Genomic DNA, 141,293 nt, shown 5'->3' on the forward strand with positions numbered 1-141,293 from the left:
CTACCATGACCCACTGCCTGGCTCCACCACAGTGGTAGGAGACCCTCCCCAGTTGCCCTCAGGAGCCTGGGGTTGCTGTCAAACTCCACCAGAGCCAGGCTGGTCTTGTGGGCACCCCGAGAGCAGAGCACTGCAAAGATGAGGAGGCTCAGGGCACGGGCAGGCAGCAGCAGTAGGGGCTGGCAGGGACACGGTGCTCCTCCCTGTCAGGAGCATCAGAGCACAATTTACAGCAAACAGCATCGGGCACATCTTCCCTTGACACCTGCTCAGCCAAAACCACTGCCCAAAGATGCCCTTTCCTTCAGGCATGGACAAGGAGAGACATTCCACGCTCAAGGACACCAAGTGCCCATCCCATGCCCATCCCTTGCTCCCAGGCACCGCACCCCAGGACATTTCCAGGCTGGACAGGAGCCACGTGCCACTGCCAGCCCTCTTTGGGGATGCCAGGAAAGACTCTGAGGCAGCTTCAGAAAACCCTTTATGCCAACCCTCAGACACACAAAGCCTCATTATGTGACAATGAATTCTTTACGCCCCCCGCAGCCTCGGGAGCTGCCAGGCTGGTCCTGGAGAGGGATCCTGCTCCCAGCTCCGTGCCACAGGGCTGAGTGCAGCCACGAGCTTCCCCACTCCAAAGGGAATCAAGAGGTGGAAGAGGATTTTCGGGGACAGATCCTGGCTGCAGGCAGGGTGCAGTGTGAGCTGTCCCCACATCCTGTGCTGGGCTGTCTCGGGCTTCTGTTCCTGCTGCTGGGGAGAATTCCACAGCCCTGAGAAAGAAGAGGCAGCAGCCCCAGCCCAGACCTCAGCCCCGTGGGTTTTGCTAAGGGAGGGCTGAGTTATGCAGAGGGGAAGGATTTAAATCAGTGCCCAGGATAAATAATTGCGTGCTCTGTTTATGATCCTGAGCCAGTAACACAAAACACCAGAAAAAGACTTGAAAAGAACCAGAAAACACAATCCTGGTGAAATCCAGCAGTTCTTGCTAAGCTCTGAAATTCACCCTTTGCCTTTCTCCTGTAGATATCAATGAGCTTATCAGGCTCCTGCCTTGCAGCAGCAGCCGTGGGAAGCAGAGGAACAGAGATAGGGATGGGGAAGCACCAGAACAGCCATGGGGACGAGACTGTTCCAATGGCTCCATTGGCCCCACAGCTTCTCTGCTGCAAGGCCTCCGGAGCCTGGAGCTCTCTGCAACCAAAATAACCAGGACCAGATGTCTTGAGGGCCACTATGCTCACACCAGTTTCTTGTAAGCACAGAGGACTCAAAGGGGTACAGAGATGTCATTGGGACCTGACAGACAAGCAGGTTGCACAAGGAGCACAGACACTGCAGTGAGGGAGCCCAGCCAGAAGCCTCTGGGCCCACAGGCACAGGAGGAGCTGAGAGAAAATCCCACAATGCCCAGACCAAACATGGAGAAAAACAGCCACTGCCAATTCCCCTGGCCAGGGATGCTTGTCCTCCGTGCAGGGCCTTGGGGGAACACATTCTGCCCTCAACCCCTGACACACTGACTGCTCTGCTTGGTCACCACCCCAGGATGAACAGAAATCCAGTTCCTATTTGGGTGAAACCCCTCAGGGTAGTAGGATCGACTGTTAAAAGGATACACAGAAAACTTAACACACTGGGTTTGAACTGCACATCACCAGCAGGAGTGAAGTGTAAACTGAAGCAAGAGTTTAGAGTAAAAGAGATGACAAAGCATCCGTGTCTGCCAGAGCATCACAACCTCAGGACCAGCTGGGCACCTCTAGGGAGCCTGGAATGGGGCACAGGGAGCAGGCACCCACAGCCACCATGTGGAACACTTACCAGATGTCCAGAACACGTCTTCACTTCCCCAGGAGACATATAGAAGGCATTAACCTCATCTTCCTCACAGTCTAGGGCATTGTGGGCTCTCCCCAGGTCTGCCTCGAGCAGCCCCACCAGATCTGTTTTGTTGTGCCTGATCATGTGCCCAGGCTTTGTCTGGGAATGTTCATCAAAAGCCAACATTTCACTGCTGCTGAAAAATTTATTGTGGCCTGTAGCATCCCTGCTGTGCCCTGCAGGTCCCTGTGAGAGGCTGATAAATCTTGATCTGTGCCTCCTGGTTCTCCTGGGAAATGATCCCCAGAGGGACAGCAAGGATTTGTCACGGATCAGCTCATAACCAGGCTCATCCTCAAGAATGCACTCGCTACTCCTTGGACAGAGGAAGCCATAGGCACCTTCCTCATCTTCAGCTGACGAGGAGGAGGGTGGGGTTGGGGGCTCATCCTGCTGGCCTGGAGATGCTGGTGGCTTTGCTTGGTGCTCAGCACTCCTTGGCTCCATCGTCTGTGGCTGGGACCCTCGCTGCCACTGGCAAAGCAAAACCAGAACTCATTAGCAAGAACCAGGCAGGAGACTACATTTATTTTGCTTTTCCTCATTTTCCTTTCCATTCCATTAGAAAGGGGTGTTATGGTCCTTACTCCAGGATCCTCTGTGCTCTCCTCACCAGAGCATGCAGACCCACAGTTACAACTCAACCAGCTGGGTTTGTATTCTTCATTTCTCTCTTAAAACACCAAACTCCGTCTATACTTTCAGAGGAGGGTGTGCTTCACATCGTGCCCTTTCACTGCTGGCTATGCAGTGCTGGGGAAGGGTGGGGGTGTGGAGGGGGCTCGTTGGGATGGATTTCAGGTGCTGTCTGAGGTGTGTTTCAGGCTCCTGGGCAGAGCTGGGGCCAAGACTTCTGCACAGGCAGGGGAAGTTTGGCTGAGGCAGGGACTCAGTCTCCTGCCACCTGGGCCCAGAGGGGAAGAACAGAGTTCCTAGGTGGCAGGACCCTGCCTGCCCACTTTTTCCACTGTCCCCAAGGCTCTGACAATGCTCCCTTGCTTCCATCAGCAGCACAAACAGCAACTGCTCAGACACAGAGGGCTCAGAGCACAGATATGATGAAGTGCCAGGCATGGGGAGGCCATGGCACTCCTGAAAACTTGCCCTGTTCCCTTGCTTGAAATGTGGGCAGAGGGGACAAGGTTCAGGGAGGGTAACCAGGGCCGAAACACCAAACCCATCCTTCCCACATCAGGAAGTGCACTTCCTGGGTTTTTTTCCCAACTAGGATTCAGAATAAATAGAGCAAACCTTCATTCTTGTCTCCCAGAGACCCTGAGCCCCCCAGCACAGGCACTGCCCCCTGACAAGGTGACAGCAGAGCAATGCAGAGATCCTGGTGTCTGTCCCAGCAGCTGCCCCCAGTGCTGGGCTGTCACACCTGCCCTCGGTGACACTGTCCCTGACAGCTCCGCTGAGGAACCCTCCGTGCTGGACACAGTCTGTCCTGTCCCACCCGTCACTGTCCTTGCACTGAGTACCTGCAGTGTGGAGATTCAGCAGCCTCCTGCCTCACTTCCAGCTCCTGCAGCCATGTCTCCTGGTTTCCCTGCCAGGAAAAGCCAAAGGTCAGGAATCAGGTTCACAGTCCCAGCTGTAAACAGCTGCACTGTATGGGTTACTTCCTGATTTTACCAGGAAAATCCTTCCTTCCACTGTCACCCGCTCCATTTGTTTGCCCAAGGGTACAATTCAGCATGCAGAATATTTGCCTTAAAAGATTCGCTTGGGGGACAAAAACGCTGAATTCGAGCTTTATCCAGACAAAGTGTAACTACAAAGCCCAGAGCTGCACTTGGGAACACCTCTTTTGAGCAGAGCAGTTACATTTCCAGGACTGGTAACCTGTTTTCTTTTTAAAAATAAACTCCCCTTTGTTGAATGAACGTGTCTTCTTGCCCATGTCCGAGCAGGCAGAAAGCCTGCAGCAGGGCTGGGTGAGCCCGAGCTGGTGGCTGGTGCTGGCAGCTGAGGCTGGCAGGTCACAACTCACCTCCCGGGGCTGCCTGCGAGCCCGAACACCCCGGCTGTGTGCCCCAGAGCTCCGGGGCACCGCTGCAATAGGCTGCCAGGGACAGCGCGGTCCTGCCGCCCTCTGGTGAGCACGGTGGCTTTTCCCAGCACCTCAGCCCATGCTCGGCACAGGGGCAGTGTGTCCCTGCTGCCACCAGCGCCAAGGCTCCCCTAGCCAGGCTCATGGGTGTCCTCATTGCCAGCCCGCAGCACAGCGAGAGCACGGAAACACTCCCGGCCACTGCCTCAAATCCTGGCGCGGCTCAGGTTTAATTGCCATGGGTTCATTAGCCGGTCAGGGACGGGCCCTAATACCCATTCACCCATCAGGACCCTTCCTACCAGGTTTCTGCTGCCCCATCTCCCCCAGCCTCGTTCAGCCCTGGTCAGCACCGCTGAGCCACACACTGGTCCCTCGCGTGGCTCCTGAGACCTCCCGACCCTGAAGCCACTGGAACCCCGATCTTGGGGTACAGCAGCAGCACTGCTCCTTCCCTGAGCAGTCTGAGCATCAGCAGGACCCAAGCCTGGGCAGGGCACTGTCCCAGCTCAGCCTCAGGGGCTCTGGCACATGTCCTGCTCTCTGTGTGGGGCATGAGGACACCCCAGGGGACAGGAGGGTAGGGACTGGGGAGCAAGACCCCCCCACTCCTGCCCCAGCCAGACCAGGGGAGCTCCTGGTACTGCAGGTGCCACGGGTACAGAGAGCACTGAGCTTCCATCAACATGTCACATTGCCCACGTGACTTTCCAGCTGTTTGAATTTTTCAAGTTAAAACAAATTATTTTCCTTTTTATTGGTATTAAATAGATCAAAATTAAACATATACAACAACTTCTATTGATAAACAGTATTAAAAAAATCCTAGTAGGAAAGAAAGCCTGGTTTGTGCATTGGAAGATCAGCCATTTCCCTGCAGAGCAGTTCAAACACTCCATTGTAGGCAACACAGCTGCTTCTCCTTGTTGCCCATCCCCAGCAGCTTTAAACAAGAAGGAAAAGCCTTTCCCCTTGGAAAGCACAACAGTTCTTACCACAGACATTTCCAGCACAAATGAAACCTCTCTGTTGTGGTGACAGAGATCACTGCCCTGCAGGGCCCTTGGAGAGATGTGCTGACACCTGGCTGGACAGGATAAGGGACATTCAGGGAGCACTCAGCACTCACAGGTGACACCAGCACTTTAAAGGAATATCAATCAGCTGATTAATTCTAGGCATCTGCAAATATCAAACAATCTCAAGGCATTTTGTTTCCCTGAACCAAAATGTTTTGGTTGTGTTTAACATGCCCATGTCCTGTTGTCTTTGGGACAACCCTCTCACCAAGGGACAACTGGTTCTGTCACAGCAGGGGCTCTGCAGGACCTCCAGGGGTGGCTGAGGAACAAACCCCACTTTGGGCTTTTTGACCTTCTGAAATCATGCAAAAAATTTCAAAATATTACTGGATCAATTAAATGCTACTCCAATAATCCTTCAGACAGAACAGCAGCTCAAGTCACAAGACCCAGAGAGAATCCAAGGATTTCTTTGAAAGTGTGGTTAAATTCTTCTAGAACGGAAAGATTTGGTTCAAGGAATCCCACCACAACCGTCAACAGCTTTACCATCCACTTCCTTTGAATACTTCTTTTCAGCTTCAAAAAGCTGAGCTAACATTTAAATGAAAAACTGCACACTTAAAAGAAAAAACCACATTCCATACCAGCAATAATTTAATGGAAATTTAAAAATTCCCCTTTCCATGTTTCCCATGTCTATGAACCAGCACAGCTCCCCTCCAGCCCCTTGGTGCCACAGGCAGACCCTGCCACATGCAGCAGCTCGTTATCCACAAATGCAAAAATGCACTTTTAATCTGAAATTCAGCAATTTCCATCCCAACTCCCACCCACTGCCAGTGTTTACAGCACAGACTGCTCTTGCACATATAACTAGAAATTAGGGACATTCACATCTCAGCAGAACACACAGACCTCAGTCTGTCTGCACAAATGTAGGAAAAAGGACATTTTACAGCAGCTTTTTCACCTCAGATATTTCATGGATTGCTGACTGAGAACAACAGACAACATGAATCATTTCTGTAGTTTCCAAAAGCAAGTCCCAGCTCCCAATGTCTGTGCCAAGATACACCTGACTCTTGCACACCTGTAGCCAGGAGAGGTACACAATGCACCTGCAGTGACTGGAGGAGCCTCTTCCCTTCTATTAAAGTATTAAGCAAAATTAAAACCCCGCAAGACAATCCACAGAACAGCGTCTGACATCTCATGGGAAGTACAAGGGAACAAAATGCACATTTGTACACATTTCTTTGCTGACCCCATGAACAACCAAAGGAACAATCACACAGAGGAAGGTGAGAGCAGAATTCACATCCTGCTTCAGAACAGCCAGCACCTCTAGTACCATTTACTTCCCCTCCTTCGAGCTGTTTTAACACTTTGGAGCCCAAGCCCTGGTATGGTTTTTCAGACCCAAACAGCCTGTGCAGCAAAACCTCAATGTCCTGCACAGAGCCCCTTTTTTTTATCATACATACACATTCATGGTACTTTCCAAGGAATCTTTGCTTCCCAAATGCAGAGTGAGAGCCCAGTCCCTGCTACAAAGCAGTCTCAGCATTTCTGCAGGACTCTGAGCTTTGCTCCCTGTGGTCACAGGTCCGTAACTTGCAGCGAGCCCACAGTCCCCTCATGGATGCAGCGCTGAAGGCACCAAGCTGGAACCCTCTTTCCTGCCACATGATGGGATGGACACACACAACACACAGATATACACAAAAGAAACTCCCTGCCACCAGCTCGTTCCAACCCAACTGAGTTTTGACTGAACTCTCCTTTCCTGGGAAAGCCCCAGTCCCACAATGCCCTGGCTGTCCACCCCACCACTCTACAAGGGGATGAAAACGAGTCAGACATGTCTCTTTCCTCTCCACACAACATTGCAGTGAAGTTCTGTGGTTTGATAAGGCATTTTTATCTTCAGTGAGAATCCAAGCACAGGCAGGAAATCTGCCAAGTCGTGCAAACTTCATCTCCCAGCAGCTTGAAAATCCAGGATCTCCCGCTCTCTACTCAGATGGAACAATCCCTGTCCCAGTGGGCATTGTTTATTTAACACCAGTACAGAACAGGGCTAAATAAACCCCTCAGCAGCTGGACCTCAGTTATCTTTCACAAAGAGGGACACACAAATGAGCACTTTTTGCAGCTCTCTGGCTTTATCCCACAACCTGCCTTTTTACAGTATCCCTATATATAAATTAGAAAGAGATAAAGCCAAGGATTCACTGCAGCGTCCATGAAAAAGTCCAGTCTGTGTACCAGTCCCTCGGGATGGTGCTCACTGGGGGGTGAAGGTCAGGATCATCCAGCTGATGACAAAGTAGAAGAGGAAGATGGGGTACACGACGAGTGCCTTGCGGTTGGGGGGCTGGCTATCAGCCAGGAACGCCGTGGATGCTGTGGAGACACAAAACACGTGGAGCAGGAGAAGCAGAACCCTCACAGCCCCCACTGCACAGAGCAAACTGCCCTGCAACTGTGTTGAAAAAGAAACCACTGCTCAAACCAACAGGCTGTAATCACCAAGTGAAACTTCCTTTACCATACAGAATGACAAGTCATGGAATCATGGAATCACAGCATGGTTTGGCTTGGAAAGGAAATCCAATTCCACCCCCTGCCACAGGCAGGGACAACTTCCAAGCTCCAAGCCCCGATCAGCCTGGCCATAAATGCTGATTAACACTGTACAATGAGAGCCAGATTCACAGCTAAAGAACAAGAGAGATTATGCAAATGCATCTCTATAAAAAACAGCATTTTCTAACAGTATTTATAACATAATCATAGAATAAACCACCAGTCTCACAGAATTAATAGTTAATCACCATCCTGCTGCCCAAGGCAATTTGCAGACGACCATGGAAATCACCAGGAGCAGAGGCAGAGGCTGAACCTCTGCCAGCTCAAAGACTGGAAGAACTATTTCCAGAGCCCTTCAGCAGCCCAGGGACACCTTAGACTAGAGCATCCCTTGGTTTTGCCTGAGGGAATGAACACAGAACAAGCTCCCCAAGCACAGGGCACACGTGAGGGACTCACCCAAGGTGGACCAGCCGAACATGGCCCCCACCACGATGAGGCGGATGATGAAGCTGACGGTGCCCGCGCCCGCCAGCAGCACCAGCCTGCACACCAGCATGGCCACGGTCAGCGGCATCACGCAGTACCCCAGCACACACAGGCTCTGGAAGAAGGAGCTGCACAGGGAGACAGCAGCAGAGAACCAGCAGTCAGGCCAGAACTCCATGCACAGGAGCCGTGAACTGCCACGGAACAAACCCGCACTCACATGGTCCCTCCCAGAAGCTTTGAGTTGAGTGTGATGACAACGGCCCCAAACCAGATGATGACAAAGACCTCGGCAAACTGGGGCCCTCCATCATCCTTGCTGTCTGCAGAGCCACCCTGCAGCATCCTGGAGTGGGGAACAGGGAGAAACAGCTGCAGTGGGGAACAGACAGATGGAGGTATCAGCTTTCCTAGACTGGAGTAGGTGGCAAAGCAGGAGCCCCAACACTGATCCCCAGTTATGCTGCAGGCCCACAGTTTTTCATCCATTTTATGTTTTCATTATATCCTCAGTTTTGCACAGGAAAGGAAAATGGTTGTGGCTCAACTGAGGTGATTTCAGTACATTTGTTTCCCTGTTTTGAGGGCTGTGAAAGCAATCAGAAGGGAATCAAGCCATGGACAACAGGCTGAGATGGAAATTAAAGTACCAAAGTTTTGGTACCTCTCACAGCAGTAGAGTAGTGTGTGATTGAACAAACCAGCCTCAGAGAAACCTTGGAATAACTAGGGGTTATTCCAGCAGGCACGACAGCTGAATCAGGACATGAGACATCTCCAGTAAAACCATTCCTAGGCCAGGGGACCAGGAAGAATCCTAAACTTAGGAACAGGAGATACTAATGGGCTTGAAGTGCCACAAACACATTTTATCAGAGAACCAACCCAGCAGTGCTTGCACAAGACAGAGAGGGATCAGATGAAACTGATCTTAACACATCAATTAGTAACTTTTAATGTCTCATTTCCCTCATGCACTGGGCTACAAAACCCCAAATTCCCCCGGAATACTCACAGAGCCAGGGAGACACACAGAACCAACGGGCCCCACAGATCCCCTGCAGGGAGAGGGAAAACACATCACAAAAGTCACAGAACCATCTCAGTTCCACTTTCCTAGGAGAGACAGAGTCCCTTGCCCAATGCCCAAGGTGCCATTTTCCACATCTCAGTGCTTTACGATTTTCTTATTCAGCATCTTACACCATGATCTCTAATGAAATTCATTCAAGACCCACCAGTAGCTAAAGCTCCCTGTTCCACCCATCCTGCCCCACACCACCCTGCCACAGAGCTCTGGTGACACCCTGGCTGTCAACTCTGCTACTCAGGATGTTCAGCACTGCTCAATCCCTGTCCCACTGGATTCTGCCTCTCCTCTGCAGATCAGGAAGGCCCCAGCACGTACAGTCCCTGAGGAGTGCGCTGCTCTTCTTGGGATACATAACATGGACAAACTTCTTCCCAACAGCCTTCAGGTCCCTCATCTGAAACAAACACAAAACACTTGAATTTATCCCCTCACAGAAATTACAGCTTCCAACTAAAGCAAAGAGACCAAAGTAAAGGAACAGGGATAGCAAAAAAGAAGAGGAGCCAACCCAAGATATTCTGAAGCATCCTCTGTAACAATGACTACTTTTCCTGCATTCCTTAACAACCACAGCATCCCATCCTCTTCTGTAATAACCACAATATTGTATCTTTTAGTAACACCAGAATATAACCAATAATTTGTTCGCTCCTCAAGGAAAAGAAAATAAATGAAAAATACCTTCAGTCAGTAGTTTCTCACAAGCTCCCACTGAGGCCTCTGCCCTCACATTGATTTCAGGATCACAGAGAAACTTTGGGCCACAATTCAGACACTTTTTGACCCACAGGAATTTGTTTTACGTGATGAGTTCTAAAACAATCCCCACTGAAGTACAGGTTGAGCAGAGCTGTGCAAAAACACAGGTTTTGCAAAACAGCTACCAAAGACACCAGAAAAACCTGAGTTCTACCCCAGCCACAGGTTCAGACTCACAATTGTGTCCTTGACTGGCTCATCCAGTGTGGAGTAATCCTCATCAGGAGAGTGAGATCCCACAGGGACAGTGATCTCTCCTTCCACTGGAATATCCTGGGATATCGACACATCTGCCAGACCTGGGAACTGAATGGATACAAACCTTCAGTTAGAAACACAACCATGCTCGTGGGCACTTCAGATGGGCTGGGGATGGGCAGAGCTGCTCAGAATTCAGGGATACAACAACTAAAAGGTTCTGCAGCAGAGCCGGGCTGCGGCTGCCCCATGTGAGGAGGTGTGTGTGAGCCTGTCCCCTGTCACCCGCAGAACCCACCCTCCGTGCTCCGTTCCAGCAGCAGTAACTGAAAGAATAAAAAGCTGTGTTTTAAGGCAGGTGACGCCTGAGGGCTGCACAGCCGCACTGCCCCCGAGTACCCGCATTTAACAGCGCCGGGAGCCGCCCGGGCACCGCCAGCCCGGGCACACACCGAGCCCGCTCAGGGGCCAGGCTTAACCGGCCTGATGCCCTCCCCGCCTGCGGCCGAGGAAAGCTCTCGGGAGGCCGGAGGTGAAGGCAAACAGGGCACAGCCAGACCGGTTCTACGGCAAACGCTGCGGCACGGGGAGCACGGCGGGAGCCCGGCGGCTCCTCGGCCCTGCGCCTGACCCTGTCCCCTTTCCTATCTTCTTTCCCTGTGTCCTTCCTCGCCCCTGTCCTCGGCCCCTTTCCCCCTCCCCGCCTTTGGGACGAGCTGCCGCCCGCCCAGGCCTCCAGACCCCACTTGGCCTTTACCCAGCACCTGACCGACTGCCTGGCCCTGCTCAGGGAGAGGGGGAGGGGGAGGCCGGGAGGCCCGAAGGCCCCCGGCCCGCCCGCAGTCCGGCCTCCCCGCTTCCCCGTCTGGCCCCCCCGGCTCCCCACAGGACCCCCCGGCCGCGCTCACCAGGGTCCCGCCAGCCCCGCTCCCCTCCGCCGCCGCCATCTTGGCCGCCCGGACGACGTGGAGGCCGCTTTACGTCATCACCACGCGCCTTCGCGTCACGCGCCGCCGCCGGGGCGTCCATGGCAACGCGTGCGGGCGGCGCCGGGCGCGCCCCGCCGGCAGGGGGCGCACGCGGGGCGGGCGGCGGGGCGGGGGCAGCGCCCGGCCCGGATCGGGCGGAGCGGACGGGACCGGACCGCGCGCCCCGCACCGTGGGGAGCGGAGCGGCCGGGGCGGGCGGCGGCCGCGGGAGGCTCGCCCCGACTACACCTCCCGGCGGCAGCGGCGCGGCCGGAAGCGCGGCGAGCGGGCGGGCGGGGGTCCCTCGGCCGAGGCGCGGCTGCGGGAGCGGGCGGGGAGCGGCGGGCGGGGCCGGGCGGGCGGGGCGGGCCCGCGGGATGCCGGCGGCGCGGGGCGCCCGGGGCGGCGGCGGCAGCGCTCCGTAGGCGCAGCGCGGCGGAGCCGGGCCGAGCCGCGGCCATGGGGCACCCGCCGCTGGAGTTCAGCGATTGCTACCTGGACAGCCCCGACTTCCGCGAGCGCCTCAAGTGCTACGAGCAGGAGCTGGAGCGAACCAACAAGTTCATCAAGGAGGTGATCAAGGACGGCAACGCGCTCATCGCCGCCATCCGCGGTGAGCGGGCCGGGGCGGGGGTCCGGTCACTGGGGTGTGTCCCGTTCCCTGGGCAGCGGCCGCCACCCCCGGCGTGTCCCTGTCCCTGCGCCGCCACCCCCGGGGCCACCCGCAGCTGTCCCCACGCAGGGACAGGCCGGATGCCCCGTCTCGCAGGGTTGACAGCGGCGGCGGGACCGGCCGAGCCTTCCCGGGGATGTGTCCGCTCGTTTGGGGACGGTGATCCCCGCTCGGGAAGGGTGCTCCGTTATTCTGCATCTCCCGGGCGCGGGGCAGCGCGGCGGGGTCATCGGTGGGCATCTCGTCCCCCTGGGGACCACTGTGGGCATCAGAGGGGCCCTGCAGCGCCCTGCTCTAAGTCCTTTTGTTGTCGGTGTTCTGTCATTCTTTAAATCACGGTGAGCATTTTCCCCAGTGAAATGTCGATTTCAGTGCTGGCTTTGCGGGAATCGCCTGTTCAGAAGTGCTGACAGATCAGCAGAGCACCTGGGCCAGGTTGTGTCACCTGAAACCACCGAGTCCCACGTGTTTGACACTGACCTTCTGACTGCTTAGATTTGTTTTCCCTCCCCACAGCTGTGGATACACCTCTGTACACACCTTCCCTGTGCTGTCTCCCACACCTTCCCGGACTCCATGATCTTAAAGGTCTTTTCCAATCCAAATGATTCCACGATTCTCTGCTGTTAGCGATGCAGTAGAATCCAGGCCCAGGCCAGCAGAGCATCCATGGGGGCAGTGGAGGGACACAGACAATCCACGCTGGTCACACACGGTTTTCCTGCCAGCTGGTTGGTTTCAGTTGGTGTTAATAGGTTTAGCTGCTGCCCTTTTGTTCAGAATAATTCAGAGCTTCCTTGTTATCGAGGCCGTGGCTGGAATAGCCTGTGTTTGCCCATCTGGAAGCAGCAGAGACAAAAGCTGGTGTGACTGAAACTGCCGACGTCACAGGGCTGTGAGACCTAACGTAGGTACAAAAACCCAAATCTCTGCACAATCCAGGGCAAAAAAAAACAAAACAAAACAACCCAACAAAATGGAAATCAGAGGGATTAAAACAAACTTGCTTGCTAATGGAAATGCTTTTCTTCATCACTTTGTTCAAAACCATTTCCCTTTTCGGTGTTTGTAGTGCCCAGGGATGTGAGGGATTTCGCTGGGTCAGCAGACTCAGCCCAGGGAGACTGGCCAAGGAGGAAGGGCAGAAGCAGAAGAAAGCAGAGCACACCCAGACAGCACTGAGAACCCCCAGGGCTGAGGATTTCTTGCCTGAAATGCTGTGGGGTGTTTTTGTAGCTGATCCAGCAGGCTGCCAGGGAGGTGCTGGGGCCAGTCCTGCCTGGGCTTCCATCAGCTCTCTGTGTTTAGTTAACAGATAACTTAAAAAAAATAGATTTATCTCTGAATCCTATCCATGTGGAGCTGTGGGTGGGAATCTGAGCTACTCACTGGCCATGGCCTCACCATGACCAGCCATGGCTGACAATCCTGTGCCCCTTGACGGGATGGGGTGGAGGTGCCCTGAGCCGCTGGGATGCAGAAGTGGTGGTGGTCTCTTTAGGAGAGTGAGATCCAATGAGGATAGAGGGTGAAGTACCTGAAGGGGCCTACAAGAAGGGTGGGGAGGGACTTTGGACAGGGGATGGAGTGACAGGACAATGGGGAATGGCTTCAAACTGAAAGAGAGCAGAGTTAGATGGATAATGGGGAGAAATTCTTCCCTGTGAGGGTGGTGAGGCCCTGGCAGAGGTTGCCCAGAGAAGCTGTAGCTGCCCCATCCCTGGAAGTGCCCAAGGCCAGGTTACCTGAATGAGGGGGGCACTTTAGGGGGCTTTTGACTCCCTTGGCCTTTCTTGGATTGAGAGAAATTGGTTCCGTTCCCTCACTGATATGTCACCAGCTGGAACAAATAAAATTCCAGGGGTGAAGCTCTTCCAGGGGCCTGCAGCCCACCATATCCTGGGGAGGGTCACCCTGCAGTCACAGCCCTACCTGTGCTGCCTTTGAGTGTGGTAATTTCTCTTGCTGGCTGACACCTCCCCAACAGCTGAATAGTCACAACTGCATGGGACATCATAAGGAAACAAAGTATTTGGTATTGCCAAGTGGGGAATTAAAGTGACTAAAGTAGAGAATAATACTCATTTGTAACAGTCTTGGGTGTGAAAGCCAATAATAGAAAATAATACTTTGAGTCTGAAATGGAAATTATTTTTGTTGTAAAGTTGGCTGTGTCCCTTGTTTTTCATGCCAGGAGGATGGAGAGCTACTGGCAGTGCCAAGTGACGATGCTGGTCCCTCACATTGTACTGGCAGTGCTGAAACCACCGTGGCCTGTCCCTGGTCAGGAAGGGAGAAGGACTGGGGGGTGTCTGTCCTTTCATGTTGGTGTCCATCCCCTTGGGCTGGCCAGGATCAGGACCTGATGTGGGCACTGGGGATTCGGCTCCAACAGCAGCCTGTGCATGCCCAGAGCTCGCCATGGCCAGTGTGGTGTGACAGGGGAGCCTCGCTCAGGGCACACACTCAGGCCACTGGGGTGTCAGAAGTTGTGACTCCATGGCATCACTGTGGCTGTAAGAATGGCTGCTTTACAGCAGTTCCTTTCTGTGCTTCAGTGTGGGTTTCTTTAATCTCTCCTGCTCACTGTGCTCTGCTGTGTGTATGATAATGCAAAACCACCTATTTCCCCTGGTCTTTGATCTTCTCTCCCAATTAAATATCAAATAGAGCTGGAGAAATGTCAGAGGGAGGCTTTTCTCATTAGGACCTGGGAGTGCTGTGATGGTGAAAACTGTCCTTTGAAGCTTGAGGAGCTGTGAGTTCTCATGCAAATGTCATGTATGTGGTTTTGCACTTGATTTCTGTCCAGCATGGAGCTCTGCAGAATGCCTGGGAGTGTGCTGGCGGTTCCCAGCCTCCCCTGGTACTGTGAGCACTTCATTCTGAAGGATAACAGGATAAAGGAATGTGTAGGGACTGTGTGAGCTTTTCCCCACAAATGGGGTTCCTTGGACACCCAGGGAAGGTCCCACCATCATCATCCTCCCTGCAGGTCCCACAGAGCTGTGTGTGGGAACTGGAGCGTCCCCTCAGGGAACTGCTGTGTCCTTCAGCATGGCAGACCTGTTCTGGACAGGTTTCTGTGCTGTTGTTGGATGTGGTGCCTGGGGGTTTCATGCTGTGCAGCGTGGGAAGCAGCATAGCATTGGAACAGGTTATTTTAATGGGACTGAAGCCACCCAGAGTGTCCTGTCTGCCCAGTTTTCCAGAACCCCATGTCCTGGTTCATGGGAAGGCTGTGGGGACAACGGCTGGAATCTGTTCCTGCAGTATGTTACAGCCAGATCCTGGGGGCTGTGTCTATACAACCCTAAAGCTCCTCTGGAAAAAGGGGAAGAAGAAGGAGTCTATCCCACACCAGGAGAGGCTCCAGACAAGCAGCAGCTTTGCTGCAAGGCACAGCTGGGTGTTGAGGTGCTGCAGTGACAATGTCTGTCCCACAAAAATAGCTTAGCCAAGAGACAGTGTGGAGCAGGGGGGAAATGACCTGCTGGATCACTCTCCTCCCACAATAATGTGATCTCTTGTGCCTGTCAGCTCCTTGCTGGTCTTCCTCATCCTCACTGGGAATTTCAGCCACTAAGGGCACCAGTTACTGCTGGTAATTTCTAAAATTGTCTCCTGACTTCCCAGCTCTGTCTCAAAAGACATCACACCCATAGCCAGACCCCAGCTCTCCCTGTGAGCATCTGGGTCCCTGCAGGTATCCTCAGCACAGGTGGGCAGAGGGTCTCTGCAGCCAACAGCTCCTGCTCCTGGGCTGCAAGCTCTGAGCACAAAACTAGGGCCCCAGTTGGTGCAAATCCAAACCAGACGTGCTTTAACCAGAGACTAAAACACAATAGCAGAAAAAAGAACAAAAACCCTCCCGAAAGCCAACTCATCCCCAGCGCCAGAGCCATATCCTCAGTGCAGGCAAGAGAGACGAGGGGCCAGCACAGGATCTACCAGGTCCAGCTGCAGATCCCACTCTGTGTTCCAGGGCTCGGGGGATGTGTTTGCTGGGTTTTGTTCCCCCTGGAGCAGCTCTTTGGCTGGGCAGAGCTGTTGGGTTTACTTTGCTTTACTGGTGGCTGAGGCACCATTCTGGGCACAGGATGGTTTGGCCATGCTGTGGTGGCCCCAGGCCTGGCTCCTTGTCCCTTCCTCCCTCCCTGCTGCAGTCCTGAGCTCCCCAGCCTTCCCCTGGGAACCCCTGGCTTCTGCTGCTGACACTGCTCCATCTGTGCCCAGGTGTGCCCAGGGCTTGGTTTGTTTTAGGAAGCCTGGGGCAGGAATGTGGGCAGGGGTGGCTGGCACAGGCACCAAGCCAGCCTGGGGGCTGGTGGGAGGGCTCTGGACCAGGCTTGAGCACATTAAACAAACCAATGTGCAATATTTTGTGATGGCTTTTTCCAGCCCAGATAAGCTTCCCGAGGACTTGCCTGTGTACAGCAGAACGAGGGGCCGGGACAAGAGGTGAAGTTGTTTTCACGTGTTCAAGGATATTTTTTCTTGTGCTGCACATGAGGCATGCAGGGAGCTTTTCATCCATCTTCTACTGCCTTTTCTGGCTGCTTCCCTGGGAGGATGTGGGTGTTATCCATATTCTGTGTGTCTCACAGCCCACAGCTCGCAGCAGCACTGCTGCTGACCTAAGAGTTTCCTCTTGAGTCACTGTATGAAGACTCAGCTTTTCTTGAGGTATTGTTGGAATATTTTATTTCCTAATGCCGCTAGTGTCACACTGGTAACTAGGGATGTGGCATCCCAGTTTTTCACAGGTGGCTTCTGTCCTGCTGGGTGCCAGCCTGGCTCTGTGGAGTGACAGTGGAGTGCCCGCTCGGTTCTGCTGCAGCGCAGACACCTGTGGCACATCCTGGCCATGCTGCATCCTCCTGCCCACACAGCGTGGCTCTGGCACTGATCCCTGGCTGCCCAGCCATGGATCTGGGCTGCAGGGAGGGCCTGCAGTGCCAGGTTGGGCCATTCTCCAGGGACAGAGGAGCAGGTGCTGCTGTGGGGGCTGTGGTGTTCAGAGCTGTGCTGCACTGCCTGGCAGGAACACAGAAGTTTGGAGAACTGTGGGTTCATAGAAAAAAAATCTGGTGAACAATCAGCACCATTTGCAGGTACTGAGCACCAAAATGCAGCAGCTTTGGAACTACTGGATAAGTTCAAGAGGCAGCAGTTGTTTTTCCTTACTCAGCATTAACAAATCTTCCAAACACTGGAAGCTTCTGTCTGAAGTTCTGACACGTGTGCATGAGAAAGCTTCTGGAACCTTGTTTCTGTTCTGGGCTTGGTGGATTGTCCACACTGGCCTGTGCTGGCTGTTTTCTCCTGGGGCACATTCAAACACAGCCTCTCTGCCCCACGTCCTTTCTTCTCACCGAATTCCCCACGCAGGTGAACATGTGGTCATGAGTTGTTCAAGTGATGATAAGACCAAGTGGTCAGACCAAGCAGAGCAGCCTGAGATAACCTGATCTCTCTCCTTTTTATCCTGTTCCCCCCAGCCAAGTCTGATTTTGAAGAGCCTGGGATTGTTTAAAACAAGAAGAAGTTTATTAATGTTACTAACCCTTGTAGCTGTGAGGATGGAGAACAAGGAACACAATATGTTCCTGTTCCATCACAGGATGAACTGGTGACTTGCAGAGCATCGGGGGACCCTTTGAGGTGGAAGCTCAAAGCCAGACCCCCCAAATCCTTGCAGAGGAGCCCAGAGTGGGGGTAGCTCTTGGCAACCCCCCCTAAGTGTGCTCTGCAGGTCCGGCTGCCCCAGTGTCGGTGCCCAGGAGTCTCCCGGGAGGTTCCAGCTGGTGCAGGACAGGCCATGTCCACACTGGCATCGCCTCCCAGCCTGGAGCAGGAGGGATGCGCGTTCCTCCTCGCACCCAGATCGCCGGTAATTCTGCGGCGATCCGTCCCTGGCGTGCTGTGTGACTCAGCTGGCCCCTGCCCAGCCCCTTATCGAGGGAAACTCTGAAATCATCGGCGCTTGGAAGGAGCGCGGTCGGAACCTGCCCTGCCTGGGAAGGGGAGCTGCAGGGGAGACGCATGCGAGGGCTCTGCAGATCATGAGACGCCTCATTGGGGATTGCTCGTGCTCTGCCCCGGATAAGAGTCCGTTGTTTTCATGTTTGTTTTCCCCGTGTCCGTCCTGCCTGTGCCGCGGGGAGCCGCGGATCTCGGAGCACGCCCTGCCCTGCGCTCCTGCCAGAGCCCCGTGCCAAGAGCCCGCTCGGCTGCTCTCGGAGCGCCGCGGGGATTTCTGCGGCTCTGCCCTCGCTCTCCTCATGCCCCTGGGGCAGCGGCTGCAGCCCCTCCCCGACAGCTCACTCCTCCCAAAGGACGGGAAAATCCGTTTGTTTTCCATGGCTCAGCTTTGTGTATTTCTATTTTTTAAGGACTCTGTCGTTCGTTCCCCAGCCCCAGGACCTGTTTCCTGGCTGGTATTCTGAAGGTGGTGACTGGCTTCTGTGGGACAGTGATGTAAACAGGTGTATAAATAGGTGCAGCAGGCAGAGCCACCTGCCAGCCTCACCCCGCTTCCACCTGGCTGCCTGCTTGGCTTCCAGCCCCAAAGTGTCGCCTGGCTGTGACAGCCACACCTGGCACTGCCATCCCCAGGGCTCACCTGGCAGCACCATCCCCACTCACCTGGCCGTGCCTGCTGCAGGAGCAGGCATCCAGCAGCCTCTGTGTTGGAAGTTCTCAGGAAAGCATTTGGGAGCCACTGTCTGCCCAGCACAGGAACTGCCCAGGAGCTTCCACCAGCAGTGCCAGTGCCCACAGAGCTGGGCATTGTCCCCCAGCTGCGGCTCTCCCTCCTACACTCGGGTTCATTGCACTCCAGGGCAGTGATGAGCAATTCCCTGGTGTGCCAACAGCCGGACTGGGACACCAGGTGGTCTGAAATTCCTGCAGGTATGGCAGCACCAGCCCCATGGGTCTGTGGGGAACCAGAGACCTGTGATGGCGTTTCCTCCTTCGTGACTCTTCTCTGCCTCTGCGACCTTGGGAGCATTTGTTTAAAAACCAGTTGCATTATTTCTTACTGCTCATTTCACCACTTTTGCAGATTTCTAACACCACTCATCTTTTCTTAGCTTCCATTTCAGCTGGCCACGTGCTCTGGGCTGGCTGCCCCATGTCTCTTTCCAGTTTTGCTGAAGCAACTCCTCCAGCTTTGCAGGGGTGCAAGGTTGATTTGAAAGGCCAGCAAAATGCCAAAGGGGAAAAAGCCACTCTCTGAGAAGTTCAGCCTTCCGAAGTGCAGTTTTACCCATGGCTCATGCTGAGGAGCACTAAGGGACGTGCTGATGCCAGCGGGAGTTTTGCTGCTGTGGGGAGAGCGGGGGTGCCCTGGCTGAGCTGAGCCAGGCAGGAGGCTGTGCTGCAGCATCCTGTGCTGCCCTTGTGTTTCAGAAGCAAAAATCATTAAAAACAATTCATCCAGCACACTGTCCCTTATAAAAATATTAAACATACAGCCCGAAGTGTCGCTCTCTAGGAAACCAGTACAAGCCAGTGAGTGTCACTGGGAGAATTGTGTGTTCCATGTCTTTGCTTTGAAATGTGGCTCTGCTGCATGATTCTCTTCCTGACCAATGGATCTGTCACTGTGGAGATCTTGGGAAGAAGATGCTGGATAACTTAATCCAAGGGAGGGTGAGAGTGTGTCCTCCTCCTAGAAGCTGTATCCCACATCACTCCCTGTTTTCTCCAAAGCAGACCAATATGCCCCAAAACTTCATTGTCCTTCCAGTCTTGCTTGGTTGCTTTGTGTTTTGGTTGGGGTTTTGGGCTGATATTTTGGGCTGAAGTTTGCCAAACTTCCAAGCTGTTGGTGAGGAGACCCATGATCTATCTCCTTGTGCTCCAGGCATCCAGGAAAGCCCCTCTGTGTGTTCAACTGTCTTGAGCTTCGAGGTGCAGCCTCGTAACCTTTGCCAGCTCTTCTGGAGCATGGCAGGTCTGGCAGAGCTGGTTTCCTTCAGGCAATGAGGGAGATAAGGCAGGCGTGAGAACGATGAGTGTGAACCATTGCTGTCTGGGTCCTTGGGTATTTAATTTAACAGTAAATAAGAAAATAAGCTCACCAAGCACGTTTGGGCACTTCCCACAAGGCTGGCTGGGAAAGGAGAAGAATTTATGAGAATCAAAGATTGAAGTTTAGGATGGAAAAGAGAAACTGTAGAGGGTGGGGGAGAGTGGGAGGGGGATGTGTGAGTGGAGATGATGGTCCAGAGGACAAGTAACAAGTTAGCTTGCAGAGCAAAAGGTCACTGGCTAGGGAGAGGTACTGAGAACTGTCTTTTTACTGGGAGCACAGCCCTGTTCTTCTGCCTGGAGCCTGGGCTGGACTGGCTGTGAAAAGGGAAGCAGCAGCTTATGAACAACTCAGTCAATGAAGGGCTGATTAGGAGAGGTAAACGTGTGACAGAGTGTGAGACATCCAGTAAATTCCTCTGCAAGAGATTTGTAAAGCACAGCTAAATATAGCAAGTTATTTTTAGCAGTTCATGCTAGCCACTTACTCCTGGCAAGTGGAAAACCCGTGTCAGTGTGGGAAAAATGGCCTTTGTCCAATGTGTCAGGGATTCTGAGTCCCCACAGAGCCTTCAGGGGCACTTGCGGACGGCTTGCCCTGGGTCAGTGCCAGGCACTGCCTGTCCTGGGCTGTTCTGTAGCTCCCTAGTGGTGAGCATCTCTCCTCTGTGCAGCACCAAGAGGGCTGGATTCCCTGCAGGATCCTGTGTGGATTTGGGACTACTTAGAAGGCTGACCTGGAAGGTTATTTTTTTTATCCTCATCTGAGAAAATCAGCACGTTTCTGTGTTTGAGCAGCTGTAGAGTATTTGGGAGTGTTCCATGAGACTCCTGATCCTGATGGCACACCTGGGCTCAGCATGGGGGAGCTCATGGCTTTCCAGGCTGAGGTATTTTTGTGGCACAGAGACTGGGGAACTTCATGGAAGTAGTACACACAGTGTAAATCCAACAGCTCGGGGCAGAGCCTGGCCCCTTGGCCACTTACTTTGTGTGTTGGCTCCTAAAACTCTGCTGCAAGGACAGAGAATTCCTAGGAAGCAGTGGGTCAGGTACTCTGTCCAGAACTTTGTCCCCAGGGTAGTGATGGTGATCAGCTCCATCTCCTTAGTGATGCAATTCCCTGGGGAATTCTTTGGCAGGAGTTGGTAACAATGGGCACGTTATTTTCCCCTCAGGAATCACAGCCCTGTCTCTGCATGCTGGGAAAAGCAGAATTTCTCATGCTGTACGTGTGCTGTGCACAGCTCTCCACCAAGGAGGAGAAAGTCATCCACAGGGACCATTGGTAGGAAATGTAGGTGTGTCCTCAGCTGCTGTGTGTCACGGTCTTGCAACATTTCCCAGACAAAAATGGATTTCCAGAGCTTAGATGCCAACCCAAAAAATTTCCATGTCTTAAAATGCTCTTGTTTAAAGGCAGAGTGAACTTTTGTTGTCTTTTATTTGCTTATTTGAAAAGAAAGTATATGGCCAGCTTTGATATCTGTTTTCCAGATGAGGAGAAGAAAGCAAAATGCAAAGATGGAGCTCCTGCTTAGCTTTGCTCTGGGTATTTTCACTGCCACAGTCAAAGCCAGGCTGTGTTTTCCCTGTTGATTCCTTATGGGGTTTATTCGTGGATTGCTGAAGCTGTGACTGAGTTGCTCTGGCACTGCAATCTGTGGGCCAGGCGGATGCAGAACCTCAGGAATTGCTTTTTCCCCCATGGAAATGTCTGCTGGCTGTTCTTCCCCAAGCTGCCCATGCATAGGTGCAGGCAGGGAGATCACTGAAAGTCACTTCCCACCTTCCAGTGCGGGCTGGGACATCCTGTCCCTTCCCAGGAGCAGGACAGGGATGCTGCAGCCCCATCACTGCTCAGCCATTCATGCCTTCACCTGAGTCAAATTAAACTCAGGACTGCCTTTGCACTGGAAGTGTCACTGGCCAGTGATTGCAAAGATGATGAGGTTGGCGGGGGGGTGGTATTTTTGTTTTGTTTTTTCCTCCTTAATTTGCAGTGCAATGCCCTGGGAGCAGTGTGTGATGGGCATTAGCCAAAAAGGCTGCTGAGCCCACTGCTTGCTCTGCCCCTTAGCTTCTGGAGGAGCAGCAATTCCCACCTGGCTGTTTCCTAGGAAGAAGCTGTATATACCAGCTGCTGCACAGCCAGCGAGTGTCGTATAAACAAGGGCTGTTTGGGTGTGGATAACAGGAGGAGGTGCTGGCAGCCTGGCCCTGGCCAGTGTGTACCCTCCACAGCTACTCTCCTGCACAGCTGGTTGTCAAAGTGTTTATTTCTAAAAATCAGGCTGTCCTTTGCACCTGTGTCACACCCGATGTCCCACTGTGTCCCCGTGGTGTTAAATGAGGCAGCCCAGGCAGGGCCCTCCTGTCCTGGCTCGGAGATCCTGCTGGTCCCCATAGCTGGCACCGCTTGGTTGTCACAGCCACTTCTGTTTCCATGTGCTCAGGGACATGGTTTCCTCTCTTGGGAACAGAGGACCACTGCAGTCACACAGACTGTGACCCCGGGGTTGCAATTAGTAAAGCTAATTAAGGATGTGCACCTGTGACACCTAGAGCATTGCAGACCCTTGAGCAGCACCTCTGTGCCCCATTCTCTCGCCGTGTCGGCTCACCCTGTTCCCTCATGGTTCTCTTCTGTGGTGATGGTTTCCTTCTGGTTTAAATTCTAAGCACTGGAGGAAAAAGCAGCAGCACTGCCTGGTTTGGGGCTCAGCTTGTGTTTGTGTTTTGTCAGAGACCTGTGGCTTTTGCAGCGGTAGCAGAGCTTTTTTGCTTGTGGTTTTTGGTTACCTGTGGTTGCTGTCAAAGGTTGAAATGAGAATTGTAGGTCCTTACTGAGCAGGCTGTGAGGTACATCCTTCCAGAGCTGCTGGTCCTGCAGGTGTGTTTGTCCACACATGAAGCAGCCCCGAGTTCTCTGTGTGCCCCCTGAAGCTGGCACTGGTGCTCCTGCCCTGCAGCCCGCCTGGGGCCAACTCTGTGCAGGGATGGAACTTCATTTTGACTGGAAGAGTAAATTATTGTAACCACAAATGGTGAAACTTGGCATTACTTCCTCAGGCTGGAAGGGAGAGGAGTCCTTGAGGACTCTTGATCAAATTCATTTTGGTGTGTTTCCATGGAAACAGGCTGAGCAGGCAGGGTCGTTGGGGTAGTGCTGAGTGCTGAGCCTTGGCGTGTTGTTCACAGGGATATTCCAGCTTGGAGCATGGCATTATTCCTTGATCCTCGTGTCCTGGTGCTGGGGGAGCAGGACAGGCCCTGCAGCTGCCTCTCCCTCCTGCCAGGCTCTGGGGGTGCAGAGCAGGAGCCTTTGGCAACCGTGTTTGTATTGGGAGGGAAAACATTTCCGACGCTTAAAACAAGGGAGAATACGGGCTTATCTCCCCCAGCGTGGGATGGAGCCCCGTTTTTCCACACAGCAAATCTCTTCCTGCTGGCTCCTTCCTGTGGTCGAGCCTCTTTCCTGTGGCCATGGCTTATCCCTTTCTCCCTGGTCCCCCTTCCCTGCCTCATCGCTGATATCACCACCCTGCCATTTGTGTGCCACCAGGGGAAGGGGCAACGTCCCACTGAGTGTCTCTGAGCACTGACACCAATTCTGTGCCTCAGAGCCTGGTGCTGGGCCCTGCAGGGACACAGCCCCCGGGTGGGGACATCCTCTGTTCCCCTGGTGCCAGCAGTCAGTGAGCCCTGTGCTGTGTCCCTGTCACCCCCCAGAGCTGTCCCCTGGTGCCAGCAGTCAGTGAGCCCCATTCTGTGTCCCTGTCACTCCCCAGAGCTGTCCCCTGGTGCCAACAGTCAGTGAGCCCTGTGCTGTGTCCCTGTCACCCCCCAGAGCTGTCCCCTGGTGCCAGCAGTCAGTGAGCCCTGTGCTGTGTCCCTGTCACCCCCCAGAGCTGTCCCCTGGTGCCAGCAGTCAGTGAGCCCTGTGCTGTGTCTCTGTCACCCCCCAGAGCTGTGGCAGTGCCGCAGCAGCAGCGATGCTGTCCCGTGCATGCACACAGGAGCTCTGTCAGGAGCCGATGTTCAGCCAAGGCTCGCTACGTGTGGGAGTCGAGTTGTGTTGGTCTGGAGAAGCCTGGTTTCCATTAAGAGCTCCTCCAGAGCCCGCCAGGCACACATGGTGTGGGCTCACACCCCCTCTCCCTCTCTCCCTCCTTCTCCTCTGGGCTGACAGGGACACATGGCACATGGAGACCCTCTGTCCCTGCCAGCTACCACCTGTGGGACCTGTGTGTGCTGCTGTGCTCCCAGCTCACAGGACCACCAGAGCCGTGGTGCCCTGTCACCTGCCCCCATGGAGGGGATGGATGGATGGATGGATGGATGGATGGATGGATGGATGGATGGATGGATGGATGGATGGATGGATGGATGGATGGAGATGGGTGCTGGCTGGGAGTGCTGCTGCTTTCAGAGGGGCTCAAGGACACACACTGGGCTGGGAGGGGTGTTTGGAAGGAGGGATTGAAAATCACCTTTGGCCAGCAGCAGGGGAGGAGCTGGATGGGGCTACAGCAGCGTCAGGGATGGGGATTTGCAGGGGGATGAACAAAGATTCCCCTGAGCGAGGGCTGAATGAGCCTCCAGCCTGGCCTGAGTGAGCACTGGGGGACTGAGGGGGAATTATTTGCTGAGGTTTTCCATCAAGTCAATGACATCGTTCTGTACGAGAGTTCACCCATTTACGTGCTCCAGCCCCTGGCAGCTGGGGCTAAATAGCGACATTCAGGCCTGAATCTGCCCATTCAGGAGCAAAGGTTTGACCCATCGGAGGGAGCTGCTGAACGAGGCTTTTGAGGGAGAAGCAGGGGCTGCACTCTGAGCCTGCATCAGGGACCCAGCAGTGCCCCCACCCCTGCCTGCCCAGGGACCCTGGGGAGGGTCAGGAGCTCCTGACCTGGGGACAGTGAAAGCAGGGCAGTCTGGGGACCTGCCAGTACCCCCCACCCAGGACACTTGATGTCTTTTCCCCAACATCCATTTCAATGTTGTCCAATTTTTCTCTCTCCTTCACAGTAGCATTTCAGAACATCCCATGATTGCCACCACACTTTTAAGTTTTATTTTTAAATAAAAAAAAACCAAAACAAGTTCCTATATGCAGCAATCATGGTGCTGGTTTGGCAGCAGTGGTGGGAGCTGGTTACCTGTTAATGTCTGTGCCATTACATGTCATGCAATTGTAATTTTCTGAATTACAATGGTAATTTCATGAATTTCTAAAAGTGCCATCTCAGTGCACTCAGCCTGGGCCTATGTCTATAGCTGGAGTCCCAAATTAGAGAAAATAGCAGTATAAATCAGAGTCTAACATTATTCCTTTGCTTTTCCTTTTGTCGCTTACATGCTACTCTCTGAGGTCAGGTGAGTGCAGCCTCCATCTGTTTGTACCTCAGGAACTGTTGCAGCTTTGTGCAGGATGATGTGGTCAATCCAGTGAGTGTGCTGTCCCCGCTGGCCCTGGGTCAGGCTCTGTTGTGGTGTCACTGTCACGTCCCAGGGCCTCTCTGCCAATGCCAGCAGACGCCGTCCAGCCACACAGGGTGCAAAGACACAAAGCATCCTTTGGGCCAGAAACGTCTCTGGAAGTTCCAAAAATAATTTGGACTGAGCCACAGAAAACATCAGGCAATTTCTCTGCTTCCAGCCCGGACTGTTCCTCACCAGCGGGAGCAGCAGGTCCCAGGGCCATCTGTGGGTGCCCAGGCAAGCCCAGCTGAGCCTCCTGGCTCAGCTCTGTGCTCCGTGGCACTGTCCTTCCCTCAGGGCCTGTCTGTGTCCATGACCCCACAGAGGGACAGCTATTTTTAGTCCTGCCTTTTTCCTCACATTTATTTTCTGACTCTACAGATTTTTCTCCCATATTATGAAACGATTCCTGTGAACAGTGGCCAGCCTGTCTGACGGCCCCTGTGCTCCAAGGAGCTGTGCTGGTGCACACAGAGCCCTGAGTATCTCCTGAATGTCTTCCTGCAGGGAAGTGTGTCAGTGTCTCTTTCTGTATGTGGCTGGACACAAGGCCATAGATCAGTCACTGTACCGTGTGGTGCATCCATTAGTGCTGCAGAGGCTTTTTCAGAGAGAGAAAAAACCCAAATCCAATGCTCTCTGCAGCCTCTGAGGGTTATTAATGCTGCAGCATTTTCTGCAGGGCTGAAATTCCCAATGCCTATGGATTTTCATAACAACCTTCCTGTGGTCTTGTTCCATTCAGAATAAATTCCTAAGATGTGCAGCCTCTATAGAACAACTGCAGAAACCTCCAGCTGATTGCTCTGTCCTTTTCCAGGATACTCCTCAGCAGTGCAGAAGTTCTCCCAGACTCTGCAGTCCTTCCAGTTCGACTTCATCGGTGACACACTAACGGATGATGAAATCAATATTGGTGAGTTCTCTGCTTTTTGAAGCAGGCTTCCAGTAACTGGAACAGTCTCCCTCTCTAGGAACTAGCCTGCCTGCTGGTTTTTGAGCAGCCTCAGGAGCCGGGTTCCAGGCAGCTCTTCCAGAGCTTATTTTATGAAGTCGAGCAGTCACGGGTCGAGTTTCACATTCCCAATTCAGCGGACAATTTGCAGAGGTTTTCCATGGCTCTGGGCCTGCTCCGTGCTGCCAGGTGCTGGGGAGGAGGCAGCGTGGTGCTGCCCTCCCAGCCAGCCCCTCTTCCCAGTGCTGCAGTGGAGCCCAGCGGGTGCTGCTCCCAGAGCTGCCTTTGCTGTGCTGGAAGGGCCTCACAGGAACAAGCTGCCCCACGCTGCCCTGCAAAGGCACCAGGCTGCAAACTGCTGGGAAAAAGGATTGCTGGATGTGTCTCAAATGGGAAACAATGGCTGGCTGTTCCCTAGGCAGCCTTGCAGGGCTGCTCCCTGCACATCTGCTGGGGGATTAGTGATCCTGGAGCCGCGTTACATCCCTGCCCTCCCACGACACAGCTTTGGGAGTCACTCAGCATCCACAGCCTGGGGGCTGACCCGAAGGGCCTTAATGCCCCAAACCCCACACATGTCACATGGATCTGCTCTTGGCACAGCACACCCTGCAGGGGGGACAGGGGCTGCAGGAGGGACAAGAGGGGATCCTAAGCCCCTGATGTTCTGACCCTGCCCCATCAGACAAAATACTTGGGCCACTTGCCTGGGCTGAGGGGCTGGGGCTGCCCGTAGGCTCACAGGGCATTCATGGGGTGGGACACAGGGCACAGGGTCTTTTCCAGGCTGCTCCCAAGGGCTGCACATAAAAGGGGAAAAAAGGAAAACCAGCTTTTGTCAGGCAGCAGTTGAAGAGTGGCAGCAGTGTGACATTGCTGGTGTCAGATCTCTCGGCTGCTGTCGGAAGGGGAAGGAAGTAGAGTCTGTTCCTTGGGCTGTTGTATTTAAAGCCACGTGAAGCAGATTGCAGCCTGTCCTTCCAAGGCTTGTTTGATTTATGGAAGGTCTCTGGGTGAAACCTGCTGGAAATGAGTCAAATCTAACGACAGCAGAGGTGCTGAGCTTCCAAACACATGTGGGTCAGGGCGGGGAGAACTCTGCCATGTAAATGCCCCTCCTGGGAGCTGAGGGGTCTGAGACAAATAGCCATGCAAGGAAAGGAGTGTCCCTCCTCTTGGCTGGAAGGGACAGAGCTCCAACAACCAAGCAATGCTGCTGGGAATGACAGAGGCTGAATAAAGGGATTGTGGGATGAGGGAGAGCAAGAAGAGATCACAGCAGATGTAAAATCCTCCGCGGTGAAAGGAATATGTTTCCCTTCAGTTTTGCTGGGGAGTATTTGTTTTGCTTCTTCAAGAAGAGGTTCCCAGTTTCCCTGTGAAGAAGCCTGGGCTGTGTTCCTCCTCCCACCCAAGCCCTGGTGTGCCTGCAGGGGTTGAGGCTTCCTTATTCCTGACACAGCAGTGGGGCGTTGACATCTCCGCAGCAGCTTCCATCTCCTGCCTGGGTGCCAGGGATCTGCGTGGGAGTGCAGAGCTCACTTGATGTGCAGGATATGGGAGTGAAGCAGAACACTTACAGGCCCTTCTAATGCGCTGCAAGAGGACGTGTTTGGCTTGTAAATAGAGCTGAAGTCACGCTGCTCTCTGGTTGTGTGGGCTCAGAGCAGCCTGGCACCTGAGCGGGTGACAGCAGGGATGCTGCAGGTGGCAGTCAGGACACTGGGCTGATGTTGTCTGTGGTGAGCAGCACTTTCCCCTGGGCATGGGAAAGATCATGGATGCACTCGTGTTACCCCACAGCTGCAGCTCCTCCTGTGCTCCCTCCTGCAGTTCCTCCACTGTCACCTCACAGGACCCAAATCAGCAACTCCTGCAGAGATGAAAGGGGCAGTGAAATGGGATGTCATGTTCTTCCCTCCCAGGCACAGGAACTCTGGCTGTAAGGACCTTCCTGGAATGCTTCTGGCTGCCCAGCAGAGTCACTCTGGCATTTCCAGGTGTGGGTGTGCAGGTTGTGGCTGCTGGTGGCCCCTCTGCTCCAAACTGCCCTGCAAGGGCTGGCAAATTCTGACCCAGGCCAGTAGCACAGATCCACCCCGCTGCTCCCAGGCACTGCTGGGCTGCCAGCAGGATCTGAGCCTTGTGTGTGGTGCAGGGTCAAACTCAGTGAGCTGCTCTGTGACTGGAGCCAGGAAACATGTTCCTGGGCTCTTCCTGTAGAGCAAAGGGGAAAAAACAGCTAGGCAACATTTTAGGCACTGACATATTCCCTGTAAGTTTGGGGCTGGATTCTCTTTCTCCCTGTGATAATTCTTTTCCTGGCTCAGGCCCTTGGTGTCCGTGTACTCCTTGTCCTGGGGAGCCACAGTGACAGCCACGTGTGGCCCTGGGCGTGAGCACCATGAGCTGCAGGGCCATTGCATTGCTGGTGCTGGAGCCCTCAGTGGAGGAGAGAGCTCAGAAGTCCCTGACTCATCAGGAAGGTCTGTTGTGCCACTGCCAGCTGAGGGCCCGTGTCACGAGGCTGCAGTCGTTCCCTTTTGTGTGTCTCGGTGGCTGCAGAATGAATCCTCAGGCTGGATTTTAGCAGGACAGGTACCTCTGCCAAGGTGCTGCTGTGGATGAGGGGAGAGGGCACTCAGCTCGCACAGAGAGCACAGGAGCATCCTCTCCCTGACCTGTGGGACAAGCTAATCCTGTGCCTGCCTTGCTGTACACCTGCTGTGCCCCCTGTGTGCTCCCTGCCCAGCCCAGCGTGCTGCAGGGAGGGAGGGTCTGAACTGCAGAACTCTGGGGTGTGACAGAGCCACTCTGGGCTGTTCCCACCAGGGCAAGGGGGAGCCTGGGACCCACCAGACCTGTCCCACGCTGTGCTGAGCAGGCTGGAACTGTGGGAAACTTTCCCAGCTAACTCCCAGGTAGTTCTCAGGTGCACTGGGGTGATCAGGTTGTTTCCCCAGGCATCCAGCACACAGCCACACTACCTGCATGGGCAGGTGTCTGCCCAGCCTTGCCTTGCAGCCTGGAGAGATGGGAGTTTGGCTTGGCACTGTCAATGCTCTGCTGCTGAGGTTTCCTCCCCTGTCACAAACCCAGCCCCTTCCCAAGTTGTCCTTTGATGGGCAGAGAGAGGGGCTGTTCCCCCTTGGTGTGTGGTCAGCTACTCCCACCTAGTCTTTTATTTCCCCAGGATAAATTATTGTTTCAGTTTGTTAAAGGAAAGGTTTCATGCTGTTTTTATTGTAGTTGGACTCCCAACTGCTTATCAATGAGATCTTTTTGTTTCACATCCAACATTTTGGGGAGTGGTACCAGTGTCTGTGACCATGTCTACATCTGCTGCCTTTCCTTCTGTACATGGACTTTGTGCTTCCTGGTGCTGATCTTTGACAGCTAAATGCCGAATCACAGGTCATTTTCATTTGACACACTTGTCCTGGTCCTGGCAAGCACCTGCAGCTCTTCCTGGGACAGAGATGCCAGGCCAGGCAGCCCTGTCCTGCCCACAGCTCCCACTGTGGGAGCCTGTCCTGCTGCAAGCCCTGGGGATGGCAGCTCCCCTTCCCCCTGTTTGACCTTTCCCTTCATTTGCCCCTTCTCTGCCACCTGTATTGCAATCTCTATAACACAATTTCTAATAAAAGCTAATTAACATCCTCCTACCTTCCCAGGGCCTTCACTCCTTCATTGCCCTGGGTAGGAGACCCTCCTCTCCCTTGCATAAATAAATACCCCTCAAGGCCAGCCTGCACCTGGCACTGCCTCACACAGCTCCTGCTGAAGGGGGCCACCTCTTCTCGTTTTTTTTGCCAGCCTTTAGATGGCCCTGCTGGGGGTGCAGCCACATTGTGTCCCACATGTGTCCCACACTCTGGTGCCACATCCCAGCTCTGCTGACCAGGCTCTCCTTTCCTTACAGCTGAGTCCTTTAAGGAGTTCGCAGAGCTGCTGCACGAAGTGGAGCTGGAGAGGTCCATGATGGTAAGGAGATGGGAACTGGGCTCTGTCGTTCCTGGCACAGCTAAATGCCAAATCACAGCCACAGCACCATGTGTGTGGTGTGAGGCTTCTCATCACAGGGAAGCTGGGAGCACAGGGATTGTGCTTTGTACTCATCTGGTCCCTGGTCCCATGGCCGTGGGCCCTGAGCATGGGGCTGGCACCAGGTGTGGGGGGCTGTGGCTCTCCCAGGCAGAACAGGCAGGCACAGAGCCCCAGGCCCTGCAGCTGAAGGGGCAGCACTGTGTGCAGGCAGCTCACCAGCTGCTTCTGTGGTGAAACCAAGGGTTAAAGAACAAGAAGTGGTTTTGCTCAGTTTTTGCTGGGTGCAGGATGGCAGGTGTCCCTGAGCCCATCTGTGCTGGTCCAGCTCCTGCAGTACAATGTACTGCCATCCTGCTGCCATGTGCCCTCTGACAGCCTCTCCAGGGCTGCTCCAGAGCCAGTGCTGGCTTCCCATTTCACTCCTAAATCCAGGAAAAACATGAAAGTTAGGCTCGGTGGAGAGCTTACAGCGTGCCAGGAATGTGCTGCTTGGCTCTGCGTTCCCCTGCCTCGTGCAGCAGCAGGAGCTCCTGCCAGGCTGCACCAGAGGGTCCATGGGCAGGCAAGGAACAGCAGGAAACCAGGAAGGCACTGAGATATTCCTTTATTATTAATTACATCCCAGGTATAGTGGCTCCTTTGGCAGTGGGGGAAGCAGTGGAAGGTATTGTTTCAGGGATTATGGGCACTGCCCAATTTTCAAAGTTGGGGTTTTTTGCCCTCTACTTGTAGGACCAGTTCTGTTTTACAGCAGCTCCCTCAGGAGGTTTCACACTCATCATTTAAATTCCCTGAAGGGCTGTGGCTGTGTGGTGTCCTGTCCCCTTCTCTTCCCCTCTCCCTTCCCTGAAGCTTGGGGCAGGGCCTGTCAGGGAAGTGGGGATGGGAGGAGACAGCAAGCTGGTCCCAGTGCCAGGCTGGAGCTGGAGCCAGGGATACAAACTGGGATGAGATTTCACGTGGATTCATGGTAGTGGTGTGCAGAGCACCACCCAGGAGAGCATTTCTCCAACATGAGACAGGAGTGGAAGAGACACAGGCAGGCTTTGCCTTTTCCCTGGCTGTTCCTGTGACAGGTAACCTTCTAGCTGAATCAAGGCAAGTCCATCCTTTATTTGAGAGCAGCCTTGTTGGATGAGGGTTGGGGACACCCCCTATCAATTACAGGGTGCACCAAAGCCTCCTGGGACATGGTTGGGGTTTGCTCTGTGTTACCAATGGGGAAGAGCAGGTACAGATGGTTTAAGTGAATTCACCTACAGGCAGAGAAGATTCCAGTCAACAATATTAAAATCTCAGAGTTCTTGGCTTCTAGCCCTGTTCAGCCTCTGTTTAGGAGAAAATTGATCAGCATCCTGCAATTAAAATGCTTTTTCTTTGCACTGTAGGTGCAGAACGCGAGTGATTTGCTGATCAAACCTTTGGAAAACTTCCGGAAGGAGCAGATAGGGTTCACCAAGGTAAGGCTTGTTTGTTTGTTTTCAATGTAAACAGATTTGTTTTCTGTCACTGTGTTTGAATTCAGATTTTCCTCCTGTTGTTTTTAACCAGCAGACAGTTGCTCTGCTGCATTCTGACTTCAGGCACTCAGAAACTCCCTGTTCAATGCTGGCTTTCAGCTGCTGGCATGAGGGTTTGTGCTGTGACTTTTAGTCTGATTTTTCAATCATAAGAGGCTCCAAAGTCTTTTCCTGAATTCTTTGGGTTCTCTCCTGGCCCGATTCCAGCACCGCCTCTGTCCTGAGCAAGGAGTGCTTGTTTCAGCCAGGAGATCTTCCTTGCTGCTTTCTCTCCTCTCCCCTTTGTTCAGTCAGTGCTGTTGAGAATAAAATACTTTCTGCAGCGAAGAGTGCAGTAGAGTGGGAGGGAGGAAGGCAAGGAGGGAAAAAGGGAAGGAGGGGAAGCAGGAGAGGCCAGCAGGCAGAACCTGATTATAGTCATAGGGCTTTTGTTATGAAATATTTACATAAAGTATCTAATGAGTCTTTCAGATGGACCAAACTTTTAAAGAAACAAGCAATAAAAAGCAAATCCTGCACATGTGGAGCGCAAAAGATCATTTTTCCCTTGTCTGCTATCAAGAAGTCCAGGTTCCATGTTACTCAGCGGCAGCTTAAAATGGGGCTGGCTCTGACCCAGCTCCGAAATGGAGATGTTTTGGAGAACACTTGAGGCTTGGATTCAGCCCAGCCCATCTGGAGGCTTTGACATTTAATAAATACAGGGTTTGAGAGGAGATACTTGATGGCCCTCCTGCCCTTTGCCATGACCTGAGGGCTGGTGTGTGGAACCCTCTGAAGAGCTTACAGCCACGAGCATGGCAGAGGTGACCACTGCTCGTGTGTCCCTCGGGCTGTTTTCTTCCCAGAGAGCCCTTAAGGTGTGTAAGGGCCACTTTGCCCCAGCCCAGAGCGTGCTGTACCCCGAGAGCCGAGCTGCCGGCCGTGTGCCCGTGTCCTGGCTGCAGTGGCCGTGCCCAGTGGGTGGACACAGATCTCAGCAGGGCTGGTGCCACGGCCCCAGCACTGACACAGGTTCACCCAACAGCCTGCAGCCCTTGCTGGCTCCCTGTGGATGGGCAGGACGCTCCAGGTGGAAGCACAGGGTGGTGACAGTGGCAGGACACTGCTCAGAGCAGCTGGAGAGGTGGCAGAGGGCAGAGGGTTGTTGCAGGTGGCTCAGCCCATGTAGTTTGGTTTGGGGTTTTGTTTCTCGTGAGGAATATGAACTGCAGAGGTGCCAGGGCACCACGGTGGGAAGGGGGCTGTGCTGTGCTCCATGCAGGAGCTCACAGGGCAGCACCTTGCACCATGCCAGGATCACAGTGTGCCCGCAGGGAGGTACCACTGTCCCCAGTGCCACCCCAAAGCCTTGAGAGGGTGCGAGTTTGGGAGTGAGCCCCAGCCACTCCTCCCCCTTGTCCTCAGCTCCGATGTTTCCCCACCAGGAGCCTATGTCACACTGCTGGGGAGCTGCACTGTCAGGTGTCACCTGGGGCACAGAGCCTGCCTTCACCTGCCAGCCTGCAAAGCATCTCCAGCTCATCCCCAGCCGGCAGCAGGAGGTGGGAAGTACAAACGAGGCTCCTCACAGTGGAGTTCTGTCAGTGTGGGTTCCTCCCATCGCTGCTGGGCCTGGCAGCACCCTGTGGACCCTTTCTGATCTGCTCCAGGAGCAGAGGCTGAGGCTGGGCTGTGGAACAGGCTGGAGACATGACACAGAGAATTTGTGCCCTCTGCTTAGTTTCCGTATTTTGGCAGTGTCGCCTTCTGTGAGATGTTTTCTGTTCCCTTTGCGAGCTGCTGGAGCCAAATAGGAAGAGCCCTTGAATTGGGGCTTTGTGATGCCTCTGGCTGGAGCACAGCCAGTCTGACCAACACATCTGAGTCTGCATTCAGCCGTTCTCCCGGGACAAATGGAGTCTCCTCGGGAGGGGAGGGTGTGCTCTCACACAGGGCAGCCCTGGGCTGTCACTGGGACCCGCTCCAGCCACTCCCTCTGCCACAGCCCCATGGGGTCTCCGTTCTTGCTGTGCTGTGATGTGCCACATCACAGATAAAAGGGAGGCTCTGGGACCCCCTGAGCTGACCCATTTCCCTGCTCTGGCATTCATGGCAGGGGGGGAGTGTGGAAAGGAGCTGGTGCATATGGAGGCCCCATCCCTCCCTCTCCATAGCCCTGGGGCTCAGCTCCATGCTATGGGGCTGGGACACTTTGGGAAGAGCCTGGCCACACTTACTGAGTTGAGGAGGATTTGAATAGAAAAGTTTCATTCCAGTTTCACTTGGAAGGAGACAGCTTTTAAAAAAACAACACAAGGCAAACCAAAAAAATCAGAGGGAAAAGCTTGTTTGGATGTACTGCAATGGCAAGAGGATGCTGAATAGCTGCAGTGTTCATCAAAATTTCTTCCATAGCAGATCACATATTCCTAAAAGGTCTTAGTTAAATTTGTTATTAATTTCATTAATTATAATTTTAAAAGAAAGGGAGCATAATAACTTCTATTTGCTTTCATCTCTGCGAGCAGGGCCTAAGGAGAGAGAGAAAGCAGTGAAAGCATTTGAGAGAAAGCAGTGGCTGAAGGAAAAACGCCAGGATGAACTGAGTGTGCTTTGATAGAACTGCTCTTTCTACATCCATTGACTTTTTAGAAACCTGTTTCTGAATTAACTGCTGATTCCTCATAAAAAATGAGCTGTGGTGATCCTCCATCCACTGCTCTTGCACCCAAGCCCCTCAGGTGTGGATGGAGATGGGGGCTCCCAGAAGGAAAAGTGTGTTTAATTCCTTATGGAGAGGAGAAGTGGCCCTTGAGCTGGGCTTCTCACTTGCCACTCACTCCACCTCTCTGAAGATGGGAATTTCAGAGGATCCTAATTAACAACTAATGGTTAAGGAGGTGTTTTGTCAAGTCCTTTTGCCCCTTTCCCCGTGGTGAGCTGGACCCGAAGCTGCCGAAGGGCTCCGGTGTCGCCCCAGTGCTGGCGGCTGTCGGGGTGCAGGCAGGACCCAGCACACACAGAGCAGCCAGAGCTGTCCCATGGGCTCCTGCTCATTCCTGGGCACAGCAGTGCCTGTCAAAGCCCCCAGCTTTGCAGGGTTTTTGCAACCCACCTGCCTGCACTCGGTGGGATCTGCTTGGCTGCCCCTGTGAGCAGTAAAGGGAAGGTGGGTGGGTCTTGGACTTGGCAAACCCTTAATGGGAACGTGGTGCAGCCCTTTGCTGCATATTCATGAGGACTAATTTGTGCTCATGTTTCCAGATTGTGCTTCAGTCTGGGTGATTTTTTTGTGTTGTTTTTTTTGTCTTGGCTTGCTCTGTTCAGCAGCCAACTCAGAAGGATTTGCAGGTCATTCTTCTGCTGTTCAGTTATATGTTAATTAGCCAGAGTGGGAATGATTGGCAAGCTCCCTCTTAGAGGCCCAAAACAGCATGCTGCATTGTGGTCCTGTAACACATGGGTCCATCTTGGACATCATTCCCAGTGCCTTCAATCCCCAGGAAGAGCTCAGTGCTCCATGTCCCCAGTGCAGCCATGTGCCCCTGCCTGCTGCGGGCGCTGGCAGAGGAGGAGGCTCTCCCCAAAGGAGTGAGTCTGCCTTCCCAGCTCCTGCTGCAGGAGTTCCACTGCTCTCCCAGGCTCTTCCTTTCTCTTCACCAGTCTTTCCCTGAGCAGAGGTGACCCCTCTTCCTCAGAACACACCAAGTCTTCCCACAGGGAGCTGCCCACAAGCTGGTGGTGAGCTGCTGCCTGGTGGTTTGTGGTCTCTCTGTAGCTGCAGGCTGTGGCGTCCTGTGGCCATCTCTGTGGGCACCACAGCCTCACACAGCTTGTGGCCTCCTTCTTGAGTTCTTGTGGCCATCTGTACAGGCACCACAGCCTCCCACAGCAATGTCACCCCTCCTGGGGACAAGCCAGGAGCCACCTGCTCCCGGGCTGCTGCATCCAGAGGTACATCCCCCTGCCCATCCCATCCTGTTCCCTTGCCCCTTGCCACAGCTCCTGGTGCAGGTGAGCAGCCTCCCAGATTGAGAGCAGGAGAGGCTGGTCCCAGCTCTGGCCTGGAGTGTGGCTGTCTTCCCTGCTGGCCTCTCCACAGGGTGGGGGCAGCTGGGTCACCCCAGCTGTGCTGCTTGCTGGTGGTGAGAGGCAGGGGAGGACTCCTGGAGTGGGCTCCAGCCCCATTCCTGCTGCACCTTCAGCTGCTCCCCCACAGCTCTGCTGAGGAACAGGGACAGCACCAGCCCTGTGCTGCCACCACCCCTCTGCACGCCACCTTGGTGGAGACAGTGGAGCTCTTGGTTGGGCTTGGAGCTAGCTTTCCATGGCAGCACCTGCTTTTCTGTCTCGGGCCCTGCTGCTGGCACAGCCCTCTCCTCTGAGACGTGAGGAGGTGGCCACAGGAGAGCTGTGCCTGCAGCCCCACAGCTCTGCTTCCCTGCACTTCTGTGGCCTTGGGGTTTGGAGGCTCCTCATTAAGGAAATGGAAACAAGGCAAGTTCCTGGCTGCATGAGATGGGGCATTAATGGCACAGACAGCCCAGGAGTTTGACCTTACAGACACAGGAACTGTGTCTGCAAATGCTTTCACTGCGCTGGGTTTGGGTTTGCTGATCAGGGAGTTAGTCACGAGGGTGGTGGTTTGTTTTGATCATCCTTCCTGGCCTCAGCCCCGCAGTTGCTGCACTGATTAAATTAGGATTCACCCTTGGAGGACTCTCTACTCCTCTGGATTTGATGTAGATCTCTCTGTTCTGATATGTGAGGCTGCTAACACGGAGTCACAGTACCTGATATTGCAGGGGGTGATTCCAGAGGATGCTCTTCCCTTCAGCTGTCCTGTAATTCCAGGGTCTGCAGGGCAGAATATGTAATTGCTGAGGTGAAAAGGTTTGCTGGGCTAAGCCTGCCCTGCTCCAGACAGTTACACATCAGCAGGGGTAGTCAGGTTGGTGCCATTTCCTCATGGTAATGGTGTTTTCACCGCAGCCATGTGGGGAGAGAATCCTTTTCCCTGGAAAGCAGCTGGCAGGAAGGTTTGTTACTGTTTTTGGGAGCCACCTGTGCTGAGCCCAGGGGTTTTGGGAGCCCCCAGGCATCCTGCTGCAGGACATCCTGACAGACAGATGGAATAGTCCATACAAGTGGAAGGGGGAAGCAAAACTTCAGGCAGGGGAAGCTGTGGTCACTACTGAATTCATGAGGAAAATTCCCAATACCCAGCAGTCTGGCAGAGTCCATCTGCTCTGGTTTGTGGTGACACTGGTGTATGCTGTGCTTGCTTTTCCATGCATTTCTGAGTGGGGGCAAGAGAAGAGGATTTCAGGGCTTTCAGGAGCTAGATGTCAAAAGATACCAGTAATTCCCCAGGAATCTGGAACTGCTTCCCACTTTCTTGAGCTTTAAAAAGCCAGACAGACATCTGGACATCCCATACATGCCTGCACTGTGTGTTCACCAGCTCTCAACTGCTTGGACCTGGCACAGAGGCTGCTGCCAGGCTGGAATTTCCTGATTTTAGTAATTTAGTTGCCTTCCAGGAATCCCTGATATGTCAGATACCATCTGAAGTGGGTATTTGTCAAGCTGGCCCCTGCTCTGGTTTTTTTTTTTTGTGATCACCAGTGTCACAGTCAGTGCAAGGCAGGAGCCAGCAGCCTGGTGCTCAGTTCTGCTGCTCCCTGCCTGCTCCCAGGCTTCCTTCTCGAGTGTCTCTGTTTGCTGCTCTCACTCATTTGTGCTCTCTTTGCACCTCTGCTGACAGGCAGATGAGGATTTCCTGCCTGTCTGTCGACCTGCCAGGCTTCTGCTTTTCCTCTGGTACTCTTCAGAAACAGATGATAAACTCTTTAGAACAGAAAGTTGCCAAAATCTAATGAACCTTTTCTTGACCTTGACGTGCCTCTGACATTTCAGTGTTTGCCCAGTTGTTTCTGGGCTGTGTGAACAGCATGTCAGGAGATGGTGAGCAGGTTTTTGATGTATGAGTACATCTTCAGTTTACTGGATATTAAGAGATTTAGAGAAGGAACAGCACCTCATCAGTGGGGCTTTTTGCCATGATGTTGGCATGAAAAAATACTTCTTGTGCCACAGAGTATTGCTAGACTGGGTCTTGAGGAGTAATTGCATCCAAGATAGGCAAGGAGCTGTGAAAGCAGAGCAAATGAGAAGTGGCCTTCTTGTTTGGCTGGGTTGACCAGAATTTGTCCACAGGAATACAGAATTGCACAAAGGATCTTGGTGTTGATGCATGTTCTTATCTGGAAAATGCCAATAACTGGTTCTGCTTCAACCTCTTGCAGGAAAGAAAGAAAAAGTTTGAGAAGGATGGTGAGAAGTTTTACTCTATGCTGGATCGCCACTTGCATTTGTCTTCCAAAAAGAAGGAATCTCAGTTACAGGAGGTGTGTATGGAATTTTTCTCAGAGTTAGGCCTAGAAGCAACAGCACCAGCTGCTCTAGGTTTTAAAAAAGGGGAGAGGAATCATCCCTTCCAGTAACCTGTTGAAATTGATAATCAGTGAAATCTACCCAAAGACTGGATTCTCTGTGAGACCAGGGAGATCAAGTTCATAGTTCTCCTGGGTCTGTTGGATGCTGGAAGTGGCTTTAGACATTGTCATTGCTTGTTGTCACCTTGATGGTGAAGGGCAGTGACCAGTGGCACTGGCACAGCTGGGGAGTGGCCACCCTTTCACCTGGGGGAAGTGCTCTGGCTGAAAAGTAACCAGTTATTACTCCTTTTGCTGGCCTGGCATCCTGCCTTGCTGCTGGTACTTTTGGGTGCCTGTGGGGGCAGGCAGAGGAGGGGGGTTCCTTCCAGCTGGTGCTGCTGCAGGCACATTGCAGCAAAGAAGGAAACCCAGCTGTTCCAGCCCACACCAGAGCAGCTGGATCTGGTCAGATCTGTCAGACCAGTTGTCAAATCAACCTATGAGCATGTCTGCAAGGCTCTGGTGTGTGAGCTCTGGGAGCATTGTGTGCTCCTGCCACTGCTGCAGAATTGCTGGTTTGGGACACAGATGGAGTCGGGCAAGAGAGTGGTGATGATGGCCTTGTCAGGAGAAGAGGTGGAGAAGAGGTTTGTGCTAGAATAATAAATGAGCTTTGGGAAAACCTTGTCCTTGGAGAGTGAGAAGAGGTTTTGGATCCTTGAATGAAAGGGAGCCAGAAATGGGCAGACTTAGAAGAATATCCAGAGTTCCAGTTCACAGCTGGACACCAGACAGGTTTTTTAGTGAGGACAGAATTATGTGTGGGCTGACAGACAAATATTTTCAAACTACATGTGATGTATTTTCTTTTTCCACCTTTCTCTCTTTCTTCTAGGCTGACCTTCAGGTGGACAAAGAGAGACACAATTTCTTTGAGTCCTCCCTCGAGTACGTGTACCAGATCCAGGAAGTACAAGAAAGCAAGAAATTCAGTATTGTGGAGCCGGTAGGAGTTTCCTTTTCTCTCAGTCTCATTGGTTGACGCTCAGATGTGCTGGCATTGGCAGGAAGGGATGAGTTTCCAGGCTGGATTAGGTCCTGTGGGGCAGGAGTTAACCCTGCACCCTTGGCTTGCTGCAGCTTGATAGCCTTAGTGGTGCTTGGAGCACTGTGAAGCCCCAGCCCTCTTTCTTCTGGCTGTCTGTGGATCCTGAGGAACAGGTTGAACACTGTACAGAGCTACAGGTCTTGTTATGGCTTACCTTGGCCCCCTTGGGTTTGGTAAGTACTGTCTGCAGAGGGACAGACCTGCCCTGCTCACCTGTGCCAGCCTGGCCTGCAGGGACCCTGCCCTGGGTGGTGGCTCTGCCCCAGTGCCAGCTGCAGTAGAGTGTGGGATCCTGTGGATCTTGTGGATGAGCACTCTGCAGATGTGCTCTGGGTCTCCCTGCAGGCTCTTTCCTTCTGGGTGTTTTTTTCAGACAGATGTGTGGGTGGTACCTTGGGCTTTAGGAACACTGTGGTGGATAAGCTGTACCAAGGCTGGCATTCCAATGTTGTGGAGAAAAAATATATGTATATGTAATTTCTGTAACCCCACACTCTGTCCATCTCTGCTTCCATTATAAACACAGAAGTTCAGTGTGTCCCTTCCCCCATTGCAGGTGCTGGCATTTCTCCACAGCCTCTTCACTTACAACAACCTGACAGTGGAGCTGACACAGGATTTCCTCCCATACAAGCAGCAGCTCCAGCTCAGCCTGCAGAACGTGAGTCCCTGTCCAGCTGAAGGACTTTCCTGTGTGACTTCTGTTCTCATTTGGATTTACACACCTCTGATGGCAAGGTCTTTCCACCCAAGCAGTCTGGCCATGTTTGCATTGTTGCAGATACAGTTATTTCCTTCTCAGTTCAAGTGGATTTTCCCCTCTCCTGCATGGGACAGTTCCCATATCTGTGAAATTGTTTTCTCTGGAAGGGGCTACTGCAGTTGCATCATTTAACCTGGTGCATAAACAAGCCTGAGATTTTCTTTCAGTTTCACAAGATTGAAATTGTACTCTAAGGCCTCTAACCTTGATCTTAATGGTATTGGCTTCCTACAGGCTTGCTACATGCTTTGGTAAGCTCCTCTGTTGGCCAAGTGTGTTCATGGGGTAGAATATCTGAGTCCTGTTTTTTTTATCCTCAGTCTTTCCTGTCTGTTCTTCATTTCTGTGGAACAACAGCCATAAATCTGAGCCAAGATGGTTTTGCTGGTGGCTCATTAATTGGTCCAGGTAGTACTCCATCAAAATGCCTGGATTTTGTACCCCCTGTTGATGTGACTCTTTCATGCTAAGCAGTGTAGCATGATCCTTTGGGAATCAACACCTTTGGGAGCAGAACACACCTGTTACCTGAGCAACGGTGTGAACAGGAGCTCAGCTGCTGCCTCTGCTCCAGCCAGCCTTGGAACGTGCTGAAGTTCCTTAATTAAGGGAACAAGTGGCCTCCCAGCTGTGGCACTCCAGCACCATCTCTGCACACAATGTGTCTCTTCAGTCATCCCTTAGAGCTCAGTGGTTCTTATAGCCAGTTTCCATGTGGATTTGTGGAGTGGCTTCCATGTTTCGTACCTTGGGAATTGACTCATTTCTGCTACAGCACTGCAGATTTATCTAGGAATAAATGACCTACAGCTCACTTTTTGCTCATGTTCAAATATGTTTCTGTTTGTTTTCTGTTACCAGACAAGGAATCACTTTTCCAGCACACGGGAGGAACTGGAAGATCTGAAGAAGAGGATGAAGGAAGCGCCTCTAACCTGCAAGCTGCCCGGGCAGCCGACCATCGAGGGCTACCTGTACACTCAGGAGAAATGTAATGGCTTTGGGATGCACCTGGATGCAACAGGGAACGTGCAGGCCTGGGCTGCCCTGACATAACCCAGCTGTGGGCTGTATTCAGCTCCTCTGCCCAGGCCAGCCCTGCTGCAGTGGGTGTCAGCACTGCCAGGGCACGGCATGCCCAGGGTGTCACCTTCTGCCAGTGCCCGAGGTGTCACTGCCTGCAGTGCCTGGGGAAGCACCAGCAGCCTCAGCTTTGTCAGCAGTGGCACAGAGCTTTGTCCAAGTGACTTATCTGTGACAGCACAGGGCTAATTGCCCTGCGCTCCAATGAGATGGGATTTATGACTCCAGAGCCTGGAGCTCTGGCAGGCTCTGCCTTGGCTGTGTTTTACCAGGATGAATCTGGTGTCCTGCCCAGCCTTCCTCTGGCAGCCTCTGCAGGCAGCTGAGCACAGCCAAGGTGGAACCAGTGCTGAGTTAAGCTGCTGAGAGCAAAACTTGTAATTCTGAGCAGAATCAAATCAAACCAAATACAGCTTTTTCCAAACGCTGCCTGCAGCTCTCCATGGCCATGCAGCAGGAATGTTCAGGGGACATAAGTCTATACAAAATCATGACCTCTGAGGTTACAGACAACTTTGTAAGCATTCATTCTTAATCCTAGATAGAAATCTATTTATACAAATATTTCTATGTCTGTTTATCTTGCTTTTAAAAGAAAGCACACTCAGTAATTTTTAGATCCTAAATGTGGCATGTTCCTGCAGGCCAGTGGCTATTTGCTGCCTCTATTTATGCTTCCCTATAAATAAAGTTGAAGAGTTGTTCTTCCTGACAGTTGCAACTTAAAAAGAAATTACAGAAAAAACACCAGTTGAATTATTTCCTATAAAGGGATTCAGGTAAGAAAACAGAGAAAAGTGTCAATGAATCCTGAAATAGGAACTTTAGAGTATTTTAAAGCTGCTGTTGTCTTTATTATTGAGTTTTCACCCACAGGAAAAAGTAGTGAGGTTAGTGAAACAGACAGGACATGTAGGATCCTGCCAGTGTAGGTCTTGGCTGGGCTTGGCCAAACCAGCCTGGCTTGTGGTCAGAGTCCCACAAACGCCCTTTCACCAGCAGTGAGCTGGGAGGGTGCTGAAGGCAGCTGCTGCCCTGTATTCCTGTCCTTCTCTTCATTTCTCCTCCTCCCCTCCTCCAGCTCCTCCTCTCCTCCTGCTTCTCTCTTCAGCTCCTCCCCTTTCTCTCCTCTTCCTCTCCTCTTATTCTCCTGGCTCTTGCCCATGGAGACATCTGCAAGGGAGATGTCCCCCGGGGCTGGCAGTGTCCATCCCCAGAGAGGGGGGGACATGTGGGCAACACTGCCCGTGCCTTGCTGGCTGCATCCAGCTGCAGCCCTGTCCCTGATTCTGACCTCTCACGTGTTCTGCAGGGGCGCTGGGCATCTCCTGGGTGAAGTATTACTGCCAGTACGAAAAAGAGGCAAAAACCTTACGGATGACACCCATAGACCAGAAGCCTGGAGCTAAGCAGGTGAGTTGGATGTTTGCAAACATTGGCCCAACCACCAGGCCCATCTTCACCCATGTATGGCCTTCGTCCCCATGACAGCTGGCCCTGCAGAGGGGTGGGCTCTGTCCCCTCCCTGCCTCCACAGGACACTTTGGTGTCACCTGGAAGAGGCACCCCTGTGAGGAGAGGTCTCACTCCACTGTGTCCCTGGGAGCCCAGGCCCTGCAGGGCCTGGCAGCAGACGTGGGTTGTGTGACATGAGACATACCAGACGGTGCTGGCCCGTGAGTTTGGTCTGGGGTGAAGCTGGTGCCTCTCTGGAGCAGCTGATGTTGCCCCTTCCCTGTGCACAGGGGCTGGGAGCCACAAAAACTGTGGCAGCCACTGAAGTGCCTGAATGACTCAAGGTACTATGGGAGCTATTGCTTCCAACTGCAGCATTTCCTTGCCTCAGCATGTACTCACAGCACTGGTTTGTGGTTTAATTTCTGCTCTCAGCACTGATTCTGTGAGGCTGGGACAGTGTAGGGAGAGGAGAGGGCAACAGTGAAGCTCCAAACTGTACTAAGGCAGCAATTTGGGTAACTACTTCCACAAAGTGCTTTGGTTTCCCAAAGTCTGGGAGTTCCCTCAGTCCCTGCGCGTGACAGGGGAGGGGTGGGAGGATGGAGCACAGCCAGTGCCTCCAGCTGAGTCCCCCACCCTCCTCTGCCATGGAGCCTTCCCCAGGGCCTTCCCAGCCAGGCCTGTGTGCTCCAGTGTGTGAGCTCATGGTCTGGTTTTGGCAGGGCTCTGCACACTGCAGCAGGAAAATAAAATAGATGTTTTGCAACCCCTTGGCAGAGAGCTGGGCAAAGAAAGATCCAAACTATTGTATGGAGAGATTTGTTGTCATTTGTGCCATAAGCATGTTTAGTAAGGCTATAATCTAGAATAGATCTACTCACTGCAGGTGAGGGCTTGGAAAACTTAGTGCCCTACCAAACACTGGCAGTCTGGTAGCCTGCACCATCAGGTCACAGCTGGCCAAAAAGCCACAATCAAATTATGAATTGACTCTGCTGGGGAGCACAGGGATTTGAACAGAGCCAGAGCTGAGCCTCTCCAGAGCACATCTGCTCTATCTGGGGTGAGGAAATGTACATGCCTTTGCCACACAGTGTTTGTGTAAAGCCATTTGGTTCATTAGTGGTGTGGGTAATAGGTTCTGATGAGCAGCCCTGATAAAAATAAGGCCGTAGCTGTGTCAGAGCATGGGTGAGCCTGGTCCTGGCCTCAGAGAGCAGGGAGTGCCTCGCTGGGTTGGTTGGAGCAGTGTTCCAGCACTGTAGGGGCAGAGTGCTGCTGTGTGGGGTAGTCCTGCGAAGTCCGGAACATTCTCTGGCTGAGAGCAAGCCTGGAACTCGAAGCCTCTTATGTCTGCCTGTGATGATGGTGGGAGAACCACCCATTCTCCAATGCCGTCGGAATATCAGGACAGGCACCGTGGGCAGTGCTGTGCTGGGCTGCAGCTGAGGGGCCTGAGGAGCCCAAAATCTCTCATGTTTCTGTCCTCTCACCTTGGCTTTCATGTTCTCTCCTAGGGCACGTTGGACTTGACCCTGAAATCCTGCGTAAGGAGGAAGACTGACTCCATAGACAAAAGGTTTTGTTTTGACATTGAAACTAATGAAAGGTGAGAGGCTTCGTGTCTGGAGGACCCAGAGTGCAGGGGCCTGCAGTAAATCCCTCTTTGCTGTCTGTTAAAAACAACTTTTCTTCCTTTCCCTGCCTGTCCCTGGGGGAATTGTGCACAGGTCCGGGACCATCACGCTGCAGGCACTCTCAGAAGCCAACCGAAGGCTGTGGATGGAGGCCATGGACGGGAAGGAGCCGGTGAGTGTTCCTGGAGCTGTTCCCAGCTGGAATTGCTGCCGAGCAGTGTCCTCTGCCGGCGGGTGCTGCTCGGGATCAGTGCTGCACGGGCTCCATGCCGATCCCTCAGCTCCCACTGAGGATTTTGGGTGTCCACCGTAAATCTCGGGATGTTCCTTTGCTGTGCCAGCTCTCCTGAGGACCGGCCTTTCCAGGGCTGGTTCGCTCCTGTTCCTGCTCCTCACTACCTGCTGGAAATGATGTTTTGTCTGTCCCTGATCTTAGTCACCTTTTCAAAGGTGTCACTGCCCACCTTGCACCCGTGTTCTCCCACCTTTCTGTGCCTGCTGGTGTTCCCTTCCTTCAGTCTGAGCAAAGCTCAGAGCCCTGTGGTTTGCCTACAGAACAGAGAATTTCCCTAGCAATAGGCGCCCCACTGAAATGCAGGCAGGCAGCAGAAACTTCTTGATTGTGCAGATAATAGGTTCTTGGTTAATTATAAAATTAGATTTCTATGGGACATTGTCTTTTTTGCTGTAATTGCTTCTGGGTAATCTAGGGGTGATTTATGGGATGCTGGATTTTTCTTTCAGAAATAAATACCAAATCGTGCTGATGATGTTTTTGATTCTCCCTCCCCCATTCCCTCCCCTTTTTCAGATTTATCACAGTCCCATCACGAAGCAGGAGGAAAGTGAGTCACTTCTGTTGCTGTTCTTTGGGTTCTCACAGCCTTGAGGTTAGGCGGGATTTTCCTTGCAGATACACTCATCCTCAATTCCTGCTGAGTAGCACTGTCCCCACTCCCTGACAGCAATGTCACTTCAGGTTTTGTACCACAGTGCCTGGCACTGAGCCCAGATAAGGAGTTGCACAGAGCTGCAGTGAGCAGTTTTTATTTAGCCAGGAGCAGTGGAATGTGAGGTTCAATTTGCACCTTCAAACCCCAGTGGGAGGTTCTGAGAATGTGTCCCTTAACAAAAGTTGTAATAGGGCAATAGAGGTGGCATTGAGTTCCCTGCATCTCCCACCCAGCACCATGTCCCATGTCCCCCTCTCAGTGTGCAGTGGGGTGTACCCTGCAGAGCCCAGGAACACTGAGACACACTGCAGAGCCCTGGAAGCCCCCTGGGGCTCTGTTAGCTGGCTGAAATCTGCATTGCTCAGAGCTCACTTCATCAGCTCTGTAACTAGCTGGCTCTGATGAGCACAGGGGGAGCATTCCCAGAAGCATGAGGACAAACCTGCTGTGTGGCAGTGTTCACATCACACACTGGGAGGAATGTGAATTAGGGTTTCACTGAATAAACATTCTCTATTTGTCATAGATTAGAGCTGGTAAGAATTCCAGTGGTATCATAGTCCTCAGTATCAAGCACCAGGTGGGTCTGTGCTTATTCCTGGGGTAGGGCGAAGAGCCATCTGAGCTTGGTGTTGCTGTTGCCCAGAGCAGACAGAATCAATATAAACAACCTGCTTAAAAGGCAGGGATCCCATAGGGTTCCCCAGCTCAGTGGAGCAAGCCCTGTGCTCAGTTTTCCTCAGCACATCAAGCTGGATTGGTTTTGCTTTTTAATCCTAGTGATGTAGATAAGCAGAAATTACACAGTCCCATGATGAGGAAGAGCATTAACTACAGATTTTGCTCTGGAAGTGATTATTCAAGTCTTTATCAGACACAATCCAAATAATTTACACTATTATTATTAAACACTGATTTATACTGTTGTTAAAGACAGAGAGGGGGTAGGGAGCAGTCCTGCAACTCAAAATAAATTTGAGGAAAAATGGGAGAACATATGGAGCTACTAACTCCTTGTCAGGATGTCCAGAATGCCAGTGTTTCCTGAGGGGGAGGGGATGTGGGGGCAGGTGTGAGCACTCTGTGTGCTGAGGTATTGTGGCTCTGGGTGCTGAGAAGGGCTGGGGCTGGGGGGGTCCCAGGGGTCTCCAGGAGTGCTCAGGCAGCTAACACATCTTCCTTCTCCAAAACAGTGGAGCTGAACGAGGTGGGCTTCAAGTTTGTTCGCAAGTGCATCAACGCAGTGGAGACCAAAGGTGAGGAGCTCACCCAGCCCAGCCCTGCTTCCCATGGCCTTGAGTTACACTGTAGTTCCTGCAGAACTTCAGCTTTTAGCTGAGAAATGTGCTCTTCACTTAAATGCATGTTCTTCGGGAGCAGAAATCCCACCTGGTTTGGGATGTTGTCCCAATGTACCAAGTCGGTTGGGGTTGAACTTTCAGCTTGATACTGTTTTGACTCGTGGTTTTCTCAGATTTGGCCCTGAGCACAGCTGTGTTGGGCAGGAGAACAAGGGTGGCTACAAGCTGCTTCAGCCCCAGGCTGTGAAGCAGGAGAAGCAGGTGGAAGGGTGGCAGTTCATCCTCTGGGCTGTCACATATCATCCAGCCTGCACCAGTGAACATCACCAGTGTGGGACAGGGACCTGGATTCATCTCCACATGTGGGGTTGGGGCTGCTGGGGCTGTGGCAGCCAAAGCCCACTGGAGTGAGGAGCAGCAGGGGCACAAAGACCCTGCTTGCACAGCTAGGAGAGACAGTGATTCTGCCTGTCCCAGCACTGGCCAGTGTTTCCAGATTCTGCTTCAATGTGTTTGTCTTCTGTGGGGGTTTGAGCAAATCCGTGATAAAGCAGCACCCCACAGAAATGGGGTGTGTGGGCTGGTGTGTCCCATGTCATGGCTGGGCTCACCTGACCGTGACATGGTGACCACAGTGGTGCTGGTGGCCTCGGCTGCTGTGGTGAGCAGAGCCCGGGGCGTGGGACAGAGCCCGGAGAGTGGGACAGAGCCTGGGAAGTGGGACAGAGCCTGGGATATGGGACAGAGCCTGGGATATGGGACAGAGCCCGGGGAGTGGGAGAGAGCCCGGGGAGTGGGACAGAGCCTGGGAAGTGGGACAGAGCCTGGGATATGGGACAGAGCCCGGGATATGGGACACAGCCCGGGATATGGGACAGAGCCCAGCAGCAGGAAAACAATTCCACTAGATGGGGCCTTTGGACTACCAGCAGGAAACCTCGGCTAATGCTCCTGCCTTTGTCCTCTCAGGAATCACTACGGAGGGTGTGTACCGGACTGTTGGCAGCAATATCCAGGTGCAGAAGTTACTGAATGCCTTTTTTGGTAAGAATTAATCATTCTGTGCAATTACACTTTCCTGTTCTTGAATTGTTTGTGAGGGACAGAGAGGACTGGGTTCCAATGTGAGAAATGCCCAGTATGGGTTTTGGTCCCTGTGACCCCTCTGAAGCTCATCTTCCCCTTCTTTCCTGGGATAACACAATGAGATGGACTGAGAAGGTGGCCTCTGCAGGAAACCCTCCACCCTAGTGTAAGGTTTTTCTCTGGAAGGATGGGGACACCTCTCTGTGCGCAGTGTGTATGATAAGGAGCCAATGTGTGTGTTAAGAAGTCAATAGATGAATTCCTGCTGTGAGCCTTCCCATGGCTGGATCTGTCTGTCATACCAGCTTGGCAACTGGGACCAGTGGGTTTATAGTTTGTTTATAGTCTTGGCAGGTTGTGGTGCCCAGCAGCGCTGCTTTGTGCCAGGACAGGCCCTTCTGGGCTGAGCCCTGGCTGAGGCCATTGTACTCTCACCTCATGGTCACCTGTGAACCTCTCTGGGACCCTTTGGGGTCAATCGTCACCTGCCCAAGGCCACACTATTCTCCCCAACCTGCCTGGGGCTGGAGCACAGGGCAGGGATTGCATTCACCTCACTGCCTGCCTCGAGCCCACACCAGCTCAGACATCTGATATTAACACAGCATTCGAAGGCTTTGGCTGTTTCCTATTGCTTCTACTCTGGATGTTGTTTATTAAAACCCTGGTTTGTACTGGTGTCTGGCTATGCCCAGTTCTCACAGAGCCATGACTTCGGGCATCTGCCCAGCTCCACTGGCCTATGACTCATTGCTGAGCCTCAGGTTCTGTTGCTGCTTGATTCTCACCCTCCCTATAATCAGCTTTGTGGTTTTCTCCTCTGAATCCCACCAGTGAGTGGCTTTTTGTTTTGTTTATCTGCATGGGTCTGGGTAACCACTTGCCACCCCACTGCACATGAAAACACAATGGGAAGTCCAACACTACAGAAATAACTGCTGAAGCAGGACTTCATCTTTAACCACTCAAAGGAGATAGATTAGTATTTTTTTTAGTCTCTAGTCCTATTTATTTTCAAAAATAAATCCCACTGTTTATTTCTGTAGTCCAGCTTCCCCCCATCCCAGAACTACATCCTTCACTTTTTGGCACCACAGACGTGATGTGGTTTATTGGGGGGGTAGGCAGGAGCAATTGTACTTCCATGCTGCTGGGCCTCCCCTGAGCTTCCTCCTCTCTTGCACCAAAGAGGGAATGCTTCCAGAACAGCCTTCAGCAGAGTAGCTGCAAATGAGGGATTGGAGCTGGCATTCAGATTACTTTGGATATCAGAAAGCTTGTCTTGGACCTGTTAAAATGCATTGTTTCTGCCAGCCTTGGGGAAAAAATGAACTATGGAGAATATGCTCTCAGTGATTTCTCAGAACTGCTTAAATTTTACCTTGTGGTTCCCTCTTTGTCCCTCATTAGCACTACTCCCCAGCTTCTCCAAAATCCTGACACTGGTGCTGTTTTTCTGCTTTTCCCAGCCTTGGGAATTAGGAGCTCTCATTGTGTGCTGCTATGGCTTCCTGTGTCTCGTGTGTCTCAAGGGGAAACCCCATCCCAAGCAGACTATTCATTAGCAACCTCTAAATGAACTTTATTCTGAAATGTTTTCATTCTTCTTACAGATCCAAAATGCCCCGGGGACGTGGATCTCCAGAGTGGGGATTGGGACATCAAGACCATTACCAGCTCACTGAAGTTCTATCTCAGGTAGCACTGCAGGTCACACCTGCCCCAAGAAGGCAAAGGGGACTGGGGCTGATGCAGATGAAAGGTGAAATGAGCTGCCAGATATTCACATCTGGCTGTTGAAAAGGGCAAAGTGACAAAGGCTTCAGGAAGAGGAATGGTAAATATGGGTGTTGCAGAATCCCTCAGTCCCATGGGGAGGGCTGTTTCACTGCTATTGACTGCAGAGGGAAATTCCACTGGGACTTGGTGGCACTGAGGGATGAGCCAGTTTTCCCATCGATCCAAGATGGGTCACAAGTGGGTCACAATGCCCTGCCAGCTCAGTTTTCTTTCTGGTTGTTGCAGGAACCTGTCTGAACCCGTCATGACGTACAAGCTCCACAAAGAGCTGGTCCTGGCTGCCAGTAAGTCCCACAGCTTCCCCACTGATGGTCCCTGGCCCTGCTTTCCCCAGCCAGGGTCCATCAAAATCACTTGGCAGAGTTCTGCCAGCCCAGCTTGTGGCGTCCAGCTGCTTCACCTGTAGAAGGAGCAGTGGCTCTCTCCTCCAAGTGCTTATCTGTGCAGGGGATGTGGTGCTGGATGTTCCCTTCCCTCCTTTGCTACTGCAGTGCCCTTCCCTCAGACAGGGTCTTGTGCTCTCAGGGGGTCTGGAGGAGACAGAGGATGTCACTCACTTGAAAGCAGCACAAGTCTCTTACAAGAACTGTTTCTCCCTGGTATTGATATATTTATTTTAAAACCTGTGAGGGAATGGGATGTGCTGTTGCCACCCAGAAAAGTAGGTGTTCCCTTTAGGTTGTGAAATTCGTCCTGGGATATTGAAAACAGAGTGTCTACCAGTACGTGGAAGGTATTTCTCTGCTGTAGCTGTTGGGATTGAGTCCCAGTTGGGAATAACAGAGATGAGCCAAGAAGCTCAAGTATAGTGCCAGGGTTTCACCTGTGTCAAGCCAGCCCATCCTCTGTTGTCACCTCAGTTGTCACCTCGTTGTGGATGTTGCAGATAAGCTGTGACAGTTGTGAGCCAGAGGCCTGTGAGGGGATAGGAGTGCACGAAGCTGGTCATCACCCTGAGCCTGGGAGTGCTGGCGTTTGGAAATGTATGGCATTAGATCATTCCTCATCCCACTGTGCCTCCAGAAGTCACCGGGAGACTGGGAGGTGTCTACTTCTTCTTTATGTATCCCTCTGGAGAAGGAAAAACACCCATTCTTTCTTGGAAAGGGAAATGTTCCACCGCTTGCTGAAGGTGGTCAAGTCCAGGATTTATTAGTTTCAGAGCTGATTAAGTCCATAGTGGCTGAGTGTGGGCAGGACCTTTATCCCTTCCCTGCCCTCCCTTAGAAACTTGCACCACTGAGATTCCCAGCCACCCAGACCCCACACCATTCTTTCCACACTGAGTATTTTATTGTTTTCTGATTATTTATTCTTCTAAGGGTGACCTCTTTGGTCAAGGACTCAGGTTTTTTCCCTGCAGGATATTTTGGGTGTTGTTTAGTGTCAGAGCTCTCTGGGCTGATAGGACACCCAGAGGGAGGCTGTGTGCTGCCAGGTGTGTGGAACAAGGGTGTGAAGGGGAGGACCTGCCCATGCCCAGCCTCTTTTGGAGTGTGTCCCTGGGCTCCCTTTCAAGATCCATTTCTTCCTCTTTCCACTTCATGTTGTTTCTCACAGTGTTCTCTGTTGCTGTGAAATCTCACTTCCCTCTGCTCCCTTTCACTCCCATGCTGCACAAGGGGACAGCTTCCACAGGTTTCCTTTGGCTTTATATTTCCCTGGTGTATTTAGTTTGAAAGTGTTGGGTACAAATTCTTCTTTGTGTTCTTGCTTTCCAGAGTCTGAGAACCTGGATTACAGGCTGGGAGCCATTCATGCACTGGTCTATAAACTGCCTGACAAGAACAGGGAGATGTTAGAACTCCTCATCCAGCATCTCGTCAAGTAAGCAGATGTTTTCCTCTAAAACCAAAGAAAAGGGAACAATGGAATCAGCAGAAAAAGCCCTTTTGGGAGGTCGGCTTTGCAAAATTTTACCCACCATAATCCCCTTTGGAATTTCCATGTGGATTGCACAAAGAGGGTGACTATCCTTGCTACCCTCTGCATGAAATGATGCTTCTCTTTCTGGTTGCTCTTTCCATCCCCTTTCAGACATGCACAGAGCAGGAAATTATTTAAAAATTAAAATAATCTCTGAGAGTAGAGACTGTAAATTGTCATCCCTCAGAATTTTATTGGAAACCACCATAGTGTGCTCCCTATATTCAGTTCTCTTCCTTCAGGGAGAGAGAAAATTAAAACCAGAGGTCAGTTCTGGATAAAAAGGATATAGGATCTAAACAATTCCTTTTGTGTATATGTTATGCAGATAACTTTTGATTGCAGAGTTAAAGAGGAGCTGGGAGTGGGAAGAGATCAAATAAAGCTGCTGTCAGCACATTGGTCTCTCTAGCATCTGTCCAAGCCAAATGTGTGTGTCAGAGCTAGAGCCATGTTTGTCACTGCCGAGGAAAAAATTCTGAAACACAATAAAGAAAATTAAATGACTGATTTTCAGTGTATCCTGGGTTTTGGGGCTTTTCCTTGGAATAAGATCTGGAAAAAAAACAAACCAAACCAAGCTCTATTCCTCCTTCCCCTCCTCTCTGCAGCGTCTGTGAGCACAGCCGGGAGAATCTGATGTCACCGTCCAACATGGGGGTGATCTTCGGGCCCACCCTCATGCGAGCACAGGAGGACACTGTGGCAGCAATGATGAACATCAAGTTCCAAAACATCGTGGTTGAGATCCTGATAGAGCACTTTGGGAAGGTACGGGGCAGCCCTGGGGCAGCTCCAGCTGCTCCAGCCTGCTCCTGCAGACTGTTGCTGTGGCAACACGGCAGCGCTTGGGCTCCTTCTGGAGTCTCCTTGGGCTGGCTTTACATAACACGCTGCTCTGAAAGGCTTCAGGAGGAGGCAAAGAGTAGCAGGTGTGCTCCTCAATGTTGTTGTTATTTGGTCCCAGAGGAAACAGTGAGTCTGGGCATTTTTGCCTTTTCTTTTTAAATAAGGGGAAGCTTTATTGAAAAAAACCAACCTATTGTATGATTGAACATTGCAGAGCTTCATTCTTTCCTTTGCTAGACAGGAGCTAGGCCAGAGCAGAATTGGTTTTAATGGGAACAGTCTAAGATGCAACACTGTCACAACTGGTTAAATCAGTGGAAAAAATCTAGAGCAGACAAGTGTTGAATGGTTGATGAAAGTAATTCAGCTGTGGTTGCATTCAGATACAGATACAGGGACAGTGTGGAGATAGAGGGAGTCTGAGGGAGCTGCTGCCTGGGGTAGAGCATTTGGAGGAGCTGAGGCTGGTGCCCGTGGCCCTGGGCCACGCTCTCACAGGACCAACAGCCCTGGAGAGCCTCCAGTCTCTTCTGCCTTCCATGGATCTGCACTGGGTATTTCATATTTCAGCCTGAGCATCAGCCACATGCCCAGCCAGGGTCTTGTTGCTGGGGTGGTGCTGAAGATGCACGTGCAGACAGCAGCTTTGTCATGTGGAGTTCTGTCTTTGGAAAGCAGAACATTCCACTGTGTCTGTGCTCACACTTGCTCTCAGCGATACCTGACACTGGCTCAGGGGTGTCGGGTGGCTGCAGGATGACAAGAGCTGGGTGTTAATATTGAAAGCCAGAGCAGCGTTTCCATCCAGAGCAGCAGGTCCCGAGCAGGGAGCAGATTACTGCCCTGGTAACAGCCCTGGGCTCCAAGAAGCAAGTTTGGTCCTCCAGCTTTTCCCAGCAGAGTGCAGTGTCCAAACCCCTGTCATGCCTTAGAAGCAGGAAGCGCATGGAGCCGTTCACTCAGGGATGCTGTTTGCTGTGAGGGGGCTGGGACAGCTCCCAGGGCACAGGGCAGCACATGGGCAGGGGCAAAGCTCCCTTTGGAAGGGGAAGAGGCAGCCAAAGCTGGAATAGCAAGGTTCTTGTAACTGGGATGTGGAGCCAGAGCAACCAAGTGGGGACCACATGGGGACCAGATGAGGGGGTGGGAGTTGGCTGTGATGCCAAGGATTGAAACAGGATGAAAGAGCTCAGAGAGGCTTCTGAGTACCCACAGCAGAAGCTCATTAAAACACCAGCCAATTCCTGTGTAGGTCTCTATGAACACTTGTAATAAGTTCCCACACAAAAGCGGGGATTGGTTTGCGTCTGGAACCTCACACGCTGGCTCCAGTGATGAGGCTCTGTGCTCCCCTCCTTACAGCCTGTAGCACAGTCTGAGTCAACACACTCTGCCACCTCTGAGAGCTGGGACGACAGCTTTAATTAAGCCAGATGTCCTTTTGCTTGCTTTTAATTTTTCCAGCAATAAGGTTAAGTTAGTCACATTTATTGGATTGAGTTTATAAACTTGGCGTTGGAGCTGAGAGTGTCTTCAGCTCACACATGAGCAAACAGCTCAGATGAGTCTTGGAGGAAGAGGGGACGTGGGTTATATGGTGCAATCTGAAGACTCTGAGGACAAAGTAACTATTCATGAAGAGTTTGTGGATAATTACTGTTTCCACATCTCATGTTTCAATGTTGTAGTTAAATTAAATAGGTTGATTGTTCTAGAAACACCTTCTTCCCTGTTCAAACCTCCTTAAGATGAGGGTCTGTCAATATCTTTGTACCTTTAGGTTATTTAATTTGGATTTTCAGTTAGAAGTAAATCAGAGCCTGCACTCACCTCTTCAACACAGTCATTTGTGGTTGGTTTAGCTTGGGTTTCAGGTGTTGAAAACGGTATTCTTTGGCACCTATGTAAGTGTCCATGGGGAGCTTAATGTTTCTTTTAAAAGCAGGATCAGATTCTGCCTGGGATATAGGGATGAGGTTGATATTTCCCAAAAAATTCCCTCCTACAGGCAATCCTTTGCTGTTTTAATAATACACGAGCTGCTGCTTTTACTTCATGTGCTGCTATGTCACGATGAGAGAGTGCTCCAGACCTTGTGTTTTGGAGCAGGGAACATGTCTTGCCCCTGCCCAGGGCAGAGCCCAGCAGGCAGTGAGCCAGCACCTGTCCCCTGTCACCAAACCCTGAGTGTGGGGGTATTTTCCCAGAGTGGGTGTGTAATCTTCCCTCACTGGAGATATTCCAGAGCTGTCTGGACACAATTCTGTGCCATTTGCTTTAGGGAAACCCTGCTTGAGCAGGGAGGATGGACCAGATAACCCACTGCGGGCCCTTCCAGCCTGAGCCATTCTGTGATTCTGTGTTGTTCCTTGTCTCCTCGTGCAGAGTGGGCCAGGCTGTCAAGAGCAAAGCCTGGTCCAGGCACTTGGATTTATCCAAAGTAAATCCAGAGCAGATTTATCCAAATTATCCAGAGCAGCCTGGGATGTGGAGAGCTATCTGCCACTGCCCACCCTCCCCAGGCACACGCTTGGGACCAAGGAGTTTAAACTAGGGACATGTTTTCCTCTCCCATCCCCCATCTTGGTTTCCTAGCCCTCCTCTTTGGCCTGGAGAAAAAGGAATATACTTTTGGTTTGAATTACCAAAATGAGGCACTTAATCAAAGCAGAATGTTACATTTCTTCATGTTAAGATTTTTCTGGGTGACGCAATAAAGTTGTTTTTCCATATCGAAGTGTGGCCCAAGGGTGTGGTGACCCAGCATGCTGGTGGAGCTGGCACAGCTCTCCTTCTCTGGGCTGGAGCCAGGAAGGGACCAGCTAGCTCCTCATCTCCTAGGACAGGCAGTGCAGCCTCTGGGCTCAGCAGCTCAGGCCGCCTCTCCATAATAACTCATGCTTTAAAGCCTGGTAAAACTCCAATTAGCATCCCTGGGAAGGCAGCTGCTTTGGTCTTGATACAGTATTTCAGCTCTTCAGATGTATTTCTTTTCCAGCTCTTAAAAAAAAAGCCCTGACATAAATGAGAACCTCTCAATTAATCTCAACCAAATAGGTGCCACATGACCAGTGAGAAAAGGAGATAAAATTTCTCAGTAGCATTGTTTTTATGCCAGTATTTCATCCCAGATAATTTCCTGGTGCCAAACACGTCACTGTAAGCCAAGAGCTAAAGGGTTTTAGTGTTAGATCTGAAACAATGCAGGTTGGCTTGGGTGTTTTGGGGAATGTATCTCTTTGACGATGGGAATCTTGATGTTGGTCAGGAGCTGTCTGCTCCAAAGCTTCAAAGGCTCCCTCATCTGCTCCAGAGGAGTTTGCTTCTACAAATGGTTTGTGTTTGTGATCTTTCTGCTGAGCTGCAGGGACAGTGTCAGTGGTGGGGATGGTGTTGGTGATGGGGACAGTGTCAGTAGTGGGGACAGTGTCAGTGGTGGGGACAGTGTCAGTAGTGGGGACAGTGTCAGTAGTGGGGACAGTGTCAGTGGTGGGGACAGCGTCAGTGGTGGGGACAGTGCCATGATGGGGACAGTGTCAGTGGTGGGGACAGTGCCATGATGGGGACAGTGTCAGTAGTGGGGACAGTGTCAGTAGTGGGGACAGTGTCAGTGGTGGGGACAGTGTCAGTAGTGGGGACAGTGTCAGTGGTGGGGACAGTGCCATGATGGGGACAGTGTCAGTGGTGGGGACAGTGCCATGATGGGGACAGTGTCAGTGGTGGGGACAGTGCCATGATGGGGACAGTGTCAGTGGTGGGGACAGTGCCATGATGGGGACAGTGTCAGTGGTGGGGACAGTGTCAGTAGTGAGAACAGTGTCAGTGGTGGGGACAGTGTCGGTGGTGGGGACAGTGCCATGATGGGGACAGTGCCATGATGGGGACAGTGTCAGTGATGGCCCCACACATTCTGCTCTATGCTGGGTGCCTGCAGCAGGAGGTGAGGCAGCGGCCCTTTTGTGTCAGGTCACCTGAACATGTCTCCCTTTACAGATCTACTCTGGCCCCCCAGAAGACACCACAGCCCCCCCGGTGCCCCCACCCAGGGTGGCTGCCCGGCGGCACAAACCCATCACCATCTCCAAGCGTCCCCTGAGGGAAAGACCTGTCTTCTTCGGTGCGTCTGTGGAGGAGAGCGGAGGTCAGTCCGGCTGTTTCCTGGTGCCTTACCTGCCTCTCACCCCTCCTGCTTCCTGTAACACCTTTCCAGGAGCAATGGAGGTAACAGCACCAGGGCTGCACTTCCAGGGTCCTGGACACAGCAAGCAGTGAGGGCTGCTCAGAGAGAAAGGAAAGCCAAAAACACTCATACATTGGTTGCATCATGTCACAAGTCAGACTTCCTGGGATTTGGGTTTTTCTGGTACCTTCTGTATTCTCCATTAGCTAAACTCAGGCTGGTTCTTGGCACAGGAGAGGCCCAGAGGAGAGGTTTTGTGGCATCAGAGGCAAAAAACTGCATGGAGAGTTGGTGGGATGGTAGCCAGGGAGGGCTGTGCTGAAGGATGCCTAAGGAGGTCTCAACCTGGCTCAGCTTCTGGCAGTTCCACATCCAGAGCAAAAACTTCAAAATGCTTTTTCAGGACACAGTGAAGGTATTTTCTAGACCAAGTTTTACTCTGACATTATGATAAGGGATTCAGCATTTCCTTATGTCAGCTGGATTAAAAGCAAAGGGCACATCAGCTTAAAATCATATTTCTGCACTTGATTTGCTCTGTCACTGTAGGGTGTGCCCTGATTCCACAGTCACCGAAGAGATGGAAAGTCTCTTTCTCCATTAGTTTTCAGAGCTCTGATGATGTTTAGGTGTAAAGTGCACTTTGTAACACTGGCAAAACATGATTGATTCACATTGCACTTTAAAACCCCCAGAGTGCTAATGGAGCTGGGGCTGGCCTTGCATTTCAATGCCTCCCCGAGCTGGGAGCAGAAGCGTTCGCCTTGGACCGCCCCGAGGCTGCAGGGAGCAGTCGGGATCATAGCAGAGCTCCTGCTCCTGGGTCTGTAGCACAGCAAGATGGGTGGGACGAGTGGCTTTTGGAGGCTCATCAAGCGCCAGGCACAACTAACCCCACTCTCTGCACTCTTGTCTCCACAGCAGAGCGGCTCGGGCAGACCCCCAATGGTGGCGGTGTGGAGGTCCCCAAGCCCCTGCTCCGCAGCCGCCTGCCCGCGCCCCGGCCAGGGGGGGACGAGCCGGGGCGTCCCCCCTCTGAGAGCCGGCCCCAGCCGCGCCCTGAGCCCGAGCTGGGGAAGCTGGGGAACAGGCTGCAGGATGGAGGGGTGAAGCCAGCTGGCAGGGCGGCCAACGGGGTGGTGACCAGCCCTGCCCTGAGAACAGCCACGCTGCAGGCCAGGAGACCGGCACCCCGGCCGGGCATCTGCAGCAGGGAGGGTGAGTGTGCACCGGGGGGCCTGGCCAGAGCCAGGCAGGAGAAGCCCGAGGTGCCCGAGTCAGCCCTCCCTGGGGTGGGTGGTGGGCTTCTCCCCTTGAGTCCTCTCGATGTAGCTCAGAAGGAGGGGCTGGGAGACCAGAACAGCCTAAGGGGTGAGCATGAGTAAAGTCTGACACTCATTCCTTGTTGACCTGACTCTTAAATTAAGACTTGGAAGGGTTAAGTGAATAGCAAGGTTGGCTGGATCTTGGGGAAGAAAAGCAGCTGAGGAGGGGACAGGTAGTGTCACTGCCCAGGGTGAAAGCTCAGCTGCAGGAATCACCCATTTGTTCTGTTCCTTTCCCTTTCACAGAGCAGCACTGCAGAGGGTTTGGTTAAGAACACTTGTCATTCCTAGGAAATATCAGCTTCAGAGTCATCAACTACTCTGAGTTTGTCCTTGCAGGTCCAGCTCCAGCCCCTGTTCCCAGTGCCAGGAAGGCTTTTCTGGGGCAGGTAGTGTGGGAACTTCCTTTCCCTGAACTCTGTCCCTCCATTCTGGCTATTGGGCACTGTCAGTGAGAGAGTGTTGAGGCAGAGGGACAGAACTAAACCAATGGACCTGTTCAGTGCCCCTTCATAAATATCTGGCCTCTGCCAGAGCTTCCTGCTCAGTGTTTGTCATCTCCATCCCTGCAGGTGACTGTGACGGTGTCCCTAAGCCACGTTCCCATGGTGATAAGCCCGTGATAACACGTCCCCCTGTGAGACCTCCGGATCCACCATGCAGGACTCCTATCCCTCCAAAGCTGGAGCAGAGGCCAGATCTGATAGCAGGGACAGCAGAGGAGATGCCCTCATCTGTGTAAGCCATCTACCCGTGGCAGGTGCATGGTGCTGGTGGGGACACCTGGGGGCTCAGCGGCTGGAGCCTGTGGATGTCCCCGTGGCACCGGTGCAAGTGCAGGTTTGAGTGTCACTTGGAAAGCTGAGCAGAGGGCACGGCCAGGGAGGGGAGTGGGGCCACAGCAAAGGCAAACACAAAGCTTTGGAGCTGCTCAAGCACAGCTCAGGGCTGAGGCTTGTCCCATCCCCTTCCCTGCTTTTCCTGGGTGAGTGGAGCTGAGTCCTTCCCTGCCTAACCCAGCAAACCTCTCGAATGAGACACTTTCTGGGGCAGGACAAGATCCAGCTTGGATCTTCTTAAGGAAACTGGATGGAGTTCAGCTTCATCTCATTCTCAGATTTCTTTCAGATTTTAAGAGAGTCAGAAACCCTGCTGGCTTTAGTGGAAATTAACTAAAAGAAAACAAAAGGTGCTGTGAGGATCAGCTCTGTGCCAGAGCTGATCTCTTTCTTGAGCTTGGGCAGAAGCACGTAAACACTGAAGGGAAGACCATAAAGGGATGAACATAGGATTATAGGCAAGAGCATGGAAATAATGACTGGATGTGGCACACAGTGCTGTTTTAGTTGGTGTGGTGGTACTTGGTCAAAGGTTAGACTCCATGATCTTGGAGATCTTTCCCAGTGTAAATGATTCCATGATTCCATGGTTTTATAGGCAGCCCAGCCAAAGCGCTGGGGGTGGTGTGAGGGTGGAACGGGCACAGAAGGAGCCCAGCTATGCCTTGGCACAAGAACTGTCAATTGAAGGTGATCTCTGCAGTTCTGCCAGTGCTGCAGCTCATTCCCCTGGCACAGAGCAGATCTCATTAGCAAATTGCCAGGTTGAATCAGAAGAGACACTTCTGTTTTCTTTGCAGGGTGGCCTCTAGGACCAAGTTCTTTGAGACAGCTTCCCGAAGAACAGGCAGGTAAGGCTGGCACAGGGAAAGTGGCACGTGGGTAGCAGCAGCCCTGCAGCACAGGGTGCTCCCTCTGGAGCAGAGCCAGCAGAGACAGCCCCAGCCCCAGGCCTGCCTTGTCTCATACTTAGGAACAGCAGATGAGGCTCAGCTAAGATGCTGAAACTAAACAAAGAGCACAAAGTGTAAAATGTGAGTCCAGATACAGACTTGATAAGTTAAATCTGCCAAGTGAGAAACATCCCTGTATATCCCTGTTACCATGTGTGTGGATCTGCTTGGTGTAGTGCCCATTCTAGTCAGGCTTTGTGGGAAGATCAGGTCATGGCTGAGGTGATGAGGGCTGGTTAGGTCCCAGCAGCTGCCAAGAGAAGATGGCTGGTCTAGCACAGAGGGTGTGCAGACAAGGAGCTAGGAGGTTATGGGGACACACTGTGGGCAAAGCCCTCAGCTCTGAGTGGCAGCAGGTGCCATTTGTGATAATATTTACTCAAATAAGCCTCAGCTTCCTGCTCTGAAAAGCTGCCAACCTCTGCCCAAGGGAGAGCAGGTTTGTGTGTAAGTGTGAGAACTGCTGCTGCTGGTACTGAGAGAGAAAACATTTGTTCTATTGCAAAACAGACCCCTCCCTGCGCATTACCCAGCCTCAAGGAGTTTGTGGAGCTGAGTTTGAGCTTGCTCCTTGCACTCAATTTTTCTCTATTCTTCTACTTCCATTTATCCAGTTCTTCATCACCGCAAGGCAGGATCCCAAGTGATGAGAGCTGAGCCTAAAGGTACGTTTTTATGACAACAAATCATATAATAAACTGAAAGTAGACATGTAATACAAAGTCAGTATTCATGGGGTTGTGGGAGTCCAGTGGTTCTGCCATTACTAGTGGATTTACACTGCTGCATAGAACATAGAGCTTGTTTTCTTCTTCCAGGCTTTGTAAGTACACCTCAGCCCAGCTGGACCCAGGAGATTTTCTGTGTTTGTGACCCAGGAGTCAGAGCTGAGCCTTGCCAGCCCCAGTGCCCTGGAGAGCAGCTATCTTACCGGACGATGATTTCCGAGCCACAAGTAGCTCAAGAAATTAGGAGAGGGAGACCATGATGGAGAGCAGGTCCCACCCACACACGTGTTGAACTGTTCCCTGCCCTCCCACCTCTCCTCCCTGCAGGCTGTGACAGCGCCCGTGTGTGCCCGTGCAGGTGGCGGCAGCATGGGCAGGGCTGGGGGACACGGACCTGTTCACCTGCTCACTTTGGAGAAACACGCCTTGAAAAGGGTGTTGGGACAGCACAAAGGCTGAGTTCCTGTGTTCAGATGCCAGGGCAAAACAGCTGCAGTCCCCCCTTGTCCTGAGAAGCCCCTTCCTTTGTGCTTGTGTCCCCCACTTGGTGTCAGTGTGTGGGACAGCCATGCCTGGTAACACTGCCCATGGTGATGCAGGCTGGGCAGGGACAGGTGAACCACTGTGCTCAGCTCAGTGGGATGTCTCCTCATCTCCTCCTGGACATCCCTGGCCTGGGACACAACGCTGACAGATGGAACTTGGCCAGGGGCTTGGCCTGAGCCATGGCCACAGCCTTGCCTGGGGTCAGCTCTCAGGCAGCACCCGCGGGTCAGCAGCCTCCAAGGGCGCAGCTGGGGAAGGGGGCAGCAGGTGCTTCTCCTCTTCCTCCACTGCCTCCTCTTCCATGTAAGCCACACTCCCACAGATCCACTTCTCACAGGCCCACCAAGAAGTCTCCATCCTGGCTGATTGCGGTGGCCAGCACAGAGGTGCTGAGGATCTGAAACTCACTGTTTGTGGGTCAAGCCCTGCTTTTTTTTTAAGAACTGCCCAGTTTCTTACTTGCTTGTTTATTCATTTCCAGTAGAAGATGCCCAGTCTGTCCCTCAGCCATGACCCTGTGGATGATGTCCATTGGCCCAGGAGGTGTCCCTGGCCAGGACCTCTGTAGCAGTAGAGGCTTGTCTGTTCCTCCAGCTGCCACTGGCACCCAGTTCCAGGGCTGTGTACGGCAGAGAGGCACTCCTCTGCTTCCTCCACCCACCCAAAGATGATTCCCCCCTTTTGAATGGTTTTCTTTAGGTGCTGAGACCATTTGCAGAACAGTGGCCAAACATTCCCACAGCTGCTTCCCGGCTGCTCCATCGCTCGAGCATGCTGTGTCCTGCCCGGCACAGGTCCTTCCCACGTCCTGGCGCTTTGCCTCTGCATGACCCTGTGTCTTTTATTGCTGAATGGCACACACTGGCACTCATGTGTGTCATGTCCATGGTGCTCTCCTCCCTTGGCTTCAGCAGTGCCCCAGCTGCTCCCTCCTTTAGGCCTGGCTCATGAAAGTGGCTTTAAAACCAAACCAGCCTTGTGCTGTGGCAGTTGAGGCTGTGCCACATGCACTGGCAGCATCTGGGGCTGTGCTGGGCCCCTCCTGCTGCAGCCCCTCACCAGGGGCTCAAGGATGATGCACAGGCTGATCAGGGATCTCTGAACAGGTAGAATGGAGCTGAAGCTGGAGCTGAGGCTGTTGCTGGTACCAGCCTGGCAGTGGGGCCACCTGCCTGCAGCACATCAACTCCTGGCCCTGTTGGGGTCTTGGGCTTGTGGCTCCCACACAAAAGGCCAGCATTTCCCAAATGTCTTTCTTGCTTTGGGCTGCTGTTTGAGGACCCCCTGAACAGTTTGGGAAGCTCCTTGGGTTCTGCCGATGCATGTGACTCTGGAGGCGACATCCTGCAGGAGCAGTGGTTTGTCACATCCTCCTCCTGCTCATGCCCACTGCCCAGCACAGACCCCAGGACAGAGCCAGGCTCCCTGGGTAGGGAGAATCCGAGGGTGGGTTGGTTTCAGTCTGACAGTGTGAGCAGTGGGGAGAAGCAGCTTCTTGCAGACTATTTCATGGTGTCCTTTTTAAGTTCTTTGTCACTTGTATGTCTGTGCTGATTTTTCCTGCACCTGTGGGTGCAGCTGAACACTGGGGACCAGCAGTTGGAGCAGTGGGGGGATGCTGGCTGTGGGGTCCAACCCCTGCTGCCATGAGGCACAACCCCTGCTGCTGTGGGGCACAATCCCTGCTGCTGTGGGGCACAATCCCTGCTGCTGTGGGGCACAATCCCTGCTGCTGTCGGGCACAATCTGCTGCCAGTGGCCAAAGTGACAGCTGGGAATGCAGGATCACCCTATGCAGCACAGCAGCCCCCCAGCATCAGCCCTGGAGCCGTTGTGAAGTGCAAAAGCTTAGGTTACTGCAAATGTTTATAAAGTTTCCATGAAGTGAAACAATCTCAGTGTGTTTTGTTTCTCTTCCCCAAGCACTGGGCCCACTGCCGCCCCTCTGCAGGCAGGCCCTGCTGTGCAGGCCCAGCTCTGTGCCCCAGGCAGGCCACACAGGGCTGTGTCCATGAGATTGGGAGTGCCCTGAGCTCTGCCATAGCCCCACTCTGGGTTTGCAGTCCCCAGTGCTGGTTTTCAGCATTTTTCTGACCAGAGAAGCTGCCCTGCCAAGGCTGAATATTCCTGCACTGCCACAGTGCCTGGACAGCATCCTGTGCTGTGGGTCACTGAGACTGGTTTTCCTGTGGCCACCAATGGCTTCTTTCCATCTATCCAGCACTTTTTCCCCTCCTCACATCTATTTTCCCCCACCTTTTGACTCTGACATTGTGCACCAGCGTTTGCTTTCCAGGCCTCCTGCTTTTCTTTTAACAGCAAGCCCTCTCTCAGGAGAGAACAGCTTCTCTCTCTGAAACAGGAATCTTGCAGCCAGCTTTGGAGCCCGGATTTCTGGAGAAGCCTGGCAGAGGTGATGGCTCCAGAGGGTGTTCCTGGGGGCCCGGGGACAGCCGAGCTGCTCCCACAGCCGTGAGGGTCCCCAGCTGGAGCAGGGGAGCGTTCCCACCCACACCCTGCTCAGGACTGGTCGCTGGTTTTGGGATCCTTCTACAAATATTTTGTGTGGGCCCGGTCCCCGCCCACGGGCTCTTGGTGCAGCCCCGGCCAGGTTTGCCAGCTCGGAGGGCTCTGTGCCGTGCCCTGGCTCCGGGCCCGAGCAGCCAGAGCGCTCCCGGGGCGGGCATGGACACAATGCACCTGGAGCAGCAGCTGGAGGGTTTTCTGCTTGTTTTTTCTGGCTTCTTGTTTCTCTCAAAAGTTTCCTTGTGGGGCTGTAACTTTTCCAGGGCTGGATGCATTCAAAACAGCGGAATTTGGGGAACTAAACTGTTCTCTTTCCTCACTAGGCCTTGAGTGAAGTGATCATGAACTGGAATGAGCATTGAGGCACTGCCCCAACAATCCTTATCTCCCAACCCACAGGTGCCTGGCTTGCTTTCTTACAGAAAACATTTGGATTTAATATGAGCAAGAAAATTATTTTCCAGCACAAGTAAAAGCTTTCAGGTTTTTATAGAGAGAAGATAACAAAACAAGCAGTTCCAAAGCCTTAGCCCAAGCCTCAGTGAGTTCTTCCCAGAGGAAGAACTTGAAAAGGCCAAAGACTGCAGCAGACACATCTGTGTGATAAATTTAGAATTGAAATATACTTAGTGGAGCACCGACATCTGAAATTGATGTGCTACACAGAGACCCATGAAGGCACCGGAATCCACCCACGTGGGACTCCTTGGAGGATCAGAGCCGTAGTTTTCAGCTCCGTAGCTCTCCCTGACCCATCCCTCTGCACAATTACCCATTTGGATGCTCCGAGCTGGGAGCAGCTCCCTGCACTGGGCGGGTTCCTGGCAGCCCTTAGCAGGTTTCTTGGCCCATACACATGGCTGTAAATCAGGTCAGGCCTCCAAAAAATCCTGTGATTGGCTTAAACAATCAGGAGATGCTTTGAATCAGTAAAAGCCATAATGTTTTCCATTTTCTGTGTTTTCAGAAGTTTAAGAAGTGCTTTAACAGCCTCTGCCAGTGTTTGTAAGAGCTCCCACAAGGCAGAAGTTCTGAAAATTCTTGAAATCCTGTATAAAATGCGGTCATGCCTATGAAGGCTCAGAGAGGAGAGTCCCCAGGAGCTCCATCCTCCCACAGCTCCATCCGTCCTCACTGTGTCCTGCACACACTGGCCCCATTCAGTGCCTTGCCCAAGCTCTCCCGGTGGTCCCCGTGCCATGGTACCACACCGTGTCCCTGTGCCCACCCTGCTCCTATGGGATGAGACACAGGGCATGCCCAGCAGGCCCTGTTTGCCCTCCCCTTGGCACCTGCCCACAGCTGCCAGAGGAAAGCAGCAGCAGCAGTTTTGGATAAGGAGCAAACCCCAGCGCTGGCTGATGTCCCTCATGTCAGGGCACTCGAGTCAGCGTGACCCCACTGAGGTCTGTGGCTGCCCCTGGCTCGTCCTGGGAGCACGGCCACAGCCCTGACATGGAAGGCACACAGGGCTGGCTGCCAGCGCAGCAGGGTCACAGTGCTGCCGCTCCCAGGCCCCCAGGGAGGGCAACCACTGCTGAAAGGGCTGTTTGACACAACTCATCAGTATTTTAGGAAACAGAACTTCTTTCTGTTTTAAAAATATCCCACTTTCTGCTATGAGGACAAGAACAAATAAATGGCCTTAAAGCATAGGGCCATTTTGGGGTTTTCATGATGTTTTCATGTAGACTTCTTTACAGCAACTGGAAACATCATGTTTCATAATGTTTCAGTTGGCTTCTTCATGGTAATTGGACTTTTTCCTGTGATTTGCCATTCTGCAGGGGAGCCAAGGTATCTCTAAGGGCAGCTCTGGAGCCCACTGGCATCTGGCTGTCACCATGCTGCCAGGCCCCACAGCTACAGCAGTTAGGAATGATCAGGGAGGTCAGCAGCTTCCCTGTGACCTGTAGGTCCTGGTGAGCTGTGCAGGGGGATGCAGGGTGTAGGATGCAGGATGCAGGATGTGCAACAGAGGTGGCTGGAGCATAACTGGGCAGAAGGAGTTAAATGAGGTGAATTTGTCCTTCAGCTAGTTCTGACCCAGCTGCACCCAAACAGCCTCACTGACTTCACACAGACACTGCTCAAGCCACACAAGCTCGGGGCCATCAGAGACCGAGGCCAGTGTAAGCCCAGGATGTGCAGCCACATCCATCATCCCATGAGGCGCTGGACCAGTGGCTCCTGAGTGTCCCTGGGGATGTTGGTGTCCAAGTGGGCATTTGCACCATTTGGCAGGTGACACTGGGACTGACGTGCTGCAGTTCCTCTTTACCCAATACACCACACCAACCCTGAGGAGCTGAGGCCTGTTCAGTGTCCATTAAGGGTTAATTTTGAAAATAACACATTAATTTTTTTGCTGTGACTCAAAGCAAGGGATGGGATCAGGTTCCTTGCAGATGACAAACCCAAGGGGTTTTGTTCTCTTGGTTGTTCCTCAGCTCACGGGGCACGGTGTATGGACTGCTTCTGTGCAATTACACACCAGGCACTGCCAGCTATTTGTGGCCCAGTGAGCTTTTTCTTTTTCCCAAGCTCTTTGCTTTGTCTCAGTGAATCAAATCTTGGCCCTGAGCAGGATTCACATCTGTGCCTTGAATTAACAAGTGGCTGATAAGCACCTTCTTTATTACTTGGAGAGCATAGGTCAATTTTATAAAGATGTTCCAGAAGAATGGATTTACAAAGGTTCATAAAGATACCAAAAACAATGACAAGAGCAGGAGGACACTGGCCTTTATTAGCTCCTTGCTTTGAGAAATACAATAATCAACTGAAATTCAATTTAAAAGACCAAAAGAGGAATATATGAAAGGATTAGCCAATTGATATGTAATTAAATTACACGTTCAGACTTGATTAATAGTGAAATCTGACTGTAGAAGAAAGCCTACAATGACCCAATGTGCAGCCTCATCTACTGGCAAATGACCCACTGATTCCCAGGGCCTTTGCTTACTGGCAGCCATCACACCCACAACAATTTCGTGCACAAAATCGACACAAAAGCCAAATGCAGGCAGAGAATAGAGCTCCAGCAAACCAGATTCTTCATTTATTGGACTGAGAACAACAGCAGATTTTCAGGTTACAAAAAGAGCTGAACACCAAGCGTGAGGGGCCACCCTGTGGCATGGCTGAGGGCTCACATGGGCCCCAAGCATGGCTGAAGGAGAAATGAGAATTTTCATTTACCCCCAACGCGGTGGCATTGGTTTCTTTACCTGGGTGCCAGGCAGGCCCCTCTCTTTGGTTACACAAACAGACATCCTTCAGTCTCACATGGGGACTTGAGAGTTGCAGTTGTCCTTAGGGCATCCTGCACTCCACCCCATTGGCCCCAGCAGCATCTGTCACCACAGCCCAGCCCCCATGGTACCAGAACACTCTGGGGCTTTCTCTTCCTTATCCAATGTTTCAGTTCCAATTAAAAAACAAAAACAAACAAAACAAAACAAAACAAAACAAAACAAAAAAAAAAGCAGCTGTGTCAGCAATCCAACTAATTCCTTCTCTGGGAGAATTTACCCTTAGGTAATGCTATAACTTGGACAAAGCACTGCAGTTCCAAACTGGGCCAGACCAGGCTGTGTGTGCTGAACCTGCATCACACAGTTTGTGGGGTCTCCAGGGTCACAGTCCCACCAAAAAGGGGCCAAGGTGAGCAGTATCATGCTCATCCCTCACCTTGGAGCCAGGAAAGAACCAGCATCATACCCCAAAGTCTCTCTGCCACTCCAAGGCTGCTGGCTCTTTTTCTTCTGGCAATGCTGTGGGGTTGGCTTCTCTCTTTCCCCCAGCCCTGGTGGAAGGAGCAATTGCAGACACTGGCCTTTGTTACTCCCAGGAACACAGCTGTGGGCTGGGAGGCCCCCCCCCAGGCAAAAAGGCACCAGCAATGAGCTTTTTGGCTTATTACAAGGAAAATAAAATATATCAAACAGAGAACTCTTATTATTACAGAGACATGTTAATAAAGAGAAACAGCATAAAATTACCACAGAACACCAAATATCCGGCACACAGAGCAGCTTTTATCCACTTGCTAAGGGTTTATGTGGGTGCAGAGATTTACTCCATGAGTCACAAGCACAGTGTCCCTCTGCTGCTGAAGGGAATGAGTGCAGGGAGCAAGCACCAGTGGGCAGGAGACGCTCTGCCCCACCCGAAGGGGCCAGGACATCCTGCCTGCCCACAGCCATCTGCAGTGCCCACAGCCAGCCCTGGGCCTGCAAACAGGTAGAACAGACACTCTCTGTAATCCCAGCATTCTGCCCAAATGTCTGAGGCCACTTTGTGCAAGTCAAAGAGGGAAGAAACACAGGGCACTCCGTTGTTCCCCAAATGCAAACGCTGTCCCTGTCTAACCTCAAGAAGACATGGGAAAGCTGGAGAAGCTGATACCGACCCCAGCCTATGCCAGCGTGTGCTCTGTGCATGCCACAAAAAGGGAGACCTTTGCAAACTGGGCAGCACCCAGCAAGAAAAATAATTAAAAGCCTCCATTAAATTGGCATGTTCTGACTCATCTCCTGCAGAGAATCCAGTACCTCAGTGTGCAACCAGAGAGGACTCTTAGAGCATGTCACTAAATAGATATCTTTAGCAATAGAAAATGGGCCATGCCTTTATTTTATATAGAGATAGATAATTTTAGCATACATTATGTTATTGAAACATCCAGGGCAAGAGCTCAGCAAGGGGAGGGACACCACGGGGACTGCAGGGCTGGCTGGTGGTGGGAGGTGACTGTGAGGGCAGCAGCTCTTGGGCTGGCTGGGAGGCAGGTGGTACCTCAGGTACCCCTCAGCATTCCCTACAGACCACAGCCCAGACAACCCCAGGGCCCAGAGCAAGGAGTGGTACTGCAGGGAGGGTGCTGGCCCAGCTTCACCTCCCTCACTGAGCACCCTGTCCCCTGAGCCAAGTACAAAGGGCCTCTTGGACATTATGGCAGTGGCACGTGGATGCTGCCAGCTCTCCAGCTCAACCAGACTCAACCACAGCCTCTCCAAGCAGAGAGCTGCTGTCCTGATGTCTTGCTCCTGTTGAGCTAAGCTTCCCTGCCGAGGCAGGGGGTGCTGGCAGGAGCCTGTCAGGCTCAGGTGGGCACAGGTCGGTGATCTCTGCCCTGGGAATGCTGCATGCCATTGCACCAGTTGATCTGTCTCACTGCTTCTGGCATGACACAGGGCTGAGGAAGCGCCCCTCCTGCCCTCACCAGAGGCAGCATCCTTTATCCCACACCGTCTGTTGTGGAATGGTGCCCATCCATGCACAAACATTGCTCCCAGGGAGATGCCAAAGTCTGGATCCCTTGTCCTCCATCTGCTGCCTTGGGCAGGAGCTGATGGGCTGAGCCACGACCCAGAGTGAGCCAGCTCAGAACCCCCCACACCTCTGAGATGAGTCAGGGAACCCACACAGATATGGTTGGCTCTCAGCTGCCAACCCAGGGGGGCCCCACACCAGGGCTCAGCAGCCCAAGGAGAGCCTCAGGGACAGCTTCTTTGGGACTGTGAACATGGTGAAATTCTCCTTGCTTTATTAAAGCAAAAGTAAACATGAAAACGCAGAAGAAAACAAAAAGCATAAAGAAAAATGGCAGGAGTTGGACTTTGGTATTTCTTAAAGCCTTTTCTTCCCCAGTTCCTGCAGCAGCTCATGAAAATCCACATGGAAAATAGCATTAATTCCCTCAGCAAATACACACACAGGTGCTGCGAGTCCTGGCTCCAACATTTCCTGGTAATTATATTGTAGAAATTCGACTTCTGAATGAACACGTTGCAGAAGTTTACTGTGAAACTGAAGAGACAGAGAACACGACCTCAATGTCCCTGCCTGCCCCTGTGTCCTGGGCTGGGGGTGCTCCCTGTGAGTTCCTGCCTTGCTCAGCACTCACCATCCAGAGCAGGTTCAGAGCGGGTGACACACCCGGGGCAGGTGATACACGGGCAGTATCCTTTCTCCACTCCCCCATTTCTCATTCACATGGTGCTCCCACTAGCAAAACAGGGTGGCCAAATCCTTGTTAGGTTTGGCCTCTTTCCAGTCTCCCAGCAGATTAACACCCAGCAGGACACTCATTAACCAATAAAGCCTTCACTGACAGGAGCCTGTGTGAAGTACAAAGCACTCCCAAACTGCTGTTCCAACTGCTTGGAGCCATCCTGAGCTGATAACAGGGACTAGGAATCACCACTCATCTGCTCACTGAACTCTGCTGTGAAGAGCCAGGGAAATTTGCAGAAGACAGGGATGCACCAGCTGGAATTTTTTACTGGTTCATTTGCAAATATCTGTAGCTCACACCAGCACTGGAAATGCCAGCAGCCCCTGGCATGGGGGAGCCTCTGAGAGCAGCAACCAGCCAGAAAGTTCATCTATGGATTCTGTTTCTGCCTACATGAGAGGATTTCAGGAGGAAGAGTGGGATCAGAGCCATATCTAGCAGAAGAAGGAAAACCACTGCAAAAATCCTCCCTTCAATATGGGCTTTTTTTCCCACTCCTTCATATAAAGAAAACCCCATCAAATGGTTGGAAAGTATCAGGGAAATGGTTTGTTTTACTCCAAGTATGTAAAGGAGCCACTCACCATGATGGCATTTCCTCGAGAGCTGGGCATGGGGTGGGCACAGGGCTCTGGGTGGGATCACTGTCCTGGGAGGGTCCAGAGTTTGCTGTTTGTCTGTGCCAGCACAAGGATCCCTTGTGAATGTCTGGATTGGTAATGCCAGACATGTCACAGCCCATGATGGGATATGTGACCCTGGAACCAGCCTGTCTGGGTCTGAGCAGGTGGTTTTGATGTACTCAGGACATGCAGGAAGAAGGGAACTAAAATACTACAGGGCACATAGGCTTGGCTGCTGTGTGTGTGCTGGGGACAGGCTGGGTGTGTGTGGGGTGATGCACATGGGATGGTGTGTGTGGGGTGGTGTGTGTGGGGTGGTGTGTAAGAGATGGTGTGTGTGGGGTGGTGTGTAAGGGGTGGTGTGTAAGAGATGGTGTGTGTGGGATGGTGTGTGTGGGATGGTGTGTGTGGGGTGGTGTGTAAGGGGTGGTGTGTAAGGGGTGGTGTGTAAGGGGTGGTGTGTCAGGGATGGATGGGTGGTGTGGTGCATACAGGACCATGTACATGGGACAGTGAGTGCATGATGGTGTCCTCCTGGGCTGCAGCCACTGCCATCAGCAGGAGCTGTGTGTGCTGCTGCCAAGGGCAGGAGGTCTCTTGGTGCTTCCCTTCCAGCCCCCAAAGCACCATGGTGGCACCAGCCAGTTCCCACAGCTTTTTTCCCATGGACAGGATTCAGAGAGGAGTCCCATGGTCCCACAGGTCCCACAGACCTTGGCCTTGGTCTTGGCTCCAGAACACTCATCTGCTGGCATTGGAAAAAATAGTTGGGAAAAAATATTAGGGGTGAATGAAGGGGAAGAGCAGAGCTGGAATCCCAGGTCTGCAGAACCACGACAGGAGCAGAGCAGGTGTGGGGGCAGGAGCTGCAGGTGCAGGGCAGGGGCCACAGGTGCCCAGGGGAGCCAGGCAGGTGAGGTCCGAGGGCATCAGGCACTTTCAGATGGGTTCGGCTTTGTCAGTGAGCAGCAGTGGCGAGGACAGGAATGTGACTGCTGAACAGCTGGGGGTCTGTGGGGCAGACAAAGACCTAGCTGGACAGGCCATAGGAAAAACATCCCAGGTGGAAAACAGGAGCCAGCCACCGTTGGGTGATTTCCAAGGTGATCTTCCTTGGCAGACCTTAGGCTGCAGCCCATCCGCTCCATCGCTCGTGTCTCGGCAGCACAGGCAGGTCCCAGGGCCGAGCTGACCGGAGCAGATCCCACAGGGCCTGCAGAGCCCATGAACTCCTCAGTCACAAATCTGCCTTGTCCCCCAGCTCTGCTCTGCTTCTCTTCTGCAGTGTTTGAACTTACCTGCTTCCCAGCACCATAATGCAAACAAAACATGGGGAAGGAGGCTGGCAACTTAACCCACAGCCAAATGCGGAGCTGCGACCTGCTTCGTGTTGTGTTCTTTTTATAAAAATCACCCAAAACCCACCAACAGCCGGCACTTCTCCTGCTGTCCCGTGGCCCTGAGCTGCTGGAGTCACAGTGACACAGGAGAACACTCAGACGTGCTGCCGCTGCCCCGCCTGCCCCTGTCCAGCACCGTGAGCAGCTGGAGCCAGGCAGAGGCCGGTGCAGGGGTTCAGTTCAGAGGTACCTCAGGAAAATAGTAATCTCAGGAATCCCAGCAGGTCTGTCACTGCCTGTCCCCTTGGCCACCACCACAGAGGGATTCCCCAAGGCACTGCAGGACAGTAGTGCAGAAGTTACAGGCAGGAGATGGCTGGAATGGGGGTGGCAGCACGGGGGTCCCTCTGAAAGATCACTGTGCGTGGAAGTAGATAGGCTTGACTTTTCCAGACAGGATCTTGGGAACCTGCACAGAGATGATCTCGGCCATCATTTCCGGGTAGTCCACGCTCACCATGTGTGCCTTGATTAGGAGATCAAATGTAAACTGATGCAGGTCCTTGGCAATCTGGGGAAGGAAGAGAGCTAGTTAAACAAGTCCCTGGGCAGTGCTTTCTCTGGGAAAACACATGGCAGAGTCCCACTTTCCCTGGGAAAGGGAGCCTGGATGAGATTATCCAGTGTTCTCTCCGGCTGCATCTGAACTCCTCCCATGACGGGGCGGTTGTTCCAGGGAATTATCATTCTCACTACGGAAAGTTTCTTTTTTATATTGTTTTTTATGCATTTAGATGAACATTTCCCTGTCCTCTCTTACCGGATGCACGGAGTCCAGGACCTTGGTGAGCTGGTAAAACCTCCGGGAGCAGGAGGTGGGGTTCTTCCTCTTGCAGGCAATGATACGGTCAAGTTCCTTAATGTAATTCATACGGAGCTCATCGAAGAGCTTCTGGTTCTTCAGGCCATCCACTGGAACTGGGTGGGATGGGAAGGAAACAGTGAGAGGAACCCAGAGAGTGACAACAACAGGAAAGCAGGAGGAAAGCTGAAGAGGGGGACAAAGCAAAGTGCAGGCCCAGGGAAAGCACCAGGTGCCTCAAGGGCGATGCAGCAGCAGATACTGGAGCTCTGTGGAGGGAAGGGTGTGGATACTTACTAATACTGAAGAAGAGGAGAGCCTTCATACAGAGGAACTCCTGGGGTGTGATCTGAAGCCACCCAAATTCCTGGGAGAGGTGCCGCATCCTGATGCACTGGCTGTACATCCTGGATTTGTGCATGCGGTACCTGGCAGGGCGAGAGGGGTACAGGTGGCACTGAGCCCAAAGTGCACGTGTGTGATGGGGAGGATGCTCCCTGACCCAGCAAACCCCCCCTGCCTGGCACACCCTGCTGCCAAGGCCCGAGCTCTGTCCCAGGGATGCCACATGCAGGAGTGGAGCATTTTCCAAAATGCCTGTGTGCAATCCTTGCTGGACACAGATGGCTACAAGCGACTTGTAGCATTTTGTCTGAAGAGCAACTGCAATGATTTCCCAAACATTTCTGTCTGTGAGGGATCTGAGGCTGTGCTGGAACTCCCAGGCAGGTGGGGGTTTGCCTGCTGCTGTGCTCAGTTATTGGGTTCAGGCTCTTCTATCTCAGTGCCAGCAGACCCCCCACAGCTCTAAGCTGATAGTGCACCAAGGAGAGCCCACCAGGACCTTACAGTTCATTTTGTCTCTGTCTCTGCTCACTCAAGCTGCCCAACAGAGCTGGAAACTGGAATTCAAACCCTGTAGCAAAAAGGCAGAAATGGAGCAGCCCCATACCAGCTTCTGCTGCTGCCCCAGTGGGTGTCAGGGAGGGAATGGGCAGAAGGACCCAGAGAGGCATCACAGTGCCCTCACTGCTCCTGGAGGTCACCATGGGTGGTGGCAGAGGGGAGCAGGCTGGGCACAGCCAGGATAGGCAGAGCCAGGCTGGGTTGAGCTGGGCACGGCTCAGTGTGACTGCTCTAAGTGTAGTTTGTCACATGAGCTGACCCAAAGCTCAGCTTTAGGTTGTTGTTGTTTCACACTTACTCATTGAAGACCAGGTCTGGAGCGAAGTAAAGCATCCTGGAATTGACATTGGTGAAGGATCTCCACCCCATAGCAAACACCATCAGGCCCATCCAAGAGTACTGGATTATTGACATCTGGTCATCCACATGCAGGTTGCGAAATCCTAATAAACAATGAGGGAGGGATGTTACAAGTGACTGTTGAGTTCCTGCAGTTTCCAGGGCTGTTTCCATGCAGACTCCAGCTCTCTTGCTCCTCTTGGGACAAGGTAGTCAGCCCACAGCCCAAGCTCAGCATGTCCCAGCATGAGGACATGGAGCTCCCACCTTGACTGGGAATCAAGAACAGACAAGCACAAAACTGTCCCCAGAAGGGAAGAAATGGGACTTCAGACACAAGGAGGGGAGAAAGTCCCATTAGGACTTCACCAAATTTAAGTAACTGGATTTTAATGTGATGCTCAGAGCCAGCAGGCAGCCCCAAGGCCTCCCACCATGGTTACAGGTGCTCCAGATTCTGTCCCATACACACTGCATGGATCTAATGACAGTGGGAATGAGCATGGAAACCCCAGGTACATCACAGGAGAAACAAAAATAGCACCAGATTCAAATTCAAATTAGCATTCCCAGATGGCAGCCCTGAGTTAAACCCCAGACATGCTTACACCACCTCCAATGCTGTTTTTTTCAATGTACTTGTAAATAGGCAAATATAATTGAGTTTCAAGGCAATCATGCATTATTTCAATCAAACATTAAAGCAATTTAACAGCTCCAGTGTATAATTACAACCCATTAAGACAAGGATCTCTATGGTTTGGAGAGCTCTTCAAGGCAAACAAGCCAGGGAATAAACCTTGCCCAGATGCCACCCTGGCACAGTCGGCACTGGCCCTGGGGGGCAGCAGGGCAGCAGCTGACACCACTACACACTGAGGGGTCGGGCATCAGATGCAGTTCAGGAGAGTAAAACCCTCTGATAAGGGGGTGGTTACGATAGAAAACATTTTCCAAAGCACTCTCCCTTTCCATCAGCACTACTGCAGTGGTAAAGCCTCAGCCCTGGATACCAGGTGGCTTTGGTGGTGTCTCTGTGTCTGATCTTCATGTCTGGTGTAGATAAGCCAAAGAGGAAGCAGGGTTTGTCCCTGGTTTTACAAGCCAAGTGACTCAAGAACAGCAGAAACAGAATGGAATACTCTGCATTTATGGATATCCAGACCAATATCCCACTGGGAGCACCAGTCTAGGGGGCTGCTAAACTCCTGGGAATGTCAGACACCTGACCACATTTCATCACCAGGGTTTGGCAGAGAGTGCCTCAGTCTCCTCCTCTGTCTGTATGACCCCACACATACGAGGAGTGGGGTCCCTCTTTTCTATGGTGTTCTCTGAGGAGTGGGGCCAGAATGGAGAAGGCGGCAGGAACTGGCCCCATGCCCCAGTTTCTGGGATGCTGGGAAGTGAGCAGGGTCCTGCTGAGCTCAGCCCTCTGCAATTTCACTCAGCTCCAGGATTGCAACGTGGAACAGGCAGCATGTCCCCAACCTTGCAGTGACACCTCGCAGATCCAGCTCAATAAACACATCAATCACTGGGATGCTCCATTTACTGTACCTGCTGACCAGCATCTGGAAAATTCCTGACCCCTATTACCTCTCTGAAGGCATCATAAATATGTCCCACCAGGCTATCACATGGGCAATCTGAGCCACTGCCAGGAAGAGCCCTTTGGGATTCTACATTGCTCTTCTGCCATGTTGCAATTTACCCTTTTCATCACTTCAGGTGGGTCCTGGGACAGGCCCAATCCTTGTCTAGAGGGCAGTTCTGCAGGGCTGGCAGACTCAGCCTGGAAGTGGAGCAAAACCTCTGTGGAGAGGGGGGAGAAGAGCAGGACCCTGAGCCCAGACCAGTTGCCACCCTGTCACTGGGGGAAGTGCTCTGTGCCCACACAGTTCCACTGGCCAGGGGCTGTCTGGACCCAGGGTATAAGTTCCAACACATTCCATCACCCCTCAGTTCCCTCTCCCATTGTCAGCCCCTCTGGAGACAAGTCCCACGCTGCTACAGGCTGCTTCCCAGGCACGGGACACACACACTGCCCATGGAGATGGTCCCCCAGGAGCTGTGTGATGGGACATGGGCTGCAGACCACCCCCTTTGCACCTGCCCCCAGCAGTGCAGATGGGCTTTGGAACTGGGAAGGGATTTGTTTGCTTTCCTTCTCACCTGGCAGGGCCTTTGCCCATTTGACCACGTAGACCAGCTGCCGCTCCCCGAGCTCATTCAGGCTGGTCAGCAGGTTGGAGAAGGAGTCAGGCTGACTGTTGTCATGGCCAGCACACACCACACCAGGCTCGATGGCCTCCAGGACGTTGAGGAAGATGGGCTGGCACTCGTAGCCATCAATGCGTGTCATCACCAGCTTGGGAGCTTGCTCCTCCGTGGGGCTGGATGAGCTGGCTCCCTCCATGTCATCCTGCGCCTTCAGGTTACCCAGCTTCTTCAGCTTGCGGGCTGTGGGAAAGATACAGTTTAGTGTGATACTTTAAAATATATTTTAAAACAAGTCAGGGCTTCTTGGCTCCATCATTATAGTTACAAGGAAAGGAAAAGTGATGACCAGCAGCAGCTCCTCCCTCAGCGGGCACTGCCCAAGGAGTGTCCTGGTATTGCAGGACAAGAGGAGAACACACTGTGTGATAAAATCCATTTCATTGTTAATCTGACATGGAAAAGAACCAGCATCATTTACATCCTCAGCCATGACCAGTCTCTAACTCCCACTTAGTGAGGAAGATCCAGGGAAAAGAGAGAAGAGGTTTTGACTCAACTCAAACAACTGCTCATATGCAATCAAAAAGAGGAGCAACACAAGATGATAAACTCAGTACACAGTCACATTCATTGCACTTGGATGCCCAAGTGGGATTGTTCCAGACCAGAGTAGAAGCAGGATGCATCTGAGCTAAAAGCCTTCTCCTTGCAATGCGTGCTGCCCCACAGCCAGGCTCTCCCAAACACGCTGCACACGTTACAGAAAACACATTTCAGAAGCCAGCAGGTGGTTCCAGGGCTGTTTCCCTGGAGTCTCAGTGCTTCCCCCAGCGAGGGGGAGCAGTCCTGAGCTGGTGGCCTCGCTCTGCTGTGCAGCCTCACGAGCCCCATCAGCAGTGCAGCCAGCTTGCAGGGGGACCAGAGCAGCCGGGGTCTGTGCCTGTGCCCAACACGAAAAGGTGTTTTCCCCACACACCTGGCTCTTAACCACAGCTGCTGGTCTGCCTGCAAGGCACACCAGCACTCCAGAGGCGTGATACCTGAGGTCTTGGAGAGTCTGTGTTCCCCTCATTGATACCAGCATGACACTGACAACACAGGTGGCCTGCTACCTGTCCTCACCAAATCCAAACCCCAACTAATTAGAGAACAAAAGCCCATGGCTTCCTTCAGCAGGGAATACAACATCAAACCAGTTTTCCTTGGGGTTTTGGCTCCTTCATTATATGATACTTATCTCGAATTTCCTTTCAGCTGTAATTAGAAAAATAAGCAGCAAAACATAAAAATGTCAAGTCAAAGTGCAGCTCTGTAAATTAACTCCAAACACTGATTTTAAGCATTGTACTCTGTATGATCTGCTGTACAGGCAATGAGGACAGGCTTCCACATAAAAAGGGAGGAGAAAGGATGAATAAAAATAAAGGACAGAGAGAGGAAAACAGTGCTGCAGCAGTGTGATGCCCTCTGGCTATCAGCCTCTCGTTTCTCCCTCACCTCCAAAGTCACAGCACTGCCAAGGCCACCACTAACCCCAAGTGCCACATCCACACATCTGTTAAATCCCCCCAGGGATGGTGACTCCACCACTGCCTTGGATTTAGAAATAACCAGTGTCCCACGTCATGTGCGTGAGTTAAGCCAAACCCAAGTGTACAAAGCACACACATGGTTTGGTTTAAATGTTTGGGTTTTTTTCCTTGATATTTAATTATCTATCAGGAGAAAATCCCAACTGAAGTGAGAAGACAGAAAGCACCTACTGCACTGGCTCTGAGACTGCAGCCACAAACCAGACTCCTGTGTAACAGTGGGTGATAACCGCTCTATCAGACCAGCCTTGGGTTTGTGCATTCCAGGAGCAGCTGTCCCACAGGTCACTGAAATACTGACATTACTAAAACCTTCAGAGGTAAAGACTGGCTTCTACACAGTCACCTGTGCCAAACCCCTTTGTGGTGGTAGCTCCTACCCAGCAGGTAATAGAAACAACAAAAAAAAAATTAGAATTAAAGACATCTGTAATGTTTTTATTGTAGGATGAGCCAGGCTGGGCAGAAGTCTACATTGCACTTCTTTGAACCAAGGTGGGAGGAACCTTAGTGCATGTGACCAATATTGGGATGCTCCTGCCTGGCTGTCAGCAGGGACAAGGGGCCCAGGGAGCCTCAAGGTACTGCTGCAGCACAGCACTGCCCCAAGCTCTGCAAGCTGACCTGGGGGTCTCTGAGGAAGTACTGGATGGATTTGGAAAAAAGCTTAAAGGACACAATTATATATCACAATAAAATATTGACCAGTGCAAGAACCCCTGGGAGCACACTCAGGGTGACAGCCAAAGTGATGCACATTTTAAGCATCTCCCTTACAGGCACTTCTAAAGCTCTGAGGAAGGAGCACTCTGAGCTCCAGCACCAATTTTCATGATGCCAGGACTCAGGGAAGTTATGGAGACCTGGAAGAAGCTGCTCTCACACCGGCTACGATGGAGACATCCTGCAGCCCCTGGCAGCACACGTTGAGTTCAGCTGCCAGCAGGATACTGAAGAGCTAAACAGGACTTGATTTATATCCTGCTGCCCTTTGCAGTTTTTATGAACTTCACACAAGACTTGTCAAAACCTGAACCTGTCAAGCTATCAATCTTATCTGGTACAACAATTTCAGCTGATAACAACATTACTGGTTTTAGCAGACACATTTAAGAGATCTGAGTCAGTCAGGTCCACATGAATGAAAAGAACTTGAAGAATGTAATGCTGAATGATTGCAAACCCCCTAGTGAAACATCTCAAAGGCAATTGTGTTGAAACACCATCAGACATGTTTGCTTCTTACAAGGGTGGATTGTAAGGGTAGCATTCATCCCAAAACCAGGCTTGACCATTTTTACTCAACCAGCCCGTATGGCAATGTATGGATGGGGAAATAGGGATGAACATTAAGGATGATCACTGAACAGATGGACTGAGGTCAGCAGATAAGGGCTGATAGGTGCTGGCAAACTGCAGAAGCCATGAGGACACTAAAGATTTGACAACACGCCTTGGAGCAAGGAGGTAAGGAATGTCACTTGGGTGGCTGTGTAGGAGGCAAAAGGGTTATTGAGTCACAGGTGACAAATACCTACTGTGGGGACAGAAAATCAAAAAAATTAGGGTTTTTAATCAAGCAAACCAAGTTGTAATGAAGATCCAGTTGCTGTAAGTCAAGGTCAGACAAGATGAAAAACCAGGTACATCCAACATACACTCGTAACTACTGCAATAGCTCTGCAAAAACTGTGTCAGATTCCCCCTGGCTGGAATCACTCCCATCAATTCCCACTGTATTTGGTGAGACATGAGTTCTGCTCCACCCCAGCAGCTGAACCTGAATTAGGACTAAACACAGCTATGCCTCAAGCCTGGGCTTTCACATGCTTTCGGCAGTTACTACAGGAGATTTCGAGCCCTACCATGAACAAAACGAAAGGAATTACACCTGTTTTGGGTTTTTGCTCCAGCCAGGACCCACATGGCTGCAGCTCGGGTGGCTGCCAGCTCTGGCTGTGAGCACAAGAGCTTGGAGCTCCCCACAGGAACAACCTGGAACCTCACAGGCTCCCTGGGCTCAGGGCTGGCAGAATCCCTACAGCCATGCCCATTCCAGGACATTCCCCAGGCACAGGGCTGGCAGGATCCCTATAGCCATGTCCATTGCAGGATATTTCCTGGGCTCAGGGCTGGCAGAATCCCTACAGCCATGCCCATTCCAGGATATTTCCTGGGCTCAGGGCTGGCAGTATTTCTGCAGCCATGCCCATTCCAGGATATTTCCTGGGCACAGGGCTGGCAGAATCCCTGCAGCATCTTCCCCAGCAGCAGGCACAGGCATAGTGGGATAATGGGCACAGGCCAGCACACCAGCAGGACCCAAAACACTAAAACAGCATTATCACTGGTTTTTTGCTCTTTTTTGTTGTCTTTTTTCTATTCCCTCTCTACAGTGTCTTTTCCCTCTCTACAGAGAGAAGATCCTGGCTAGTGGATAGCAGCTTGCAGGTCACTGTGATCTCAATCAATAATGAAGTGCTTCAACACATTGCCATCCTGTTCTAGAGCAGAGCCTGAAGAAGGCATTCAGTGTGTCACCTCCCCCAGCACAGCCTCCTCCTCCTCCCCCAGGAGAACCGCAGGGCTGCCGGGATGAACCCCATCAGTGACTGTAATTAACCACCAGTTAAAAACAACTGCTTGGAGCTTGGGAGTGATTGCAAATGCCCTGCCTCCACCGTGGGAGAGGTTACTGTGGGCAACCACAAGCTTGCCTGTTTGCAACAATTGCCTTTACACCGACATCCAAACCAAATGTAAAATAGACCAGGCAGAACGGGTCAGGGTGACCCAAAGAGCTGAAGAAAAAAGAAGGGAGTGGGGTATTCGTATTAGCATTAATTTTGTCAGTGTGTTCTGCAGAAGAGGGTTGCATTGATGTATGTCTTCCCCCACTTAAGGAAACTTCACCAGAAAAAAGCACTTAAAAATAAGCTAAGAAAAAGGAGTTAGGACTGCACTGCCTTTTGGGACCTTTGGGGGAGAAATTAAACTAAACCCCTTGCTCCTTGGTGAACCACAAATTAGAGCCACTTCAGTAACAAGTCCCTCAAGACAGTGTTGTTTCAGCTCTGGAGGCTCAGCCCATCCCAGCAATGGGGTCAGGATTTAACCCAAAATGCTGACACACCCAACCGGTCTGGGCTGCCCCTGTCCCCCTGTGCTGTGCCTGGCACTGCCAGGGCTCCTCTCTGCAGCCCCAGAAGCCCCCTCGATGCAGGGCTCCCCAGCAGGGGCAGCTCTGTCAGCCCCCTTTTCCAGGGTATTTTCCTCCTCACCCCAATGTCACAGTGTGGTTTGGGTTGGAAGGGACCTTAAAACCCATCCAGTCCCAGCCCTGCCATGGAGGGACACCTTCCACTATCCCAGCTTCCTCCAGGTCCAGCCTGGCCTTGGAAACTTCCAGGGATGGGGCAGCCACAGCTTCCCCAGGCGTCCTGTGCCAGGGCCTCAGCACACAGGAAAGATTTCATCAAATGAACTCAACAAGTTCACCCAGTGATCAACACTAGCTTATAGACTATGAGCAGAAATCAGATTTTGGATGTCGGCACTCTGTCAGTTTTGGTAGGGCTACAGGCTTGGGAACAAATTGTAACAAGGACCCTCACCATGGACACAGGAGCAGCTTCCATCCAGCAAAGGAAAACACTGAGGTAATTTCACCAAGAAATTGCCCCTTTCTGCCTTGGAATAATACCATCAAAAGAGGGGAGTGCTCTGGTCTCAGGCTCCAGGAGCCAGAACCAGCTCACCCTGCTGCTCATATTTTTTGTTTATATTCACAAGGTTTGAAATCAGTGAAAAGTATGTTTCCTGAAACACAAACAAAGCCATTGAAATTCACAGTTTTGGTATTAGAACCCTGAAAATGTTTCCTGAGCGTTTTATCACCCTCCATCAGCCTCATTTTCCAGGCACTTACTGACTGCTCACACAGCAAGTGACATGCAGGGACCCAGGAGGGGACCCCGGCCGTACCTCCGAGAGTCATCCCAGCCTCGTAGCACTTCCGCAGGCGGCAGGAGGGACAGTTTTTCCTTCGGAACTTGTCGATGGTGCAGTCGTTCCGGCTGGCACAGAGGTACTTCTGTTTACCTGAAACACCAGAGAAATGGAACATGGGTGCTGGGTACCAACAGAGACACGGGCTGGGCTCTTTTGGGATCACTAAGAGCAGTCTAGAGAGTTTGGTTCTCATTTTTTAAATGTCACCCATCTATTGCATGGCTTTTGGTGGTTTTCTCCCAGGTACCACCTAACCCCACAGTCTGAGCCTTCTGCCACAATATTCACCTTTCAGCTCCCTTGTAATCATGATGCTGTACAGAACTTTTTGGGACTGAATTATTTTTTTGTGCAACCCATTAATAACAGTCAGGTCTGCTGTCTCCAGGTTACAGATATTGGGGTTGGGGAGTTGCTGCTGCACAGGTGAGTCTGATGCCACCCCATCCCCTGGGATGAACCTGCAGTCAGCCAGGTGGGAACTGGGACCAGCAACTCCCTGCACAGGGGAGCTTGTGCAGCCATGGGTTTTGGGGAGGTGCAGAAAATTCAGAAGTTACTTATGGTCAGAGTCACCCATACCTCAGACTCACCCTGCACTCGCTCAGAGAGCAGCCTGTGCAGCTCCAGGCCACAGCTTTTTCTCACTGCCCCATTTGCCAGACAAGCCAAGAATCATCACTTTTCTTGACAAGACTGAACACATTTACTGGATCAGGATTTATCCAATGTTCTTTGGGCTGTTCCAAACCAAACTGGACTCAGCATGCAGCAGAGAGGTGCAGCTTATAGACCCACGAGCAGCCCACATGGGAAACCAGCCCATGGCCTTTATTTATCACCCTGCAAGGGGTTACTTTCTGCATTCCTATAGGAATAGCCCTTTGGAGTCATCAGAAATCTGTGAACAGGATGAGACTGAATCCAACCCCTTAATGTACCACTTTTGACATGAGATGCACCAATTTTGGTGCACAGATTTTACAACCCCCGCACCTCCACCACTGCTGCCCTCGCTGCCACTGCCTGAGGCTTTCACAGTGGGTCCCCTTCACTCATGCCTGGCTGCAGGTTTGGCAGGACAGCTGCCAGTGTTCCCCCCTGGCAGGGCTCAGCACCCAGCCCACTCCTCTCACAGCGCCCAGGGGCTGCACAAACACTCCATGTTTGACCTTCTCACGAGCGTCCTCTTCAAAGTGGATCATCACCCACCCTGTGCCTCAGCCATCACCTGCATTACCCACCACACCTCACACCTGTTAGATCATTTCAATACTGTCCTCAGAACAGCTCTTCTCACACTCTCCCTGGCTCATTTCCCATGGGAAGGATACTCTGGCAAGCCTTGATGACACCTAAATCCCTAAGGACCCTAAAGAGAGTACGAACACCATCCTCCCTTTCAGCAGTTCATTGAGGAGGAGGATGAGTAACAGTGAACTTCAGCTGAAACTGGGTTACTTGGGAGTTATTTTTGTGCCAGGGGCACTGAGCACTGAGGCCACACTCCCTCCACTCAACCTCCTTAGGTAGTCACAAATGGGCGCCCTACTTTCTGGGGAATAGAGGGCTGAAAGGAGATTTGGCTGGCTGAGCCCCACAAGGATGTTCCAGGATCAGGCACAGCTCCTCCAAATTCCCCTGTGTCAGGTGCAGCACGCCACAGCCACTCTCCTCATCCCCAGGATCTGGACAGATCCCAACATTTGGGCTCATCCCCCCTGTAGCCAGGGACACGGCAGCCACGGAAGGGGAGCACAGATGAGGTTTGGGAGTCCATGCCATGCTCAATGAGGCCACTGTGCTGTTTCCTCCTCAGCAGCATCTCCCAGCTCCAGAACTGCCCAGAAGGGACACGGAGAGGGAGCTTCCCCCCGGAGCTGGGAGCAGGCAGAGCACCCCGGAGGACAAACAGGGCACGGAGGAGGCTGCAGGATGGCAGTGCCACCCTGGAGCAGCACACGCTGTGAGCTGCAGCCAACAGCTCTCCCCACGGTCACGGTACAGTGACATTGCTGAGATGGCCAGGCCAGCTTCAATGGTTCATGGACGGGCTCCTGGGGGCAGGAACCTGTTTTCTGTTGCCTGGGCCTGCACAAGTGAGCCCTGTTTGCTTTATGCTGTTCACCAGTAGCAAAAAGAGAACCGAACAGCCACACTGGTCATGATGCTGCTGCTGCTGCTGCTCGGTGAGAATGAGCCAAGCTCACCTCACCCTAATTCCTGGGGATGCAGAGATTTCCCTTTAACCACCAGGAAAGGAACCACTAGCTCTAAAAAGTGGGAGAACAGCGAAGGGTGGCTGGAACGTGGTTGAGTTCCTTCCCTCTGAAGTAAACGTCTCACACACAGAGACCTATTTCTAATTTCAGGGTAATTCACTCTTCATTTCAGAGCAAGGTGAGACATTTGCAATCAGCTGTTCTTTATTTAAAGACAAATGCACTGGTTTTTCCTTCTCTAGAGTTCAACACTGCAACTACTTATTTGTTTTCCTTTTCTCCCCTGCAAACAGCAGAGATGTTTTCTCGTGTCACTCCAAGGCACAGCCTCTTGCTTTGCAAACCTGTACAAACAGGTCCAAACCTTACACCCACTCTCTGGTGTTCCCCAGCAGTCCTGCTCTTTGCAAAGCCCATCACCCCACCTGTCCCTCCCCCAGGGCACTGGCGAGGTGCCCACCCATGGACCACTGCCCAGCTGAGGACACTGCAGGTGTCCCCCAGAGAAGCCCCAGCTCCTCCCCAGCCAGCCAGGTCCTGATTGACACGTGCACAGGTGAGCAGAGAAGTCACACACAGCACCCTCTGCTTTCCCAGACCAGCACAGGCACCCCAAGAGAGCATCTTTGCAGCAGTCCCCACCATGAACACTGCAGTGCCCATGTCCCCTCTGCCAGGAACGTCCCTGCCACCTTGGGCCCCTCCTGGGCCACCTCACACCAGGCAGAAAGACGCTTCCACCACCTCTGAGCCTTCCCACTCATCTCCTGGGGCCACAGCACATGCTGGGAGCCAAGGGGAAGAACTGCTCTCCAGTTCCTCTTGACTAAAAATAATGATTTATGGAGGTGAGTGGCTCAGTCCAGGGGAATCATCTAAGTAACAGCCTGTTGCCACATGAGCTGTTGTGCCCAGAGTAACTTTCTCCTCCAGACAACAAAGTAATCTGTGCAAACATCTGGAGCAAGATATACGACTGTAAATGTGAAAAACCAGTAAATGTTTCTTGGAAGAGAGAGATCCTCATATTTCAGGGTATAAACAGAATTTTAATAGCTGAGGGATAAGGCCAAGCTTTCTGTGAAAGCAACTCCCCTGGGTCTCATGTAGCCATGGGGGCTCCAGAGCTCCCCTGGAAAGCCCCTGGTCCTTGGGGCTGTCACCAGCAGGGCCATGCCCAGAGCTGAGCCTGTGGGTCTGCTGCTGGCACCCCTCCCATGTGATGTTCCTGTTGGTAACTCAAGAGGGCTCAGCCACAAGGCTCCCAGGAGCCAGCACTGAGCCACTGCTGATGAAGTACCTTTGCAAAGTTGTTTTCTGAATAGTCCATTTACCGGATGGCTACAGTGAGCTTAACACCCAGAGTAAAGCTCTGAGTGCTTTCCCTATGCTCTGGCTGCCCCACTTTTTGCTCTCCCCGTTGTTTTTTAAGGCAGATAACACCCAGTCATGAGAAACCCACCACTGGAGCATAGTGGTGCTGCAGCACCACTGAATCTTCTGCACACTCAACTTCTTTGAGTGTCACATCAGCCTGGGAAGGAGGAGAAAGCTTTTTATAACGTGGCACAGATCTTTGCAAATGTTCAATTTAACTTGGTGTCATCTTGAAACCTGGCAAGAGACTGTTGAGCTGGCCCAGAGACATTTCTCTGGTGTAAGGCTAATCCTCAGTAGGTCAGAATATAGAACACTAATCCATATGGAGGGTGATGGAAGCACTCAGAGCAGCCTGCACAGCAGCCTGGCTGGGTGCCTGCTAGGAAAATTGCCAAATACTGTGTTATTTTTTTCATTTAGCTCTCTGCTATTTAAAGGCAGCCCCATCAGGAACACAGCCCAAAGCATCCCCGTCCTACATGGCCAGGAATGCTGCACTGAGGCAGCTCTGGGCTGGCTAAGGTGGCCACCAGATCTCAGAAACCTCAGAGGACAAGGAAGGTCTGCTTCTCTCTAGGGATATATGCAGAGACACGATGATCCACAATGGGACAGCAGGAACCCCTGGGCTGCTAACTGACACAAGGGCTGCCTTGTTTGAAGCAGTTTTCTGCCACAGAAAACCTGTTCATCACAAGGCCTGAGCTCCCACGTCTTCAACCCACCCCAGCCATGCTCACCACAGAGGTGTGCCACCTACTTGTGTAGGGAAAAACAGTATCTGTGCTGGGCTGGATGAGTTTTTGTCCACCAAATGAGGAGGGGGAGCCCTCCTCTGAGGGCAGCAGAGGAGCAGCAGCCCTGGTCAGAGGGCAGCCACCCAGCCCTCTGGACTGTCCCTGCTGGGAGCCTGGGGCAGGTGACTGCAAGGGAGAGCACAACTCCTCCAGCATCTTTCTGGAAAAAGCAGTTGAACCTGGGTTTGTGAAACCCCTCAAATCTGTCAAATATTTCATCAAAGCAGGGGTGACCTGCTCCTGCCTATAAACCCCTTGGTGTGTCTAAAGGGAAGAAGAATCAGTGTCACAACTTTTTTTTTAATCTTTTCCCTTTCTCACCCCTTAGAATCCAGTGCATGTCTACAAAACCTCCTTAAATACCGCTGAATCCCTGCCAGGTGAGTTCACTATCATCTCAGAAGAATATAATTAAAAAAGAAATGATGTGCCCAGCTATTTCCCTCCCCTCCAGGATGCTGTTTGTGCTGCTCCCTCCACTGAAGGCTGTGGCTTGACACCAGCACCAGGAAGGTAGCAGGTTTCTTTTCTCATGGGGAAGCATTTTGATCTACTGCTGTAAAGTCTCCAAGGGCAACCTAAGGTTTTCTTAGAAGCGTTTTATGGACTTTAAAACATGAGAACGTGCTGAAATATCGGCTTTCAGTAATGCTCCTCAGGTTTAAGAAGGAAGAGATCTATCTGGAAACTCACCAAAAATTAGAACAGAAATCATCACCTGCCATCCCTGCATTCAGTACCTATAAAGGAGCACAATTTATTGTCACTTTCCAAAATAAAGACTTACCCATGTACCTCGGGGTAACGTAAGATGAAACCTCACAATTTGGCAGCCCCCCTGCACACACATCCAGCTCCTCAGGAAAGCCAGAGAGCCCAACCCCAACACGACCAAACGCTCCCAACCCTCTGCCACACTGCGAGGCTGAAGAGCCAGGAAGAGACATAAATACCATTTAAATTAATGATATAATACAATCAGGAGAGGGAACAACTCCATGGCACGTGCCTCGGAGCAGCATGAGCAGCGTGGGCTGTCCCTCTGCCTGTGGACACCTCCAGATCCTGTCACCCACAGGACAGAGCCCACCCCGGTGCCAGGGGAGCACAGCTCCCGCCCGCAGACACGGGCGTTCCAGCAGCAGTTCGTCTGACTGAGCCAAGACTCCACTTACTATAAATCAACAATAACTTGCTGACTTAAACAAGCATCTGTTATTTACTCTGGCTGCACAAGCCAACCCACTTGGCTTGACACAGAGCTGGTGTGCAGCACAGACAGAGCTGCAAATGATTTACTCGGGAGAAATATGCAAAATGTATTAACTATTATTTGACTGCCCTTTTTGGCAACAATCCAACACTGATGTCCCCTGTGGTATAGCCCCTGTTCTTCTCAGAACCAGGACTGGCAAGTTGGCTCCTGGCACAGAGGAATGAGGGAAACATGACTCCAGAAAGAGGCAGGATAATGAAAATTGATCTGATTGACATAAAAGCAGCAGTCTGACACCAGCAGGTGAGCACCCCCAGCCTGGGACCTCTGCTCCCATAAAGGAGAGGCTGGGCATGAGGAAGGTCATGGTGAGACAGAAGCTCTGTCCCCACCTCTGCTGCCAGCCCTCTCCCGAGGACACCACGGCCAGCTGCCAGCAGTGCCCACATAAATTGTGTTAGCACCAAGGAAGAATGATGGCTTGTGCTGGTTCACAACTGTGTTGGTTCACCTCTCCTGAACACAAGCCTCATGAGCACATTACATTGCTGGACAGTTCAGCTTCCACAACAGAGAGTCTCACTGCCCAAGTGCCCAAGAACCTCAACTCTGAACTGCAGGTAGAAACCAGACATTGCTGAGGCACAGCCTGAGGAAACAGCTGGGCTGGGCGCTTCTGCATGTTCATTCCTGAGGAAAGATGGCACAGAGACCTCCCTGTTGAGAGGGAACATTTGGGCTCACACTTATCCCTGGAGAGCCTGGACATGAAAGAGAAGTTGCTTTCTCACGGGCTGGGGAGAAGGATCACGGACCCCAAGGTCAGAGCACGGCTCCTGATGGACAGAGGGTTGTGCTGTTTGTGGGCTCTGGAAGGGCACAGGAGAGGAAAAGTCTCCCCTAAACTGGCAGTTGTGCATCTGAGAACACAGGTGGGCTGATGGGAGCTTAAAGCACTCTGGAGAGTCAAGAAGAGAAGCAGGAACTGACTGTTCCAGGGGCTCACCAGGTCACTAGGATAACTGTGGAATTAAAGAAACATTTGGGTCAGAAGGGACCTTAAAGACCATCTTGGTCCACACCCCTGCCATGGCAGGGACACCTTCTAAAAGATGAGATTGCTCAATGCTGCTGAAATAAATGTATTTTTGCAAACTGGTTTGGCTACTTTTTGAGAGCAATCGGTAAAATGAAATGACAAACGCAGGAGAGAAAAATCAATTTATCCTTGATTTTTCTCCTTTTCTAGTTTAAGAGATCTTAGAATGCCACCACAGTGGGGCAGTGACCTCTCCTCTGTCCCCATTACCTTCAGCTGCCCGTTTGAAGAACACTTTGCAGCTCCCACATGTGAGGGCTCCGTAATGGCACCCGGATGCTTCATCTCCACAGATCAAACAGGTCTTCTGAGGTGGGAAGTAATAGTCAATGGGCAGGACATGGTCACGGCCAGCCTCCAACCTGCAGCATAAAACAGACAGCAAGAGAAGGGTCAGCAAATGGGGGCAGGACACGGTCATGGCAAACCCAGAACTGCAGTGATGGATCAGCCAAGCTCTGAGCAGCAAGAGAGAGAGCAACAACCGAGCCAGGTCCGGCCCTGACCATGCAGAGACCGTGCTGGGTGCCCCACTGTGGGAAATGTGTGACAAAGTGTGACAAAGTACAGTGACAGTGACACAGTGACAGCACAGCCTAAGGAGAGAAGGCCACTGAGACTGGCTGTTGCAGTGCTCATGCAATTTTGACTTCAATAATGAAGCTTCTGCGCCAAACAAGGCAGAGCACGGCACTGCCAACCCCTTGATGCCACGTTAACCACCATGCCCAGATGTCCCCAGTGCCTGATTCCCCTACTCCAACACCTCACCATTCTAAACACCCAGATTCTGCCCTCTCAGCTGGTCCTGTCCCCTCCCCAACCCGATCTGATCTGTTTTATCAGATCCATGGAGAAACTGCTTTTCCAGAGGGCATGGCAGGATGACAGGGGCTTATCCAAATCAAGAGCCAACATGTGCAGGCAGCTTGGGAAGCACCAGCACGTTAAGTTAATTACCAGAACTCATTTTTCTGCAACCACTGGATGAGGCAATTAGCTTTTAGCAGTCTGCAAGTCACCACAACTTTTGGGTAAAATTAGATCCCCTTTCATTTTTGGCATTGTTTGTTGCTTGCAGGTGAGCTCAGAGAAATCAGGTTACATCAACAGTGAGTGTGACAAAGATGGGACTTCTTGAATAAACCTTTATAGGCAGAAAAGCCTCACTGTCCTCACTTGTCCCTCACCTGGAAGCTGTGCAGATCCCACCTCAGTTTCAGATCAGTAACTGGAACAGCAATTTCATCCCCAGTTCTTATGGCAAAAACTTTTTGAGTGATTTCTCATCTCTTTAACAGGAGCAATCAGTGACTCATCTGTAGATGCAGCTCAACCAGCCTTCCCCAGCCGTCTCCATTTCCAAGGATTTTCTTGAATTACTGATTCAATGGAGGAGACACAGTTGGCTGCACTGTGCCTGCCACAGTCAAGTCCTGTTGCAACCCTCGTCCTCCTTTCTTGTCTTACATGGCATCCCTCCTGTGCTCCTGGTGTGATCCCACCACCCATCTCAGGGTCCTCCCACATCCCCCCATGCCATGTGCTACTGGCACTGGGTGAGAGGGGCTGCTGGAGAGCAGACCCTGCTGAGGAATACCAGCAGCACATAGAAAAGCCTGGATAAAAATGTCTTATTTATCCAGTGTGTTTTAGATTCACACATCCCTTTCTGCTAATGACCAAACACCTCTTTTCTCCTCTCTGTGCAGTCAGAAATCCAACAGTGCTCATTTCCCTGCTACCATAAGGCTTCCACTGTCTCCCCCACGCTCAGTGCTGTGTGCCATGAGCAGCAGGGCCTCTCTCAGCAGGTGTCGTGACAACAGACACAAGACTCCCAGAGGACCCTGGGCTGTTTTTGAGCATTAATTATCTGAAACTGCAAAGCAGGTTTGTGATTGAGTGGCTTCTGAAACAGCTTTTAAAGAGCTGTTCATGTATGGGAAGAGCTGTGCAAGTTAGAAACACCCTCCAGCAGGTGTGCATCGAGTGTACCCTGTACATGTGCCCCTGCCAGGGACGGGATGGAGCTGGGCAGGGCTCCCTACACACCCCTCCATGCTCAGCCACCCTTGTCCCCACTGCCACCAACTGATGGAGACTGGAGGACACTGGCTGACATGGAAGGGGACTCCTGGCCACGGGACAGGCTCCTCCTGGGGTAAGGCTTGGCAAGGTGTGCACAGCCCCAGCACCCCAAGGAGATGGTGTTTAGGAGATGGTGTTTAGGAGATGGTGTTTAGGAGATGGTGTTTATGCAGGTGGTGTTTATGCAGGTGGGGAGGGGCTCTCCACAGGCCCTGCAGCACCAATGTGGTTCCCTGCCAGCAGCCACTGCCCAGAGCTGAAGCATCTGCCCGGGAATGCCCTTGACTTTAAAACAACGCCAATTTGCCTTTTCTATTATTTTAGAGAGAGAACTGCAAGAAAACCATAATGTAAAAATGTTCTAACAACTCAGAGTGAGCTATGCTAATGATTCCCTTAACGATCCATTTTCCAGTTTCCAAGGGACATTTACAGAGCATTCTCAAAATGTGCAGGTAATACATAACACTGGCCAATGAGCCAAAGAGGTGCCTGGAGAAGCTGCAGGGCAGCAGGGCCAGCAGAGCTCTGGGCAGAGCCGCCTGCCCCAAGGTGCCAGTGCACAGCAGTGCCACAGCTCCTCACCCTTGTTTAGGACACAGGAGGGCTACGAGGGGCGGCTCGGTGGCCAGCTCACCGCCGGCGGCTCCAAAGCTTTCCTCTGGGTGAAGTTTGTGTCCACAGAGCCACAGCAGCGCTCAGGTCAGACCAAAACAAGCCCTGCTCTGCGGGGGCTGGCAGCTGGTGCCATATGTGGCAAGTGTCAGCCCGGCTGCTGAGCCCAAAGCAGGGTGATAGCGCTCCAGGGCAGACACAACTGGGACGCGCTGACGGCGGCGGCGATGCCAGACCCGGCGCTCCCCGAAGGCCAAGGTTGCAGCTGCCACAAAGGAGCTTGGTGGCTTTCAGGGGCAGGGAAAAACAACCTCAGTATCTCTTCTACAGCTCCAGGATGAGTTTTATTCTCATTTCAGAAGGGTTCTTCAAGGAAATGGAAGATTTACTGAGCTCCCCTCACACGCATGTATTTCTGGGGAGTAGAAACTTCATTTTGCAATGAGGCATTTGTTTGTCATTAGTTAAATTTCACCAAACAGCCACATTTCACAACATCCCCAGAAAGCCAAGAACAAGCACTGGTAAAAGAGGAGCCAACCACTTTTCCTGATCCACAAAGAAAGTTTCCATCTCAACAACAGCTGGCACAGGCTGCTCGAAAGGAGCAGCCCACGACTTCCCACCCCTAAGCCAGACCAGGACAATATGATGGCAGCTGCCACACACCCCCAGTTCATCCCACACAGGAACCCCAGAGCAGAGCACCCTAGTCCCATACTCCCTGAGGAAACAGGGTTTGTACCTTCACTGTGCTGTGCCCAAAACCTGCACATCTGTGATGCTCGGGGGGGTGTGGAGACCAGAACTGAACCAGCACTCCCTCACAGACTCAGGTGCTCAGGAGGATGCTGAGCTCAGAACTGAGCCAGCACTCACACATGAACTCAGGTGACACAGAACCCTATCCAGTCATTTCAAGTACTGTCATTTTTGAGGCACTCTGATGTTATCAGGAGGAATCTCTGCCTTTAAAACAGCATCACCTGTGCATGACATTCTAATGCAATATTAAATTTAACTGGCTTCCCCTCAGTGCAGTTGTGGGGCTCCTGCCTGGATGAAATTCTGTAACTCCCATGAAGGGGCCAAACCCATGCTCAGCAAAGGGCACGACTGCTTACTTTGGGCACATCCTTCCACACAGTGCTTTGATGCCACTTCTGCTGTGCCCTTGCACTGTCATTTGGCTGCTGCTGGCTCCAGCCAGAGCCGAGCCAAGCCTGCACTCACAGCCACCACATCATGCTCATCCAGACAACGCCTGCACAGAAACTTTAAAGCGTTCACCTGTTAAAACACTTTGAGCCATTTAATCTATAAACATGCAGCTTTGTACACTGAATTCATGTCCTTTCTGCTAAATACTTGTGTGGAAACACTTGAGTGTGTTTCCAGCCTGCCCATGCCTTGTTTTTGTGTGCGGTGGCAGCAGAGGCACAACAGCATCTGAGAGCAGAGCAGGGCACAGCACCAGCCCCAGGCTGGTAAACACACATAGGAACTGGATCCTCACCGGATTTAAATAAATATTAGCAGATGACAGTGGGTTTTCCAAGCATCCCAGCAGTGCAGGCTGGCAGGAGGAGTGCACCTCAGAGAAAACAAATGTCCTCCCCCCAGCTACTCACAGGAGCAGGCTTGGCTCTCCAGCCCTGGCCCTACCTCCCAGCCCCAGGGGCACAAATAGCTTCCACAGGCACAGCTGCACAAATCCCTTCCCAAATCTCGACATTAAAGTCAGTGTTTTTCTGTTTTCAAACAGTCTGTTTACTTATTTTGACAGTTTATTTTTCACACAGCGCATCCCCACTGCAGCTGAAGATCCCCCCCACCACTCCCAGCCCTTGGCTCTTCTCTCCTGCGCTCCAGGCCTGGAGATGCATGGACCCAGCCACTTTTGTTTGTCCCTGCACTCAGCAGACAGCCCCAACCTGCCACCTGACCGGCTGAGGCACTGCACACCTGTAAATGGGACAGGTGGCAGAGCCACGGCGTGACCCAGCCTGCTGGGGAGTCCCCTCATTTAATGGCCATCCCCAGCTCTCACCTTCCAATCATCCATAAGGAAGAAGCAGAAAATGAGCTTAAAAAGGTGAAAGCTGGCAGGTTTGCTACACCTGGAACACAAAGCCTGGGCAAAGCCACCCTGCAGTCTCTGCACCTCACCAGTGGCCACAGCGGAGGTTGCTGCCCACATTTGGTTACAGCTGACACCAAAACTTCTGCCTCAAAGCCTGATGTCTAGCCAGAGGCTCAAGGAGCAGCTTAAATAAATCAGCTCAGAGAAGATGGAACACTTGATCCACCCCAGATGGAGCAGGTACCTACAAAAAGAGATGGCACAAGTGCACTGCAAGGTCACTTCAGATGGGAACTCACCTGATTATGAAGCACAAAGGGGACGAAAAAGCAAACAAGGAGCAGGAAGGCTGCAGGCAAGACTGCAGCCCTCAGGAGCACTCTGGAGGCCATCAGAGCCCTACACTGTATCCTCCTGGTGACTGCAGAATCACCTGGAGTTGCCAAGGACAGGACCTTGGCATCCTTGTTGCACAGAGAACCCTACTTATTTCCCAAGGAAACACTCTGTCCTCACTGATATTTATGCAGTTAGTTTAAGCCACACCATAATCTTCCATTTTCAAATCCATCTCCTCTGCTCACAAAAAGAAAATATGCCTGTGAAGAAAATCACAAATAATGAGACACTTGATACATATATTTCATGCTCCAAGAGACACTGCCATGATGCCAGATGCAGGTACAGGCTTACAGCTCCCATGAAACCATCCAGGGTGCAGACTTGTGGTGCCACATACCAACATCTCTCCCTGCAGGACAACTTTTACCTTTCTCTCTTCCACAATCAAGTGCAGTGATGCCTACAAAATGCTCTGGAAGAGGGGATGTAAATTCTTGATGGCTTTTCTCACATCTGGTGTGCCAGGCGGATCTCCAGAGGAACAGAACACTGTACCAGTGTCCAGCCATGGGGCACAGCACCTCAGGTGAACTGGCCACGTGGCCCCCAAGGCTACCATGGCCCCCCAGCACCCCCAGCTAACCACAGCATCTGGTACAGGGCTACCAAGAAAAAGCCAAAGCAGAATGATTCCAATCAGTGTCACATGGAACTTCAAATGTATTTGGAATTTAACTTGGCAACAAGGATCAAGTTATGCTGGTGGCCAGAGGTCAGTTGTCGGCTCCCAGCTGGGCTGCTGAGGGATGCCAGGATTCATTCCCAGACTCAGATATTTAAAACACAAAATATTTTTTCCGCTTCCTTTGGCAGTGGAATTATTACTAAGGAAACCAGTGCTGCAAATTCTGCATTTTTATTTCTCCACTGGAGGAAGCACAAGGCAAAACCAGACAACAACAAGGGCGGGACCCACGATGGAAACATGAGGAGACCACAAATACCACGGATTTGGCACCCAGCTGGGGAGGCACTCCGCCGAGCCAGCACCCTCCCCCTGGCACAGCACAGAGCCCTGGGGATGGACAGGGGACTGGAGCAAGAAGCAGAACCCATCTCGGGGAGCAGCCCCCCTCGTGAGTGGGGAATAGCAGGGATCACTGCAGCAGCACTGCAGGGCAGGTCCCACAACTCACCGGCAAAACTGGGTTATTTTTATAACCTTTATACCAAAACCAAAACTTTGCGGAGACACAACTGCAGGGGCACAGAAACCCTTCCCCTTATTACGTCTGGGAGTGGGTACAAGCTCTAGATGCAGAATTTCCCTTAATCTCTGCTGGCAAAGCACAGAGTTCCTACAGGAGACTTCACGACTTGTGCAACAGTATCATCTTCCCGTGTCCTCCAAGCGGATCGTGCTGTGAGTCATCCCTGACATAAACACACTAATTAAAATGAACATTTCACAGATTTAGTGCCAGGTCTCCCTGCAACTCTTAGCCCCAGTCTCAGCAGAACAGGCAGCATAAAAGCAACTTCCCCAGCAACCCACAGTCACTGGCTGACACCCACCAATGCCCCCCGCTCCTCGGCCCGGCCTTCCTGGCATGCCTGTGGCTCACAGCTGCCCACATCTGCCAGATGCACACGGATTGGGGCAGGATCAGGGCAGGACTGCGACAGGAGCAGGGCAGGACTGGCCCCTCAGCAAGGCTTGGATGGAGGGGAGGGATGGATGGATGGATGGATGGATGATGGATGGATGATGGATGGATGGATGGATGGATGATGGATGGATGGATGGATGGATGATGGATGGATGGATGGATGGATGATGGATGATGGATGGATGGATGGATGGATGGATGATGGATGGATGATGGATGGATGGATGATGGATGGATGGATGATGGATGGATGGATGGATGATGGATGGATGGATGGATGGATGATGGATGGATGGATGGATGATGGATGGATGGATGGATGGATGGATGGATGGATGGATGATGGATGATGGATGGATGATGGATGGATGGATGATGGATGGATGATGGATGGATGGATGATGGATGGATGATGGATGGATGGATGGATGATGGATGGATGGATGGATGGATGGATGGATGAATGGATGGATGGATGGATGGAGAGGGATGGATGGATGATGGATGGATGGATGGATGGATGGATGGATGGATGGATGGATGGATGGATGGATGGATGGATGGATGGATGGATGATGGATGGATGAATGATGGATGGATGGATGGATGGATGGATGGATGGATGGATGGATGGATGGATGGATGGATGGATGGATGGATGGATGGATGATGGATGGATGATGGATGGATGGATGATGGATGGATGATGGATGGATGATGGATGGATGGATGATGGATGGATGGATGATGGATGGATGGATGGATGATGGATGGATGGATGATGGATGGATGGATGGATGATGGATGGATGGATGATGGATGGATGGATGGATGGATGATGGATGGATGGATGATGGATGGATGGATGGATGATGGATGGATGGATGATGGATGGATGATGGTTGGATGGATGGATGATGGATGGATGGATGGATGATGGATGGATGGATGGATGGATGATGGATGGATGGATGGATGATGGATGGATGGATGGATGATGGATGGATGGATGTTGGATGGATGGATGGACGATGGATGGATGGATGATGGATGGATGGATGGATGATGGATGGATGGATGGATGGATGGATGGATGGATGATGGATGGATGGATGGATGGATGGATGGACAGATGGATGGATGGATGATGGATGGATGGATGATGGATGGATGGATGGATGGATGGACAGATGGATGGATGGATGCTACATGACAGTGCACACACCTGCAACCCAGGGTATCCCAGACAGGCATGGACTGGAAAACAGTGCTTTGATGCCACTTGTAGTGACACATGGCAGGGACAACCAGACCTGTTGTTTTGGGGGCTGAGAGCATTCCCAGGAAAACACAGAGAGCAGAGCCCTACAACCGGCTGACTCCAGGGACCTGTGGGCATGGGTGGTCCTCCCGTTATCACAGACCCGTGCTGGAGTTTTGACTTGCCCTGCTGGGTGGAGATGTGCAGAGAGAGCCGTGGCACGCCGGGGATCAAAGCCCTGCCCACTACCCCTTGGCCGTGCTTTCCCAAGCAGGCGAGGAATGAAAGCAGCCAGGAATCATTTTCTTTCAAGCCTGCCTGCAAACCAAAACACAGATGCCACATCTAATTTTAGGCTTCCCAGCCTTGAGAGTGTTCTCCAGAGTCTCTCTGAGTGAGCAGGGAGATAGTCATCTTAGGACACGCCGCAGCCGCAGTGGCTGCGCACTCTCCTTGACCCCAGCTCTGAAATGATAGGAGGGCAGGGGCACAGCATGGCCGGGAGTTAACAGATCCTCGCTGATCCCAGGAGATCCTGCAGGACACGCTGGGCCCCTCCACTCACTGCAATTGAGGGACTGGCCAGCCACTCTGCTAACCCCAGGCTGCCACCTTCTCCCTGCTGGACGTGACAACTACTTCAACTCGGGCCATAATCCAAGGGTTTAAGCACCCACATGGCAAAAGGGAAGGTGAACTGAACAAGAAGAGAACAGCTGCCCCCTGGAACCTTAGCTCCCATCTCAGCTCAGCTCTGCCCAACCCTCAGCACAGCTCCAGTGGGATGTTCTGTCCTGGCTTCCCAGCACTGTGCTCTGCTCCCTCTTCAAACCACCCCCAACACAGCCCAGAATCAAGGACCCGGCACTTTGGCAGAGGCTGTGCTGTAAACAAGAAAGGGAAAAAGTCCCTGTGCTGCTATTGTTTTTCTAACCATTTAAAGATGCTCCAGGGGACTGGGGAGCAGACTGGGAAGTAATAGATTTCTTTGTAAGGGGAAGATCCTATTACCAGGGAAAAGACTTTTTGACCACAGGGAACACCTGAAAACAAAGCCAATTACGGAGAGCCAGAACAATGAAATCCATGTGAACAGGCTGAGTTCATCGGGACGATGTCACATGTTCTGGAGCACAGGAGCATGCACAGGGACAAAGCCCAGGCCAGCCCACGGGGGTTACAGCCCACAGCAGACACATGGCTCCAGACACACGTCCCCCAGCCCTGCTCTGCTAAGAACTGGCACTGCCAGACAGCAGGAGAGGGAGTGGGGGTGAGTTGAGGGGCTGGTTCTCAGTGTCTGAGCAGGGAGAAGCAGCAATGCCGATCCCACACCAAGCCCTGTGCTGCCCACATGGAGCTCCAGCCACCTCTCCTTCCTGCGGGCAGCACACGGCACAGTGCCTGCGCTCCAGGGACAGCTGCAGAGGGAACCCTGCAGGGTGAGGGCTGGGGATGTTCCTCATACAGAAGAGAACACACACATAATCTGTGTGTGGTGTTCATGGGAGGATGATGAACATCCACAAATGTGCACAGGAACACACACGATTCAAGAGAAACAACAAATCATCCGAGCTCTCTTTGCAGGGGGATTTCATTTTCAGTTAATACACCTCATTGCTTCCCAGATGAAAGATATCAACCCAATCAGCACAAAAATGCATTCCCTGTATTTCCCTTTCAAGAAGAAAGTGGAGCTGCCGAGATATCCCATTCCAGCCCTCCCTGCTGGCTGGGAGATGTGCGGACGCTGCTCTGCTGATTGGCGCGAGGGGGAGGAGGCAGGAGCCTTCACGAGGAAATTTGTGATACAGAAACTTGTGCCTGGGCTCTGTTCTCAGCACACAGGCCAAGGTCAAAGCATTTTTTTCTGCCATTCCTAACCAGCAAAGAAGCAAACACAGCTAAAATGTGTAACAGCAGCCAAAATGCTGAGGGCTGGTAAAACACCAGAGAAAGAAGTGTCGTGTCATTTTGGGAGAGAAAAGAAGCCCCCTCCATCCACCCCAGGCAGAGAGAGCACGGGGGGGTGGAAGCAAACTCCAGGGTTTTCCCACCTCATCCCAGGGACTGAACACATCCTCCGTAAAATGTATTCTGGAGATCTGCAGCCTGCCCTCTGGCTTTTGTAGGGATGGCTCCTGCTGGCGGCAATTGCAGAAGCACTCAGAGGGATGGGGGTCTGGAAGGTGAAGATGCTGATGTAACACAGATGGATTTGCCCCGAGGTTCTTCCCAAAGCCACTGGCTACAGCCAGCCCATGTCTAGTCCCTGCCAGAGGATATTGGTGCACAGGGAGAGGTCACCCACCAGAAGGCACCACCCGTCCATAGGTGACAAAGCCAGGCAGGACATGGCTTGGAGCAACATGGTCTAGTGGGAGGTGTTCCTGACCACAGAGGGGAGAGGAATGAAATGGGCTTCAATGCCCCTTCCTAAAAAAACATTCCCTGGGTCTATGACCAGACTCTCCAGGCCCCAGCAAGGGCTGGATCAGGCAGCCATCCCGTCAGAAGCGCCTGTCACAGACACAAAAGGTAGATCATTATGACTGCTGCCATGCCCTGTGCGTGAGGGGCGGCTGGGACTCTGCATGGAGCTCTCAAACAGCTCTCCTGCTCTGCACAGCCTGGGCAGGGCTCTGCCAGCCCAGGCACACCCCAAACGTGTCCCCAGGAGCACCCAGATCTCAGGGCAGGCACACCAAATGGAAAATGTGCCTGTGCCTGGCTGCATGCCCTGGCTAAGGCTGCCCACAGCTCCCTCCCCACACCAAGCGTGTCCCGTGCCAGCATGGTCAGTGTCCCAGTATTGCTGGTTCTGCACTGACTCTCCCATGTTGACTTAACCCTTCTCTTTTGCCCCTAGAGTTGTTTGGGAAGTGACAGCTGCCTTTCCTGTCATGAGGTGCTCAGCTGGTCCACCCAGCCCCCAGCAGCCCCAGGCAACATGATAGACTGGCCCCTTCAGCAGAAACAGGGGCTCATCCCAGAAAACATTATTGACTTATTAGGATGGGCTCCCTTCTCCTTCGGATGGCACAGGGAAGCCACCAGGACACCTGTGGAAAGCATGGCTGTAATCCACCCCTGTGGACACCCGAGCTGCCTGGGGCCTGGTGGCCTGGGAAAAGGGCAGAAGCTATAAATACCTGGGGAACTGGCTTCTACTTTTATTTCTATTACTGCAAATCACTTAATCTGAGGTCTGTGTCCCTACAAACCAATCCCAACACTTCTGAGGACGTGTCAGCACCTGACTTTGTTCTCACTATTTGCAGAGGCGTCCCTGGGCGGGGACTGGGGAGCTCCGAGCCACAGCGCAGCGGGTGACCTTGCTCTTTCTGGCCTCTGTTCAGGCTGCACTAACCGGGGAGCAAGCAGCACCACGAGAGCAGCTGAGCCAAGCTGACCCAAGCCAACCCGAGCCTGCCCTCCCATCCCGCACAGGTGCCCGGGGAGCGGCGGTCGCTCGCGATCCCGGGGTGCGGATGCTGCACTCCCGTAACCCCTCTCCTGCAAAACCTCTCCGGGGGCTGCACAAGGGGCCAGGGGAGGTGAAAGGGCCAATGGACGGGGAACAAAGTCCAGCACGCTGCTGCAGGACAGTCCCCAGCAGCCAGCACGGAGCCAGCACAGCCCCCCGGGACCCCAGCACTGCACCACTCACACACCAAGGGGCTGCTGTCAAACCTCAGCCCCTGCCCGACAAAAAGAGACAATTCCTTTTTCCACAGTTGCCTGGAGGCTGAATGAATCGCTGCTCATGAGTGCTTCAGCAGTAAAGTACTACTACTGGGAGCATTTTTATTACTGTTAGAGGGTACTTTGAATCTCACTTTAAAACGCTGGTGAGAAGAATCAGGATTGCAATGGCTTGACTTAAAGCAGAAGCACAAGCACACACCGCAGTACCCACGAGCACTGCCCACTGCAGGCACCTGGCCAGGGTGAGCTGGCCACCCACAGGGAGACCTCCCCAGGGAAGCTCATCCCTCCCTCTGCCCTTCAGGCGCAGGGGGATTGTGGTTGGACATGGATGAGTAGCACAGGCAGATGAGGGAAGGCAGGCAGCAGTGGTAACAGCAGGAGAATATGGACGGAGAACCTCCGTCACAAGTCTTTGCCATGACAACTGGGCCAGTTCCTTTACATTTCAATGAGCTCCCTCATACTGCTGTTACTGCTGGCAAACAGGGCTCTGGTCCCCAGTGTGCAGCCACGGTCGATACCAGGGCCACCAGCCTCTGCCAAGGCCACCACTGGGCATGCCTCCACTGCCACCCACTAAGGGGTGATGTGACCCTATCTGCCTCTTAATTGTTTACCAGACAAAAATGCTCTGCTGCAGCAGGAGATGGGACATCTGCCTCCTGTGCATGCTGTATGTTGGATCTCTGGAGGAAAAGAAAGAGCTGGAAAGGATCCAGTACACCCACAGGAAGCGTTGCCATTGCTGTTTTCCTATGAACATGGTGTAGAGCTGGGCTCATCCAAGGTGAGAGCAGATCACTCTGGTCAATGCTCATGTCCTACCCAATGATGACCCCAATGGGAGGTGCCTGTGTCCCCTGTGCCACATCACTACATGCACGTGGTGGCACCAAGCTGCCCTCCCCAGCTGGCCCAGGCTCTCCAAGGTGGCTTTGTGGCACTTGCTTTGCATCAGTCTGAGATTTTCTTTTGCAGAAAATCTTCCAAAAAGAAAATTAACTTGCACAAAGCAATGAGGCTGAGGAGCTGTGCAAGGAGGAATCTTCACTTTTCCTATATATTTCCAAAGTTCCAGAGCCATCCACAGCTGCACAGATCTCTGGGATCTACCAGGGCAGCTCTCAGAAACAAACAGTTTTTACTAGAAGTCATAGAAAGTCTCCCACTGAATAGTTTTCTTTCAGTAAACACTCATTTGATAAATTTTAAATGTTCCACAGGGTGATAAAATAAATACAATTTCTTTCTTTCGTAATTTAGTCCACAATCACTAGCAGAAAGTATCCACTGCAAACACCAACCCAGCAGCCTCCAGTGAGTGCTCCAAGTCTAGGCAGCAACTGGCAGCGGAGAACTGGCAAACTGGGACAGCCACTTTCAAACAAGCAATTTATAAAATATGAATGAAGGTTTGTGCCAAGAGTGAAATTCATGAGAATGACAGAAAAACACAAAGAACAGAGCTACTGCTCTCTGCTACAAATTGTTCTTAACCCCATGGGATGAGACTGTTTTGGTCACACCAAAACACGACCACAAGATTTTCAATATTTTAGGGAATTTTGTGACTTCTTCCTGCAATACATGGTGGTGTTTCCAGCTTTCCTCCCAGCTCAGGAGCATGCCCCCACCTTGCCTTGCACAGACTGACTCCTGACCTGCTCCAGTTTCCGCTGTGCCTGTTCCTCGCCCTGCCCAAGCGCAATCTGCTCCCGTTGGGACCCGGAGGTGACGGCTGGCACGGACACAGAGCTGGCTCTTGTCTCTGCCGGAGCCTGGCACGGCCTTGGAGGCTTCTGGTGCTGGAGCTGGCATCGCCCCTGGGATGCTGCTCACATTCACTGCCTCGCTACAGTGTTTCTGCTTCCATTCCTCCGGGACTGTCCCACACCTTCCTTGCTCTGAGAAAGGGGACACAGGCAGTGACTTCCAGGAATCGTGGGCTCCGTGCCACGGGGACACGATTCCAGAGCCCATGGATGCCCATCCCCAGGGGCTGGTACCTGTGCCCATGGTAGGGATCTTGTCCTGGGGGAAAAAACCCATCTCTGCAGTGGGAATCCTGACCTGGGAGTGACCCCTGCCCTACAAAACATGCTCCATCCCTCGTTCCAAATCAGTGTTTTGACACGCTCTTCGGTCCCCAGAAGCAGCACCAAAGCACTTCCCATTGTTAACTGGCTCTCAGTCTGGAATGAAGTTCTCCTAGAAGGAAAACCAATGGTTATGCCAGAGTGGCTGCAGGGAGTGGTGCAAAGCACAGCTCATCTGTGCAATGGATAAATACCCAGGAATCTGTAAACAGCGGGAAGAATGTAAAAGATGCATAAGCAGGAGAAGAGCTGCCATGAGCAGATCCTGCACAACATCCAGCCCTGAAACCTCAGGAAAACACACAAAATATCTGTGTGACTCCAACCCACCAACATTCTTAAAGCTTTTTGTGGATTGTTTCTTCAGCAAAATTTTCTGATTTCTCAGCTGCTGCTTCCAATACCAAGTGCCACATAAAAGCCTGCCCTTCCACTGCAACCAGCACTTGAGAGGAAACAGGGTGGAAAACTCACTGACTGTAGAACCAGCATCCAGAGGCTGTAAGAGCTCAAAAATTCAAGACATTTGGAAAATAGGATGGGAAAGCCTAGGGGAGGATGGGGCAAAGTCTGCCTTTGAGCAGTGAAGAGGCAAAGAGATGCTGTGCACCCACAGCCCAGCCCCTGACAGAGACATCTCCTCTTCCCAGCAGTAAGGGACAGCTGTGTCTGAAGGGACCAGCTGCCCACACGACGTTCTGCCATGATCCTCTTGTCTTCAAAGAAGTATTTACAACCCATGGCCAATTGCCAGAGCAGAAAGGTCACACTGACTAGAGCAGACAGGAGGGTCAGCTCCTTCCCAAGGGCTTTGGAGTTCTGCCAGTGCAGCGCTGGGGGTCCCCAGAGCCTTCCTGGGACTGGGATGCCAGAGCAGCTGCTGCTGGGCATGGACTGGGAGTGAGGGCAACCCTGAGAACGACCTCCCGCCTCATTCCATCTCTTGGTGTTAACAGCTGCCCTTCACCCCTTCTTCTCTTTGTCAGCCTTATCTCTTCCCTCCATAGGAAGGAATTACTGCAGGTTTTATCTGTAAGCCTATCACAATTACAGAGCTGAAACGATTACAGAGCCATCGAGCCAGGTGATGAATGAACACGTGGCACTGGCCCAAACTGACCACAGCCAGTCTAAGGAAGGGAACCAAAGGCAGATGTAACCAGCAAACACCAGGATTCCAACCGGTATCAGCACCAGGTAACAGCAGTGAGAGCAAATGCCACTTACAAACATCTGAAGCTACATGGACAGCAGATTTTCCTGAGCCAAAAGGCCCTTAAATCCTCTTCTCCCCTTTGATTCCATTGCTTCAGTAACAGCTCCTTTTCTGATTCCATTTCATTCTAAACCGGAGGCTACCCCCTCCAATCCGTCACCGTAATTTGTCTTCTGATGGCAGAACCTTGGATTTATTCTGACAATGCTCCATTTTGCTCCTGAAACAGGTTTTATAGTCACCTCAAATACTGCTGGTAGTAATGATGCAACAACCAGAGCACAAAGATAAACAGCTCCAAGTCCACAGAGCAACAAAACCTCAGATTAATTTCCTAATTACATTTAAGCCCAAGTCGTGCAGTCAGGGACACTGTACCAAAAGCTTTAAATTAAACCAAATTGTCTTAAGAACCAGAGTGTTTCTGAGATGTGAAAGCACCTCTTAACCCTGACACACCCCCAAATACTGAAAACTGCTCATGCTTTAGTGTCATATAAAGGGTGTTTAACTCAGAAAATACCTACCCACACCTAGTCACAACTGCAGCAGGGTAGAACTGGGGCTTGGGAGAACTTCATCTGTGAAGGAAGAGCCATGATCCTGCTGGCAAACAGCAGGACCATTCAGAGAGGAAAGAAAGTAGGAGCAACACAGCTTGAAATGCTCCTTATTCTCCAAAGCAAGAGGGCCTAGGAGCCTCTGCTCCCAGCAGCACCCCAAGGGACAGGACTCTGAGGTGCCCATTGCCCCGGGCTTGTAAAGCCCCAGAAGTGCCCCTCACTGGCCTCACAGAACACTGAGGCTGCATCCTCTGAGGCTATGAGGGGAAAGCTTTATGTGCAAGGTCAAGTAGGGCAGAAGATCAGACCTAGCACCAGACAGCACAGGGGTGCACATCCAAAAGTCAATCATCCTTCAGTCAGGGAATTTTAGTACAGAGCCTCTCAGCTCCCACAAACCTTTCTTCTCACAGGCACTGCGGCCTGGGATGCGGGCACGCGACCGGCCGCTCCAGGAGCAGCAGAGGCTGTTCCTGTGCTGGCACCCACAGCTCCAGGAGAAAATGTAAATCTGCAGGAATGGGCCAGCAGCACGTTGGAAAGCTAACAGAGACTTTGCTGGGATGAAATGTACACCTGGCAGCGAGTAACACGTATGGCTTGAGCCAGACCACGAGTGTTCCGCCTTCCTTACGGCGTTTGAAAATTCCATCTGAACACAGAGAGACGATGTCACCCCATCACACCTTTGCAGCAGCACAGCAGTGCTGTTCGAGCCTTGGAGTTCAAAGGACAAGACACTGCTGTTGCAAAGGTTGCTGTGCCAGCTCCAACCCTGCTGATCTCACAGAAGTCTGCTAGGGGAAGCAGGCGAAGCACACCAAACAGATCTGCAAGGAAGAGGAGCATACAGCATTTCCCACAGGAATGAGGGAGATGTCACTTATCTCCAAGGCAAGACCTGGCAAAATGTACCTGCTGCTGCCTCGTCCAGCCTCCAAGACTGCCTGCAGACCTCCCTGGGACCCCACACCTGCTCTGCTCAGTGTGACATTCCCTGTCTGTGCGGGATCCCGCTGCACAGGCTCCGCAGGAGCCACACAGAACAAACCTGCACTGCCATCACCAGCATCCGAATGCTGAAGTTTTCCAACTTGATTCCTCCCCGCCTCCTCTGTGCTGATTCCAGCAGAGATTTATCCAGACTCCAGAGGCACACCCGGAGCTTGCACAGCTCCTGCCACGTACGAAGCTCCCAGCCGGATGATGCTCACAGCTGCACTCTTTCTGACCTGTCATTACTTTTATTCTTTTTTCTCTTGCCAAGCCCTTGACATCTCTTTACAGTCCCCCAGCAAATCACTGTGTGTGTGGAAATTACCCCAGTACCCAAATGAAGCTGTGGGCATTTAAAACAGAAACAAGCCCAGAGGCAGTGCACTGGCTCGGTGCTAATTTAGAGGTAAAATCTAACTGTTCATTTCAGCCTTTGCTCCCAGCATCCCGAGCATCACGGGGTGAGTGTGTGGATGCAGGACTCCCACGATGCAAACCCCAGGCGAGGCTTCACATACTCCTGGATGGGATTGCCTCTGAGCCAGCAAAAAATCCCTTGGGCAGCCCTTTCTCCCTCCCATTTCCATCAGCTCGGCCATGTTTTGCTGTGCTGGAAGGTGAGCATGCAGGTGCCCACTGCTGTAAGTGTTGTACAGGTATTTTACAGAGATGGCTTATCTCCTTTTAGAGGTTAATCCACCAGGAAAGATTATTCTTTGATTGAATCCTACTTCTAAAAAAAAAAAAAAAAACAAACAAAAAGAAAAAAACAAAAAACAAAAACCTCCCCTAGTTCATTCCCAAAACCTGTTCTAGCTCTACTTTAAACACATTTTCGACCTGTACTTAAACAGCCCCGAGGCAGAAGTGATGTTTCTCTGCCACTACATTCGGGGTTTCCTGCTCTGCACAGAGCATTCCCGGCAGGCATTTCTCGGCGAGACAAGTTGCTGGGAGGATTTTAACTCGATGTCAAGATCCGTCCGTGCTTCGAGGCACAGCGTCCCGATCTCGCCCGCTCCCAGCGGCCGGGAGCAGCGGGATAACAGATGCGTGAGGAAACGAGATGAACACAACGACCTCACAGCACGGCGGGGACAGCGGGCGTGCACCGCGCTATTCCTGGCACGATCCCGCCTAGCTGCCCCAAACAACAGCATCCCGGCAAAAGGCAAGGTTCGGCAGCGGAGAGGTGCAGCAAAGCGGGAACAGCCGGGACACAGCGGGGCTGGACCCGCGGTGAGCGCGGGGCAGCCGCGGCAGGCGGAGGGGAGGCTGGGGATGGCGCGGGGTGTCCGTGGGATGCGGGGTGCAGAAGGTGCCCTGAGGGATGCGGGCACAGGATGCCGGTGCTGCCGGGAGATGGGATGCAGGATGCCGCTGGAAGCACAGCGCGGGGCGCGCCTGCCGGCGGGCTGCGGGACGCGGGTACTCACCGGAGGTCGCCGTAAGCGCCGGCGTAACCCTCAACCCAGGGCTCCAACTCGCTCTTGATGCCGGGAGCGGGGACGGCGAAAGGCGCCCGGCCCGGTGGGTACCAGGCATCGGCAGGACAGTCGGCGGGCCCGGGGGGCGGCTCGGGGCACGGCCCGTAGAGCTGCCCCTCCTCGGCGAAGAAGGTGGGCCAGGGGGGCGCGGGGCCCGGCGGGCCCAGCTCGGCCCCGAAGCGACACGGGCCGCCCCAGCCGCCGCCCGCGGCCGGCCCCGCCGAGCTCTCCAGCTTGACGCGGCCGAAGCCGCGGGGCAGCCCCGGCCCGGCGGGCGGCTCTGCGGCCAGGGCGGCCTCGAAGGCGGGGGAGGGGGCGCGGGCGGGCGGGCGCGGGGCGCGGGGCGGCCCGGGGGGCACGGCGAACATGCAGTCCTCGCGGGGCAGCGCCTCGGCCGGAGCCTCCAGCGCCTCCAGCGCCAGCCCCATGGAGGCGGACACGGCGCGGCATAGCTGCCGGGCGCTGTCGCCCAGCGGGTCTTCCTTGTCCGCCGGCTCGGTCTCGGGCGGCGGCAGCAGCGGCATCGCACCCGCCTCGCCCAGCAGCTCCCGCCGCTCTCCGGCGCAGGGGAAGGACGAGCCCATGGCGGGGCCGGCGGGCGGCAGCGCCCTGGCGGCGGCGCGGGGCGCGGGGGCCGGCAGGCAGGCGGCCGGGGGCGGCAGGCAGGCGGGGGACTCCGGCGGCGGCCGGGGACTGGGCGGGCAGGGCGCGTTTGGCGGCGGCTGCCCGGCGCCCGGCTCCTCTCGCGGCGGCTGGAAAGCGTCGCAGACGCTCTGGAAGAAGCTCTGAAAAGCCCCGCGGAAGGTCCTGCCCGCCGGTCGCGGGTAGACGCGCCCGACCCCCAGCTGCACCTCCATGCTCGCCGAGCGCGGGGCAGCGATCGCTGCGGCGGCGGCGGAGCGAGGCGAGGGCGGAGAGCCTTGGCAGCGCTCCCGGCCCGACCCCCGCGGGCCGCCTACCCGTGGCGCTGCTCCGCGGCGCCCATGGCAGCGACCGCCGGGCACGGAGCTCGGTGCGCGCAACAGGCAGGGAAAGTTGTCGGCGGGGACGCGGGCAGGTGCGGCGGCGGAGCGAGGGGCGGGCGCGGGGAGGGAGGCGCGGCGGAGAGACCTCCCCCCGGTGCTACCTCCCCCCGGTGATATACCTCCCCCCGGTGATACCTCCCCCCGGTGATACACCTCCCCCCGGTGATATACCCCCCCCCGGTGATATACCTCCCCCCGGTGATGGCCGCGGCGTCCGCCCGGTCCCGGGCTCGGGTGGCTCCACCGGCAGCTCTGGAGCCGCAGCCCCGCCGCAGTATCCGGGCTTGGCGCCTCAGCGGGCGAGCCGGAGCTGGACGTGGCTGCCGGGCCCGGCCCGCTGGGGACATCGCCCGTCACCGCGGCCCCTGGGTGAGCGCCCGACCGGTCCCCGACCCCCGCTGGGCGGGACGGGGCGGGGATGGGGGCTGCCCCGGGTCCCAGCCGGGCTGCTGATGGAGCGGGTGCGTGCGGATCACGGGCCCCGCGCCGGCTGGGCTGCTCCCCGCTGTCCCCTCGGCTGACAGCTGGCGCAGCTGGGCGGACTTGGGTCAGAAAAATGCTCTTTTTCTTGCTGGCGTGTCGGCGCTCAGCAGTTCCCCACCCCCGGCTGGGCCCGAGCCGACCCCCGCAGCTCTTGGGTCGCTGCCTGAGGACCGGCCGGCCGCTTCCACCTCCCACCGCCCCTCGTCGTGCCACAGCCCCCGCCTGCCAAAGCACGACCCATCCCCTGGGCATCCCCGCCCGGGTCACGCTCTGGGATGAAAAACACCTCGCTTAGCAGAGGGAATTGGTGTGGGACCTACCGTAAACAAGGCTTGAGCTCCCCTTGCTGGTCCTGGAATAACAATCCTAAAGCAACTTCTGGGAGGCACCATCCCCAGGCAACCTGGGAATGGAATCATTTTCATTCGAGGGAGTTTAAAACAAACCCGTTACTTTGAGCCCCTTTGGAGACAAAGGGGAAAAAAGTCATAAATAAGCAGAGCCTGTGGGGAAAACAGAGAGACATATCCCATCTTTTAAAAGCCTTTTTACAAGCTGTAGAAGATAAAAATAAAAATCCAAGTCCAGCCAAGCAAAATTTGGCAATGTCCTCCATCCTGCCTGTGTGATCAGAGCAGCTGGAGGAGGGGGAGCAGGGCTGGTGCCCCGGTGGGGACAGGGTCAGTGCTGCTGGCTGCTGCAGTGTGGGATGGCTGCAGGCAGGGGCTGCCACCCCCCAGGACTGTGCCCAGCTCTCCCTGGCCACCAGTGAGGAAAAGCATTTGCAGAGAAACTTCATCAGCTTTTGCATGTGGGTGAAACACCAAGCTGGGCTCTAATGCCAAGTCCCAAGGCCCCTAAAGCACTGAAGGCAGCTCAGCTAACACCTGAGAGGGTAAAAACCCAGGGAGGTGCAGTAAGGAAAGTGCTGCCAAGTGGATGTGGGTTCCAGCATCTTTGCTGTTCCAGCCCCTCAGAGCTGACAGGCTTCTGGAGTGAAATATAGAGACTCTGGAAAACATCTAGGAGAGGATTCTCACTATCAGCCTCAAGAACTGTGTTGAGAAGGGATGAGGCTGCAGCATGGTTTTGCTGCAGGAACAATGGCCTCTACACCTCAAACAAGACATGGGTTCTGACCAGAGAGCTTTGTTTGACCCCCACTGTTCCCACAAGGAGGAAGCATCCTCAGCTTGTACACCCTGAAACACCTCAACCTGCAAAGACCTCAGCACAATTCAGACTTTTGGTATTCAAACCTTCCTGTCTGGGATGGGGGCTGTTTGGGCCTCAGCTCCTAGCTCTGGAGCTTTGGCTTTGGTGCTGTTTGTGTTGCCTTGCCCTTTCCTCTGCAGCACCCACAGGGCCCTGGATTTTTCCCCTTCTGAATGTTTCTGCGGGATTTTTGGAATGTTGATCACTGCAGAGGTGCAGAAAGTGAGACTGCAAAATGGTTTGTGTGCTTCAGCAAAACCAACATTTCAGTTCTGACTGATGATCTGTGGTAAAGATGCTTTTAATTTATTTCTTGAACAGGCATCTTCCCAGGGTTATTTGTTTTTTTTTTTACTTGATCCTCACGTTTTATTTAAAATTGATGAAATAGTAGTGGATATTCTGGCTGTATATGTGCACAACTGCACATGCTCTGCTTAAAGGCTCTGTGTATTTTATTCTTTATACTTGGTTGCTGAAGTCATCACACAGTGTTCTAGAGATATCCTTTTCTCAACTTGAATTTGATATGGATTTCAATTACACTTTTTCATTCTCCCAGCAACACGTATGCAGGCAATTTGTATTTGTAAATGGTTATTCAAGAGTGAATTTAACATCCCATATGGGTATTTATAAGACTTTCTCCGTAGGCTGAGGTCTGAGCTGTGTGTCACCAACAGTTTGGTCTTTCAGTTCAGTTTAAATGCATGAGGAGTTAAACAAATGAAGATGATGGACTCGACTGCACGTCATAGAACAGGCGCTTTGCCTGGCCTCATCGGAAGCAAAGAGAGCTCCAGTTTGGGCAGGGGGAGATGCTGAGGAAACCTAATCCAGAAAAACACTTTGACACAACTTCATCTTGAAGCATATAAATAGTCCCACTGAAATCTAGGAAATACTCCTGTGCTTAAGGTTAAGGATTCCCTTAAGTGCTTTGTTGGGTCAGTACCAAGATGATTATTTACAAAGTGCTGTCAAAAACGTTGGACACCAAGAAGAAACTTTTTCTGATAAAATCCTTTGGCTCAGAATGTCCTGTGTGACTGCTCAGAACTGCAGCAAACAACATTTTTCAGAGAGATGGGGCCATTCCATTAAAAAATTTCCATCTAGACCCAAGAGTAACAGGTGGTTCTTTGTTTTGTTGCCTGAAAAAATATTCAACACCAGGTGATCTCTTAAGAGCTCAAATGTTATCATCACAGTCCTGCAGAACTTGCCAGGAACAGAAACAATAATTTTTCCCCATTAATCTTTAGTAAAATGAGGCCAGTAACACAGTTAAGAGTCTGACAGTTTTGCTTCCATTCCTTGAAGCCAGTTGCAGGAATAACCCATTTGCCATCGCTTACTGAATTACTCTGACCCCACTCCTCCTCCTGTACCATCCCAGCTGTGAGGAGATGCCAACAGCTGTGAACCTGTCTGTGGTACCCCTGCCTTGCCAACGCTCCCTAAGTGATGAACTAATGGACTTTTCTCCAGCTGCAGCAGCCTGCATGAGAAAAAGAGGAATCATTTCAGTGGAGCATTGAAAACAATGGCAGAGATTGAGGAAGAGTCACAAGCACAAGTGCTGTATCCCGCTCCCCGCCGGGGCAGAGGCAGCTGGGTGAGCCAGAGGCACTTTGAGCCTCAGTGGTGCCTGTGCAGGCTGGAACGTGTCTCTGCTCTCACCTAATTGCCACTCGGCAAGGAGGACACCGTAATTTAGGGGAAAACAGCATGCACACAGACGAAAGAGCCTGGTTTGTGCTCCCCTGGATGCTGAGGCCAGGGTGTGAGCCCATTAGGGCTGGAGGAGCAGCCAGCCCAGCCTTTCCAGCAGCCCACACCTGTGGGCAGCAAACAGGCAGGAGCCTGTAGAGCACCAGGCTCATTAATGTTGCCTCCCACCGCTTTTCCTTATTATTCCATCCACTCTGATATTCTTAGGCAGCCTAGAGATACACAACAATACAGTTTTCTTAAGGTTTCAAATATTTTAGGCATCTGTGTCAATCCTGGACTGCTAACTTCCTTATCTCATCAGACAGATATGTGTGGGCTAAGAGGCTTTCAGATTTACCCTTGCAGGAAGGTGCAGACAATGTTTTCACTTTCATCTATTTTAATTCTAAACATTAACAATGGCTCACATCTCGCTTAGGTTGCACCTTTCTGATTTAGGGCACAGGTTGCTTAACTCTTCCTTGCACCTCTCCTTAGTGGCCAACACTGATGTTGCTTTTCCCCAAGAAAGCTCAGGTGCCCCTGGGGCAGGAATCACTTGTCCCTCACTGTCCCCTCAGTGAGTTTTGCTCAAGAATTTGTGACAGATCAGTGAGAGGATCCTGCTGTGCTCGTGTCACCCTGCAAGCCTTCTTTCAGCAAAGGGAGATTGATTGAGCATTGTCACCGCTCAAAAAGCAGGAGGAGAGTTTGACCAAGACCTGGCTCGCAGCAGGATTCCCTGGCTGGATCCTGCCCAGGGCTGGCATCAGCCCAGCAGCATCAGAGGGAGGCAGAGCTGCACATTGCCTCTCAAATGCCTTTGTTCACTTCTTGGAATAAATCTTGCTTTAAATACAGGGCTAAGCGATGTCTTAGGTAATACTTCTGGAACAGTTACAATCACCTGAAGTGTTATTCTTCTCTTTGCCCAAATTCATCCCTGTCACCTCCGCAGAATCACCAGCATGTTTTCCTTCTCTGACACCCTGGAGGCTGATTTGCAGAACAACCTGTTCATGCACCTTAGTGAGATGACTGAAGTGCTTGGTCCATTTGATCAATCCTTGCAGTGCTGAGAACAACACAGATCTTCACTCCTAATGAAACACACATTTGTACTGTTTCCCTTGTCTTACACAATTGCCATTTGGGCAGAGTTTGGAGTTTCTCAGGAGCCAGGGAGGTAATACACAAGTTTGTGATGAGTTCCAGTATGAAATCTGATCCAAGGCAGATCCATTTTCCCATCCTGCAGCTGGGAGAAGACTGGGATAAGCCCACTTCCATTGCCTGGCAGGGATGCCCGCCTAAAGTGAGATGCCAGAGGCTGATGGAGGTTCATTGGCATCACTGAAGCCTGTGGGCACTTTGGGCTGCCTTCAGCAGACCAGGGCTCATCCAAGCTTCAGTGTGGAGTTGTGTTTGGTTATTGCTGTGTGTTGGAATACTCTGAGGAGTTCAAGAAGTGTCATAATGCTTTCTTTTTTCTGCACTTTCAAATGCTGCTGCTCTTTGTGCCCGCTCAGCAGGCACAGCTCTTCCCCAGCACACCTCAGAGGTCACTGTATGTTCCAATTTCCAGCACTGCTCTTTAAAGACCCTGTAGCACATCTAAAGAATATCAGAGAGGAAAAGTGTGCCAGGGCTCAGCTGAGAGTGACCAAGAGGATGAGGTTGTGTTGATCAAATGTAAGAGCTGCTGTGGGGAGGAAATTGCCCATTGGAAACTTCAATAAAACAACACACCTCTTTCATATTGTTACAGCACAGCTCACAAAAACACTGATGCAATGTCCTAGAGGTGAAAGACTGCATCATTTACTTCATAGGTATATTTTTAGTTGTACTTGGATACTGAGGTGTCCATTCTTTCATCAGGAAAACCTCCCATGCCCTTTCAAGTCATTCCTCTTGCACCTTGACTTCTGTTTTTATTCTCCCCATCTACTGACTGCGCTCCTTCCCTCCCTTCACTGAGCATGGAGCTCTTCCTCCATGGGCTGGTGTGACAAGCACTTTTTGTTGCCCGTGGATCCAGGCAAGCTTCTGCAAGGGAGAGTTTCCACCTCTCCTGTTCTGCTCTGTATGTGTTTCTCTTGCTGCATAGCACACACCCTGGGGCACTCACTGGGAGGCAGGTGCTGAGATGCTGCCACTGCAGACTGCACAGCATCCCAGGAAAACATGCAAGGTGCACCAGGGGTGTCCTTGGGCTCACCCCTGGAGAGGTGAATCCAGGCCTGGCTGGTGTTCACTGCTTCTTGTGATTTCTGAAGCACTTCCCTGCCCCTCTGGTACAAGGAGGATTAAAGGAAAAACCAGAATAGTGCATCCCCAAGGGAGACAGTAGAAATGAAAAGTATTTGTTGAGGCATGCCTCACTTGGATGACCTGAAAAAAAGTCATAAATATGGTTAGTGTAGTGTCTCCAAATTGCCTCCAGTGAATTAAAATAAAGAAACCTTTAGGCACAGGAGTCTGAACTCACCAGGACAGCTGCAACACAGGGGTGAAAATAATTTGCAGAGAATCCGGAGAGGCTGTATGGGTTTGTGTTCCCCACATGCTCTCCTGCAGCACAAAAGTAACCTGCTGGTGGAACAAGTTTCACTGATTTATCTCCTGCTGCCTTTCAATTAGTATTGAAAATTTTTGATTTATAATGTAAGAACCTGTTAGTGACATCATCCCAGGGCAGTAAATCTTGGATTGAGGAGGCCACAGAGACTCCCAGCCCTGGGCAGAGGAGTGATTTCTGTAATGCTGCTGCCGTGGACAGTGATTTGGGGTGTTTATTCCTTAGGCTTTATCTTTGCTGCTCCAACTCCAGCCTCAGCAGCACACACTGGTGCACACACGAGGGTGTGCACACAGACACAGACACCTCAGTCAGGTCCATACTGGGAACAGAGATTACACCAGTGCAGCCCTTCTCTGACACCTCAGGGCACTCAGAGCCCAGACATGCTACCAAACTGAGTGTTGGTCTGGGCCTTGCTCAACCAATAACTGACATTTATTGACTTTAAACATTTAAATTTGCATATGGAACCATATTGCCCAAAGTCTCCTTTGTAGAGCCCAGTTCTGTTTCTCATGTGATGTTCTCTGGGCACTTCCATAAACTGTTGTTGCACATTTCCTTGGGAAGTCTCCGTGGTTGTAAATCATCAGCAGATGTCTCATTTTTCTGAAACATCAAGAAACTGGCAGCTTTGCTAAGAGAAAAATAAGGGAGAACATTTTTCTTGTTGTTACGTAGCTCCCTGTTAAGCACAGAGGTCTGCAGTTCCTGCGCGTATTTGTATTTTGTTGTTTAGTCTTGCCCCCAAGGAATCCATCCCTCTGATATCCAGCCCAGTTTTGAAGCAGACACTAGAAATGCCATTTCTGTGCTGTCAGGTTTTGCAATCCTGACAGATCCCCAGGCTGTCCTGGTGTCCACCCTGCCCAGAAAGCCGAGCTCATTACCAGGGTCACTAATTGCCCCCACTGTGATCCCCCGGCTGCTTTGCTGTCCCTCTCCCTGTCCCTGCAGATGCAGAGAGCTGCTGGCTCCTTCCTGCCCGAGGGAGGCTGGAGGGAAGGCTGCATGTGCCTCTGAGCTGGAGGCCAAGCACCACATTTCATTCCTGGTCTCCTCTCCTCCTGAGCCTCAGAGCACATCAGCCACAGCTGGCAGGAAGAGGTGGGGAGTTAAGCCATGCCTCAGTTCCTGCAGAGCATCACTTTTGCTTGTTTTGATGAATAGCTTGGGTTTTTTTAATTTTTCTTTTTTTTTTTTTTTTTTAAATTCCATTTAGATACAGCTGTAACCCTGAAAAAACGATCTGGTGCAGCACCACGTTCTAACCCAGTGCCTTTCTGTGCTTGTTGGCACCCTACAGGCAATGGCCAGTGAGAATATTAACCACTGGTGGATGGTGTTCCTTGCAGCAGCACAGCCCAGGTGTATTTCAGAGCTGGTCCAGCATATCAACACACACAAACACACACACACACAAACACACAGCATTTTTTTTCGGGCTTGCACATTCTGTGATCCCTTAAGAACAGGCTCTGCACTGCCCATCCATTCTGCAGAGGCTTTTGGCTGTGTTACAATGTGAGCCATCTCCCTGGATTTAGGAAAGGGAGGAGGATTTCTCTCCTGTCTGCCAGGGGATAAACATTTTGTTTGTAAATCTGCAGCAAAAAGCTGGGCAAAGCATTTGCATGAGAGAGGACACAGCCTGAAAGGAAAATGGAATTCCCTGGCATTGCAGTCTCTGTGAGGTGTCTGCCAACCTTGTTTGTCCTATTTTCTGGCAAGCCAAGAGTCTCAACCAATTATTTAGTGCTTCCTTCCTCTTTGCTAGTCTTGCTCACAACAGCTCATTTCAGCTCATCTTTTCTGTGCAATTAGACAAAGTACTGTTTGGTGTTATCAAAATAAAGGGGAAACAAAGCATGAGCAGTCTGTTTCAAATCCACTGCCACTGCTCAGGTCCTGCCTCACAACAGATCTCTGAGCACCTTAAATCTGTTCTGTCTGCTGAACAGGACCTGAACTGAGCTGCTTTTCACCTGGAAAACCACAACAGCAACAAGAGCAACCCAGCCAAAATGTTTTTAGCATTTTCAGCCCAAGTAAAACAAGTTTAGAAGAAATGCAAAATGTGGATGTCCCAAAGACCACAGTATAGCCAAGAAATCATTTCCCCATTGATATCCATGAATTTACCACAGGACAAGGGAAAGGCAAAGGCTGTATGATTTTTGGCAGCTAAAGATCAGCCAGTCCAACAGGAGAGCCTCCTCTGCCTCCTCCTTTTAGTAGCAGTTGATCCTTCCTTTCCCTTTTTGATCTCCCTACAGCCCTGTAACAGGAGCCCCTCAATGCCTTTGTGGTTTTTATAAGCCCAGAGAGTCCTGCAGAGCTCTCCTGGTGCCAGCAGCCCAGCTGCTGTCCCTGTGCTCACACGTGGCAGATGCCTTTGTCCCCAGCCACAGTCATGCATCATCCCGTGCCGGGTCCAGTGGGGCTTGGAAGATCCTCCATTCCTGGAACTGGGTTGTCATTGAACAAAAATGCAATGAGAAAACTGATTTGAACAAAAAGTAATGGGTCTGGTTTATACATAAATAATTGGGTTAGACCTGGAACACAAACACGTCGAACATTGGGTCAATAAGCCACGAGACAAACAGCAAGGAAATGTGAATTGGCTGTTTCACACCCCAGCATAACCAGTATGAGGAAAGGCCACAGAGGCCAGGGAGGGGATCTGAGAATGTGATTTCTGCATGTCCTTGAGCATCCACAATCTTTTGGGCCCTGATATTAATGTAGAATCCAAACTATCTGCAGTTCTGGTGGAACCTGACAAGGCATGAGGAATTCCAGAAGAATCAACAATTCAAAGAAGGAGAGATCAGATTGTGTTGCACTGCTGCGGAGAAGGTTGGAGTCTTATTCATAATCTTCTTGGGAAAAAAAAAATTAAGAACTCAGAAAAACAGTAACATGAAAGGAATCTGTTGTTTTTACCAGTGCAAGAGCAAATATTTAAAGTTCCATTGAAAAACCCCAGAGTGTCTCAGAGGTGTGGAGTGGGCCAATTGATTCTATTTCCAATTCATCCTTTTCTCTGCAGAGAAAGGATCTGTTCAATAGATTACCTGCTCTTGTTCCAATCCTCAGTAATAACAGTGCAAAGCCATTTGAGCTGCCCATTGGGTATTTGGGATGTGCTGCCTCTGTGCTGCCTTATCTGCAAGAAGGTGTCAGATCCTGCCTTGTGTTTGCTGGGTGATTGCTGCCTTCATTGTGTTGACTAATTTGGCAAAGTGAAATACAATTCCTTATCCAGCTCTATCTTCTTCTCAGCCCTAAAGAAGGTTTTGCATGCAATCAGTTTCATGGAATGCTTCCAGTCACTTTGAGGGTGGGACCTTTCTGCTTTTGGAAGAAATTGTAAATGTTGAGAGGAAAATGGAGGACCGACAGCTGCACAGGCTACTTTATAATGGTAAATAAAGTAAAAAGATGTTGAGGGAACAATCACCTTTTATGTCATCTCTCCCTTTCCTTAGGATGGTTTGTAGGCTGCTCTGTTGGAAAAGCTGTTTTTTAAGGAGAAAGAAAACTCCTTTCCCTCTGTGTACGGCTACTGGCATGAAAGAGAGAATTCCCTCGGTGAATCTGTCCCTCTGAGTGGGCCAGCCCTTCTGCCTCTGTGCACAGCCCTTCCCCATGCCTCAGATTTGTTCAGTGCTGCTTTATATATATATATATACACATACACACATATTTATTTGTTTGTTTGTTTATTTATTTATTCAAATATATGTTCATGTATCTGTTTAATCTTTTACTCTCCCACTCCCCACGTGTGGGAGCAGCTCACAGCCCCTGTGCACTCGTGGTGAGGAAATAAGGTGAGATACATTCTTGCAGATTGTGTTCAATAAAAACACCCCCAAACACCTCTCTTGGGTCTGTTGGGTTCCTTGAAAGAGAGGGTTTGAAAAGCCACATTTGAACTGATCTCATAGGAAGGAAGTATTGGGAATGGCAAAGGGGAATATTAAGGTTAATCATAATTAGGAACTGGGTAGAGAGCAAGAGTGGTGCTCTTAAGGCACTCAGGTAAGGAAAGGATCCAAGGTAAACCAGTATGGTCTCTGATTCCTTCCAGTGTTTTGCCATAATTACAATAATTACATAATTACTCTCAGCTGTGAGAGGCAGAGTCTGCTGCACCCTCCTCTGCTGCTGCAGGGACCCAGCACAGTTGTTGGTCAGAAGGGCTCAGCGTGGTCCCAGGCGGGTTTCTACCTGTGCACAAACCTCAGGCCACTGCAAGCAGCTTGCACTGATGGAGTAGAGGAATCTGAGTGGGATGTACATGGGAAAGGGAAAAGGACAGAACTCTTCTGTTTCCTCCACCCTCTGATCTCCATCAGGGATCACAGCTTAGGAACCTGATAGGATCTGAGCAACCTCTTGTTTCAGAAGAATTCCAGGAAGGGTTTGTATAAACCAGCTGAGGAGTTCCTCATTCTGTATGTGACTCGGTGACTCCAGGATCTATCCTGTGCCACCGTGTATAAAATTGCTTTCATTATCCGGTTTGCTTCCTTCTCACCCAAACATCTATTCAGTGACTATTTCTGAGGACCACTAGATTGACGTCAATCTAATTTTCATCTTTCACTCCTTCCTGAGGCATAATTAAGGTCATTCCCTACTGCTCAGTTTCAGTGCAGGTTCCAGCATTGGGCAGTGGCTGCCCTGTGTCCTTGAGAGTCCATTTGGGAATTGCCTGTCACCCTTAGGAATTCTCACTGTCCGTGGTGGAAGTGAGTCAAGGCTGTCACTCCTCGACAGCCCCATGGCCTGAGAGATGGTATTTACTTGGTTTTCTACACCATTCCCATTCCTTTCTTGTATCTGAACCATTCCTGTTGCTCCCACTGAATTTGTAACAAATTTTAAAGCATTCTCAGTTTATCTGTGGCTGTTTGTAAATGTTATCAGGTGTATGTCCCGGCACCTTTCACATGCAGAACATTAGGAAATGCACCCAAATTAACCTGCCAAACATCCTTGTAAGGTGGGTGAGCTTTCTGATCCTCCACCTATCCATGCTGAAGTTCTCTGGTTTCTCCAAGCTCATAAAAGCGTCAGTGTCAGAACCGAGGTTAAACTCAGAAACCCTGAGCTCCTGTTGCTGGGATCTGACCTTGCTGCTCCCACGGAAACCTCCCCATTCCGTTTTCAACTGACACATTGCACATTGCAATCCATCCCTGCCCACATCAACCACCGCCAGGAGATTTTAACCCCTTCCTGTCCCCACCACACCGGGAGAGGCTGCAGGTATGTGCAGGGATGGGGACAGACAGGTCCTCCTGCCTGAGAACGGTTCAGGCAGTTTTCCCCAAATGTCAGAGGGAGCCTTTCAGCTTAGTGTGAGATGTCCATGTGCAATTTTACATGCCCTGGACTGGGCATCTCTTATTTGCACTAAAAGTCACAGTAATTACTCTCCCTGTAAACAAAGAGTTTAATACACGGAGGGGAATTCACTTAACTCAAGCCATGGCAGATTTATAGTTATTAAATGGAACACCAGGACGTTGTTAGCACTTTGGGAATCCTGCTTTGTTATTTCATAATCACATATTTATGGCTCCCACAGCACATTGTTTTTGTCTTGCCATTCATTTATGGCAGGTCTATTAAACTGCCACCGCTAAGCTTCCAGGCCCTGGGCTGTAGCTCTCTCCAGCACTGCTGTGATTGCACTTTCATTCTTCTGGGGCTGCTTTGATGGAAATCAATACCAATACCCTGGAGAACAGAGAGGGAGCATGTTCTGCCCTATGAAGCTGGCACAAAATGAAGCCTGTGAATGATCCATCACCTGCAGAACACACTCCTTACGAGAGGGATTCATTATCAGCAGTCCCAGGTGTTGGATCTTGGAGTGAGCGTGGATAAACAGAGCCCACAGTCTCCACACTGGTGAGCTGAACACTGGCTGTGCTGCTGGGCTGGGAGGGGAGGGAGCAGCTCCTCACCCCTGCCACAGAAACTTCACAGGCTTTCCTGCCCATCACCGCCAGCACATGCCCACACCCATACTTCTACCTTCTCCAGGCCTTTATAGGTTTTTCAGTAAACTTGCAAGCCTCTGTTGTTCTCATTTTTTCTGCTGTTAATTTATCTCTCTGCCCTGCTCTTCTCCTCCCTCTCTGTTTCCATCAAGGCCCGGGGTGTTTGTGAAGCTTTGCCAGAGCGCCCAACCCCATGGCACTTGTCACATTTATGGAGGAGAAGGACTAGAGCCCAACAGTGCTACTCAAAAATTAGGAAATCAGGTGAATTTCAGCAAGAACTTTTTCACAGAAAGGGCTGTAAAGTATTGTAAAGGGATTTCCAGGGAGGTGGTGGAGTCCCCATCCCTGCAGGTGTTCAAGGAACACCTGGACATGGCACTCAGTGCTCTGAGCTGGTGACAAGGTGGGGAATGGTCACAGGTTGAACTTGATGATCTTGGAGGTCTTTTCCAGCCTTGGTGGTTCTGTGAAATGAGATCCATTTGCAGAGAGCTGGTATTATTTTAAGGGGCCTTAGAGATGTGGTTTTGTCACAAAGGCAGTTCTGGAATTCTCTCAAATTCAGGCCACCAATGTGCAACTTCCCATCAGTGAAGACAGAATTGTTTAGGGCAGAACTGGAATGCACTGCACCACAAAGAATTCATCCTCCCAACAGAGTTTTTTCTTCACTTTTCTCTTTCTTTTGTAGTAAACAATTCAGATGATGCACTGGAAATCCTTGTCCAAATATCAGTTTATTTAGTTGACTCATTCTCACAGAGAATAACCTGGAGAGTGCTCTTTTGTTTTCCTCCTTCATACCTCTGCCTCTTCTTTAGAAAAATGTAAATTTTAAGTTAATGGATAATAATGCTACAGCTTTTCAGTCAAGTTTAAAACGCACATACCAAAATAAACCCAAAGTTTCCACTTTGTACACAAAACAGTAAAAAAAAAAAAAAAAAGCAAAGCAGTGCATGAGGGTTTTAATTCAGCAGCCAAATCACTGACTGCATGTTCCCAAGGACAAGCAGGCATCGCTGAGCCTGTGGGAGCAGCTCCCAGAGACCCCCAAGCTCTGGGAATCTGTGGCAATAAGAGATCATAAGAGAACTGTGGCAAAGTAAAATACCAGAAGGCATATAATGAAACTTGGGAGTCATTTGGATCATTTAAAAAATGGAGAATAAGCCAAAATAGCAGAAAATAGAGCAGGAGGAATCTGAGGTTTATTCAGTTGTTACTGAAAAGAATTCCTGAACAGCAGTGGAACCAGGGCCAGAATCCTGGGCTCCGTGAACTCAGCTGTGCTCCTGTCCTTGAGACTATCAACAGAGTTTGTTTTCTCTCCAAGTCTTGCATTCATTTCTAGGAAAAGAAGTCAGCAGGAACAGTGGGAGCTGTTCCCTTTTACGTATAACCAGGAAGGTTAGTACCTAAGCACTGATGTGGTCTTTGCTTCCAGTCTTGATGCCCCCAGGTCGGGAAATAATTACAAGTATATTAGTCATAGGGCCAGTAATAGTGGAATAAGGCAAGTGCTGGCAGTGTCCTGCCCAGAGCACACATTTCACTGAGATGAGATGGCAGTGAGCAGAATCAGCACCACTGGCAGCACTTCAGACATCGACACAGACGCTGCTTAATTTTCACTCCTGCAGTGCCTCAGCTCCTCCGGCTGGGTCAGGTAATCTTGCCCAGAACCAGATTCACACATTTTCAAAGGAACTTTCAGGTCAAATGAGGATTTGTCATAGTTAAAAGGTAGCTGAGAGAGGTGGAACTTTCCCCTGGTTAGAATGCAGGGTCTGCATTAAGCATCTGTTGCCTGCCCGTATTTTGGCTGGGGCTGGAGCCAGTGACCCTGGTGGACAGACAGAGCAGAGCAGGGGGGCAGCTCAGCCTCCCCAGCGCTGCTGCTGCAGCAATAATTCTCATACCTCACAGTCTGTGGTGGGTGGCTTTGGCTTTTCTGGCTGGCATCCAGCAGACAGCAAGGATATCAGCTCTTGTTATTCCAGCTCATTTCGCTGTCTACCTTCTGGTTCCTTTGTGGTGTGAATGCAGAAACTGCTGTGCATGTGTGTAGAACACAAAAGTCCATTCAGATGCTTACAAAAAGGTTTAAAACTATATTTTTAAAATTTTTTTTTGCACTTCAAAAACTAACAGATGCCACTGAAATTCTGCTCAAGGGCATAGCTGGATAGAGGAAGCAGAGAGTATTGTGTTTGCATAAAGGGAGGGTGACAAATAAAAGAGTGGTTAGCAATTATTGGTTTCTATTTTCAATATTTTTAGGTTTTGTTCACTCTGGAAGTTTCTCTGTGAGACTTGGACTTTCTAAAGAGACTTTTCTGTGCAGCAAATCAGCATTACCAGTGCTGCCCAGTGTATCTGTCCCTTATCAGGCTGTGATCGGGATCTTTTCTGTCTGACACCAAGGGGTGGGAAGTTGTTCATAGGTGTTCCTAGCATCAAGAAAAACATTTCTTACCGATGCTGGTCAGTTCTGGGCTCTCATTAGACAGGCTTTGCCTTGCTCCAGCCCTCCTGCAGTGCCCAGGCCAGCCCCAGGCTCTGTCAGTGTGTGCTGGGATGGCTGCAGTGTTCCTGGCAGGCTCCTCACCCTGGCCAGCCCCATCTCAGGCTGCTTCAGCTCCTTCCTTGCCCCAAGAACCATCCTCACCTTGGCCTTTCACAAAGCTGCCCCTCACCAAACCCAAAGGGTGTCTCTGGGAGCTCCCACAAGCCCTGCTCAAATCTGCATTCTTTTCAGTCCACTAAAGCAGCTCGAGTTCTCCATGCTGAGGTCAGTGCTGTGGTGGTGTGTGCAGCTGATGGATTTGTCACTTCAGACAACCTGCACATTCCTGGCACCCAAACAAAAAAAATAAACGTCCTCAGCAGTGTCAGCTGTCCCAGGGATGTGCCCAGTACGATCCAGTCAGCACTAAAGAACAGGAGTAAGGAAAGCACCTGGAATGCAGAGATACAAGGGCACCTGGGACAGAGTGCTTCTCATTAGCAAGAAATGTCCTCCAAGCATCCTGCCAGGGCTCAGGGGCTCCTTCTCTCCCTCCCTCCACTCTTACAGGCTCACAGCTGTGCAGGCTGTTTGTGCTGAATCCATCTGCATGGGATTTGATGGACTTAACTGCTAACAAATTTGTTAGGGATAAATTTTTGCACAGCTATTACCAAATGTAGTTCTGGGTTCTCAAGAGCGTTTTTGAGGTCCGGTACTCACAGCGTGTTTGGAAACAGGGCACACACACTGAAGTCAATATTGTTAGAACACAGAATTGACAATCTCACAGAGAATCACAAAATAATGGAATTGTTCAGGCTGGAAAAGATCTTTAAGATCACAAAGCCCAACCATCAGCCCAACATCACCACCATGTTCACCAGTAAATCCTGTCCTCCAGTGCTACATCCACAGGGATGAATCAGGATGCTGAATGCAAACTTTCAGCAGAGCTTACAGCCCAACCTGTGCTGTAGGATAAAATACGAATGTGAAGTGTTTCAATTGTTTAGACATTCACATATTTCAAGTTTTTGAACAGGTCCACAGGTTCACACTGAGAGGGTCCAGTTCTAAATCAGAATCAGAGATAAGGAGACACTGAGTCATATCCCAAAGTCTAGTCAGCCCTCAGTCAATAATCACCCAACATGTCACAAGACTCAGTTTAGGAGCACTTAAAAGCAAAATCATGTGCATAATCAGTCCAACTACTAAGTCACAGCAAAGCTAATGGTAAAAACAGCTCTTGTACTTTGACTTTTGCGTGCAGCTGAGAAAACTCTATTTCAGGGAAGTCCCAGCTCTATGATGTGTTGTGGTTGTACAACTGTAACTTTGTCCCTCAGTGATGTTCACACTCATGTTTATGGATTGCCTGGGATGAATTTGTGTCTCATAAATCACACCAGTAAGGCAGGAAGGCTGATTCTACCAGGGATATTTGACCTCAGGCAAGGTGCGAGGGTGCAGACATTTCACCAGGGAAGTGTTGCTGCAGCAATTCTACCCCACTATTCAGATCCTGCTCCAGAGTTAAAATTACTTGTCTGCCGCAAAATATTTCTCTTGAGCACATAAAAATCTGAAATAGGCAGCATCACTGGCAACATTAGTTGGATAATTTATTCCTTTTCTGACCATCTCTTCTGTCTGAGGCTCCTGTTTCCCACCTCCCTGAAAGGAAAAGATTTGGTGAACCACCAGGGGACTGTCACAGCACCCAAACACGGAGCAATGCCTGGTTTTATCTGGTTGAAAGCCTATGAAATCTACTCTAAGTAGATGTTGACCTCTTTTACAATAACTGGTATTTTTAAACATCCGTATTTGTCACGACCTTTCTGAACTGATGAAATATTCATTCAAATCTCTCTGCATGGGGAAATGAACTCGATACCTGTGCTCAGACCCTTCTCCTGCCCTGGCTCATCAGCTTGCACAGCCCACGCTGAGGGGCAGGATCACAACCCTAAATTCTGTTTCCACTTAAAATAAATACATTTTCTGTTATGCACGCTTCGGTTCATATCTCATCTCCTTGTGTTAGGCTTGACACCCGGCATGAAAATGTTACCAGTTGTACAGAATTTGCTTATATTAAATCCAGGTCAATATATTATGCCAAATTAATATAAATTAGGGAAAGGTTGCTAGTTTAACAGGAGCCAGAACTGTGTTCAGGGCTTTGTCACTGGCTTGGGAAAATCTGATTTCTGTTGCTGTCTAATCTCCAGTTCATGACCTTTCCTGTGCCCAAGTGCCAGCTCTCCTGGGTAACTCCTGCCTGCAGGTACCTGGGGAGGGCTGAGCTGGGTGAGGCTCTCCTCGAGCACAAACACATCACACTGCTCACACCCTAGCTGTGCTGCAGTCTCCTGGGTTGTGCTACATGGTGAAGGGAGGAAAATCCCTACCCACAGTTTCTTTGCAACTGCTCAGGGAAGGAGTGACATGGAATTTTTAAGATAGCCACTGCCCTGACTATCTTGGTAGTGGGGATTGTTCCCAGTGGTTGACATGCTTATATTCAAAGCAGAAAAATCCTTCTTGTTTACTACACTTCTAAATTATTCAGAAGTTCCTGTTTACCCTGTAAAGAGCTGAGAGAAGACGCTAAACAAGGTACAAATATCAAAGGTCCTTTCCCCTGAACACCCCATGTAGCGTGCAGCAGTTGCTTTATGACCCCTCCATTCCCACAAGAGAATTCAGAAAGCAGAAACCTTGTCTAAATAAAGACAACCTTGGCAAAGCACATCATTCCAGCCAGAGATTTCTGTCAAGGCAGCGCGCGGTCACCGCAAGGCCACGAGGCAGGAACGGGGAGAGAAGGAACAAGAGACACATTTTTGTGGAAATAAACAACAGAAGGGGCCGATGGTGAGAGATGCATGTGAGTGCAGGGGCTGCCTCAGAACTGCCCAGGGGAACACTCCAAGAATGGTTATTTCCTGCCAGGCTCCCTCCAGAGCAGGGTTTCCAGCCTTTACACCCTTCCTAAATCCCAACAGCCGATGCAAGCAGGAGAAAAGCAGCACAAGTTGTTGTAAACATAGTACACACACATCACAGAGATTAATTTGTCACATGTATTTGTTAATCCTAACCCTACCTACATCTTAATTTCCTTATAGGTTCTGAATTTCCCTTGAGAAGATGGTATTCCTTCAGGAACTCAAAAGAAGTGGGATTTCAGCTCTGTGGAGCTCAGGGAGAGCAGGGAGTGAGCACAGACATAAATCACAGAGATTACCTCCAGTGATGGCTTGCTACAGCAGCAGCAGCTTCTCACAATGTGAGCTCTACCAACGATGATAGACTCAAGCACACGAGCCTTCTCCCTGATCCAGCCAGGTGGCTGCACACAGACCTGAGATTAATTTACTTCTCTAAGTCAGGACCTTGGAAAGTAGAACCCCTATGCAGAAATGTCCCTGCTGTTTAATACAGTCCCTATTTCATACAGTAAATGTAGTCCTAGATCAACCATAACTGCCATTCAGTCAGCTGTGGAACTCATGATACTTGGGATGAAGATGGGATTGGCAGGGCAATATTCTGAGATACCCTCAGCAGAAACTGGAAATGAAAGAGTGAAAAGCTGAGCAGCTCCTTTCACCCTTTGGCAGGAGCTGAAGGCACCAGAAGTGGGCAGAAAAGTTTATCAGATATTCAGATGTTCATTCTTCTCCAGACAGATGGTTTCTCCTACCTACATCAAGGGAAGAGAAGCATTAGTGGGGTGGTCCCAACTGACCCCACCAGTCCCTGCAGGAGACAGAACCCTGTGAGAACCTTGACAGAACTCCTGTCCTCTCACAGCTCCCCAAACACCCAAAGGGCCTCCAGCCTGCTCCAGGCACTTGCTTCCCTCTCCAGCTATGCACAGGCTTCTGTAAATGTGGTTGTCCACCTGCAAGAAACAAGAAATTGAAATATTGATTTAATGTGAAATGTTGGGGACTCAGAATTTTCTGCTCTCATAATGATAAAGCATAAATTCCTAATCTTTAAGGGATATTCTGTATATCCTATTGGGCTCAGCAAATTATATTTGAGGCAAGGCCTTACATTATCAAGTTCAAGCCATGGCCCAGAAAGAAACCTAGTGAGAACGTGGCATCAAGAATGAAAGATTGGTTCTTTGTTGGGGTGTCTGTTCCAGGGTTTAATCACCTTGCTGTTAAAAATGAGCCCATGATTCCTATTTCAGGGTCTCTGACTCTGGAGCAAATTCCAGCCAATGCCTTTATTTTTTCCCTGTCAGACCAGGCAGGAATAGGCCACATATGCTACACAAAAATGTGATTAAGGATTTTTTTTTTTTTCCTCCTTCCTCTGTTGTCTTTTTGCTTAATAAATTAAATTAATGCAACTTTAAGGCCATGTTCCTTTGCAAAAGGTTGTATGTTGCAAAATCCTCTTGACTCTGGAGCATTTCTAAAGCTCTCTGCTGTCCAGAAGTTTTGCTGATCTCAGAGCTGGTGACAAACTCATGAATTCTTCTAGGAGCCACATGTGACAAACCAACAGTAGGAATGAGACCTCGGACAATACAGTGTGGATCAAACAGCATCATTACTTCTGTACCACACAGATGCTCTGAAGACAAAAACCTCAGGTTTTTGAGCCTCAGACCCAGCACTGGAATTAAAATGTTGACCAAAAAAGCAAGGTACCAAGGTCAGACACTCCATGGTCTCCTGTCAGGAGTCAGAACACGGCTCCCCAGGGTCCTGCGAGGCACATGCAATTACAGAGGCAAACAGAAGCCCTTTCTGTTCAGACAGGATTTGTGGCTGTTGTCCTTAAATGAAAAATACTAGTGTGGTCAGGGAAATTACTTATGTGGAATCCAGTTTCTAATTTTGTACTGGATTCTCACTTAAACTTCTGAAAGAAACAGCAGAAAATATCCACCCCAAGGTCGGGAATGAAGACAAATAAATAAATATGTAAATACTGTAATTTGTCTGGGTTGCAGTCGCTGCAAAATGGCCACTAAATTCAACAGGGTGAGTAAAACTTTACAGTTTGGTTGTTATTTTGGAACACTGACAACAGACCTCATCTTGCAAAGAAGAGTGATTCATCCAAGTGCTTAGAGGATGGGAGCCCTGGACAGGTTCTGGGGATGATGACCAGCATAAACAGGCTGTAAATTCAGTAGGTAATAGTGCAAGTCAAAGTAAAAGAGGGACAGAAAGGAAAACATATGGCCAGAGTCAGAGAAGTAGATCAAAGTTTGAACAGTGAAAACAAATCCAGAAATTCAGACAGGGAAATATTTGCTCCTGCCTGAGCACATACAGCAAATCCTGCTGAGGAGATCGCGTGGGACCTCGTTCACAGAGCCTCAAATGGAAACTGAACTCAGACACCTCTGAACTAATGGAATCTGCAAACCCTCATCCATACTGAGGACCGAGGAGGCCCTTGACTTGAACTCTGAAGGAGTCCAATTACAGATTCTGTGGCTCTGACCCTCTCTAACAAACACCTCCTCCAGGCTGCTCTGCAGCAGCTCCACTGTCTGGTGACGGCTGACACAGCTCAGGAACTACACACGGATTTTAAAATGTGGAAGGATTTTGTTCAAGAGCTTGGCCAACACTGAGGCATAAAAGAGGTTGTGAAGCAATGTAAAGACGTGAGTGGTGCTCCCCTAGAGCTGACAGTGGCTGGTACTGTGTGCAGGTGGCTCATGGCTTCATCTCTGCCAGGCAGGCAGCAGGTTATAGAAACCATTTTATTGTTTGTATGGAGAGCTGAGACTTCCCTGCAGAGCAGTTTGCACATCAACATAATTTATTTTTGGCCTTGACAACTCCTAGCTTCTGTGGTGAGTGAGAGCACTTGTCAAAACCCACTCAGATGTAGGTGAAGATATCACTCTTAATGGCTGAACACATCCAGCACTGGTAGCTAATCTCAGTTATCTTTGAGATCTCATGACAGAAATAATTATGTGTGAGAGTGTATCATTGCCACAGACCCCAAGCACACAGAGCAGGTTGTGCACAGTGACATGGATTTCCCTGTGCAAAATGGCACAGCATTATGGACTTTCAGGGAAGAAGTTAGTGAGGAAATTGAAGTGGACTGGAGTATTGATCCTGCACAGCAAGGGCATATCTCATGCATCATCACACCTCCAGTTTGTGTCCCTTGCCTTTCAGGTGAGTGATTATTGGAGACACTCCCCATGCTCCCCAGCCAGGCCATGCCCAGCTCTGAGCACTCTTTGCAAACAAGGAGGGGCTGGGGCTGCTGTGACCAGAAGCAAGGGACATTCCTTCACACGCTGTCCCAGCTCTGGCTCCTCAGGCAGCACAGTGAAACCTCCCAGCGATGCTGAAAGGAGGAACCAGTCTGGGTCTGCAAACTCAGCCTGGACTTGGAGGAAAAGAAGAGTTGAATGCACCACAGGGATGTCCAAGCAGCTAAGCCCCAGGTAGGCAGGGGGGCAGTTGAGGTTGGAATTCAGGAGAGAACTGATGCTGGCAGAAGATAAGAAAGCATCAGAGTAGTGAATTCAGCTTGGAGTAAGTTTTTCTTGGGAAGAACTCTGTGTTTTCCAGCACAGTGTGTATTGACAGTCTGCAGCTGTGGACAACAGCAGAGTGTGGATCTACCTCCTGCCTGAGCAGAAATCATGGGCTTGGAAAGCACTTGTTCTGGCAAACAAGTATAGAGAGCTTATGCTAGAGAGCTGGGTGACACAGGCACAAACACAACCCAACAACATAGTTAATTGTTGGTGAAGATTTACCCTTTGTCCTTCTTAGCTTGCCTTTAAACAGATATGATAAATGCTGTTCATTACTCAAATGTATTCTGAAGGAGTCTAAACTTCCCCAGCTCACTCTTTAATCATGCTCTGGCTTTCACATTTGTGTTTCCTTCCAAGATGTTGGTAATAAATAAAGCTGTTGAAATGGTCACAGTGCTGTGGCGAACCTGCAAGCACATACATCTTGTCTTTGGGCTGTTGGTGATTTTTAACTGCCTCTATATTTCTTAATTCAAAAACTGGAGAAGTTCAGTACTTGTTTTCTGCCTCAAGACGTCTGGTGAAGTGTCTGCTGACATCTTGTCTCTGGTGTTAGTGGCAATGGCAGGTGAATAAGCACAGAACAGCAGAGCAGCTGCCTGGTGCCTGGGCCACAGCACAGGGATAAGGGAGGAGTGCTGCTCATTTGTCTCCTTCTTGTCCTCCATGGCTGCACATGAAGAAGCTGTGAGCTTATATCTGATGTACATTTATACCTAAGTAAAAGCTCTTTTACTCTAAGGATGATCAAACACTGGAACATCTTGACATGAGAGGCTGTGGAGGTTCCATCCTTGGGGATACTACAGCCTTTATAATATAAATAGAATCAACATGACTGAATATTCTCTCTGCTGCAAAGCAAGAAACAGTGCTGGCATCAAAACCATCTCAGTGTTGGAGTGAAAGAGGAGCTGATGTCACAGCAGCAACAGGAGATAACAACACCCATCTATCTCCAAGAGTTTTGTCAGTTTGGAAAACTGGAGGCTTGAAAGATGGCTGGAATCACCTAGGATAATCTCAGGCAAAGTACAGAACAAATTAATTAATAACCTCCTATTGGACCTCTGGAATGATGGATCTGTGGCTGATTAATTGTGGTAGTGTGTTCCCCAGGACTGATCATGCCAGCTGTACTGCTTTCCATGGAGGGAGTTCAATCATTGGCTTGGGAAAGTGTCGGTAGAAAAGTTCTATGATGAAAGGGAATTTGAGCTTTTAAGATATTTGGATATTTCAAGATATTTGGATCATTAAGAAAGAGTTATTATGTGTAGCACTGATTCATCAACTTGTGCTTTTAAGTTAACGAGCTCTGTTTGGCAATTGCCATCTCTCCTTTTTCTGGACTGCAAGCAGTTATCAATCAAAACCCAGCACTGAAGTGACTGGAGAAGTACCAACAGCAAATTGTGCCCTTGGCAAGGATCTGGATATTCACTGGAACCTGCAGAGAACTCTGGCTGTCTAAAGAAACTTCCCATCTTACACACTGCTGAATCACCAGCTTGGGGTTGTTCTGGGACAGACAAGAAGAAAGGAGAGAACATTACCTGTCAGAGAGCTGTCAGGCACTGAAGAGAAAGGAATTCCTTTGCTGGGATTTGTCTGGCAAAAATCTCAAAGCTCAAGGTGCTCACCAAGTATTCAACAAGTCTTCCCATGAATTGCAAATCCAAAAGCCAGAGAGCTGCAGGGTCCCAGCATATACTTTAATTATTTTCCAAGCACTCACCAGAGTTAAAACTTTCCATGCAGTTTCTCCACAGTCTCCTTGGTCAAGCTGTAAATCAGGGATTAAATCTACTCAATGACTCCCAAACATGTGAATGGAAGCATCACAGCTATTCCACATGACTGCAGTTCTGCAGGGGCTGGAGCTGAGTTCCAGTGGTGTGCTTCTACCTGACTGTTTGTTTCCATCAACACTCAAAGCTGCACTCAGACAATCATTTCTATTTCAAGCCAGAAAAGATTTTAATTATTGAAAGAAAAATACCAGAACTAGCACCACCCCAAGATCTCGTAGGAGAATTTCCTGGAATTCCTTATGGATGGAAAGAAGCCTCAACAACTAACAGTAGTTGATTTCTTCTTGAGGCTGGGAAAAGAGAACATTAAATGGAGGAAAATGTTAGTTTGACTGAAAACAAAAGCAAAACTTGTTCTCAAGCCAGGACTGAGTTGGAATTTCTTTCTACCGTCTGCAAAGGAAAATAAAATGAAGTACCAGGAAAATATCACATCTCACAATGATGGATGTGGTTACATCAGACTTTCTAAATACAGCTTGATGAATATGTGCAATAAATACAGAAATAAACACTGGAAAAAAAAAATCAAAAGTCATGTGAGTTTAGGTAGTACAACTCTAAAAATCATTTGTGTTGTGCATGAGCTCTTCTGCAGAGTTTCTCCAACCAGAATTAGAAAGTACTTCACAAACTTGGACCAGCTCCTCATCCTTTGAACTATTTGGGGAAATATTTCCCTGAATATTTCCAATTTTTTTTTTTTAAGTGTGGGAGATGAGGAGTGATCCAGTGGCACAGGTAGGAAAAGGCTCCTCTCCTTCCCTCCCAGGATGAAGGTGCATTGGCATCAAACAGCAGCCGTGAGCCAGTGCTTGGATCTGCTGTGGGCACCAGCAGCCACTGACAGAATTCACAGAATTCACAGAATTCACAGAATTCACAGAATCACCAGGTTGGAGAGACTTTCAACATCATCGATTCCAACCCAGCCCTGACACCTCAACAGATCGTGCCACATCCAGTCTTTCTTTAAACACATCCAGGGATGGTGACTCCAGCACCTCCCTGGGCAGAACATTCCAGCACTTTATCACTCTTTCCATGAAAAACTTTGTCCTGATATCCAACCTGTATTTCTCTTGATGCACCCTGAGGTTTTGTCCTCTCATTCTGTCAGTTGTCACCTGGTGAAAGAGACCGACCCCACCTGGCTACAAACACCTTTCAGGGTGTTGTAGAGGGTGATAAGGTAATCCCTGAGTCTCCTTTTCTCCAGGCTGAACAACCCCAGCTCCCTGACCAACCTGATAAACCAATTTTGCCTTAGTAAAATGCCTTATTTGGGTCAGCATGGTTGTTTAGGAAAGATGCAGAGCAGAGGTGTGAGAACCTGTGAGTGTGAATTTCAGGTGGTTCACTGGCATGTTTTAGGATGCTGTGAACACTCTGCCTCCAGTGGAAGTGATGCTGGCTCTTCCCCACCCCCCACCAAAAGCAGTAAGGGCTGAAATCCTGAGTTCAGAAAGGAATTCCTGGAAGCAACCCCAGCTTGATTCACCTGGACTCCTGCAAACATTCCTCATTTTCAAGGAAGGACGTAGAAATGTACACATTTAGAGCTCATGCTGAATTCACTCTGTCTTAACACCTGTCGTGGCTGAGGAAGTGCCTTATAACACATTTTCCAGAGGATTATGTTGTTACCAACTCTATGGCACTATTTAATTTGATTTTACTCTGCTAATAAGCCAGAAAACAACATCAGAGACCCTCCTGATGCTACTCATAGCTGACCTCCTTTCTGTGGGATCTGCAAATATCCATCCACATCACCCAAAACCAACATGGCCCGTTGCTCTTGACTGCAATACCTGTCCCAGGCTACCTGGCTTCTATTGCTTTTGGCTCTGTCTTCCTCTCCCCGTTGATCCCTGCAGCTGTTCTGGAGCATTTTTAGTTATCAAGAGACAGCTCAAGTTCCAAGAACACAAAGTAAATAAACCATTAATGGTGCCTGTACCAAATTAAAACCTCTCTAATCTTTGTACTTCTATCTTTATTTATTCTACTAATTTCATGGCTGGAACAAGTCTAAATATAAACAAAACGTTCTCCACTATCCATCCACACAGCCCAGAGTTGTGGCTCCAAGGAAAAGTGCTGACACTGTTAAAGGAAACTCACAGTAGCAAAATCCAGCAGTTTTCAGCCTTTCCTAAATGCCCACTCAAATGTTGTGAACTGGGATGAAATCAGGAATCTTCAGCCCAATAAATAACATAGAAAATGGAGCATGTTCATCATTCTCTGACAACTCTTCCCACCTCTGAGGGCTCTCAGAGGGCTTCTCCAGAGCCTCTCTCAGGGCAAGAACACAGGCAATCAGACCTGTTTCCTGGCCCCTGTGCACTGAAATCCCCAGTGCACTGAAGATGATTTTATTCTCTTCTAGACAAGATTATCAAGATGGAATATCTAGAAACTCTTCTTAGCGATGTGTTTTTAAGACAGTGGAGTTATCTCTTATTGAAAGTGGTTGAAAAATCCATTCATCAACCTTTCAGAAGTGAATATCACAATGTTATGTATGCACAGGCAGATGGAAGAAAGGATGATTTCACAGGTTCTTTGTATTTCCAAAGGCTGTAACTCTGCTGCCTTCCCTGCCCTGTTCAAATCAGCCAGCCCACACTCCAAGCACAACCACAGAGGAAATGCATCAAGCAGGAGTTCTTAAAAGTCACTGAAAAATGAGTTCTAAAAATGGATAAATGTTTGCAGTGATCTAGATAGTAAAATACTGTGAAATACTTTTTTTTTTCTGCTTGTACCAAACAGTTTTTGAGAATGACTAATACACTGTTTCCACTGGCTCCAAAACATGCAGGTACAAACTGTTGCTTGAGAAAAGGGAAACATCTGTTCTTCTCCAGCCTATTGCCTTAAGACTGTGAGGTTTGAAATCCCCAATTTCTATATGCTAATGACCCATGTATGGAATTGGTTGATCAACCATGCCTGGCCACAGAGAGGAGAGTTTCTGTTGAGAAGTTTCTTTCTTCTAACACAGCATGAAGACATTTAAATCACCTGGGTCATCATGGTCCTCTGAGGCTCCTCTGAGAGTCATCAAATTCATTCTCCTTAGCAAACAGTAAAACACAAGGTAAATATCATTAAAATGATGGGGCTTGTGCAAAAAAAGCATTGTGGGAAGGAATATTTCAATATCCTGCCATTGTAATTTTCTGTGTCTATGACACTGTAAGCTGCTTCCACACTGCCTAATTAACACAGTCATTAATATCCTGTTACAGGAACGAGACAGTGTTGTGAGTGTTCCACGGGGTTTTGCTAACTGGCATTATTTATTCACACAGCTGTGGTGAATTCATTATCCCACAGCTATGGTGAATTCATTATCACATTCCCTGAAAATCTGTCTGTGGTAAGAGGATGGTCTTTGACTAAACAAGCAGCCCTTTGCATCTTGCCTCTCCCACACCCCTCCTGTGTCCTTCAAAGCTAAGGGAGGCCACTGCCAGGATCTAGTTTGATCCCTCAAACACAAGCCATGGCAACTTTGCCTGGTAACACCTGCACTGAATGCCTTGCTGTGCAAATAAACTCTCTTCAAGTTTGACAACTGCTCATGGAACTAGAAATCTTTGATAAAATCTTCCAGTCCTAATTTACTTCTCTGAAAATGCTGAAAAGCTTACAGCCTTTCTCTCGAGAGCCTGCTGCATTGGCTGCCCACCCCACCTTTAAAAACCTGTGTTATGTTCCTTGATTGCAGTTTTGTAACTCGAGGTTTCAGCCCTGGCATTTCATTATGTCTCTGCTGGGCATCAGGGGTGGAACAGGCTGTTCTCTCCAGGATTCTCTCTAGCAATGTGGCTCTGAGATAGGAGTGCTGGTTGCTTCAAGCCAAAGCTCTGGTGAATTCTGCACTGGGTACACAGAGGTGAGCTGCAGCTTGGTGTCAGTCCCTCTTTGACTGATGTGGCCAACTCATCAGAAGAATTCAGTAGTCCCTCACTGTCACCTCCTTGTGCCATTGCAAAAATTTTTACAGTTTTTGTGGGGGAAAGGAATAGCTGTGTGAATGTGGCAGAGAAAATAATAGCTCTTGCTCTCAGGTAGCCTTGTGACCCTGTGAGCATGTCAAGAAACTGAGCTCTCTGACATTCTGGCCTTAATGTCCGAGTGTATTCCAACCAGAAGTGAGATGATGTCTGTGTGTGTGCCTGCTGCACCCAGACACTCACAGTCCCTCTGCTGCTGTACCCTGGCACTGCCCTGCTCAGAGTTATCCTGTAACAGATGTGTCTCTGTCCCAGGGCCAATCCACCCAACCCCATCCACTCCCAGCCCTGGCTCCCCTGGTACTGTATCCCCCAGCTTCTGCTCATCCTTGTGAGGGAAGCAATAATTGCCTGAAAATTGAACTGAAAACATGAACCCGTTTATCTGGGGGATGGGGTGAGGTGTGGCAGCACAGCAGGAGCTCCCTTCCCTCTGCAGTCCCCTCCCAAACTTGCTGTGCATCTCTGCCCCTCCTCTGCCTGTGCTTCCATACTGCTCTGTGGGGCAGGGCTGACAGGCTGCTGACTGGCACTTCCACTTCTTTTCATTAGATTAGTTGGGGTTTGCCCCTCTGACCTCAGCAGGTACCAGGTGCTGCTCCCTAAACCCCTTGTACTGGAGAAGGCATTCCCTGTTGTCAGCCAGCAGGTCTCTTACACACACACACACAGAGGTTCATACCTCCACCTGCACAGTATTTCATATTTATTCTTCCCCTCTGTTCCCTCTCCCCTTATTAGAAGACAAAAATCCATCATCTCACTTCTGGTTGGAATACACTCAGACATTAAGGCCAGAATGTCAGAGCTCAGTTTCCTGACATGCTCACAGGGTCACAAGGCTACCTGAGAGCAAGAACTATTATTTTCCTTGCCACATTCACTCAGACATTCCCTTCCCCCACACAATTCTTGCTAGTTTTTGCAGCTGTACAAGGTAAACATTTTTGCAATGGCACAAGGAGGTGACAATGAGGGACTACAGAATTCTTCTGACAGGTTGGCCATGATGATTTTACAGGGAATGCCATTGGCAATTTTTTCTTGATAAAAAGCTAAAATACAAAAAAAACCTCTCAGGACACCAGCATCAGAGTCAGATATTCATGTCTCTTCCTGCAGAGCCCCCACTCCTGCCCACCAGGTATGTACTGGAACATAAACTCCAGAATCACCATTGTTTTGTGGAATTGGCTCAATTAATTTATGCCTTTTAAAAGTGAACAGTCCTTGCTCCAAGGCTTTCCAGTCTAGAATAAAAGCACAGACTGCTTCCTCAAATTCCCAGGGAGAGGAAATGCAAGAGATATCACTAGTCATTAGGAACAGTTCTTTGCAATTTCCACCACCATTTCATACAAGCCAAATCAAAAATTCGTCCAACACCATCACAAAAAAGGATTGGGTTGTTTTCTCCCCTCCCTTCTATTCCTACTGGAAGAGGCACAGGGCACATTTCTGAACAAAGGGGTTTCTTTCTTTCAGCCCTCAAGCTACTGAGTTTAAAGGTAACTCTGATACCTCTGGCCCATGTGGCAGCCTGTATTCTGGGTATTGCTCTGCTGTCTGACCTCCCTGAATCCCACAATTCTTTCTCAGCACCTGTTCCAGTTTGAATTTTAATTCCTAAATCTGCTTCTCAGATAAACATGCTGGAACCATGGTCCAAGACAGAGCTGTGACACCATTTAATGCCATTTCTAATCTTGTTTCTTACACAAGTCAGTATTGCTTAACACCCACTAAGAAGTTCTCATATGGGACATACAAAAGTCAAATCTCACAATTATAAGAAAGACCCACCCACCCTGGGGAAAATCCCCAAAAGCAGAACCCAGATAGACATCTATCTACCTTTTCTACTTTTATCTACCTTTTCCTCCCCGGCTTCTAGAGCTGCAAAGTTATCAGTTCCCATCAGACCTCACCAAGCAAACCCGTCCAGTCTGAGGCTGTAACATTGCTTTCTGCTGAGACCACAGGGGCAAACAAAAGCTTTGATCAACTAACCACTGCAAACTTTTATTTATTTTTAATTTCCTTTTTACGTAGCTGACAAGGCTTGCAACGAAAGGTCATTTGAGGAAGTGATTTGGCCAGTGCACAGAGCAGCAATGTTTTCCACAGCACGCTCTGCTCAGCAGTGTCGGTGCTAAAGGGTCTGTCCTAGGGCTAGCAGGGGGGTTATGGTCAAAAATTCAGGTTTTTGGCTATGCTAATTTTTTCTTCAGTGTTTGGAATGGGATGAGATGGGTTGACATGGAATAAATCTCTGCCTGGGAAGTCTGGTAGGTGTCTTTTTGGTGCTTTCTTGGTGCCTGTTTCACTGGCCACACAACTACAGAGCTCGTTCTGTCCCATTTCTTACATAACTGGTAAATTTTCAATTTCAAATCCGTGAGTCACCAAGTGATGCAAATTCCTAGGGACAGTGGAAGGCAATGGACTGAGTGGTGCAGCTGTGATTGGAGACAGGTCTGCCATGGGTTTCTATCCAAGCCAGTACCACAGAACCTGGGTCAACCCCGTGGCCTGACAAAAGAACAGAATTTCATTCCCTCTTTTTTTTTTTTTTTTTTTTTTTTTTTTTGGTTCTTCCACTTTTCAACACTGCTCTGTTATGCACCTCCATTCTTGAGCTACTGATCTGCCTCACTTGCTTGGAAAATAAGGACATGACTTTCCTCTGTCCTGGTCAGCAGATGCAAGGGATCAGAGATTAAGGTGAGCTGTCCCTGGGTGCTCACATCACTCAGGATTGAGACCAAGTGACTGAGGCAAAACCAGCAAAACCAAGAATAAATAACTGAGAATAAATATTGCACCATTGAAGAAGAAACCTGTGCAGGGTTCAGCCAGTCTGTACTGACTGCATCCCACAGCAGCCCCTGACAAAGTTAATTAGGGTGACCCTAAGGAATGAGTAACAAGCAGGAAGATCACATGAAGCACTCTGCCAGCACTGCTGCACAGAGGGAGTGGGATTTCAAAGAGAGACCAAAAACCTGACAAGACCATTCATGGAAATGAATAATGACATTTGCCAGCAATTGCAGAAAAGGAAAATCACGCACAATTTTGAGGTTTCATAGAAACATCTAAGGTATCCTATTTCTGTTGGGTCTGGAACATTTTACACGTGAGATCCTTGATGACCTCATTGGAAATTCCTCAGACTCTATTCTCATAGAGATTGTAAACAATGAAAATTCACCCTTGGCAGCATTTGCTACACAACATTGGTTTGAAGAGTGAGTTCACACTCCTTGCTGAGCCTCCTGCAGCACACCAAGAGCACAGGACCCAGGACTGCAGTCCTGGAAGACAAACAACAGCTTCACAGAAACCAGAAGGGGCTTCAGAGAACAGATAATCTGTCCTTTTTGCCACGAACCAAGTCTAATCAAAACCAAGCACTCCTGACCTGCTCTTAAAGACCTCCAGGAACAGACCTCACCACGTCCCCAGACAATCTATTCCAAGGCTTTCACTGTCCTTTGCCAATACTTCTTTTTATTTTATGTCTCCTTTTAATCATTCTCCCCGCAGTTTGCACACATTATTTCTTGTCTTACCCAGTATGAGCTCACAGAACAGATTATTCCCTTCTGTGCAACAGCATTACATGGATTTGCCACAGTTCTCTGTCTTTGTTAGTTATGAAGGCAAGTTAAAGATTCTTCTGTTGCTCTGCCTACAGGCTCTCCAACCAGTTTTGTATTTCCCTCGAAGAGCAACCCCTCTAAGCAATGGGATTTGAGGCTTTACCCAAACTTAGCTGAGCTATAAGGACATCACTCTAACAAGACCCTCCACCCTGGGTTACAGGGGCAAACAAAATACAGTGGTGCATGTGAGATGAAAATGATCAGCAGGTCGCTCACTGACTCATTGGTAGATTAAATGTGATGGAGCTCTCATTGATCCCATCCAGGTATGTGCTAGAACCAAACTGTTCAGCTCTTTTGAATGTGAAATGGAATCTACAGCCTAATTCCTTCTGGCAAGAAAAAAGACCCAAAGCTCTGTAGGAATCAGCAAATGAACTCCTGAATTTAATTGCATCCATCTACTCCACGCCATCTTTCACATAATGAAAAAGTATCATGATTGCATTGTCCTAAACCAAGCTAATGTTCTTTTTCTCCTGAAAAAATCTGAATTGATACTTGGCTGGGGATCACATGCAGCTCATATTGAACAGACAAAGATTGTCAGACAGTTCAAAGACTTCTTTGGAATTCCTGTTACTGAACTACCCAAAGTGTGTTGGGAAAACTTTTCCTTAGGGTGTTATTGGTATCTCTGTTTCCAAGAAGACTTCCAGACTTGTTTAGTTTCAGCCAAGCTAATAATCTCCCTCTGTGGCATTTGGTTCTTTTCCTTCTATTCCTTATCAGGAATTTTAAGAATAGATGTGAGAATAGAGAAAGCAGAAAGTGACTAAATATAGTCAGCAGCAGGCTGGACATCTCCAAAATCTTCAGCAAACAGCTAATTGTGACTGGAGGATAATTTTCTAGTTGGGGACTCCTGTCTTTGGTCAGTGGCTGACTCAGGAAATCTGCAGCAAAAAAAAAGTTCTGTTCTTTCACTTGGGATTTGACTCAAAGATGGAATAAACCTGCAGTGCCCAAACTGGTCAGGGAGCATCATCTGATGCTGCTGTGGCTGAGCTTTACCTGTACCTCTCACTCAGGTGTGCTGACCACCTTACAAATCCTGTGCATTGAGAGTTCTTCTCTAATACCTAAATCACTGATTCTGCCTGGGAAACAGGGACATGCTCCTTCTAGCCTAACCAACTGGTGAATTTTCTTTTTGGGCAAGTTACAAGCAAAATAATAAGGAAAAGGAAAAAGAAAGAACAGAATGCAGCCAGTTCCCACCCCAGAGCACTGCTCTCTTGCTGAAATACAGTGGACATCTTTGAGCATCTGTTTAAGAAAGAGATGGAAAAATGAATCTGAAAAAAAGCACAATTCCCACTGTTAGGAATGTTTTTAGCAATCCTTTAGTGGTCCTAATTTTAGACCATTTTTCAGTTAAATTTAGCAATTTCTAAAGCTTAATTACACATTTATTTCATTCAGCCTCACAGCAAATGATTTCTTCGAGATTTCCCCGCTTTGGGTGTACACTGGAGCATCTTTCTGGAAATGCTGCCCTCGATTTGAGCATCCTTCCAAGGGAGATGTGCACAGACTTCTGCAGTAGGAAAAAATTCCACATCCAGCAGTCACATAAGTAGAGTGTGCCTAATTAGTATGACTAAAGCTAAAGATCAGAAATGTTGCAGATGAGCATTATGGCTACACTCTGTCTCATCTTTCCCTTTTGGGAGCAATGAAGGAAGCATTTAGCTAAAGCACTTGCATAGGTAATGTTGCCATCTCGCTTTCATTCTGAGTTGACAACTGCCTGCAATTTATGCATGAAATATGGAGCATAAATACTGCTCCACCAAGGGGAAGTATGTTAGGGTGATGTAGAATTCAAAAAAGAAGTGGGGACTAAATGGCCATTAAGTTTTTTTATTAGCACTACCTCACAAATATTCCAGCACGCTGATGCACTGTCTCTCACCACAAACTCTCAGTGCAGACTCTAGGGCTGCCCAGGAGGGATAGAGCAGGATGCCAATATTTGGAAAGACTAGAGAAAATTAGACAGAGATGAAAGAAAAAAAGAGTTAAACTTTAGGACTGTTTGTTCCACTCTCAGCAAACAGAGGCAGCTCAGAGGAGGGCACAGGTCTAACTTCAAATTGTCGTGAAGAAACTGAGAATCAGTGAAGATCTGGTACGTGAGAAGTTCTGGTCACTTTGCTCACTGCTTCCTCCTGCTTCCATCAGCATTCCACACAGATCACACAGGATTAACATAAAGTATTGGCTGATCACCTTAACTTCTCTCAGCTTCCACTGTGCCAGCCTCTCACATCCCCACCCCTGTGACAGCAAACTCCTACAGTGATTAAATGAGCCCAAGTGTGCCTGAGCTGGGGCAAAGGGGGAAGCTGGGGTGAACTTGTGGTTCTGAGAACAGTTCAACCCTTCTCATCTCAATAAACTTTGCAAAAGGGCTTCAAATATCTTCAATTCTCCTTGAATTAAATCCTTCTTCAATTTTTTCTTTCTTTTGTTGTTGTTTTTCCTACCTTTGCTATTTCTGCAGCAAAGCAAAAAGTGGCAGAGCCCCCCAGATATCTTTACTTCTACTTTTTAAGAACCTGCTCACAAAGCCACATCACTGATCCCATTTCCTGCATTCCCTTCACCATGAAAGTGCTGTGCTTTCATTACTGTGACATCGTATCTCCCTGCTTTAAATCCTCTGTAAGTTTGTAAAAGTTGAAGTGCCAGTCAAAGCTAGACACTCCTTGAGGAAATGATGGTTAGCTTTGTGGTGCTATCAGAAGATCATGGGCTTTGGGTTCCACAGGATTTCATATCCCTACACAGCACCTTTGTCACCAGTGTCTCCCTGCCCATCCTGTGCTGGAACAATTCCTTACCTTTCATTCAGTTCACACATCCTCATCCTTCCAAGCTCCTCAGGCAGTCTTACATTCTCCCATCATCTTTTGACTGCACAAATGCCTTTCCAGAACAAAAAGATGCCTTTTCCAGGACATGAGCATCTGTTTGTCACATTGCACAGCTGGCCCACACTTCCAAACTCTCCTCAGGGGTGATCAGGAATTCACACAATCCTCTGGGTTAGCTTTAGTTTCCTTTCTTTGGTTTCCTTCCCAAAGGCTGAGGGCTCCTTCAGGCTCCATCCTGACCCTGTCACGATGACTTAGCCCTGCCCATGTCCTGGCACCATCTGAGCACAGCAGCCCAGGGTTTGTTTGGCCCACCTGAGCCCCCCTCTGGGGAGCCTCAGCATGAATCTGCCTGTCCTCCAAAATCTCTCTTGCCTTAGGCAGGATTTCATTGACGACTTGTGGGGTTCAGCACAGACTTGGGCACAGGAATTAGGGAGGATTGGCACAGAGCTGAACTCCTCTGCTCCTTGCAGAACTTACTGTGCCTGTGGTGGAGCTGAGCCCCTTCCAGGGGAGCCAGGGGGCTCAGTGCATCACACCCAGCTCCACACAGCTCCACGAGCTTCAGGCTTTTCTCATCCCTACTGCAAGTTCTGAAGCAAAGCAGCCAGCCTCAGGCAAAAATCCACAGGGATTTATGTGCCACTGGCAGGCTGCTGGTTTAATCTCTGCAGGTTCTGGTGTGTGAGATCCATATGAAGGCTTTAGCTACAGAAAAATGCAATTTTATGTTCCATGTC

General features: G+C 50.9%; 3 protein-coding genes across 5 annotated transcripts; 1 reads left to right on the forward strand and 2 right to left on the reverse strand.

Moving 5' to 3' along the window:
* Positions 1–4,663: 4,663 nt before the first annotated feature.
* YIPF6 (Yip1 domain family member 6) lies at positions 4,664–11,071 on the reverse strand. Its single transcript, XM_005526149.3, has 7 exons — positions 11,005–11,071; positions 10,076–10,204; positions 9,455–9,533; positions 9,062–9,104; positions 8,267–8,392; positions 8,017–8,174; positions 4,664–7,371 (listed from the first exon to the last, which is right to left on the reverse strand). Exons 1-7 carry the CDS (start codon positions 11,041–11,043, stop codon positions 7,253–7,255), a joined length of 693 nt encoding a protein of 230 aa, XP_005526206.2. The 5' UTR covers positions 11,044–11,071; the 3' UTR covers positions 4,664–7,252.
* A 390-nt stretch (positions 11,072–11,461) lies between these two features.
* OPHN1 (oligophrenin 1) lies at positions 11,462–62,636 on the forward strand. 2 transcript variants are annotated; one of them, XM_088062709.1, is made up of 24 exons: positions 11,462–11,677; positions 26,085–26,180; positions 30,142–30,203; positions 31,655–31,726; positions 38,077–38,178; positions 39,104–39,214; positions 39,873–39,977; positions 40,941–41,070; positions 42,475–42,575; positions 44,138–44,229; positions 44,351–44,429; positions 45,069–45,102; positions 46,404–46,466; positions 47,481–47,555; positions 49,211–49,295; positions 49,623–49,681; positions 51,119–51,224; positions 51,935–52,094; positions 56,166–56,313; positions 57,274–57,570; positions 58,250–58,415; positions 59,317–59,367; positions 60,084–60,134; positions 60,288–62,636. In XM_088062709.1, exons 1-23 carry the CDS (start codon positions 11,524–11,526, stop codon positions 60,124–60,126), a joined length of 2,391 nt encoding a protein of 796 aa, XP_087918835.1. In that variant the 5' UTR covers positions 11,462–11,523; the 3' UTR covers positions 60,127–60,134; positions 60,288–62,636. The 2 variants fall into 2 exon arrangements, with proteins under 2 accessions (XP_087918835.1, XP_087918836.1); XM_088062710.1 differs by having other exon boundaries at positions 57,277–57,570.
* A 3,359-nt stretch (positions 62,637–65,995) lies between these two features.
* On the reverse strand, positions 65,996–107,087 carry AR (androgen receptor). 2 transcript variants are annotated; one of them, XM_088062711.1, is made up of 8 exons: positions 106,998–107,087; positions 88,115–88,266; positions 81,164–81,280; positions 75,540–75,827; positions 73,324–73,468; positions 72,417–72,547; positions 72,078–72,235; positions 65,996–71,828 (listed from the first exon to the last, which is right to left on the reverse strand). In XM_088062711.1, exons 1-8 carry the CDS (start codon positions 107,021–107,023, stop codon positions 71,673–71,675), a joined length of 1,173 nt encoding a protein of 390 aa, XP_087918837.1. In that variant the 5' UTR covers positions 107,024–107,087; the 3' UTR covers positions 65,996–71,672. The 2 variants fall into 2 exon arrangements, with proteins under 2 accessions (XP_087918837.1, XP_005526207.2); XM_005526150.2 differs by having other exon boundaries at positions 105,988–107,086.
* Between the last annotated feature and the right edge of the window lie 34,206 nt (positions 107,088–141,293).

Source organism: Pseudopodoces humilis, chromosome 15, assembly GCF_049639895.1.
Source record: "Pseudopodoces humilis isolate 2021_Gansu_Grassland_sample_001 chromosome 15, ASM4963989v1, whole genome shotgun sequence".
Lineage (NCBI taxonomy): Eukaryota > Metazoa > Chordata > Aves > Passeriformes > Paridae > Pseudopodoces > Pseudopodoces humilis.

What these genes read in the sequence shown, in the direction of transcription:
- AR (XM_005526150.2), bottom strand. Translation starts at nt 106,895, where the DNA reads ATGGAGGTGCAGCTGGGGGTCGGGCGCGTCTACCCGCGACCGGCGGGC. An exon ending in CTTCAAACGGGCAGCTGAAG is followed by an intron (nt 81,281 to 88,114) that starts GTAATGGGGACA and finishes CTGGTGTTTCAG; the next exon opens with GTAAACAGAAGTACCTCTGT. An exon ending in TCTCCTCTTCTTCAGTATTA is followed by an intron (nt 72,236 to 72,416) that starts GTAAGTATCCAC and finishes CATCCCACCCAG; the next exon opens with TTCCAGTGGATGGCCTGAAG.
- YIPF6 (XM_005526149.3), bottom strand. Translation starts at nt 11,043, where the DNA reads ATGGCGGCGGCGGAGGGGAGCGGGGCTGGCGGGACCCTG. An exon ending in CAGCGCACTCCTCAGGGACT is followed by an intron (nt 9,105 to 9,454) that starts GTACGTGCTGGG and finishes CTCTCCCTGCAG; the next exon opens with GGGATCTGTGGGGCCCGTTG. An exon ending in GTTCGGCTGGTCCACCTTGG is followed by an intron (nt 7,372 to 8,016) that starts GTGAGTCCCTCA and finishes GTGTCTCCACAG; the next exon opens with CATCCACGGCGTTCCTGGCT.
- OPHN1 (XM_088062709.1), top strand. Translation starts at nt 11,524, where the DNA reads ATGGGGCACCCGCCGCTGGAGTTCAGCGATTGCTACCTGGACAGCCCC. An exon ending in GGATGATGAAATCAATATTG is followed by an intron (nt 26,181 to 30,141) that starts GTGAGTTCTCTG and finishes CTTTCCTTACAG; the next exon opens with CTGAGTCCTTTAAGGAGTTC. An exon ending in GGGCATCTGCAGCAGGGAGG is followed by an intron (nt 57,571 to 58,249) that starts GTGAGTGTGCAC and finishes CCATCCCTGCAG; the next exon opens with GTGACTGTGACGGTGTCCCT.